This window comes from Balearica regulorum, chromosome 1 (genome assembly GCF_011004875.1).
Source record: "Balearica regulorum gibbericeps isolate bBalReg1 chromosome 1, bBalReg1.pri, whole genome shotgun sequence".
NCBI lineage: Eukaryota > Metazoa > Chordata > Aves > Gruiformes > Gruidae > Balearica > Balearica regulorum.
This window is the reverse complement of record NC_046184.1, coordinates 187,425,521-187,569,699: the sequence shown is the minus strand read 5'-3', so window position 1 is coordinate 187,569,699 and position 144,179 is coordinate 187,425,521. Positions and strand designations below refer to the sequence as shown.

The following is a 144,179-nucleotide window of genomic DNA, read 5'->3' as shown; positions in this document are numbered from 1 at the left end:
TCAAGATAAGTTATAACACGGCTGTGGACTGATTACACACAGGTCCTCCTCTAGTATAATTTCTGATTTTTCCATACAGCAGATAAATCAAATGTTTTTGAATGCTTAAAGACATCTTATTTTAAGTGAAGAATCTTCGGATTAAAAAATCAAATTGAGGAGAATAACAAAAATTGTGCCCTTGGAACACTTATATCATGGTATGTCCCTTAACTACCTGCCTGGGACCTGCCTGGAGAGTACCCCAGCTTCCCTCCAACCTGAATGCCTCATTTTTTCCTCAGAGAAATCAGTACATGCAGCAGGATCCAGTGTGTGTCCCTTATTTAGATCAATATGAAGGCAGAATGTTAAGAGAAAAACCAAGGACAGCATAGGATGCTGGGTGAAACAAACTGACCTGGGAGGCTTCCCCCAACTATCTGCTTCCCAGCCCAACTCACGTAACCTTGCATTTACCAGAAGTTGACAAGAGTTTCCAAGGACAAGCATCAGCATCCCTTGGCTGGAGGGCAGCAGCCCAGAGAACTTGCACTCTTTGTGCTCCCCGTTTCTGGTTTTGGGGGTAAAATGCAAATGAATGGCCGAGAGAAAAAAGCAGTTTCCTAAATTGTTTCTCAGCAGTGATCCTGTCTCATTTGAACTAGAGGAGAACCTGGGGAGGTTGTGGCATTGAGTTTTGAGCTTAGGACATCCAGGACGTACACTGCAGAATTGGGAGTGTGTGTCAAGAGTTTTACAGTTTGGAAAAGAAAGAAGTCCAGGGCTTATCCCCGCTTTGATATGCAAAGGATGTCTTGGTGAGTGTACCGGATCAGATTATCTCACCACATGTGCTTCTGAGAGTTTTGCAAATGAAGTTGTGGTGTTGTGTTGACATGAGATGCTACCCACATATTGATAAGCCCCTTGTGAAAAATAATAAGTTTCCAGTGTCGATGCCCCAAAATTTGTTTGACACTATCCAAGAGATCTGGATGGCTTGTGCTGATGCAACAAGGTGTCTTTGGCACTGCTGTCTGCTTGGGAAAGCAGTGTACAGTGGTGCCTTTCTGATTGTAGCAGCAAATATCCTTTACTCACAGTAGGTGTTGCCTCTGTGGACCACATAGTAGGCAGTGGTGGTTTGCAGCTGGTGAATCAAAGCCTTTGGCTGCTACGCATGGAAAACAATTGCTCTATGCCTGTTTGTCCAGTGTTACCCCATTTTCCATGTTTCTCTTGTCAAATTACCTCATAGACCTGTTCTTTATGTAGTCTGCTCACTTTGTCCTTATCAGCTTGGCATCTGTCTCCTCTCGTGCTTCCCTTGGGGTCGCAGCTTCTGGCAGCACTCCTGTTTCGCTTGCAGTGTTCCTAAGTCCCGACTTCTTTCAGAGCTGCCTTTTAGCCAGAATGGTAGGTGGCAATTCGCAAATCTATCACCTTTTAAGTCTTTGCTGCCCATACCCAAATTTTGCACTTCTGCACAACCATCAAAATCAGCAGATCTAAGTCAGCCAGCTTGAAAATCATAGGCAAATTGACATAGCTAATCAGCGATTTCTGTCTCACCCAAAGATAGCTGTGATGATGTGTGTGCTTGAAATGTGCAAATATTGTTTACTGATAAGTTGATATCGATGTACCTGCAAGAGCTTTTCTTACACTATACAGATTTATCATCTTGGAAATATCATCCTCCATGTTTCTATTCTTAAGGTGAACAGGTGAACTTTTTTTTCTTTTTTGGCAGAACCTAAAATAGCTTCTCCATTAAAAAAAAAGTAAAGCATTATCTATCTATCTATCTATCTATCTATCTATCTATCTATCTATCTATCTATCTCACACTATATATATATTTAGAAGAAAAGCTTGTGTCACTCTTTTCCCATTTCCTGTGGTGTGGTCTATGTTTAATGACTGGTTTGATGGTACAAGAACAACTATCAGTGTATCTATCTACCCTGAGGGAAAACTGAAGGAGCCTGCACAGACCTTTGTTGCCCTTTGCAAGGCAGATGACATTTTGAGTTCTCCCTGGCCACATATATGAAGCTGTAAAAGCTTTTTCTTTATTTTTAAGTGCTCTTTGAGCATAAATGATTTCCCTAGAGAAACTGTGAAGGGGAGTGTGAAGGTGTCTGACTATCCCACATGGTCACAGACTGGGGTGCAGCTCCCTCCTGGCTGTCTCTGGGAAGTGATGCTGTGCTCCCTTTTGCCCAAGGCCTGTGAAGAGCTGCGACATCTCACTGGAATGAGGGGCTGCGTCTGTTCCTTGTGTCCTCTCTGCTTAGGGATTCTGCCTTTCCTAAAGGCAGCATCCTTTGCATGTCATTGCACCCATGCTCGCTTCTACTCTGGCTGCAGAGGTAATCAGCCACCCCAGGGGACTACCAAGAAAGCAGGGAGCGAGCCCAAAGCAAAGTGCTGTACAGCCCCTCTTGCTGGAAACCAGGCACACAAGCAGTCCTTGAGTTTGAGGAGATGCTAAATACTCATCCTTCTTCTCCTATGGGACAGTACGGTCTGCAGTTTTTCCTGCGCCAGCGAAACTTTGCGATAACCATGCTTGGTCTGCTGTTGAAGCTGTCACACCCAAACCCATCACTATCACTACAGCCTGGAAAGACGGGTAGGCCTAATGGCCCTATTTCACCTGTGTGTGAATATTGAAGTTAAAAGATTTGCTCCAAGCCCATAGAAGGAACCAGAGCAGGAAAACAGCTGTACCATATATATGGCATAACCCAAGAAAGTTTTGAATGCACATGTACGGCTACAGTGCAGCATGGTGTTTCTCCTGTCCTAAAAAGCAGATAGCCATTTTACCTCAGTGCTGCTCTATTAATCTAATCCCTGACCCACAGCAGAGCTAACCAGCTTGGATTTGGTGCCTCACACTGTCCCAAAGCCAGTTCTAGCTAAGGGACGTCTCTCCTGCCGTGCCCTGTGTGGTGCAGGCGTGCTCCAGCAGCACTTCCCGCTAGCAGCCTCCTCTGCACCCGAAGTGACAGTCCAACCTCACCATCCTCTGCGTTCCTGCTAAGCAAGCTCGTACCACTTTGCACTCACAGCTTGAAAGAGTGCGTTTATGAGAACAACTGACTTCCCAGAGTTAATGGGTCAGTGAATGTCCTCATTTATGCACTTGCAACCTATCCATTACATTTCTTATTAGAGTCTCTCTGCTGAGACAACCAAAGAAATATGAAGCCCCCTGAAACCTCTTTAATCAAGTTTTGGTGCAGTATCAGTAAAGTCCAGCAGAACCCTATGAAGCTTTTCATTTTCATTGCTCTTTTCATCTGCTTTCTGGGTAAGGGCTTGACAGAAGGATTTCTCATCTCTCCACAGAGGTAGGCTGGAATTAGACTGTCAATGGCAGGCTTGCGTGTGCTCTGGCAATGTAATTTAGCAGGTCATCAGTCTATAACGAAGGCTTAGGTCCCTTCTGGCATTTTCATTCATTTGAGATGGCTGAGTGCTTTGCCTCCTTTCTTTATTGCGTGATTTTCATATAATTGTTCCAACTTGCACATAATTACATTAGATCTGCTATTTAAATGCCATATAGTGCTCTTCTTTATTCAAAAGCCTGCTGCTGTTATCAAAGTTAAAAGAACATGGAAACACTTTCACAGCAATAGTAGACTTCCAGTCTAAGTTACCCTTTTATACTTTACTCACTCCATAACCCGAAGCACCAAGTGCACAATCATGTACCGCTCACAGCTCTGAAATCCTGATGCAGTGAGGCAAACCTTAGCAAGGGAGAGTAAAGCAGGAGAGTAAACACTTGACCTCTCTTTTCTTAGCTCTTATTATTTATATTCAGGTAACCACTAGCTGTAAGCTGAAGATATGAGTGTCAGCGTAGTAACTTTTCTCAAAGTAACCACTTTCAGGCTTGAAGGATGTTGCCTTCTCTTTTGAAAGCCCTTCATCTCACAAATGGTTTTGGAATGTACTCTGCTTATGGACCTTTATGGCACAAAGATGATGCCTGTAAGCCACTGGAATAATGCTTATCTTCTCTTGAACTTGCAGGCACTCCCAATTCTTCTATTGCTCCAGTCTTATTTCAAGCATCACACTATTAATTTGCAGAAATAGTTTTTACCCTGAGCTGAGGTTATTGCTTGATTTCTGTTAATCATTTATTATTCTATCTCCTATTTTTTTAAAAAGATATTATGAATTATGTGTCTCTGACTATATACAATTTCTTTAAACAGATAATTTCTCCCAAGTACAGTTTCACTCTTTAGATTTCCTTGTCTGCTGCTGGGCACCAAAGCAAGCCAGGAAGCTAACAAGCCAACCAGGGTCCTGGTGAGAATATATTAAGTTTTAACATTCAGCACTCTGCAAATTGCTTATTAAGGACTGTGGTCCCATCCAATGTGGAATTAGTTAAAATGTTATTAAAAAACATTCAGAATGAACTATGGATGAAACACATAATAATGTGCCTTTATAATTTGCCTGTTGGAGGGAGAAGGATTAGAAGTGATGATTCTTCTGTATGTTCTGAATGGTCAAACTTGGCATGCACCAAATGTATAATTTTAGACAGGGCTGACTGCTGTGCAGGTTAATAAAAGTGTCTGATGTGTCTCATGCTTAGACCCCATTTTCAGTTGTTTCTCATGTTGTCAGCAATTAGCCATCTGAAGTGAAGCTTTGCCTGTCACGTCTATTCAGGTGGAATTACAAATAAGTTTTGTTTCTCCTTTTGATTGGCTTACAATTTGTGTTGAGAATATGCCATTTACTTTTCTGGTGAAATTCTGTTCAAGCCTTGCCACTTACAGCATGTTGAAAAACAAGCTTGTATGTGTTCAAGAGACACTTGCTACAGTTTGATTTTCCCTGTCTTGCTGTTTCCAAGAGTAGACACTTAGAGTCTCTGAGGTAGACTTTGTGCCATCAGTGCTTTTAAATGGACTTAAATGTGTAAAGTGATCAAGCACCTCTAACACAGTGTAGATGGGACCAGAGCTTTTGCTTTGACTGCTCCTTCTGAACCACTGAAGCAATCTTAGCCAAATCTGCTGATCTCCCCATCCTATGCTTCATGCAAGACTAAAGGATGGGGGAGCAATGTAGTCTCACTTCCAAGGCTTCAATGAGTCAAGTTCCTATTGCAAATCTATGGGCTAGTACGTTCCTTTACAATCTCTTTGGTGTCTTTCTGGTGGCCAGAGTAGCTGGGTGGAGGAAGCTCTTAGGCACTTGCCCAATTTCTTTTTTTTTTTCCCTAAGAAAAAGGTGGGGAAAGTCCACCTGTAGGAGGAGCTCTACTGCCAAAATTCTTTAGAAGTCCATGCAAGAGGCTTTAGGCGCTCTGACACTACATCAGCATTAAACTATCTGAATAGCACTGGGATCTATCCTCACAGAATAAAGAGAAAAAACTCCACCATATCTATTAATTTTCCTTCAAATATTACAATACTTTATCTGAAATCCTCCACTTCCACAAAATGAACAAAATTATAAACCCTCATTTTCCTCCCCTCTCCCTCTGACATTCACGTTTTGTGTATCTCTAACCGAAGTTCACACTGTGACCACTGCTACATTTTCCTCCTTAGCATTAATGAGATTTTATACATCTGCATTTGCAGTCAGATGACTCTCCCTGATACAAGGGAGTAGTTTGTTTCAAAATCTCTTAAGAAGCATGTTACAGAAGCTGTGCATGAGATGCAAAGAGAACTTTGAGTGAGATAAAGAAGGAAGATCTCAGGGTTCAAGTGCTTGGAGGATAATGCAGTCTCTCAAAATTAGACTCTTTGTTTGATATTGAAATAGCTTTCATGTGTGACAGGAGAGAATTAGTCATCTTCTTTTAAAATGAATTGATCGCTGGCCACCTGCTGTTCTAGCTGTCACGAACTGTCCTCTATTTCGGGTTTTAAAAAACAAAACAAAATAAATCTGGTTTTAGACTGTTGGAGTTTAAAAAATAATAATAAAAATAAATAACCTCTTGGCTTTCCACTGCCATAGAAGTGACATCAGTCACTCACTGATTCCAGATGTTATTGCTAGCCACATGTTTTTGGCAAGCTAGTCATTGCAGAGGGCTTCATGGCTCCTCTGGGGAATATGGGGTCTGTAGTACACAGTGCAGATTTGTCAATTTTCTGCCATACTTAGGCTCATTTTTAAGTAAAGTCTTGAGCTCAGGGAAGTGTGAAGCAGGTAGAAGTTTGAGTGCCAGAATCCCAGGTTTGCCAATGCACGAGATATGGACTCCCCTCTCTTTGTATACCTGGTCTTGCTGTGACCAACCCAAGACGTCCTCCTTACAGGTGCTGCTGATATTTTCCATTGTCTAGGTTTGTCTGCTGAGTCTTTAAATAGTAAGAATGGCAACATAATGCTTGAATGTTAAATAGTGCTGTGTTAGACAGACAAAACTAGTTATCTTCTATGGTGCTGCCAGAGAGAAGCAAAAAACCACTGCTATATATAAAGCATGTGAAAATCAGAGGGACTTACTAGAGGGCATGTAAGGATCAACTGCTAGCCCATGAAGCACACAGTAAGTATGCTTTGTCCCCCTTCCCTACAAATCACCCTGATACTCTAGTATTAAGAAAAATGAGTTAATCTGATAACTATAGAAGATTTAAATAATTAATGTAGTTTGAAAGTGGTAAAAAATAACAGTTCTGCTGTGTTCCAGAGTTGGGGCTGTGCATGCTACAACTTACAGGGAAGGGTAAGAAGTGAAAGTACTCCTTATTTGCAGTTGATCAGGCACAGCAAATGATCTTTCAACCACTGCAAGAGCTGGCAAGCTCCTCCAAGCATCGGCTGTTTATCGCATTGGTGTGAGTTGCTTCTTTGGTCAGAGGCTCAGAGCACATGCTGACACTCTCCTGGTTCTCTAATGCAGATCCTTCTTAGACAGACAGCAAAGCAAAACCACAGACCAACAGGATGCAGAAAGAAAATCACCTGTGATGGAAATAAGAAATAAAGTCTTGTATACAGGTGCTCTTCAGTATGTAGGTGAAGTTGATGGCTGTGGCTATATAGTGGGTTTCCTCTCTGTGCTATAGGTGGGAAATATCCAAGAAGAAGGGTCCCAGGAGACTGTGGGCTAGCAGCCATGAGGATAATATAAATTGTTGCTTCAGTGCTTTGTCTTGATGTTCTCTCATCCAAGACATTTTTAAGGCCCCCAAAAGAGGACAGGGATGACATTAAACTGTTCCCTCATTGTTTTGCTCACTATCTAGGCCTAGTTTTTGCCACAGCTGTTTTGGTTTATTATTTTTCAGTTTACTGCTCCTCTTGTTTATCAGACATGATTTCTGTATGTTTCCTTGTGCGGTGTTTGAGCCAATTTGTCTTCAACCTGAACTTCCCTCAGAACAGCAGGAGTAGCTGCAGCGGAGCTCAGCAGCATTCAGCTGCTCGAATATTATTGCATCTTCCCAGCAAGATTTTGAAGCTGTTGCTGAGTTCTCAGCTGCGGCAGAGGTGTTGTTATCAGTATCCCACCTAGCAAACAGAAGGCCAGTCGGGCTACATCTGCAGGGTGGTCGTTGGAGGGTGACTGCAGGGTAAATGCCTCAAGCAATGGCGGTCCTTGCAGCCAAATTCTTTGGTGCTAGTGGCAGTCACTGGCACTGTGGGCAGTAACACAGGATGCCTTCTGCAGGGCTGAACCCTTATTTCGTCATCATTGAAGATACTGCTAGCAATGAGGGGGATATTTTATCGAGTCCAAGCTCTTCCCCTTCAGCCCACACACGTTGGCAAGCTCTGTGCATCAGCAAAGAGGGAAATCGACTCTGGTACTATGAAAGACAGAAAAAAAAAAAAAAAAAAATCAATGCCATGTAATTATCAGCAGTTCCAGCCCAATAGCCAACATCCTGCACTGCATCAAAAGCAAAATCATGGAGTCCAATATTGGAACATTAGTGCCAGCTGAATATTGCACCTTTGAACTTATGTTGTCTTCAGTTTTCTGTGTTATTATTTTCTGTATCGTTTGTTTTAGCAAGGAGACAGCAAGGAAGATGTCCAGTTTGCCCTACTTTTCAGCAGTTTTTAATAAGCAACACTGCATGTTTGACAGTAGCATTGCAATAGCTGGAGCAGACAATAGGCAGGAAGGGCCCTCCTGAGCCTCAGAGCCACTCACCCTTGCTGCAGCCATAACATATCAACTGGTCTAGCTCTGTCTTAGCTCTCGTTAGGTTTTGTGCCCCTGCTTTGACATTGTTCTATAACCTTCCTCCTCTAAAGACCTTCCCATTTCCATACTACATATGTGCACAGTCAGTCATTTTAATGTATTAACCCACTTGCTCTTAAACCAATGCCTTTTATATATAAAAATATGTAAATATATATATAAAAAAATAAATACAGATCTTTTCTCCACTGTGCCTGGGTTTAGCCTACTTCTCGTTCTTCTCTCTGAAAGGATACACAAATCAAGTTGTTTTCATTTTTTCCCCCAAGATAAACTACCTAGTGCTTTGGCCATCTGAAGAGTGCTGCTCAGCATCTGTTTAAATCCCAACTCAAATTCTTGAATATTGATGACCAGAATTTTACCCAGTTCTCCAGTCTTTTGTACAATATTCCTAGCATCTTTTTATGTCCTTCTACATTAAGAAGTAGTTAACTCCAAGTGAACAGCAGAAATATTTGCAATTAGTCACTATACAGATCTTTTCAGCATCAGGTATTTTAATTAATTTCCTTAATTTCTAATAATGCTCTGTCTTCAGTGAAGAACTTGCAGACTTACTTTCACATGCTTTTCCATTTAATATAAATTCAGCTTCTTAGACTTTGGGATTTTATTTTTAATGATCAAATCTTCTAAAATGGTTTCAGAAATTACAGGACCAATAAAAATAGCACACAGTCTGTTGGGTTTTTTTGGCTATTTGGTGGAGAAATCTGCCACCCATCCCATCTAAAAGTAACTTACCGTGCTATTATTACTCATCACACTTATTGAACATTCTTTATCTAGGACATTGAAGTGTCCCTTAACAATGTGATTATTAGTAAAGTTCTCTTTCTAATATCATTACCTAAATATCTATAACAGCCAGACTTCTTTGTGAAATTATATCGTGGTTTCTCAGCCCAGTAAAACCTCTTTTTTCATTTTTTTTCCCAGTGAGATTGAGACAGATACTGTTTTTCCCATGCCATTGTTTCTACCTTCACACTTTTACACTCAGTTCCTTTGTCGATGCACCCCACTGCCTTTATCTTCATCTCTGTCTTTCTGCAGACTGCTTTTTCTCGATACATCTGCTCTAAATGTGGCTGCTATTTTACCACATGCTGTTATCCCTTATAGTGTCTGATTTCACATCCTGTTCCAATAGTTTGACCTTGCCTGGTACGTTTGCCAGGCCTCCTGAATTAGTGTGTGATGGGGATGCAGTTTCTTATCAGGCACACTCAGTAACCCAGCTGGGAGAGAAACAGTCCCTTAGAAGCTCTATCAGCTACTTGACTTTGGTTCCTATCAGTATGAGCTTCCTTCCTCATGCTCCATCAGCTGTCGCCATAGTTTTGTTTACCTCATTTGTTATTCCTGAGAACTAAAACCGTGCCCAGCTTTCCCTTTCATTTTTTCTAGTCTAAAGTCCTTTTTTATGAGCCATGCCAACCCTGTTTTGTAGGAATTCAGTATTTCATTCAGCAAGCTGCATCCTCTTTCTATGACTGCCTCCCTGCAGCTAGTTTCTCCCAAATGTTCTCAGATCTGCTTTTCTCAGTCTTGCCTTTGTAACAAAAGCGTGAAACCTGGTAGACTGAACCTGATTGTGTCCCACTTTGCAGGTAATGCGGTAACAGTTCGGAATTCAGTATGGGAGTGTTAACAAAAAATTGTATGATTTTCTTAAACACCACGTGATCAACTATAATAAAGTCCCATTTGTGCAAGAGCCACGTCAGTGGAAGTTAATTTTTCCAGAAATATCTTTTATCCAGATTATTTATTTTAGCCCCCAACCTACCAACACTCAACCAAATTTAGCTTCTCTCTGTATTTTTGAAAATTGTTGCTTATAAAATGACAGTCATTCATATTAAGGACATGTCTTCACTGAAGACTGAGCACACATGGAATTCTAGTTGTGCAGCTTTGTTCACTTCAGTGCTGCATAAACCTGTGCCTTAGGTTGAACTCATGGCTCTGCTCACAAACTGTGCCAATCCAAGGTTATACTGATATTGTGGGAAAACCTGTTTGGAAGTGCCATTACTCTTCCAGTTTAGTAAACTATGACAGCAACAGAAGGGATATGCTGTTGTGGCAGTGAATGAAAGTCATATTCCAGGAAAAAAAGGATGCTGATGGCATTTTGCATTGATGCAGAAGCATGCCGTGTTGTGGAAATGCAGGGAGTGAAGACAATCAACAAAATCCCCCTGAGCTGGTCAGCTGTTATTTTGCAAGGCCGCCTTGAGCCCCGACTGGCAGTACCACACAGTAAATGGAGAATCATCATCAGTAATTCAGCAGAAGCAGTATCAAACACACACTACTGATCTAGCAAGTGCTGAGCTGCTTTATTTGGTCATCCTGAACACAGTCTTCAGTATTTTATTTATTTCCCATGCTGAGGCTTCTCTTTTGGGGGTCCTTTTGTTGTTGTCTGCTTAGAAATGTCAGAGTTTCTGATTTCTGGGGTCTTCCCAAACTGAGTCTTACTGAACTCCTACGAAAAGCCCAGTGCAGGCAAAGTCAGGTCCAGAACAATTCCTGTTCAAATGCAGCACTAGGATGGCAAAACCACAACACAGCAATGGGAATGAATTGGTCTTTAAATGCTACAATGATCTAGGCAACTTCCAGTGCCGAAAGGAGGAGTTAAGGGGGCAAGAAAACAAGGCCCTTCTATGAATCTGCAGGACAGGGTGGCAGAAGTAACAGCTTTTGAGTTCATTTGCAAGGTAGACAGCTTCCAGTTCAGGCCAAATCCAAAGAAAATCTTGAATCCTCAGCTGTTTTTGCTGCAGCCACCCGATACAGGATTTCTCTCCTGTGTGCATGGCAGAGGAAATCAGTCTTTGAGCAGGAGCCCAGACTAATCTGGCAGCAAAGACCCACCCTAAAGCAACAGTTACCAGAGAGCGGATGGGGAGAGGTCATGAGCAGAAGGCATGAAAGTGAGTTTGCAGAGCTGGAGCTGGAAACTGAAATAACTCCCTTAAGATATCACTCCTGTAGAATATTAAAGGGATGTATTGATGTTTTGTTCCCCATTTTCGGCATTATTACCCACTTTAGCTGGGTGAGAGGTGTTATTTAGGTGCACCAGTAACATTGTGTGTTTGGGGAGCCAGTGGAGGTGCACACTGATGCCAGAGCAGGAGAGGGCTATGTGAGTTGTTTGCACTTCTCTCACTTGCTCAGCTCACCAAACATGGCTGAACTTCAAGGAGCAGCAGAAGTGATGAAACACAGTCCATGTAGACTCTTAAAGCTGGGTCCATGTAGAGTCTTAAAGATATTTTGTCCTACAAGTCCTCTGCAAAAGAATAGAAGTCAACCAGCCTTGAGATTCAGGCCAATGTCCCTGTGGAGAACTTGCACTCAACTTTATTTTTGAACGAGTAAGTGCCTTAAATGCTGCTCAGGGTACAGTGAACAAATCATCAAAATTGCTGATATTGATGCAAGGCAGTATTGCAGCTCATTGGAAACTAAAAAGCTTCAGACAAGCTACTTCTGTTTCCAGTGGACTGTACTGAGCCAGGAGGATGCAGTAGGGCCATCTTGAACCATTTATGTCAGGTGTGGGAAGAGCAATGGATTATACTCTGCTGGTGATAAACTCAGAGTACCGTGGTGCTACTTTGTTCCCCATACTTACTGGATTGCACTACATTTTTCTGCCATCACAAAGGTCTGTCTTTCTCTAGCTGAGTGGGAAAAAAGTAAGTTTATGCTTGATATAAAAATATATATTTTTCACGTCTTTCTTCATGAGTGGAAATACTTTTAGTGTCATTCATCTACACTGACTTCAGATGTCTAAAGCTTAGATACAGGGTTTGAACTAGTCCCATAGACATCCTTTATCTGATGCAGAGAAGGGGCACAGCTGGATGTGATTTGTCTTACTGCTGGAGATGCTGATTTTCTGATGAGACTGAGACAGACAGCTCTTTTCTAGGGAATGGTGGGATCCATACCCACTAGAAAATTATTAACCTCCCTAAAATCTTTGTCATTCTTTCTTAATAACTGCATTTAATGGTGGCATAATGCAAGGGGAGTAACTACCAACCTTGCACAAGCTTGCTACAACACATACAAACCTGTTACAGCAACATGTAACAATAGGTAACAAGTATCCATATTTTTTTAAATTATTTTTTATCTATAAGTATATATACTAATTTTTAAATCTGTTACAGAGTACTTGTGAATTTGTACCACTTTAGGGTAGTCTTTGGTGGGGATTTCACTTCTTACTCTCCAAGTTTGCAGAGACGGGCATGTGGCAACTTAGGCCAAACATGAAAATGGGAGTTTAGAACATTACGAGGTGAAGGTGATTTTTTTGTGTCCCAGTGTATAACAACTAACTGTTCTTATTTTCTTAATTGCCTTGATAATTAATAAAGCATGCTATTTTTGTTTTGTACAAAATTATTCTCTTAAAACTCCATGTGCTCTGTGTGTGGGGGGGTGTGTGTGTACACACACGCATACAAAAAGCTATTAAAAAAAATTTCTGTAGAGATAGCCACCAGCTAAAAGGCATTAGAGCCACCAGCATGGTGATTCTTCACCAGCTGTGAGGGGAGCCAAAGGTAATCAGCTCATAATTAAATACAACTTTTAAGTGAGCAAGACACAGCAAAAGAATTACACCCTAAATTTTCCTGATTTACAAGCAAGCAGTTTAACTTTATTGATTTTTAATTAGTGCAGTACCTTTTCTATATTGATTCCTATATTGGAGTGCGTGGCGGTGGTGGTGTCTTTTATTCCTCTACCTCTACTTCGATGTCTCCTTGATCATGAGAGTTTCTGCAGTTAACCTTCATGCATGTCTGTATAAGATGGCTATCCTTTCCTTGCCATGTGAGGAGTGCACTGAATTCCTTCTTCAGTTTGTCAGTTCAACCTTTTGGCCATTTATGGTTAAATCCTGATTCCCTTTACTTACATCAACCTGTCATTAAGTTGTTCTTTCAACTGGTTTAAGGAGTGCAGAAAGCTTTATTTACAGCTCTTGTTTCACTGTTAAGTGGAGAGATTTCCAAGCATCTTAGAGTCTATATTTCAACAATATAGACTCTATATTTCAACAATAACAGTATGTTGGATGGTAACAGGGTGTTATTTGGAGCTGTTAAGGGGAAAATCCTAACATAGATACATGACTAAACTATGTGACAGTACATAAGCATCCTAAACTCATTATTATGTGCACCTCTAAAACGTTATGATACATATAGGTATCTTAAGTTTTCCCAAGCATTGAGACTTGAATCTCAGTTCATAGCAGCTATTTGTTGATGGGACTCAATCTTTTCCCAGCAGGCCAGGAGCAGCCTGGTGCCCTGCTGAAAAGCAGTCCCATGGGTCTCTTCCTCAGTCTTTGCACTGGAGCAAATTTCATTATTTTATGCTCTTTCAGTGACTTGGATACACTCATTGGGTTTGACAATCTCTACAGAGATTTCCTGTTGGCACCATGGTCCCTGCAGAAAGGCAGCAGGTAACAGATTTCAGTGTAGCAAGCCCTGGTTTCAGAGCAAGGAACTCCTAATTACTGCCACGGATATATCCTGTAGCTCATGTGTTGGATTATTTTCATGGACCTGGTTCTCAGAAATGCAACAGAACAAATACATGCATAATTAGTGCATGTAATTACCTGGAATTCATTCACAGTTACTTGTGAGTACTAATACCTAATCAGACATTTTTCGGGGGACATGGGTGCACTAGTACTTCCAATTAGGAAGCCATCATGAAACATGAATGCACATTTCTGAAAAACTCAGTTCTGTAGTAAGTGGAGTTGGCATTGCTTGCTGGCATTGCACACAAAACTGTTCTGAGAAAAACCTAATTGCATTGTGCTTTGAATATGTGGACTGATGAGGTTCATTAATGAAAGTGCCTAAGCTTATCATTTTACTAATATTAGTATTTTCTATTAATGACAATGTTTACAGCTGTTTGTGCAATATAGCTCTGTTTTTCACAATATATACTTAACTGCAATTTGGTTTCAGTGAGACTTAAGCAGATACTTAGACGTAAACTATAAAAATGTGGGGCCTCGCTGTGAACGAAATTAATATTAAAGGACATTTCAGGGCATTCAAACCATCCTGAAGCAAAACACTGGGAAGGTGACTCTCTGCTGGAGCAATGCAAGACTTTTTTGTAAGGAAAGTTTTTAATTACAATCCCACGCTTGGTGTTTTGAGAGGTTGCAGACACCAGTTTTGTCTGTGTTTATTTTCTGTGGAGTTCAGTGGCTCTTCTCTGCATTCACAGCCCCGGAAACCACAAGGACCCTGATTTCTTCAGGCTGGGCCAGGCAGGCAGACCTCAAAATGAGGAAAGCAGAACCCTTATGAGTCAAAGCTTTCTGGGAAGAATATGTTTTTGACAATTTTTGCCTTGACAAAAGGAGTTAGCATGACTAACCAAGAAACCAGTCCAGAGAGCTGAGGGATTCATGTTAGACTCCCTTGATGTTTACAGAATAAATTGATGAGTAGGCAGATGAGGAAGATGAACTGCAGTGTTCAGGCCTACTCTGTGAAAGCACTGGGTAGTTTCCAATACAGTTTTCAAACCATCCAAGATAAAGAGACAACTAATGCTATCATTTTGTCCTCATAGCTTCAGCCTGAAGTTCAGGCATCTATGTGATACTGTCTTTGTCTTTTTTCGAACTCTTACTGAAAGTTCTCTATTTGGGATTGATTTCTACTAGCATTTGCCTTCCTGAATATTTGACTATGATACTAGATTAGATTAAAAAAAAATCCTAATTGATGCTTGCCTGTACCTGGAATGCTGTTAGCACAGTGCAGTGTGCAGGGGTTCATGTGCCAGTAGAGTTGATATATAAGAAGCATTTCTTCATTTAGCTTTCTGCATTTCAAAAGGCTGTGGATTTCTTTGTTACACGTAGGAGCTGTCACACTGGATCAGATCTGTGGTGATTCATTGGCTTAATGCTACCGGAACCTGAAGCAACATTTACACGCGAATTTCAATTAAAAATCAGAAGAGATGTAAGATATACACTTTTAATGGGGAGGGTGATTCATCATTGGGAAAGAACTAGCCTAGCAAATTAGCACTGAAGGTCTTTCTGGAAGATATGTCATAGCCAAAAGCAAGTTACTGGGTTCAGTACAAGGATAACTGAGTGAAATTAGATGACATATGATAGAAGAATGGCCTACATGAAGAAACAATCTTTTCAGTTCATTTGTCCTGCATGCAGAAGTCCCTAAGAACAGAAAAGACTGGTGTTCTCAGGAGGACAAAGGCTACCTCTGACTTCTCCTCCTCCCCCAGTCACCTGAAGCTGAGAAGGTTTCATGCTGCTGGCTTGGTGTCTGCCTTTGACAGAGACCATTGGCACAGCTCTGGTTCAGCGCTGAAGCTGTGTGTTTTCACTGCAGAGCTGGCTTTAGAAAATATGAGGCCTTCTGCAAAATCAGCGTATGTTTTGCATAGGAGAAAATGATGTGGCAGAGCATGTGTGGGGGGAGGAAGGCAGTTAGGAAGATTGAATTCATCATCTTCTGATCCTAGCAACTGGGAAATGTATTAACCTGGGTTTTTTTTGTGGCTTTGAAATGTTCAGTAAATTTGAAATAAGTTGTGTCGTACCTTGGATATGCCTTAGTACACAGTTCTGTGTAGGGGCTACAAGTAGCACATGTTTGGTTTCACTGGCCTGGTTTATGTCTCTGAATTTGTTATTCATGCAGCCAGATCCCAGTAGATGTTTTTGTTTACAAGTCTTTTTTTTTTTTTTTTTCAGGACCATTGTGATCTCCTGTTGTTTTCTACCCTGGAAAGGATCATATTTCATCTGTGGCTGTAAAATAAATTCATATGTTAATCAGTGCCTGGATCAGGCCTCATTGAACTGCAGAGGGACAACATCTACAAGGTGATGCTCCTTCATGTCCTTATTTTCTTTTTTTTTGCTGGGATGGTATAGACACTTTCATTTTGGGAGCTTTTTTCTTTCACATTTTCCAGTCTTGCCTCTAATTTATCCTTCAAGATTTACACTCCTGGACAGCCACCAATAGATATCAAACTGAAAAGAGGAATCCCACAGTCCTGTCTGTGCTCTAGAGTTCATAACTCTTTCAATTAGCAGATTTATGGGAACTGAAGAAAAGATCAGGTGTTTGCAGCAGCTTGAAGCGCATACAGCTGCAAAAGTAATAGCTTTTGTCTCAATCATTTACAGGTTTTGGCCAAAGTGGTAAAAAATAGCTGCCAAAACTTCAGTTGCAAAATCAGCTATAAAAGCACACTACCAAAAGTGTCATGATTCTCAAAGTTAGTGAGTATTCTCCACTAGGATTTAGAGTGGCTGTAGGACTGCAAAGGATGTGAAAGATCGCTTTGGCTGAAAGTTGGGCATTGCGTTGTCTAACGTCATCATGCCAGATCCTAGCAGTGAAATCCAGCAATGTGTGTTCACTGTTTTCATGCTGTATATGAAGAGGCTGAGGACACATCTGCATTATATTACTCCATGGCTCTGTTTTGGACAATGCCAGTAAGTCCTCTTCAAGACAATGGTGGGACATTGCTGCTGGGGATGATTCGCTCCAAGCATCTCTTTCCGTATTCAGCAGGTATGAGATATAGCCCTTCCAAGTATCTCCAACAGCTTTACCCCTCCCAGCACCCACAGCTACCTTTGTGTCACACTCTATAACCTGCTACACACACTTTTAGCTTCACGTTATAACAACACCACTCAGCTGGGCTGCATTTTCAACATTTCAGACACTTTGCACTGCCAAAACACACAAAAAGAAGAATAATTTTGTCTGAGTGTCACTGAGGTGAGACATGAAGACCAGTTGAGTGCTGCATTGGGTGGTTGTGGTCATTCTGCTCTACAGAGGGCTACATGGAGCAAGGATCCTTCTCTGGTCCTTTTTAATGAGTTTTATAGGCATAGACTAAGATGCATCAGGAGAAGAGCCAAAATAGCAGAAGCCCCCTCATTGCAGAATGCTTGGGATGGAGTTAGAGGACATCTCAGGAAATGCTCAGGCAGGAGCTGGCCTGAAAAGTTACACCTGTCTGGAGTTTGGACATCTGACCTCAAGCTTCAATGAAGCACTTCTGCTGTACTGGTGGCCACAGGCCTGATAGGCGACAATATCCTTCTTTATAAGATGATGTAATGCTCATGCTCCTCCCTCAAGATGATGAGATGAGCTGGTGTTGCTGCTTTTGACTACATGGTGAGATATCAAGCTATAGGCTACAGCTGAAGTCCCAGGTTCAGTTCCACCGTGGCCTTGCAGGGTTCAAAGAGAACCCTGGGAAGGAAGGAAGTTTGCTCTACATCTCCTCATGAAGATATGCCACAGTGCAGCTAAGACTTGAGGAATTACTGGCCTGGTGTCACTCTCTGACTTGAAGCTTAGAGCTTTTCCTTAGACTAATCCTAAGCTGAGGCGGTCACTAACAGGAAGGGGAGAGTCCTGTGCTGCATGTCAAATGAAGTCTGAAAATTAATTGGAAAGCTGGGACCATGAACGTCAATCTGCAGCTGAGCCATCCTGGCTTGGGGTAGCCTGGACTGCACAGGCATGGGTCTCATGGAGGGAGGATATGAGAGTGCACACTGTCCTTACACCGTTAGCCTATGGTCTTATATTCAAGCAATACCCTTCTACAAGATATGGCTTCAAACCTCTTTAGAGTTTCAAGGCCGGCCCAGCACTCTAATGCTAAATGATGGTACAACGGGTGAAAATTGCCCAAACCACTCACACTACCCTCTGGCTTTTGACAGAGGTAGAGCAGCAGCTAATTTATTTCATAAGAAATCTGATGCTGGCTGTCCAGCAGGTTTTGAGAGTTGTGGCCTTGTGGGACACATGCTTGGGCTCACTCTAAATGTGAATTAAAGCTGTAGGTGCTGACCTTTATTAAAAATAAGATGCAATTGGAAGTTAGGTGGCAGACAATATTTGGTCTGGCAGTGGGATACTCCATCTCAATGTAAGTACTTCAAGAGCAGAAGTCCTCTCTTGGGTCCTGGCCCTAAGTAGCCACTTGTCTGTGAGAGAAAAGTGTTTGGCCTATGGGCTTACCTTTCATTGGGTTGTTGTGCTGAGCACGTCTCAGACTACTTGCCTGCACTACAAAATTGGTGCTTAATAACTGATCATTTTGAGTGAGGAACAAGTCTGTTCAGCACTAAAGGGTGTTCAAACATAAGAAATCAGACCAAAATCTAACTAGTGTGAAAGAATGACACTTTCAATGTGAAATCTGAATATTAAATGTGGTCATTAAAAGGAAGACTACATCAAAAAAACCTTGCTGCTAATCCCTCTGTGTCACTATTTTCCAGGAGGACTGAACAGGAGCATGCAGCAGTTTGCTGCGTTTCCTTCACACCAGCTTTGGTCTATGTATGTATGATTTTTGAAGACAGTAGCTCTTATTGAATTACCAAGCTCATCTATCAGACAATATCCTGACTTATTGGAATTCCACATCCTGAATTTGATGGCTATGTTATCTCCTGCCTAATATTTTTCAGAAGGCTGTCATGGCAACAAAGGGACAGCGAAATTTTCTTTCAAGTCCTGCCCATTTGTTATCCAGATGAAGTGATGGTGTGCCTCTGGTTATTAAATGTAACTGCCCTTATTAAACAGCTTCCAAATGTGCATGTGTAACCAGGTATTTTCTCAGCTTCACCATCTCCTTCTTCCCCTTCCGTGGAAAAGTCTGAAAAGGGAGTTTGTTTTAAATAATCACAACTCTGTAATAATAGCTAACCCCACCACCTGTTTTGTCACAGGGTACTTCCGCTCTCTCAGTGGAGGTTCCTGCTGCCACATTGTCCTTCTTCCATCTCATCTTGGGCAAGGTCAGCCAGGGGCTCCAGCATCCCTAGGATGGTGAAACCCCAAGACGGCAGCCCTTCCTCCATGTGCTCTGCAGCATGGATGTTGACACCTCACCTCCTGCGTGAAACTTGTCTTTGTCCCACTTGCTGCCATTGCTGTCCTGAGCTATAGGAACTGCAAGCAGTAAATGAAACATGGTTTGGGTATGAATGGATAAATTGCTGCAGACTCGGGTCTGGAATATGCCAAATTAAAAAAGAGAGATAAACCACCCCTGCTGCCAAGCAGTGCAGTATAGGTGCCTGTGAGATTTTGTCTTTGCTCATATTTTGTTTGTGGCAATTTTGGCAGCTTATTTTTAGAGACTTCACAGTCAGCTGCTTTTTAATTTCTTCTCCTAACTTCTAACTTTTATCTTCTGTGTGTCTGAAGTAATGCCTTTCCCTCTTTGATAGTTAAACCAAGGTATTTGGGTTGACGTTAGCTACACAAATCACCAAGCTTCAAAAGTTGTTCATTGTACTAGGAGAGTCGATCAGAAGTTTCCATGTGAGTTATTTAAAACTGATCACAACTTTCATTTCCTCTCCCAGATAGCCTTTTCTAGAATATGAACTTTAAATCCTAGTTCTTAATGATTTGCTATAACCATGAGACAAGGATCTGGCTATTGTGGCATTCAATTTATTTTAAGATTTCATATTACTAGTCAGGAAACATAGGTGCAGATTATGAACTAGAAATTTCATCTTGCATGCTGATGCTCCCAAGAGATTGCTTTTCTTTGTTGTATGCTTTGTTGTATTTGAAAGGCATTTTGAAAATTCATGCATTGAAAAATTTTCCATTATCCTGGGGTAATTCGGATCCAGCAGAGGATGTAAAATATGTCGATAACACATGAAAATTGCACAGAATTAATTAATGCTAAAGCTAACTGTAATTCCCAAAGTATTGCTAGACAAACATCATTACAGTAATGTGAACTGAATTTATTAAGAATGTCATCACCATGGATTTCTCTGTTAAGAAAGGATGCACTTGCAAAGACTGTTTCTTGTTGTTACTTTTGCACATGCAAAAGCAAATATGCAACACTTGAAAAGTCACATTGCCCTTTTAAATAAACTTCAGAAGTTTGTCTGTAAGTAGTAATTTTTTATTTTGTGATAAATTGGTAATGTCCTAGGGTCCTTCCAGAATATTTATGCAAAACAGATAATCAGCCAAACAGGAATTTAGTTCTCTTTAACAATTACTTGCAGTCATTTCAAGAACAAATCTACATCCTACAGATGCAGTTTTGGAATAACTTTGATTTTCCTTTATTTTCTTGAGGTTCTGGTATTCTGGACTAAAACTTGCTTCATATTTTGAATTCTCTTTTACCTTAATTCCATTAAACAAATACTCAGCAGTGATGCTTACTCAATGATTTGGATTTCCTTTCACTAGTCATTTAATTTATATCAGCTCTTCAACAATTGACAGCTGCTTTCCGTGAAATTATCTTGGAATAACATCTAGTATCAGCTCGATCTAATATCAGGTTATAATATTTCTGTTACTGCCTTCCTCTGCCTCTGTCTTGCAGAGTTTCTGCACCGCCTCTGTCTCAGAGCCATGACTTGTCTCTCGCTCCGTGTCCCTAAGTACCAAATGTACCAGGTGTTACTCAGAGCTGGGAATATGAATGCTGTATGGAATGATGGCTTAAATATGTTTCAGCCTGCCTCCTACTCTCCTCATGTCTTAGGGCCACAGAGGAACTCAATCTGCTCCTCTCGTTTACATCACGGCATCCACTCATGCATGTGTGTGTTGGGGTGAAATTCAGAAATCCATGTCCCGTGGAGCAGGGGAACAAGAATAGCAGTCCCACTTGCACCACTTAAACTTGAGGGTTCTGGTGCTCTGGACCATGAATTGATACCATAAATTGATGCCAATTTGTCCACAAATCCCAAATTAAATGAAAGTCACCCAGCCACCTTGGATTGTGCAAATTACAAGTGTGTTCACACCAACACCAGTCCAGAATGCAACTTCACTCTGCAGTTGCTATGATCTAAAGAATAATCAAGGCTTTAAAACAATAGTAGGGAGTTTGTGCTGTTGGCCCACGATCAGCTCAGGCTGGGCACTCCAGAGTGGAAATGCTGAAAGTCCTTGAGCACTTCTGAATCTTTTGTCCCACGTGACTCTGTGCTTATGCTCTGCCTTCCCCGCTTCCACCATAATCTAATATGTAGCCAATGGTGCTCAGTGCTTCACGTGCCCTGCTTGACAGAATCATGTCCAAGTGGAGCAGGGAGAGATGGAAATGAGATAAAGCTAAAAGGGAAAGGAAGGGTAAATTATGGCACAGTCAGGAAAGTCAAGGCGCAATACTGATTAAAGGCATGGGACTTACGTAATGATAAAGAAAAAAACAAGGGAATGAAACATCTACCTCTGAAAACAACAGAGAGAAAATAATCCCATGGGATTTTGTCTTTCCAGACAAGAAGGTCTGTGGAGAAGGCATGTCGGCAGAGGGAAAGCATGACAAGTGCGTTGTCATAATCCTGAGAAAAGTCACAAATGTGCTTCTGAAATCTTACGATGCAAAGCAGTGTAAGAGTATGAAAAGGAGGGAGAGTGGCATTCCCGGTCTCCTGACAATATGTGCTGTGAAGGAGCAACAGATGGAGCCTCCAGCATCACCAGCCTTTTCAGGCAGGCTTGCTCACATTGCAGGCTTGTTAGGTATTTGAATCTGTGGGAAAGGCTCTGATGATGAGGTTCTTAGCACCCATATGTAGCCTAAATCCTCTGAAATTGAGAGTGATGCTTAAGCACCACTAAAAATTTCCCCAGAGCATTGAATGTTTGGCCTTTTGTGGCCTCTCCTAACACTGCATACATCCCTCATCTTGCTACATACAAAAGATTTTTGGGGGGAAGGATAGATGTAATGCATGAATACATGGTGCTACTCCCTAAGTTTTGATACGCCACGTACATGAGGTTTCAACCGGAGTAGCGTGTCTGACGGTAACTGGAATCTGCGCCCTGGTGCCAAATGCGAGCTGTGAGTTGATTGTTCGGCTAATGTTTAAAATCCAGCAGCTAGTACCCATCATCCTTGCTGCAATTGTTTCTGTAGTGCAACAGATAGTAATCAGGCCAGAGTATGGAAGCTGAATCTGTCCAGAAAATTCCACATGCTCCCAAATTACAGAGGACAGGTAGGTGGAAGGCACAGACACTAAGCTCCCCCAGACTCTCTGGCAGAACTGTTTCTCTTGCAGGTGATGATTTGTCGCCTTTCCCAATAAAAATGAGTGGTAGGGCCCATGGCTTGTACTGCCTTATTTTGAGCCTGAGGAAGGGATAATTTTGGCTGATGTGTCGCTTGTATTTTTTTTTCTTTCTCATTTGTTTTATGGGTTTAAAGGTTTAGAACTTTTCTTGATTTATTGGCTGGCTTAAAATTTATGCTTCTATTCCCCAGATGGAATGTCATGGCTGATGGCTAGGACGCTATTTTAATGAGCTATCAGTTCTGAAATACCCCAAATATACACCATAATTAAAAATAAAAACATGATGCAGGGTGGGGAAATTATTCTGTGAAGGACGAGGACTGCCTCTGATGCAATTATCTTTTCCACCAGTACAGTAGAGCAGAAAGCTGTTCAACAGGAATATTAAGGAGACAGCTACTGCCCACAAGACATCTGCTGAAGTCAAAAGTAATAATAAAAATCAAGCACATTTGTGCTTTTACAGTTTAAATGAATTGTGAGACAAATAACCAGAACACCCTCTGACTTGTGGTGCACTACTCAGTGGCTGCTGAATGGGGCTGGCAGGACTTGGCCATGATGCTGCCAGCAGGACCTGCTCACCCAAATGCTCGGGGACTCACAGTCAGCGTATTGCTGTGCCGTGGCTGTCACTGGGCCGTGTGTTTCTACAGCTATTCTCTTGCCTTTTTCCTCTGAACATGAGCGCTGCTGTGCCAAACAAAACAGAAGGAACAATGACTTTGAAGTGTTTGCTGAAACCCAAATATTCTTGCGGGGAGCGAAGTGGCAGGAATGGGACAGGCAGCAGCAGGTTGTCATTCAGAGCAGTGATTTTCATCATGTACTTGTGATTGCCCTGGAGACTTGTGCTAGCCTGTAGGAATTCACAGTCTTCAAAAACATTATGTAGAGCAGCTCTGGTTCAGAGCCATTCTTCACATGCTGTGTTTGTCTTTACACAGCATGGAAATTTTTTGAGAAGCACCCAGAGTCCTTCTTAGGGAGTGGAAAAGGGGGTTGTCTCAGGAGAGGAAGAAGCAGGCTATAAGGACCAGAGGCTTCACCTCCCTGCACTGAAATCATATAGCGATAGGAAGGGAGGGGAGTTGTGCATGGGGTGCAGCTGCCTTCTCCACTCTGGAAGCCCATCCTGTCCCTGGGGAAACTCTCCCCCATATCAGCTGTGCTATTCTCCAGGAGACCAGATCACAGGGAATGGAAGGGTGAGAGTGTGAAGGTAGCAGCATGAAGGCAACATCCCTTGAAGACTCTTTTTGGTCAATATGAAAAAAAAAAAAAAGAATCTTTCTTTGATCAGCAAATTCCTGTTCCCTTGCACCATCCTGTATGTGTAGACACTGTGTGTGTATCAGCTCTTGCCGTCATACACCTATATCTGAACCTGTCACCATGGCATTACCCTATTGTCAGTAGAAAAGAGAAGGTACCTCCAGAGGAATATTCTTCTTGTCCAAGGACAGATGCTGAAGACACATCACAGGAGCAGCATTCACTGAAAGTTAAACTAGAAGAATTGCATTCTTCATTCCTCAGTGACACAAAATGAGGGAACTTTTATTCCTCCTTTCTACACCACGTAGTCAAAGAGCTGAGAGGTTCCTCATCAAATACCCTACATGTTTGGAACATGCCTTTAAGTTCAGCCAATAGACATTATTTTGAGGCTGTTTTTCAAGTTCCCAGACTGTGTCTCCCCGGGCCATTTGGAATGACAGTGTGCCAGGGGAGCAGCTCACCCTTGTCAGACTTGCAGCCTTTCCAGGTGAGGTCCCGTGGGGACTGTAGTTATTGCAGTAGCTCTATTTCAGCTTGTTTAACCTGTAGACTCATTGCTTCTGGCAGTTCTGGGCTTGAACGGATAGGAAAAGAAGTGATGTTTTCAGATGAATTTAATTTAAGTAAGAAAAAAAGCGAGGAAAATTCATTTTGTCATTGTCTGTATAGTTCTGTACTGGCAAAACTAAATTCTGGAATGGGGACAGTGTCAAGAAAGAAAGAAAGAAAGGTAGATGATTCCTCATACTTTCACAGAGGATTTGTATTTTAATCATTTCTCTGCAACAAAGGCAGTGTGAATATCTGTGCAAAACTGAAGAATCAATGCAAAAAAAAAAAAAGAAAAAAAAAAAAGGCACAGCCTCTCCCATTTCTGAACGTGCTGCTGTCTCTATCATAGTGGGGCGTGCTGGGCACTGCAGCGGCAGGACTCTGGCTCCCATGGGGTTTTGCTTTGCAGCACTGGAGCAATTTGAACATCCCCATGTTGGATGGTCTAGGCTCTCTGATCCTAGTTTATAAGCCCACATGCAAAGTGGTTCAGCTTGTAGTAATCAGGAGAAAAAGCTGGCAGCCCAGAGGCTTGCCCAGGCCATCTTTCTGATATTCTGCATTTAATAATGTCATTCTTCAAATGGCACCTTGACTATGTGACCTGTGGCTCTGAGTCCAATAAGATAGCAGATGTGTTTAGGTGTGCTTCCCCAGTCTAAAGACAGTGTCCTTCCATAGACTAAAGGTGACATGTAAACTACCATATAATGTTCATATTAATATCCAGGGCCTCTCTATTACATAGGCTTTTTTTTCCTGAGGGTCCTCAGCAGTGAGCGGTGCTGGGCACCTCACTCCCTTTGCTCTCTGTTCTGATTATGGGGATGCCATGGTGGAGTCACCTGGGCAAAAGGCACAAAGGGAGACACATCTTCATCTTCTGGTTAACATTGCCTGCTACGATGTGTCCCACTTGCATACCACTTCAATGCAGCCCCATCCAACCATGTGTGACACCAGTTTCTACACCGTTATGCCAGAACTGCCTCACTTATTTCCTGGTCTCACATAAAAGAAAAACAGGGTCCTTATGGCTAGATCCTGCCTTTTGCAGGCAGAGGCATGAAAACGAAGGGAGGAGGAAGCGTTCTCTGCAGCCCGCCAGCTGCCTCTTGTGCAATATCTCTTTACTGAATAGGAATAAATAGAACAGGGCCCAGATGGGCTACTTATGATTGACAGGTGTCAGGATGTGCATGCAGCTTTGTCAGTTAAGTTGCTCCGTGTCAACTGAACAACTAAATGGTTCGGGGTTCCACTTGTTTTCCCAATCTGAAATGCTTACTAAAATCAAGCTAGAAAATATAAATTTCAGTATTTAGCATTTTTAACCAGAGCTATTCTCTGTGTTGTAGAAATTCAGCCAGATTCTCAGTAAATGCTCTGGTGTACTGTTTGGGTTCATCTGTGTGAACAAGGATATCAGTGTGAAGTGTATTCACTAACTGCATGGGTATAATTCAGCATTTTTATAGCTTCTGCAGGTGATTCAGGAAAAAGAAAAACATTTTCCGATTGCACGTCTTTCCAAACTGTGCATAAACAAATATACCAATACAGCTCCGAACTGCAGATTTGTTATGATTGCCACTTTGAGAGTAACAACCATCATAACATTTCACTTCTTAGACAAAGATGTGATTTTTGTAAGTAAGTGCTACTCAATCCTTATTTGAAACTCTGTTTATCTCTAGCTGTACCAACAAACATGTTTTGCTAGCTATATTGTTTTTCTGGATTTTTTTTTAAAATTATCATTCATTATTCCTCTCTTTTAGAAAATGAAGCTTTCCAAGTAGGTAACAGAAATGTTGTTATATGTACGTGATATATCACATTAGAGGGATCAGTGAATTGACATAAATATTTGTAAAGTCTACACAGATGTTATCTAACTTTGATAAACTCACGAGGACATACTCACAAGTAATGGCCCACAAATAGCCAATGGCTGTCCCTGCGTACCACATTCACAAGGACCAGGTTTTTTTCCACCCTAGATGTCATAATTTTGCAGATTGCTTTTTTGTTTATTCTTTCCATGAAGTGAACAAAACACTGTAGTTGCAAACTTGAGTGAAAGCTGTTTTCTAGAAAGGAAGCATAGGGACTATCTCTATAGTCCTGGTAGGTTTCTTGCTGTCCATATTCTCTGGTTTTGTGAGGCTATATATGTTTTTGGTAGATTTTGCTTGTGCTCAGCAAGGTAAATAAAATGCTGGCAAAACATCACATCTGTTGTATTAAGAACTTGTTTTTTTATTCAAGTCTCAGGGCAAAAAACCAAGCAAACATTATTTTTCTTGTATGCAGCCAGTTCACAGGAACTCCCCTGTGAAAACACGAGCGCATACTTAAAGCTAGAGGATAAATGTTCTGACTCAGAGTCCTGAGAAATAAGTGGTGGTTGTTCCCACAGCAGGCAGCTGCTGCCTTACAGCTGAGACAGGCTCTGTTGCCTCCATCAGTTCCCTGCCAGACACATGTATAAACCATCTTCTGTCTCATGTCCCAGGTTTTGTTTTTCTCTAACAATTTGTTTTCGCTAGTTATGTGTTTACGACTAGGAGAAAGTGATGGTTCCTTCACCAGGGGTGACACAGCTTGCACAATTACCGGCATATCTCATTTTACCCTCAGTCTCCTCTCCTTTCAATTCCATGAAGAAAGGTAAGAACTTAATACACATTAAGTGTACACTAGTTTCTTTTTTTTTTTTTTCTTCTTCAAAGAGAGAGAAGGATTCAGTGAACATGGGTGTGACCGAATTCTTTCACTTGATAGTACAAATCAGGCTTTCTGCTCTCTTCAGCTAAATTTGAGTGACATTTTCCTCTGGTATTTCTTGGTAATTTTCTTCTGGCTCCAGTGTTTCCCCAAAGCATTTTAGTTTTACATTGATGATCACTCATTCATTCCAGGAACAGACACAAGAACAATAACCATAGATCTCATACACTAAACTGAGTCAGTTATTGAAAAGACACGTATAAGGCTTAAAAGCTGTTCCTAACTGCAGTGCAGTTCAAGAAAAGCATCACCCAAAAGCCTTCCTACTCAGACCCCCCCCCCCAACGTGAAGTAACATGCAGCAGAGAGTTCTTTGTTCCTCCTAACTACCACCATTCTGAGTTCCAAGTTTACAGGGTCTAATAATAAAGACAGGTTAGTATCACCTTGCATCTGGGAAGCACTTTTGCTATAATAAAAGAGTAGTTAGGTCAGCTCATCCTCAATATTAAATTTCAGTAACTCTTACAAGTTTTCAGAAAGATTGGGTAAGGAGCATGCTAGATCTGTTTGAACTATAAGAAAAATAATTTTAAAGCAAGGTGTACCTCTCTTTCAGTGAGAGAAGTGGTACGCTTCCAAAAACTCCCTTGTCTATGCAGTGTTTCCCTGCGGCTGTTCTTCTTACAGTTATTTCCATGAGCATGTACAATTTCACCTTTTTTCCTACATAGTGATTTTCAGAGGTTTTCCAACTATTTTATTTCATAGAAAGTGATTTTTTTCAACATGGACATTTTTTTATCAAAATTTACCTGGTGTTGATTAGGTTTACATTTTATATAGGAATTAAAAAAAACCAAACAAACCTACAGATTTTTTTTTTTTTTTTTTTTTTGAAAGACCAACCCAAATCCACACGTTTCAGCTTTCTGAATTTCTGAATTGATCAGTTCATTCCATTTTGGTCAATAGGTGTTTATGTGTATTTGCATGAGATCCTGCAGTGTCTTGCAAAACTAATAAACCAGACACTTCCATGTTCTCCAAGTCCCATCATGATTTTTCTTCTTGGCTGGGCTATTCCTCCAGAACAAAGCATTTTGTACATATTATTTGACCATCCATAGTACAACCTCATTGGTGATCTAGTTTAAAGATGACTTGAAACCTTTAGGAAGAATAGGAGACGAAGATGTCTGAATTACAGTCTGCATGGAGTTTGCTATAGCTTAAACTGGACATGTAGCTGATAATGACTTGAAACAAACTGTTGAAACAGTGTTTTCACATGGAAAACTATCTGGAAATAGTGCGCTCTGAGAAAAATAAATGCTGTAGAGTTCAGTGTAATGCTTCAATATTAAAAGCAACTGCCTAAATATCTGAATTTCCCACGGGATGAATATTTTGATGTTTCTATTGACCCTACAAAAATACATGAGTTTGAAGCTCACTTGGGAGAAAAAATTCGAGGCAAAGTATATTAAAAATACAAGCTATCTTTTCTGAAACTGTGTATCTTCATCAGCTCCATGGACTTTTACGTACATTTGAAAGTGAAACCACTTTTATAGGCACCTAATCTATGCTCAGAGGCCGAGAAGGAAATATCCAGGTTGGAAAGTCTTGCTTATTACACTTTGTAATGTTCCAATCTCATGCAAAGCCATGAAGCCTTCTGTAATAATGAGCCACTTTTTGTTACTCTGAAGATGGTGATGTTTGTTTCTGAGTTACGCAGTAGATGGAACTGCTCAAAGCTACGATAGATCAGCCAGCTGGGATAATTTGGCTGTGTGAGTCCTGCCCTAGGACATCCCAATAATCTTCAGCTCCATCCTTATTCCTAAATGCATTCTAGGATGGGCTGAATATCGCATATCTGGAATGAGGATGGCAGCAACACAGCTGTGTGTCCAATAGTATCACACAAGACTCGTCAATAAATGCTGTATGGTGCTAAGTTTTGATTTTGCTCTAGTTCAGCGAAGTATAGGGAAAATGTAGAGATCGAAGAGCATGCTGAAGATTAGGCAGGTATTTGAAAAGTTTTGCTGCAACGGGGGTTGCAGTGATGTCTCTGGTCACAGACATGTTTAACAGTGAGAAGAGCTTTGCAGTAAGTAAGTGAATGTAGTTGTCATAGTGTATTTGAAAGGTAAGCTTTCCCATTAAGCTGGCAGTGATGATTAACAAACTAAAATATTTTATGGCTCTTTAATTGCGTGTAGAAAAGTTCCTTGTACAAATAACAGCCCTTTAATCCTTTGCCCAAAACAAACCTCCTCTGAGATGATAAAATACTTTAAATAACTGAGCTGTTACTTTTCATCTCTGTGTGCTAGTGGGGGTCTAGAGCAAACTTAGTAAGTGTACTGTGTTTTCCAAAAGACCAACATTCAATGTCATGTGCAAGTTCACTTTCCTGAGGTTTCCAACCAGTTTTGCAGGTCTGGGTTGTGGGTACATGCTGCAGAAATTCTGGCTATGCAGCTCCATGAAAGCTGAATGCCACAGCTTTGCAATATCTGTAATACTGATGGTACTTGGGAAAACATAGTCCAGGCAGGTGAATCATAAATTTCCAAAGTGAGCTATAACACAGTAGAAATTATTAAAAAATAATTAGGTTTAATTTTCCAATATTTTATTCACAAATTTTTAACATTTATTTGGTACTAGCATGTCACTAATTATATGTTTATCCAAGTCAGACACTTTCCACAGGCAGTTTGATGCAGTTTTTGGAAAGGCATGCAAAATCTGTTTGCTTGCCAGAACACCCACAAAAAGGCTCACCTTCTGCTAAGATGGAGGTTTCTTTTCCTCTCTTATAAGACAAGGTAACTGCAAATATTTTCTGTACCTTATTTAAGAAGTCTTTTTGGACAATACACTTGAATTGTTCTTTATGAGCCTGCTCTTTATGAGCAGGGATATGAGCCTGCCTAGCAGGTAGCATGGCAGGCAATGATTCCTTCCATGTCAGCCACAGGAACAAAGTCCTGAAGGGAAAACGAGACCTGGCCAAACTTTGTAACTTAACATTGACCTTTGAAACAGACCTTTCTTCTACTTCTGATGGAAGGCAAGAAGAGTGGGATATCTATCAGTCAAACTTGTTTTGTCCCTGGTTAGCTTCAATTTAACCAGCACATTAAAATACAGTATGCTCCCAGCCTTGTCCCATTCATAGATGCAAAGGAAATCAGTATCTTGTGTCTTCTGCAACTGGGAGCCTCTTTGCCCACCTTTGAAGTTATTTTGTGTCATACTAGAAGTCCGAATGTAGTGTTATGAGCTGGAAACATGTAGCATTGTAACTGTGATTCACCCCACACTGGCCGCAAACTTCCATACAGCATAGCAAAAAAAAGAAAAAAAAAAAAAAAAAGAAGAAAAAAGACTTTCACTGAACAGAAGAGTAAACATTCATTAGACTTGAACTAGAAACCTATTTAAAGAAAATGTATCATTAGTAGACAATGGTAATACATCAGGTAAATCATTCCAAACCAGGAGCAGATATGAAGACTGCACTGGATACTGCTAAGCAGTTTCTTTCTTCAAGCAGCCCTTGCTCAGCACTAGCTTGAACCAGAAGCACAGGACTGCAGCAGGATGAGCATCAGGACTGCAGATGTTGCTCTGACTCTTGTCTCCCAGACCACTCATGGCAGGGTGTGAGAAAAAGAGGCAGTTGAGGTATGTTAGACCAGTACGAGGTGTAGCACAGAAACAAGCCCCTTGCTACATGTTAAAGGCACATATGTACCAGCTGAAGTTTAGGATTTCTGTCTTTGCAGCAAAAGCCATCAACCAGAAATCAGAAACCAAAGGTACACAAGGGAGCTCAATACCTCAGACTCATTGAGATTTGAGTTTGGACTACATTGAAAATCCAGAGTCGTTACTGTCCAGAACTCCAAATGCCTCATTGGGAGCCTACAAATACAGCCAAGGATAAAAGACAGCTGAACACCCAACATGCAGAGGAATCAAGGGTTGACCTTCATTTGTTTGCAGCTGAGTGCTTTTGCAGAGGCAACGCAAGGGACGTGCAGGAGCACTGCCGGTCCAGTGTGACGTGAAGTTGAGCAAACGTGCAGCTGGCAGACGTTGACGTGTCTCCAAGGCCGGCGCTGAGCTGATGCCTTGAGCCGTACGGGGGCAGCACAGCCGTACAGTCACGAAGCAGCTCATGCTTCTTGTGTACCCTCACAGCAAACCAGCACTCTGGAAGCGGGAGAAGATGCCTTATCACTACATGATCCATGGCAGGTGTGTTTCAGCCCATGTGGAGACAAAAATGTTGTTTGAGAAGAAAGCTACATCTTCCAACACAGCAGGAGATGAAATAAGATGTTAACAGGCTCCTTACCTCAGCTACCCAGCAACTATAAAAGATCAGATATTTTCTGAAAGTCTTCCTGATAACAGCACCTGCTGAGATTTGGAAGTTCCTGGGTTTTAGCTCATTCAAATGCAGACACAGCCTGTTTCTGCGTTCTGATTTGCAGTTGCAATACAAAGGGGCCAATCTCACAGTCTTTAATCACGCATGTAATCCTTTTGCTGCAACTGAGTTTGAATAACAACTTCATAACCAGTCCACAGGGGCTAAAATTTAACCTGAAATGATTGCTCATGATACACAGCCCTTGAAACTCCTTTGCCTGCTAGACAGAAATGAAGGAGTGTCCACAAATGAGAAGATTGTGCAAGTGGAACATAGTTGCAGGATTTCAGCTAAAACTGTTCTTTGTGGCTGACAGTATAAAGCTTGCTTCCACAAGTGATTTCAGAGTCTCACAACAGTGAGCTGCTACATATATGGGTGCCTGAACACTGCTTTCCAGCCTGTCTGAAGACAACTTTCCAGCTTATGTTACTCAGGAATTTGGATTACATGATCGCAGTTGTCCTGTTCCAGTCTAGGAAAACTGCTCTGACTAGAAAGTTAATGCTCTTCTGTTTCTTTGGTTGTAAATGTGACTGTATAGTTGTATCACATGAAGTGAGAACTGTTTGTACTGTGAGCCTTACTTTGTATTAACAATCTGTTACAGGAGCCACATGAATGGTATTGTGGCATCTCCATCCACAGGGATTGTGAAAAATTGACAGGAGAATGTCTTGAGCAACGTAATGTAACTTCAGAGTTGATCTTCGTTTGAACAACTACCTCCTGAGTTCCCTCCCAATCTAAGTCATTTTTGGATTTTACGATTTTCTGGTCTAGACTATTAGGATTTTTAGTCTTGGATTATTTTGGAGGATATATACTCTATTAAAAACGAAAATAATTATTCCTTGGGAACCATGTTGTGTAGTGTATGCCTCATGTATCTACACCCACTGGATGTGCCTCACATTCTGGAAAGGGAGCACATCTGAAATAACAGCTGAACCATTGCAGAAAGAGGAAGGAAAAACTGAAATTCAGTTCCAAGAAAAGACTGAAGTGTCTAATACTGCTAAGCAAACAAAATAACCACAGCATTCAAGAATTTGCCTAGTAATTCTTCTGTACACAGAAAAGCTAGACTTTCTACTCATTATTCTGATACAAGGGGTTTCAGTTTTGTTTGTATAAACTTCTGTGCCTGAATTAAGCTATTTTTATTATGCAGGGTGAACACTCTCCCTCACTCTTTCCCCCAAAGGAAATGAGCCCAAAGTGCCTGAGCTTAATTTTGTGGATTGAAAAAAATAAAATCTTAATTCCTAGAATCTCCAGTCCTCTCTCATGCAGTCAGGACTCACTGCCATGAGTAGCCCTGTTGAACCAGGAGAACTGTCAGTGCTTGCTCTCTGCTGTATATGAATTTCATCTCTATCCAGGGGATCAGCACAAATTCCATGTATTCCAAGTGACTACCTGTGCTCCCAATATTAATACTGTGAAGAAATACTAAAACAAACCTGCAAATATCTAAGACAGACATTCTTACAGGGATGCTGAGTCAGAGCTGAAAGATCTGGTTAGGGGAGGCAGATGTGTGTAGTAAAGCTGATATAGACATCCAAGAATCACTATAAAGTACTCCTATTAATGAACTTTATCTTACTATTCAGGGAAAGTAAGATTTTTCTGGACAGGAATTTTGGTAGTGATCCTGCTAAAGTCAATTAAGCCTATGTCCATTTTTTAAAAATTATATTTACCAGTTACCAAAATGTGCTCTAAAGCTAGAATTGCTAATCATTTCAACAATTGCTTCGTAATTTAAATGTCAATCCAAAACAAATCACTGTCACATTTTACTGCCTACATGCACTGATTTAGGCTGGATGCATTCCAGAGCCCAAACACATACTCTGAATGTAATTAATCCGCTTTCTATTTTCACCTGATATTTTACCGGTCATGGAAAGCTTCTGGCAAATTATGAGTCAGCATTCTCCTTCTGTATTATACTGCAAAAAATTTAACTCAAGTCAGATACAAACGCTCGCGCTTTAGGATCTGCATTGCTACAGGCCATAGATCACTTGCACACAAAATGAGCAGCCTGGTGGCTGAAGCAGCAGTGTGCTCCAGCAAACACATTAGAAACAAATTTTCTTCCGGAGATTTTGAGGGGGTTTTAGCACACTCAAGTTGCTGCCTCTCTGTAAGGGAGGATGTGATCCCTCTACAAACAGTTCCTCCCAGTTGTTTTAGGCACTGCAGGGGACAGAATGAAAATCTTACCCAGCCTTTCCCAACTTCTTGGTGCTAGAGAAAGAAAATGCTGTTTGGGGCAAGTTTGTAGACAGTGTGGCTCAAATTCGCAAGGATTTTCATGCCCAGTCTCCCATATTTTGGTGTGCTTGATTTCCCTGTGAATCCTCTCTCTGTGCACCTGCAAAAGTGACCAAATTCTAGCAGCGAATGGGCCAGGGATATTATTGCTTTGGTTTTTGCTTAGATTCTGATAGCAGCACCTGATGCCAGATCATGGACAATCCTCATCACGTCTCTGAGCTGCTTCCGTACATTACCCTCCCAGGGAAGATGCCACCTTCCTGTTTGAGCAACCCAAAACTGCACTCATCCATACACCCAGCTGTGATTGTTTAATGTTATTTCTTACTGTTGGGAAAATGTAAGGTGAACTTTGAGAACAGCCTATGAATTTCAGCTCAATCCCTGTTTTGAAAGGAATCCAGAATTGCAGGGGAAAATCACAGTCTGATCCTATACCCACGAATTGCTCTCAATGCTTTGTGAATGTGTTGTGGACTTGTTTGGACTGTGAGGCCTGCCAGCTTTCAAGCACGGTCTGAAAGATTCATGGTAAGAAATGAGCATTATTGCTCCTCACTAAGCTGTGCAGTGTTGTGTATTGCACTCCAGTTTCCAGACTCACATTTTCCTGGGACATAATCAATAAATCCTGATCTCCCTCCTTTGCCACAGATCTTCGGTCTGGTGGGTTGGAAAAGCTGAGCCTAGAGGGCCAGAAGGTTCTCTTTTTCTATAGAAATTTCAGACAGGGTTTGGGCAGGAACTGAGTGTGTATGGGATGGGAAGGACACAAAACTAACATAGTTTTTTCAATGAGAAATAAAGGGAAAATTCATAAAGGCAGAAGAAACAACCTATGAAAGTCTAGTGTTGGTTTAGAAGGGTCTAGCATTTTCTTTTTCTTTCTGTAGATATTTCTTAGGGGAAACTAAGTTTTTTATCTACTTTACTACAGTTACTGAACAACAGTCCTGGACAGTTTAACTACTTTAAGTAGGCTGTTTCAGGGGAAACAGTGTAGGCGTGAGGAGCTGTCAACCCAGGGATATGTGACTACACCCATGCATGCATACTCATATGCATTCATATATAGTGTGGTTGCAATAACCTCCCTCATGAGGTTATCACACTTTTTCTTTCACTGTGTTGTAATTAACTTTTTGTTCTGGTCTTTATCCATTGTGTCCATACCTAGAATTGAATGAATAGTAGTACACTGAAGGAGTGTTAAAGAACTTATACCTCACACCAGGCAGGACTGGCTGAACTCAAAAAATCTTGTGAGTGGCAAGGATTTTACCATTATCACTTTGCATTTCTTCATCAAAACATGTGCCAGATGTTTGGGGTTGTTTTCATTTTCTTTTTCCAGGAGGAGTCATTAAAATTGCTTAATAAAGGGTTAAAAAGAAACTGAGGCCACTCAAAGAGCACAGCTAAAAAACTCCACCATAATCATTCCCTAGAGGGGAAGGATGGGCGAAACATGCTTTGGGGAAAGCAACTCATACAGCAGGGAAGATAATTCATTCCAGGTTCATCCAGGCATACCACAGAAATATTTCTGTTGGTGATTGCTTTGCATAGATGCCATTCTTGATTTGTGAATACCCAGCACCAGGGACTGGGAAAGTGTCTCATATTGACTCATGCATTCCTTCATGGGTTATTCATAGATAAGTGGTGATATCTAATTCTGGCTAACAAAAATGCCTTATGTAAAATTAATAGAAGCAAAACCCAGAAGGATCTTTCTGCATTAAGAGCCTGTACCTCAAAAGCAGTCGTCTGATAAAGCTTAAAAAGATATGTTCCTGACTACGCAGGGTGCCTGCTAAGGGAAGGTGCTGGGCACCCACAAGTATGAACTACTAGCCTTTCATTCTTTGTTACTGAGGATGGAAGAAACAATACTCCAAGCAGTGAGATTCAGAACTTTTTTTCCTACTGTCTGTATGCAATATATCAGCTACTGAGACATTACAACATTTGCTTCTTTTTACTTTTATGTGATTTGCAAGAAACATTAAAGCACCCAGAATCCCAATGAGCTTTATCTTATATTAATAATACAGATATTCAGTGTGCCTCTAAGCAAAGCTGAGGGAAAGCAGACAGGGTGAATCAGACTTTGTGTAATACTAAAACTGGCATATTTCTAGGTCAAAGGGGATGGATTTCAAAAGTACAGACCTCATGTGGCGATCATCTTGACAGCACCTGTCACTTTTGAAAATGAACTCAAATCAAAACAAGTTATTTGCTCCAGATGCAGGTATTCCACTGATTATAAAGGAACCCTAATGAGAGCAACCTCTGTGACTGGTCGTAGCCTTCAAGACTAATTCTGTGACTGGTTAAGACTTGTTGACAAAGAAAAGAGCCCTGAAACTAGACAGAGGAAAAGGCACCTTAGAGGATGCTGAGGGCAGGGATCAGACATGTCTCTGAGGTGCGGGAGCCCTTGGTTGCTGTCAAAGTGTGTGCCAAAGAAAAGGACACAAACTTAGGTCCTTCACACCCTGAAGAGGTGCCTTTAGTACTAGATGAGGGGGACATCCTCTCTTCTGTAGGTTTGTAAACTGAACTCATGTCCCATCCCTAGCCTTGTACACTGCTTTTACTAAAATGCTCAGGAAGATGAATACAACACACAACTTGCAACTCTTTCTCTTCAGTTTCACTTAAAACTCCAGGAAGGTTTGGTTGTGAGCTAACATGCGCATGCACACACACACATACAGATTTCTTTTCATTCTACAGTTGGGATGGAAAACAAATGATTAAGACAGCTGTTGTACAGATCATCTCCATAGCTGGTAAAGCTGTGCTTTCTGCAAAGCATGTGGACTAATTGCAAATGAGGCAACTAAAGGCACTGAATGAAGACACTCCAGGTACCGCTGTCATGAATTCTTTACCAGGCTGAACATGAGTGAAGTTCATAACCTGAAGGGGTTCCTCCTGGTCTCCATGGCATTATGTTACCAATAAACTGGGTGAACTATAGGAACAGGAACGGTATTCATAGATGAGTTAATCCACTGATGGACAAATGCAGAGGGAGAGCCTTACCAGGGTATCTCTCTGAAGGTCCCATCTTGCCTTCACTGAGACCTCACAGTGACGAGCACAAATTCCCTTGTGATCGCTACCACCTGGATAAAACAGTCAGCCTTCCCTGCCCAACTCCTGACCCAGCACCGGATGAACCAGGGGCAGTAGCCCACTGGAGTGCCTGCAATCTCTGATGGGCAGCCATAAATTCTTGATCTGTCTCATAAAACCCCACCAACAATGCTGCTCCACTGAGTGATTGCTGAAGTCAGTCAGTGCCATCAGCATTAGTGTCTGCAGCAGCACATTTTTGGGGAACTGCTGCAGTTTCTAGTGCAGCTGAGTGATGTGTGCTAACACTGGCTCTCTCCTGAACTCCAGATAAGCACTTGCAGATAAAACCCCATTCAGTGCCAGGGTGCTGAGCATCCCTGCTCCTGCAGATTTGCCTACTGGTGCTCATGGCCAGCCCAAAACCAGCAAAGAGCAGGGCTCTCCACTTCTCACTGGTGGCTGTGGGTAAGCTGAGCTTCTCCCATTTGGTTCCTGTCTGGTCCTGCCATGTCAGGCTGTGGAGCACTTTGTGTGCTCCCAGTTGATATGGGGAGCAGAGAGACCAGTAAGCACCCAGCCCGCAGTACTGCCTGACACTATGCCACACAGCCCACCCGTGCTGTTGTGTGGCTTTCCTGCCCCAGTTCTGGCAGCCATGATATTTGGATCATCTTCTGCAACTTGTGTTTCCTCAGTGATGACTCCAAGCCCAGTGAAGTTCCCACTGACTGGAAAAGAGGAAACATAACCCTCATTTCTAAAAAGAGAAAAAAGGATGACCCGGAGGACAACAGGCCCGTCAGTCTCACCTCTGTGCCTGGCAAGATCATGGAGCAGATCCTCCTGGAAACTGTGCTCAGGCACATGGAAAATAAGGAGGTGATTGGTGACAGCCAACACGGCTTCACTAAAGGCAAATCATGCCTGACAAATTTGGTGGCCTTCTACGACAAGGTTACAGCATTGGTGGATAAGGGAAGTGCAACTGACGTCATCTACCTGGACTTGTGCAAGGCACTTGATTCTGCCCCGCACGACTTCTCCCTCTCTAAATTGGAGACACATGGATTTGAGACCTCATCTTACTGAATAGTGCAGTGGCTCATACCCATCAGTGAAAAAACAGTATTCTCAGTTACTAAAAGGAAACACTTGTGTTTCAAAGAAAAAAAAAAAAAAAAGGACTTCCTAATATCCATACTTCTATTTTGGTTTAGCACAAGCCTTTCAGAAAGGACTGCACAAAAGAGCTGTAGAAACGGGGGCTTATTTTTCAGGAAGGTGGTGGAAGTCAAGGGGAAAATTGCATAATGCCATACATTTGAATAAAAGCATAATATTTACAGAGAATAGAATTTAAAATAGTGCTGCATTAGCAGCAATGACAGAACACACCAACCACTCCTCCTGATGAATTACTTGTATCCATTTTTTCAGTGTAAATATATGTATCCATGGACCATACCCTGTGTGATAAAAAAGAATTCTAAACCAAATAGTTTCTTAATTAATTCCATTCACTAATGATATATTACTGGAAAAAATTTAGACTCATCAACCTTCTCACTCTTCACTTGAATAATCTCTCCTTATTAGGCAAAGTTTGAAGAGAACAACAACCCATTTGCTGAGACCGGATGGACAAACTCAGAACTGCTGTGACTCTGAAGAAGAGTGAATTCCCTATGAAAGGTCTAATTACACCCTGGTGTCCATGCATGCAAATGAGGTGAATGAAGGTAAAAGCACCTCATCTTTCCCAGCAGCACAGTTGTACAACAATACATCTTAGAAATCTCATCTACCACAAGAAAACTACCTATCATTTGATGTTGTCATCATGAAGAGCACTAGAGGTAACTATACTTAACGGTGCCAGGTGAAAAGGCATAGGGAAGGCCAAGCCACATAATTACTGCTTCAGAAACTGCTTTTAGGCCCGTTTCCAAAACAAGGTCTGATGGCATCTTCCAAAATGATCTAAACCTCAGTCTGTTCTGATTTAAACTTCCGTGATGGTGTTCTGCACCATAGCTCACATAATTGCTGTCTCTAGAGGGTAATTTTCCAACGCTCCCGGACAGGAGCTGGGCAAAAAATTGATTTTTTTCAGCTCTTCAGCTAACCTGAAAAATTGAGATTGAAATGAGTTTCAGTCTCTGTCAAATGGCAACTTTTTCTTTTTTTTTTTTTTTTTTTTTCTCATTTAAACAATAGACAAAATAATTGCAGAGTAAATCCATTTCAGGATTCACATCTTTCTCCAATCCAAAATGCAATGGTTTCCTTTGGTTTGGGGATTTTAATTTGTTGAAAAAGCTTTAAGATTAAATTTTTAATGTTTTAATCTCTTTCTTTCCCCCTAGGAACGAAACTACTTGGTGAATTTTACTCCTATGCACAAGCAGCTATGCCAGCCCTTATCCCTTTGCCCTAATTGCATTTTCAGGGTAAAGAAATACTTCTCTCCCCGCACCAAGCTGCCTGTCCTCTTCAGGATGGCCAGAAGCCCATCACACAAGGCTGTTGTTCTCAGCAGTATGAATCTAATCTAGATCTCCTTGTTTTGTACTCTAAACATGTCTCTCCTAACCCTTGTTTGAGAGAGGGAGGATGCTTTCCAGCCATAGCTGCTGAGTGCGTGTGGCTTACGCAGTTAGCAACATGACGTCTTCATAGCAGGCTTCATCTAAGGAAAGGACAGTCTTGGGTATAGCTAGCTGAGGAAGATATTTTCTGGTGAGCCAGGTCTGATGGACCTTATGTCTGGGTGACATTAGCAATCAGGCTGAAGCAGTGCCTGAATGAGTCCATTATCAGCAACAGCTCCTGGACAGTGAGGGACCAGAAGACTGGACAAGGGCATATGTAGGGCCTATCTCAAAGAAGGGCAAAGGAACTGAGGAATTAAAAGAACCCCATGACTAGCTTAATTCAATAAATGGAAAAACTCTGGAACAAAACAAGCAAAACCAAAGCTCTCTCTAAGCCTCTGAGGAGAGACTGAGTAATTGTGAATGTAGACTAATCAGGAACAAACTATTTGAAACCAGTGTATTTAATGAATTAAGGAAACACTGGCATAACACTTTCTAAAAAAATGAAATGATGGTTCATTGTGAAAAAGGAGGAGGTTTCTTGAAGACTTTCATGAAATCTGAGACAAACCTCATTGTTCTGCTGCATGCTTTTGCCTGTTACTTGGATGGTAGAGGAGAGAATACAGATATTAAGCTGGCTATAAAACAAGTTGTGAGAGACTGTGAGCCAGGCTCAGACTCCAAAATAAATGTGACAAATTGGAAAAGTGATGTGTAAGGGGAAAAAAAAAAGAAAAAGATACCATCTAGGCAGAAATGCCAAAGTAAATACAGAATGGGGGACAACTGGGTGGGTCAATGGAGTTATGGTGTTTTACATCATCTCAGGATGTGACCTTTTAAAGACCTGAACTGATGGAAAAATCACATACACAGATGTGACTATGCAAGGGGTGAGCAGGAGGAGTTGATATTAGTCATGTTTCTGTTGGATTCAAAGCCTATAATTCCAACAACACTAAGATGCTGACACTTCAGCTGGATTTCAGAGACCCACTTTCAGCAGTGATACCACAACGTAGTAGGAAATACTGCAACTGTTGGACTGACAGAGGTAGTGGTTATTTTGATGCCTGCAGATTTCCACCAGGAATGAAATGCCACCACATTAATTTTGTGGATTTTTGCCTTCCACCCTATTCAAGCCAAGTGAAAAGGAAGCTTCCCCGCTGCCAGCATGCAGGGGAACTTGTAGCCTGGACTGCTGCAAAGTTTATTCCCCTGCGTCATGATTGTGAAAGAGATCAGCCTGTGCAGCAGTGACTCCATCCTCACTGTCGGCTGCGGGAGCGTGGAGGATCAGACGTGCACTTCTACCTCTGCCCCTGCAGCTGGCAGGAAATGCCTGTCAGTGGAGGAGCAGAGTGGGCAACAGTATTTGTAATATCTTGAACCAGATGCGTTTAAGTACAGCTGTCATAATATATTATTACACAGCCTCCATGAGAGGGAGACCCCTTCACTGTGGCAGTAGACGGCAGTATGCCTTCCAAAATATAAGTCCATATACTGTCTTTTCTCCCCACTTCACTCAGCAGTAACCTTCACCTTGCAAAGCCAAACGGCCTATTTTGTGGCTGCAGTGGCAGGATGGTTGCCACCCTTTGTCCCCTGAACAACTGACTACGCTGCCTAGACACGAAGCCAGATCACTTGGCTACTCTGAGTTACTCTCTGAATTTCTTGGTGTCCAGTGCTAGCATTGCTTGTGCCTATGCGGAAATGCTGCCTGAATACCTTACTGAGAGATATATACCCAACACGGGTAACACTGCAATCAAAACTGATAACATGAAATGAGTAGAAACTCCTGAAAGTAATGGACTTCATTCACTGACAATAGACTAGATGATAAAATACAGCAGCAGTAATGAGCAGTGAGGAATGCAAAGAAGGAGATAATAGCTAGTTAAAGGTACTGGCAAGAAAATGGCAAAAGGGGTTGTGCTGCATAGTATCTGTGGTAAGAGACTCCAGCGGTATCTAAGGCTTTTAGGAAAAGGTGACACATGTTAAATAATGTGCAATAGGTTGATGAAATGGACAAATCCCATAGCATTTAGATGTCTACCAGACTTGCCCAAGTCTTTTGAAGAATTTCTCAGTATCTTTCTCCTTACTCTGATCTGTTACTGTTTGTTGATGCTCTCCACTACAAGAACATATGTGGGAAGCCTTGGGGTGCACACTGGATAATTTCCAGAGGAAGAATTTGCTCATCTTTTCTCACCTTTGCTGAAATGGTCAGGAAAAATGACCTTGTGGTAAGACTGATGACACAGTAAAGTTTCCTGATCTTGTAGAAAAACCTAGAGTATATCTTAAGACTGAAAGCTGCTGGATCAATGCAGTCCTAGGTGAAAGGGCAGCTAGAATTGTAGGCTGTTGTGTCTGGGACTTCTCTTTGCCAGGCCGCACTGGGATAGAGAGAAGGTTTCCTTCTGCTGCCTCAGCAGAAATGACTCTCAATTCAGGGACTCTACATACTTCGTTAAGTGACCACAGCAGGTCTGGAAATAAAACTTAGTTAAATAACAAAGAACGTTTGCACGTGGTAGCAAGTAATGTTTGGAGAGGAACAGGTGTGTAGAAACAAATTTTTTGGACTAATACCTTCCAGATGCTGCAGCTCTTGCATTTCTGTCACATGAGAGAGCACCGATCTATGCTAGCAATGGGTCTCATCCAGAAAAGACTGGGTGCTGTGCTGCCTAAAGCTGGGTGAAGCGGAAGGAGCCATTGCTAGAAGTGTCTTCAGCTGTTGCATTCAGAGTCTTGATAAAATCAGTGCAAACCAGGAGCCTTGCAGAGGCTGTCAGGTGTGAGCCTGGTAGTGCTCCCACTAATTTAAGCAGTCAGTCATTTTCAGCAGAACTTGCTGCCATTAATGGTTTGCATGCAACCTTCCTCTTCCCCTTGCTGCAGTACAGCACGGATACACAGCCTGCCTTCGCTGAGGTAGTGCTCTTCCTCTTTGCCTTCATTTTCCTTGGGAGAACTGTTTGTAGAAGGTGAGGACTTTTTCAACCTGCTGCTTCTATCTACATTTTCAGAGGAAGGAGGAAGCTGTTTGGAGGTGATGTCTGACAGCTGCTTCCCCTGCAGGGAAGGCACCCAGAGCACCCCTCAGAAAGGCACGTCCCACTGGAGGTAGCATTTTAGTGCCAATGTGAAGTGTTAAACTCATGTTGTTGCTCCTGTGGACCTGAAACTTGAGTGTTTGGGGGACTGATGGCATCCACGCACTGAAAGAGGCAAATTATTTTGCAACTCAGACCCATGCCATTCTTGGCTGACAAGTGATTTTGGAACATCACTTGCAGCAACGAAAATCAGACTGAAGTTCAGGCTTTAGCCCACAGCAAGGCTCTCACTTCATCAGAAACAGGCTTATGTTCTCAGTGGAACATGATAAAGGGAATAAACAGACATGTAAGTTGATGCATGCTCTTATTTGTAAGGCAATTTTTCTACATTTTTTAAGTGGATATTTAAAAGAAATTGGCAATTATCCAGCATCACAGTAAATGAGGTTGCATGCCCACTGACTGCAGAAATATGTTACTAGCCCAGTGACAAAAAGCAGCCAAGCCATGAAATAATGGAGCACACAATGAGCTAAGTGAAAGGGGCAGGACGGTAGTTGCAGAGATTTTAGCTGCATGATGACAGGGTGAGGTATGTGAACTGGAGGAAATAGAGCTGGAGGATGTTTGTGGGGCTATTATTTTTAATGCAATGCAGAATATCCAATGACAAGGAAGGAAGTTACACTTCAATGCAATAGAAGATGATTTAGACAGTAACAAAGGTCAGATGAGGAGAATCCGGGAAAAGCTAGTAAGACAGATGCCTATGTGATGTCTTTCATCAAGTTCTTAGTTGGCTCTGAACAAAAAAATGAAGAAAAAGGAGCACCTCCTTTTGGAGTATGTGGTTTGAAAGGTTACTTAGATTAGTCTAAATCTGGAGCTGTTAGAAGGAAAAAAGATACTTGCTGTGACATTTAAGCTTTTAATGAGTATAGGGTAAGTTCAGCTTAATGACTATATCTAATCAAGGTAGTAAATCTATATCTAGAGTTCATCCCAGTCAACTAAGGAGTCTAAACCGCAATTTGTCCAGATGACATTAGGATTTTAAGATTGATTAATAGCAGTCAGACTTGAATGAGTGTCCACAGGCAATGATGGATTAGACCTCCAAAAACAAGAGACTCTAGCACACCCCAGAGTTCTCCTTTGTGGGGAAGTCAGAAATAGTGTCCCAAAATGAGCATGTGGAGCTTTAACAAGTGCTTTCTTGTCAGCATTGAGAGTGATGTTCCTGCATCTGTCACGTAAGAATAAGAAAGATAGTCCATAGAAGCATGAGGTATGAAGATAAAATGAAGGAAATGCAGTGTACATTTAGAGTCTATTGTAACTCTGCTCCAAGGCTTGATGTCAGTTAATTTCATACAAATCTTTCCCCCAATAGTACCATCAAATTATATGGGTCAAAATACATGTTACTTCTAAAATATTTTGTTGCTGGCTTCCTTATCTTTTCAAGCCTGAGATTTTGTATTTTATGTAGTGAGTGATTTAGGAGTCAGGACCAAGAACAAGATTTCTTTGTCCTTCTCCTTCATTTTTTTGTATATAATAGGAAATTTGGTTCCTTTGTCAAACTATGTCTACTTTATCTTATTCCAGCCATCAGGTGAAGGTTGTCCAGCTCCACCAGACCTGTTGCAGAAAATGGACAGCTCTGGCTCCTGGAATGCATGAGGAGCAGCTACAACATTAGAATTTGTGCTTGAATGACAATGCCAGCATTTGATGTTCATGTATTGCATGGACATGCCTATAGGAAAACCAAGTATGTTTTTTTCTCTAGAGAGGGAAATTGGAGACATAGGAATTGTCAAGGAGTAAATGTTTTAGAGGGCCCAAGATCCTAGGGCCCACTTTTTGCAATAGTAAATTATATCCACAGTTTACCATCTACAGATGGAAATATTAGTTGTAAATCCAAGTCTTGTTTTCTCTTATCGCATGAATCACACTGTAATGATGTTACCAGCCATACAAATCCCCCAAAAGTCTCTGTAGTTGGGGTTTATGGGCAAATTTGGGGTGCAAAGGAAAAGAAAATGGGGTTGCTCTCTTTGTGATCTCTCTGTGGGTACTGCTGTTTAAAGGAATAGGTAAGAGATGCCAGGTCAGGATGCTTTGGTTCTGGCTCTCTCAATCTGAATATCAGTGACTACCACTACAGTAATTCAGTGCTGAATAAAGGCTGCTTGGCAAATTGCAGGAAGTCACTCCACGTTTCTGAGCTCCAGCTTTGCCATCTCTGAAGGAATCATGTTTTTACAGAATGGTTTTACATGTTGTAAATTAGGCAGGGGATGGAAAAATCCACATTAGAATAGATGATATCTTTGATGTGATGACTTGCTGGTACTATACTGAACTTGCCCAAAATTTCTGTTTCTCAGGGTAGGATCCACACAGAGTAGCCACTCTAAAGTTCCATTGTATTTAGTGGGAAAGAAGTAGATTAATTTAAGCTGCCAATGACATCATCCTATGAAAGACATCTACAATGCATCAGAGAAATCCCACCTTTAAAATGCTGATGATGGCTATGAAGGGAATTTACAGTGACAAGTTTAGACACAGACATCACAGGTTGAGAGAGGAGAGTTACCCTCAAACAGACACTCACAGGAAAAGATTCAACAACTTTGTGGACTTCACATCAAAGAATCCCTCCAGTTTTTCCCAGCATTCAAGACAAGAGGTATCTGACAAGCTGGAAATTAACCATAAAAAATAAAATAAAGTTTAGACTCGGGATCAGAACAGTGTATAGATTTGGTACCAGAGAATAAAAGAAACACCTGGAGAGAGACATCTTTTGAGCCATAGATGGAGTGAGGACAAAATGGTGGATGAGTATGGCAATGAGAGAAATGGTTTGAATGAAGAAGTTAAATGTGGTCTTGAGCACCTCCTTACTGTGGAAGCCAGCAGTGGGACTTCAAATTTAGAAAACAAGCAACCTCGAGAGACTGTTGAGATGGGACCCAGTGAAATACCAAGGAACAGAATCACAGGTTGAAATACGTGAAAATACATGGTGTTTAGTTTACAAAAAGGGGCCCCAGTTTGAAAGGGGACTTACGCCCTGTTGGAGGTTGTGGAGCCTCAGCACTGGAGCAAGCTGGGGGCAGGAAGGATGGAGCAGAAGGAAAGTTCAGCAAACTCAGTGAACAGGCAAACTACAAATGTTTGGCAGTAAGGACAGACTTGATGAGGATCAAAAGAGGGTCTATATTTTGGACTTTGCAAAGTCAGCTGCATGGCTCAGTGAGTTCAATAGGCAAGAGGAACAGGATTATTCCCAGATCTGAAGTTATACCTCCAAACTGTCTTTAAAACTCATGACATAAACCTACACTTTTTCAAACTTCAGGGAGATCACCCGGAATGAAGACTGAATTAACATGATAAAGGACTCTCAGCTCCTCTGGCAGCACCCAATCTCCTGACCCAGGGCTAAACAGAATAAATAAGCCTTTGCAATAGCCACATCACGTACAGTTTGAATTGTCATCCTTCAGTCCCTTTGCTACTCCAGCAAATTAAAAGTCTCACAGTTTCTCCAGAAAGATTGCATTCCCATTCAGCATGCTTGTCACAGAGGCAGGAAGGCAGTCCTGCACGCCAAGGAGCAATCTAGTTCTATTAAATAAATGCATTTATAATTTTGTATTATCCTGGCTGTGCCAAGTGCCCCTATTCATGACTTCATACAATGTTCTGAGTCTCTCATCTCAGTATCTCTTGTTTATCAATTTTATTTTTCACATCCTACGCAGCATTATACATATAATCTCACTACTGGTTTTGGAAGTTACAGACACTTTTGTTTTAAAAGCCTTCAATGCACCCTTGACCAGTAGAAATTAGAACAACAATACAGTTGTGTTCAGGGAGGCATTTTCTTGTTCTGAGTTTCAGGCTTTGCTTGCATAACGTTGCTTTCTTGATTTGTTCCCCTCATCTGTATGGATGGTTTCATTCATCTTGTTCTGTAAGACGTAAGATGTGTGATGTGTGTCCCTGCTGAACTGGCTCCCCTTTCTCTAACCAGTCACATCACTCTTGTTTACTGTCACTGCACTAGCAAATGAGATCTCCCAGTGATCTCGGAAATTTTTCTTCAGTGCTTTGCAGGCATGAAGAGACAGTGGGAATAGCAGAGACATTAATGTTATGGCCAAAGGACTGCTCTCTACCTTTCTGAGTTTTTGCTCCCAGCAATGACCCACCAAGAATACCCATGCCTGTTTCTGTTCCACACAAATGGGTCACAAAGTCAACAACAGGCAGCATAATATTCTGGTTTATATAGGCTAAGAAGGATATAGAATATGGACAATGAAATTTAGGACAGACAAACAAGAAACAGATTAATAAAAACAAACAAACAATCAAAAACCAGCCAAAGAACTGAAAGAACAGACAAAATTTGCCCAATGAAAAATAAAACTACAGTTATTCAGTCAGAAAAGAAATGTTGGTAGAAAAGCAAGCTTATCCCCCATCAGGGTCCTGAACAAGCTCAAAGTTTTTTCTTTCTTAAGACCTGTGAATACTGCCTGGGGGCAAAGAGAGGTGCTAAGCTATGAGTCAGGCAGGATCAGAAGGGTGTGACAGACCCTTTTTATGGCTTTCAACAAGTCTCTCATCACCTCTGTGAACAGTACCAATAATAAAAAGTGGGCCCGCCATGAGCAGCGAGCATGGTGGCACAGCTCAGGCTTCTATGTTCAAACCCCACAAAGGGAATCTGAAGATTTTAAAGCTTTTTTTTTTTTTGGGGGGGGTGGGGGGATATGTTACTTCAGTTCCAGTGCACTCTTCATTTTCTCTAGCATGTTTGCACTCTGTCAAGACCCATGCCTTAGACAGCCTTTAACTCCATTCTTGGGTCCCACTGGCTTACCAGAGGGTCAAAGCACAACACACTAAAAGGTTTCCTACTCCATCATTCTGTATTTTAGGTGGTAAAAGATATCTGTAGATGGGGATTTGGGGTTTGTTTGGCTGCTAGGCTGTTTGCTGAGAGGACTCTGCAAGTTGGTTCTCTGAAAGTGAATTGATTGGAAGGATACAAACTACTACCGTGCTTTGAAATCAAAGCCGTCAGATCCTGTTGTGGCTTACTGATAAAAGATAGCTGAAGAAGGACGGGGAAAAGGTCAAGACAGAGAAAAGGGCAATGATTATTTAGGCATCAAGAAAGTGTGTGGGAGCAGCATTTGGGTTACTGTGGCTTAGAGAAACTGAAGCAGCAAGGGGGCTAATCAGCCAAGCTCATTAATGGAGGAAAACAGAGGGACAGCAAGTGTGCCTGCTGCTAGGAAAGACTTCAGAGAGAAGAATCTAGAGAGCCTGGAAAATGTCATGGTGCTACTGCTATCATTAGCTCCCTCCCTGCCTGTCTGCAGCTGTGGGGAACCCATCTAGAGCATCCCTAGGTTATCTATCTTCTAAAGCCCTGGTCCTGGTTTACTGAGACCATGAGCAGTGCAGTCTCATTGGAGGAAGATGTGCAGGGTGTGCGTGGTGCAAAAGGCCAGGGTACTTCTCTGTGCATCAGCAAGGGAAGTTGGTTCAGGTTCAGATCAACCAAGAACACTGGGACTGAATGCAGAAGGAGCTCACTGAGTTGTGTCATGGTGAATCAGAGGTGAAAGGGCTGCCAGCAATGCTGGGTGGTGATGTCCCCTATCTGGTTAGGGCAAGAGCAGCCATGGAAGTATAACCATATGACCTGAAGACTGAAAAAGAAGAGGCAAAGATTATTCTGCAAAGGTTTCCTTCTGACCTGTGATCACTCTTGTAGGTAGTAAGAGGACTACCAAAGCTCCATGTGGGGTGCTGCTCCATAAATAATGTTTCATCAGGGTACAGCTGACGTGAATGACAAAACTGACAAAAGAGCAGAAGATGGCCACAAAAAAAGACTTCAGATTAGATCTGGACCTGGGTAGAAACACAAGCAAGGCCAGAGCCTTAAAAAAAATAGGAGTCCACTGCTATGGTTAAATCTAAAATTGGTGAAGTACTAAGCATTAGGTGTATTTGGCTAATATCATGAAGAATGAACAGGATCAATGTATGTTTTAGTACACAGTAATGCACTTGACTGGTGGATAGGACCGTGGATGTGCCAGGAGGGCTGTCTGTGGCCAGCCATAAACACTAGCTGGAATAAATCCTAAGCCTGGAGCACTGGTGTGGAAACGTACTGCTTCTTCAGGAAGGACTTGCAGGGGAAATGGAGGGAGAAATTGTTGCATTGAACATCATGAGTGAAACCTGAGGGAATAAAGCAGACTTGCTGAAGAGTTCAGAACAACAGGAGAGGGAAAGTACCAGTTGCAGTGGGGTGCAATGTGCGTTGCAGCTTGGCAGAATGATTTCCCTCTTCTCTCCCTGTCTTCTGAGCCCCTCAACATCCACCTCCGCCAACACAACATCTCTTAGTCATTCTCCTTGCTCTCTGCCTGTGCTAGGGAGTGCAGTACCAAGGGTATGAAAGAACATAGGGCTGGGGCAAAAAGTGGTGACATGTCAATGTGTGCAAATCAGTATGGGTTGAGAGGAATAGAAAGTCATGGGAAAAGAAAAGAAACCCCAATTTTGAAGGGATGAGCACGAGAGAAAACAGCACACAGAAGAGTGTGAGGAGTGAAGGATAATGAGAGAGCCCGGTGAAGGGGAAATAGCTTGGAGGGAGTTGAGTGGAAATGGGAAAGTACAGAAGGTGGGAAGCCAAGAAGGGAGTCAACAGAGAGAAAGAGCAATACCGCTGTCTGGAAAACAGTTTGAGAGAAACAAGGAGCAGGAGGAACATGAAACCCAGATATAAAAGCAATTAAATAGTGTGAAAGCTGAGGAATGAAATGAACACAGGCAGTTTTTCAGGTATTTGTTAGCTTCTGTTAAATACTCTGAAGTCCCCCAGTAGAAACTATATAAAACTCAGTGCACACTCTAAACATGTGTGAGTAGGGTGGTGTTACCCTACTTTTACTTCTCATTTCCAGTTTTACCATCTGGGGTATCATACTCCTTATGTCATGCTCGTATGGTAACAGGTAACAAAATTATATATCTAGTTAGAAGACTTTGTATTTCGTATTTTGCTAACATAACTTTCTCCTTATAAGTGCTTGTTTCATTTGGTAAAAGAAGTCTGGATGACTAATGCTGTAGAAGTGAATGATGAGGTGAGGCACAATGAATCCCATCCACCTTAGAAGGTTCAAGAAAAGAAACCTTATGGTGTAGGAAATCAAGAAAGCAATAGACTGGCATGGCAGAGCAGAGGAGCCTTTCTTTTTGCCCTGCACACAAGCGCAGAGAAGGCACTGTCAGTATCATGATATGTGGAGTCTGAGAGAGTATGTATCCATGGAAATTGCATGAGCTCACTTCAGAGTTGGTGTCACAAGGGCCAAAGCATTTTCTAGCAAGCAGAGAAAATCTCTGTGGCATATACAAGGGTAGTGAGCAGAACATGTGGATTCCAAAAGCTCTGAAGGAGTTTGCAAAAGTTAAATTTCAACAATCCAAGAAAAATAATGGAATAACAAAACAAAAAAAAAAAAAAAAAAAAGAGAGAGAGACATGGAAGGAAGGCATATTTTCCAGTTGACAGCTCTGTAGAAAGGGCTTGATGAACAAGTCTGCTAAGACTTGGTGAAGGGCTTCAGTTACCAGTTCAGGAGTGGATTTTCAGCTGGTAGGCATCACAGGCATTTATATTGGTGGAGGACTTAAGCCCCTACTTCTCTCAAGATCACAACGGATGAATGCTACTCCTTTTTCATTGAGCTTTTGCTTTCATTTCATATCTTTTATAAATGTCTCATCAAGTACCTTATCCTCATATGGCACAAGTGACACTTTCTGAGGTGTTTGGCAGTGTCTGCTTGATTAGAAAACATGTCATCATTTGAAGTAGGATAAGAAGTGACATGAAAATAGGCAAGATTTCACTTACATTGTTTTTAAAGACTTGAAACACTTTTTATTAAAGTGGAGAGAAAAACAACGGAAGAGGATGATCAGCCTGACTTGAAGTTCTGTGCAATATTTTATAAATCAAAACACACTATTAATTCATGTTATAAACTACAGAAACTGATGACAAGCCTTATGAGGGAATCAATACAGATAGTGTTTTTAATAAGGTCTTGGGAATAAAATAATGATTCTTCAGTGAAAAAGAAGGTGTATGGGGCGTAGAAGAATGTGTCATGAAGAACAATAGAAAAGCAAAAGTAGAAGACATTGTACTGGACTCAGAGAGTGAATAGCCCTAAGCATATTCCTTAATTTACATTACTGGGTAATAGATGGTTGGGTCAAAAATATCTTTCCTATTTCTTTATCTCCTTTCAGGCCCCTCCCCTGAGCTGAATGAATCAGAATATTGGTAGGTATGCTACAAGGCCATTTGTTCCCTTATAGGTGTGTGCAGAAAAGCAGAGGGTCTCACTGAGTAGGGTCTTCCCTGCAGGAACTCCTCTGGTGGATATCCTTGCCCTGTGGAGTCCCATGGCACATGGCAGTCAGCCAAAGGATGAAGATTAAAAAATGGGTTACTCTTATTCCTGTTACAGCCACTATTGACAGACTACAGAAGTTCTTATCAAGACTGTAACTGACCATCTGGTGAGAGCTATCTGTATTAGGACTCAGGACAGCCATTTCTATTTTTCTTCATTATGTCCTGAGAAGATAACCATAGCTGGAACCATGTGGGGAGAGGGACTGTTTCTCCAGTCTTCTTTCTCCTATGCACCTCAAAAGAACGTGAGAATGGGAAACATGAGTAATGATGGATGTGTTGTGTGGTTGTGACTTACTGTGACTGCTGACACTGGCCACATATTTCTTTTCTCTGTGGCCCCTGCAGTAACATCTGCTTTAGAGGTTAAACCCTGCTGAAGTCCGATCAAAGTTTATTATGACCCTTACAAGATCTGCTTTAAGATTTTTGTGAGATTTTTGATGACCATGTAGGTCTTCAACTCAAAGTATAACTTACTCCATCACCCCCTGAAGCTACAGACCACATACATTTCTTCTGTTCCCAATGTACTGTTGGACATCACTCTTCTCCAGCACTGGCTCCAAGTGGCAGTCCTTTGAGCCCAAATCTGACTTGGTTTCTAATAAAATCTGGAACAATGTTTCAGCTGCAGAAGACAGAAAAGATGTTGTAGTCCAGCTGATTAGCTTTATCTACAAAAAAATAGTGCTAACACTTTAATTAAAGATTTAATTAAAAATCCTAGACATTCAGAAGCTCTTAGTGTACTTGGAATTCTGGATCTTTAAGAATTTATCATACATTAAGGGAACTTTCTAGGTTTAAATATGTGGGAAAATATTACAGTTTTAGTATGTGCCAAATGCCAATATTCCCTTGGATTCTTTAGTCATGAGAAACAGACACAACTATTTTAGGTCAGTGCTTTGTCTGATCTTATTCAACATATTCATCAATGAGCTGCACGAGGGGACAGAGTGTACCCTCAGCAAATTTGCTGATAATACTAAGCTGGGAGGAGTGGCCGACACACCAGAAGGCTGTGCTGCCTTTCAGCGAGACCTGGACAGACCAGAGAACTGAACAAAGAGGAGCCATATGAAATTCAGTAAGGGCAAATGTAGGGTCCTGCACCTAGGGAAGCACAACCGTATGCACCAGTACAGGTTAGGGATCGACTTGCTGGGAAGCAGCACTGCGGAGAAGGACCTGGGAGTCCTGGTGGACAACAAGCTCTCCATGAGCCAGCAGTGTGTCCTTGTGGCCAAGAAGGCCAATGGTATCCTGGGGTGCATTAAGAAGAACGTGGCCAACAGGTCAAGGGAGGTTATCCTCCTCCTCTACTCTGCCCCGGTGAGACCACGTCTGGAATATTGTGTCCAGTTCTGGGCTCCCCAGTTCAAGAAAGACAAAGAACTACTGGAGAGAGTCCAGCAGAGGGCTACAAAGATGATGAGGGGACTGGAGCATCTCTTGTATGAGGAAAGGCTGAGGGAGCTGGGTCTGTTTAGCCTGGAGAAGACTGAGAAGGGATCTCATCAACACTTATAAATGTCTAAAGGGCGGGTATCTAGAGGAAGGGGCCAGACTCTTCCCAGTGACAGCACAAGGGGCAATGGACACAAACTGGAATACAGGAAGTTTCATCTCAATATGAAAAAACTTCTTCACTCTGAGGGTGACCAAGCCCTGGCACAGGCTGCCCAAAGAGGTTGTGGAGTCTCCTTCTCTGGAGATATTCAAAACCCGCCTGGACGCCATCCCGTGCAACCTGCTGTAGGTGATCCTGCTTTAGCAAGGGGGTTGGACTAGATGATCTTCAGAGATCCCTTCCAACCCCTACTAATCTGTGAATCTGTGAGATCCTGTGAAAATGAATAAAATATTAACCAGGCTTGGAAATGTAAATGATCACTTGCACTTTCTATGAAATTTATTTGTTTGCTTATTCGCTTTAATATTTTAGCTACTGCATGATGGAACGTTAATGTTTATGCTTGTGTGGAAAATACAAATAAAAACATAAAGGAAAATCAATAGATTTTAATATATAGGGTAGGAGAAGCTGAGCAGAAGTGTGGCATCGGGAAAGAGAATAAGACAAATTCAGACCTTTTGCTGTATATTAGCCAGACACAAAAAGGACCCAATGTTTATTGAAGATATTGATTTCAGTAGATATTGGTTCAGGCCTAGAAACTCTTGGTTTGATACTAAAGGAATTTTGCACAAAAGCTCACCAGAAGTCTTTGGCTTTTTCAAGAGCAGCCAAACACCTGAAAGGTGATTTTGGGGTTGGTTGACAATATAATATGTCATATTTTTTAAAGACCTGTCTTTGGGCTCAACAAAGATACTGCTCTTCTTCTCTTTGGTTAATAAATGTGTACAGCTGTCCTGAGCACAGCTGGATTTCCCATTCCACATGCGTATTCAAGATGTTAAAGATGGTCCCTTTCTGCCATAGGAGAAAATAAGCATTTTTGACAAGGTCTTCTGAAAAGGCAGAGAGAGACAGAGAAAACATGTCATGCTAAACAGATAACAGCCTAGTGGTTATGGCGTCTCCAGGATTGTAGATAAAAGTAGTTGAAGTTTGCTGTGCTTGCCTAAGTAGCAAATGAAGCTGCACTCAACTTTTCAACTGAGTGCCAACCCACTGGTTTATTGGTTCTTCTCAGGAGGAAGCAAATTTGTCCATTCTGCCCATCTTATTAGCTGTTCTGCTCTGCACAAAAAATAATTTAAAAAAGGCTAACAATACTCCCCCTTTCTTATATTGCTAAGAGAGAAGGATTGCTTCTACAGGAAGCTATCTACAGGATAGCTCTGTAATCCAGCAGGCAGGGGATTTATCCAGCCTGCAAGAAATACAGTTTCATTTTTCTCTCTCATCTGCTACTGAATTGGTTATACAACCTGTTAAAGACATTCCACCTGGGACAGCAGTGAGTTTTTCTTCTCAGAAAGAATGGAATGAAACAGAGTTAAGATTTTGGTGAAATGACATTTCTGAATCCTTATGCCCTTCAGCTCCCTTTTTCCCATGCAGTTCCTTTTCTTCTTCACCAGATCTAACCAAATAATCAATATTTTGTCAGAATAACTCGAGGCTAAGACATAGACCAAACTCAGCAAAACCACGGCACAGTAAAACTGAAATACTTTATCTCTTTGTATGTGTCTTCCTGCTGTTTGCTTGCTTTTAGGTTAGTACCATAAATGTGTACAGTTTCAGGGCAAAAAAAGGTTTTAGTGGAAAGGATAGGTCTTACACCATTGTCCAAATTCAAAGATACAGTTAAAAATCTTGTTTGTTTTCTTCAGAAACATAAATGTCTCAAAAAAAATCAGAATTTAAAATAATGTGAAGGGTTCAAATACTGTAATTTGTAAAAAAACTTGTAAAATGGGCTTGTTCTGAGTTTTTCACCATCCCTTTATTCTTCATACCTGACTCACAGGGACCTTATTGCTGTCTTGAGAGGAACATCTTGAATTTCGGGAGTTGAAATATCCATGCCTTAAAAATAGCATGGAGCATTTTTTCCTCCAGACTCCCCAGAATTCGTACTAGACAGCTATTTTTATGCCACCCGATTTGCCAGCTCATTCTCCACTTTGTCAGTCAGTTTGTTGGTATTCTCAGAAACCCCTGACACCAACTGAATCATTATAGGGAGGTCTGAATTACCCAAACCCTCCAATGTCCTTTTGGTAGACCATCACCTCCGTAGCAGGAGTGTCTAGGGTTTTTGTGCCACAGGAGCAGGGACCTTCCTGCTGTTTCTGCCAAGCAGTGGAGATCTCTGACCATCCCCCCTCTGCAGAACTTCGTGCTTTATTTAGAAGATGGTATTTTAACCATTACGTTTGTTCGAGAACTCAGTTTGATGAGCTTGAGCCAGCCAGTCTGAAACACTAACTATGCAGAACTAATGAATTCATGGGACGTCACCATACAACACATAGATAATTTTTATCCAGCAAAAAGTTCCTTATTTTTGGCATGGTCACTGTTGCAAAAATGATTGCTCTGGGCAGTGGGACACTGACCAGCCCTGACTGAGGAAAGACAGTCTGGCCTCTAATAGCTGGGCTTCACTAGATAAAAATACAATGGTGCCAAGCTCAGCAGTAAAAATTGGTCCCCCAACCCCACCAGCTGGCTGAGTGTCCTCAGGTGCCTGCGAGCCCTGTTCTCCAGAGTTGGGTGCACCCTCAGCCACGTGCCAAGCACCATCAGCCTCTTCATACACCATTTCCAGATTTCTTAGTTCTCTGAGGCTGGTAATGCCTCCACTTACTGTGGTGGTTGCATTTCCTTCCCAAACTGTTTCATTCCTGTCATTATCCTTCCAAACACACCTTCCTCAGCTGCTTATATCTTCTGCTACTTTGCCCAGAGAATCTAAACTCATGTGGTGACAGCGACTTTTCTTGTTATTTTGGGAGATCACTCATAGGTTACCAGCATTTGCCAGCTACTTGGCAAGTATGGGCTGTTTGTTCTAACACACAGACTGGATTGCCGTTGGAAATGGGATGAACCATATAAAGACTCAGAGCAATCATCTATCAGTGTGTCACTTGAGAGATTCAGAGTGAGACTTCCCTGTGAAGAATGACCAAGTATGTGAAAAGCAGATGGAAAAGCTCATTATTCTTCAAGAGGATGGGATCCCACACAGTTTATGCTGTGCAAGGTTGGGGAGCTTGATGGAGCAGCCAGCTGTGAATATGGAGCTGGAATATGTCATTCAGAAAAGTAAGGACTGGATCCAATTAAGAGAGCTGATAAAGGCATCATCCTTCTCATTTCCTTCTAGCTTCCAGAACCTCTTACAGGGAAGATGGCTCACAATCTCCATTTTCAAGAAAACCCAAGGGGGAATTATCTTGCTCAGCCTGCACTGGAAGACAGAGCTTTTGGACAATCTGCATGTGCAGAAGAGTATTTTCATGTAACTACCTCTTCTGCTTCCAGTTGTGCAAAAAATATGCAGTGCAAATCCATATTGTGTGGCCTTCAGTGAGCAGCACACATGAAAAATGAATGATTATACACTTAAAGGTGTATAATCTATGAGTATGCTTCTGCCAATAAGTTGTCCTCCCTGCAATATCAACAGTAGCTGAAGTTTCTCAGAGTTCATAAAGGTCAGCAGGCACTTGGCAGAAAGTGGTCCAGACACTAATTTGGAAAGGACCTGTCTCCAGACTTGGCCCTTTGTGTATTTTTGTAACGATACTTGATATTCTTCCACTGATTCAAGGTCTAGGATGATAATTCTCCAAGGTGAAGTGTTCTCTGCTCTTTTAAGCTACCTGTCCCATGTTACCCCTATTCCTAGACACGCTGTGTAGCACATCCTGAAGGGATGCGCAACATGTGAAGCTCTTTGTTTATTTGGTGTGAAGTTTCCTAGGCTGAAGTCTTTTATTTGAATAACAATACTTTTCCCTCCCTTCCTAATGCAAAAGTAACATATTTCTGCTTTATGTTCTCTTTTCTTGTGCCTGTAATTTTACTTTAACTGGAGGAAATTTCTGTACACTACTTGGCTCTGTGAAAGCAGTTGATGTACCAACATATACCATATTAAGTATTGTCAACTGGGAGGCAAGAAAGTTCAAGGAACCAGTCCCTCAAACATCCCAAATACTCAAAACCCCCTAAATTTAAAAGAACTTTGCTGAACACTTTAGTTGTTAAAAACAGTGGGCAAATAAAAAAAAACAACCCACAAAATCCAAAATGAATCCCAAACAAATATTGCATCAAAGAATGCATGCACAGTGTAATTTAACAGAAAGAAAACAATCTTAGTAGTAAAATTAATATACATTTTAAGTTCTTAAAACGCAGGTCAGTATATAAGGGATAAATCTTGCCCAAGCATAAGATTTTAAACACAAAGCAGCAAGGTTTTGTTTTACCTGCAAGTAAGAACTTCAGCCTGAGCTTGAGTGCAAGGACAAAAGAGCACTGCTGATGGGCAAAGACCTTCTTTTATCTAATCACTGATGTAACTGTGGTAGTATACTAAATGCTCTAGAAAAGTATCTTGCAAACATAGAAACTAGAAATGCTTAACCTTGTTTCCAGACAGACTAGATCTAACTTTTAACCTCTGTTTTGTACCCAGTGGTGATGATATTCTGTAGCGAGTCCTTGCTGAGAAGGTGAAAAGCTCTTCTCCACAGTCCATTGTCTGTGGCCTATGCCTTATCTTATAAAACCGTGACTTACACATTCTCTGAGCCACTTAGAGTCTGCAAGAGTTTACTAGTGCTAGCATGTCACCTCTTTAAAATGGCCTTCTTTAAACACATTTGTTACTTGATATTTAGGTCAGGAGCTGTCATCCCTTGTGTGTGTGTACAGCCCCCAATGCCACAGGGCTCCTGGGTAGCACTGATGATTTACAATTGCTAACACAGCTAAAAATAACCTGATCAGGGTGGGACTCTGCTTCTTTGCACCCACCTGCATGCAGCTCAGCTGGGACCACAGGCTTACTCAGGTTGCCTCATAGTCAAAGGAAAGAGAGAGAGGTATCACCAGAGAGGAGCCCCAATCACCATGCAGAGGAGATGTTCTCACTCTTACAACACTGTAGGACTGAGAACACCTGGCTTCCTGGCTTAGGCACCTCACTTAGCTGCTTAGCAATAAGGAATGGGCCTGATCCTACACCTCCCACGGAGTAACCCTACATGTCAGGACTTCTGCTGTACTGGGAATTTTTTCCCTGCAAGCTGGTGGTTCGTTCCAGGAAGTCAGAAGGAAATTCAGTGATGGATTGGATCATATTTCAAAGTATTTTAACACAATGTTCACTATTTATACAGGCTTTTTATGTGAATACTGACTGCATGAAGCATTTATCATACCAGCTAAGGAACTATCCTAAGAATGACTGCGGGGTGAGTCCAAAAGCAGAGGCGGGTTGAGCAATATCTATTTGTCATGTCTGTGAACGGGCAACTAATACAGCACACTTTGCTAAGCTGCAGTAATAAGTTTGCATGACTGAGAATGAGTTTAAGATTGCTGTGAAAACTAACAAGCAATTTGTGATGGTAATCCAAATGCAGCATTGCATGCCGCTAAACCAAAAGCAACGTCCTAAGTTAGTGTGAGGACAGGGCAAATGTAAGGAGTATGAGTTATTTCCCAGGCACAGCAGTACAATGATCCTCTTTACCTGTGTTTAGGTTAAAATTAGTATTGTTAAGACTCTTTCAGCCCAGGAAGAAACTCAATACACATCACTGAACTTGTGGGCTCCAGGCATGCTGGTGTACCAGCACCTGTGATCTCTGTATGCCCTGTGGTTATAAGGGCCTTGTAGCATTATACTTCTTCGGAGGAGAACATTCACCATTATAGACAGTCACTTATAATTAAACTCTGTAGACCAAAAGTTTAAACAATAAAGAGAACAAATGGTCCACCCAAATGCAACTTTTTTTTTTTTTTGAATGGCTGTTACCCTCACAAAAGCACTTAGCCATAATGGGAAAATTATCTTGCTAAGATTACATGTATTTAAATTTCTTCTGTATTTAATTTAGTTCTGCTTGGAGCTATTGTTGTGAGCCATTGAAAAGGTACTTATACATGGGAAATATTTTGTATAATTAAAAGAGCCAACAATGCAAAACCCTTGCAGCTTAAAGCCAAGTCCATGTCTTGTGGTGAATATTTCCATGCTAGTAAACCATGACATCACTCTCAGAGAGTGCAAATTAGCAAATTTCTCCGAAATGGTTCCTCCGTAGAAACTTGAACAGTGAGCCAATCAGTTATACTGCAGCTGGCATCATTAGCACTAGCTAATGCCGTTACCAGTGGGTACAGTTTTACACCAAACTTTCCATTTTGATCCTGAAGGGTACTAGCTTAATTTGCAATGATACGTATTTCCCAGCCACAATCAATTGCTAATTAGACAGCAGCATCACTGATAAAGAGTTTAAAGGAGCTGGTCTTGCTCTGCTGGTCCATTGACCCACCCTTGTAGCCTGAAAGGTATTCTTGTTACAGACAAGGGAATTCTTGTGCAGTGCAGAATGCTGACTCCAAGGCAACAGCACAGATTTGTTTCAGCATTTGCTATTAAAAAGTGCTATTTATGTTCTACTTCTATCATTTTCCAAGAAAATTCACCAGGTAGATTTCTTTTCATGTTAGGCACAATTCTCCCTCCAGACTTTCATTTTACAGTCCTACACACCCTTCTGTGTAGTTAGAAAATGGGGTTTGATACCTAAACTGAAACCAAAGATCTGACTGGTTCTGGTAAGGACTTTTACAGGATCCAGTACCAGATGCTTCGGAAGAACAGAAAAAAAATGCTGAATAATACAGTCATGAGAAAACGGTCCTCTTCAAGTCTGTGTATGTCATTGACAGTCATACATATGCACAATGTATATAAATAGATCAGTGTTATTCTGTCCCTTAAATAGTGGTTATACATAAAACCTCATCTATATATTTGCAGTCATTGTTACCTCATAAACTGATAATTCTGTTTTAAACTTCATGCAAGTCTTGGCCTTCAGAATAATTTGTGGGAAACTGTTGCCCTTTTGAATTATGCTTCGTATTTGAAAATATTTAATCCAGATGATTTAAAAATATGTCACCCTTTAGTTCCAAAACACAGTGACACAGAGATGGGGATTTAAATGTTTGCAGGCTTTGAACTTGGACTTTTGTCTTGCTGGTGAGCACTTTTACCATGAGGATGCTATGTAGAAGTATGTAAACCACCAAATAGCACCATCTCTTTGACCCATCATAGTTTGCTGAAAAGGCTGCTCCTGTTGGAGCGTGTGAAACAGGCTGAAAGGGTCACCATGCCTCTGGGTTACGAGAAGAAAGGTTGGGGGGCCCAGCGTACTTTTCCTCTGTCATTAAATTGCGTTTGCACCCACGGTGCTCAGGTTGTGGCTTCCCCATGGGAAGGGAGCTGGGTGAAATGTGCTGAGATCTGGCCTTTGCACAGATGGTGATGCCTGAGCTCTCCTGAATTTGCAGCTGACTGGAGAGAGGAGTTAGCCAATGCCTCCTGATCGCCCAGAGCTCATGTCTGACGAGGAAATACTCACAGATGAATTCATGCTCCTCTTGCAGCTGGAGCTGGCTCTCTATAGAGGCACTCATGGTGTCGTGCAAGACAGCCAAGAGCAAACCCAGAGTAAGCCCTTGCTCAATTCTAGGCTATTAGACCTTTCTCTTTGTCAATAAAAAAAATTAAAACAAGATAATGAAAGGCACTTGGGAACAACTGTGGCTCCTATGATTCACAAAGTGTGTGCTAATTAGTGCCATCTTATTGGTGAGGCGACATGTGCCACTTCAGACAAGAGTTATGATGTCTCTGAGGTACAAACCAACAGGTGCTGCACTCCAGGCTGCATATTCAATGGCAGATTAAAAGGTACCTCTTCAGAGCAAAATATGTGTACATCTTAAAACAGTTATGAACCCTACTTACTATGTTTTACATAGGAAAAAAATGGGGAAAGATAGACTTTATCAGAATAAATTGCACTAGTTCATATATTTGTAGAGATATGTTTCTCTTTGCAGGTGAATCAGCTTTAGAGAAGGAAGTTTCCTTCTGGTCAATTATCTATCTGCCAAAATCCAGTGAGCTGTATTTTCTCTGGGTGTGTTATTAAATGATTTGGGTGTACACAGAGAAGATTCTCTGAAGTGCTGCAGAAGCTTTGAAAGATAGAGCTGCTGGAAATTCCACCTGTACTGAATGTAAAACTTCATTGACAATGAAAAAGCTTCCAGAAAACCCACACACCAATTTCAGCTACATCTGTGCTACCCTAATGATTGCTACTCTCCTTTATTTTAAAAGGTTTTAAAGATATCTTCCAACCATTTGTTCTCAGAGAGAAAAATATATTGTGATGCTGTGACCTAATTTTCTGAAAATTCTTTTCCACTTTTCTTCCAAGCTCTCCCTATCTGCAGAGGTGCCCCAAATCTAAATGTTTGTGTCCAGAGCACTGAAAAATGTAATGAGGATTAAACTGTTATTTGGTTTTTTGTACTACTGATAGCCTTTTAGGAAACCAGAGAGATGTCACACAGTATTTTTTAACCTCTTTCTTCAGAAATGCAAGCAGAGTCATAATCCTTAAATTTTGTTAAGCACAATCAGTCCTTTGAGCCTATAAAAAATAAGTGCTCTTCATGCTCTACACTATATTTTAAGAGATCTATTCTCATTTTCTGCCTCTGCTCCTGTTACCCCTTAATTTCTTCTGATACTTACATAAAAGAAAGCACAGTCCTTCATTACCCACCCCTACATAGAGTCTGAAATTCCCTTAGTTAAAAAAAAAACAAACCCAACCAAATTATTATTAATTCTGTAATAGAAATAAAACAAGGCTGAGTGATAATCTGCCAACTGTGTTAGCTTTTGCTTTTTCTCTGTGTGCTTTTTCTACTGTAAGATCTTTGAAAGCAGAACAATGTCTTCCAGTGTGTTCGTTCAGCACGCAATACAATGAGATATCGATTGTCAAGAGTAATTCTGGACACCAACATAACATCAGGCAGCAGCTAATGAAGATGTTTCCTGAGCGTCATTGTCTATAGTGGTTCTAGGCTCTGATTGGGATTTTTTAATCTTCCAGTGCCCTCACACAGTTCATGACTTGCACTACAAGTCCTTATGTTGGGGTAATTCAGCCTGTTTCTTCTTCATACTTTTTTACCCTCATTCATGGTTTAAAAACTTTTAATAAACTGATTTTGACCTGATGACCCAGTTATCTATCAATAACTTAATAATCCCAAGTGGTACAACTGTCCTAGAATAATCAAATCACATGGTGTAGAGCTTCACACTCCATGAATATTTCAAGATATTGGACAAGAGCTAGGTCATTGAACACAGACTTTTATTTTTCATTCAGTGTCTCTTCCATAATTACAGGAACTTTGTCTTTTAGAAATTTTACCTACTGCAACCAAATCATCAAGCAACAATAATAAAGAACAGGATTTTTTCATATTATAGTTGGATATATGCAGTTGCAGAAATGCCCCACTTCAGGTTCAGTAAATCAATGAAACCTAATGCTAAAGCAATGAAGTTAAAAGAAAAATTCATCACTTTAAATAGGTTTGTCATTTGATGTTGTATGGGGACAGATGACACTGACTACTATGGCACCCTGAAAACATTTGCCAGTTAACATTACTGCAGTAATGATGGGTGATGGATTAAATTCTCTGCAATTAAGACTCAGTGTACCTTCAACTCTTGTGCAGTAAAGTGAGAAAAGTTTGTGTGAAGTTTAGCTCTGAATGCCAGTGGAACGCACTTACCAACCTCTAACGGTGTCTTTGTCATGAGATGCTGTGGTAACCAAATGCAGTTTGTGAGTGAGACTTGTCCGCAGCTCTGGCTTCCCAGATTATCTGATGTTAATACAAGCTTTCACAAGGACAGGCAGGCAGAAGTGGAATTAAAGCTTTGAAGAAGTTTAAAGAAGCTAGCCTTCGCCATCCTTCTGCCATGATTTAGCAGAAGGAAGAAAGCTACCAGAGTTCCCACGACAGGCAAATGTGTGAAGGGATATGTCACAGCTGTAACTCAGCCCCAGTTCTACACTCCACTGTGCCACAGACTCCAGAGGGATGTGCCTTGACACGTCCATTTCTGAGGAATATGGACTGAATGACAGCCAATATCTCAAATTTGAAAGACCTCTTCTAAAGACAAGGTCTTTAGAGAATGTGTACAAGGGTAAAAAACAATAAAGATTGTTGACTAAAGATCTGGAAAAGAGTGGATGACGGGCACCAGACTTTAAAGGATCTGAGCAAGAGAACATGCTTGAATTCCTTACAAAGGCAATGACAGATGGGGTGGTTAAAGAGAGGGGTAGGTTCTTCTGGAAAGGCAAAATTATGAAGTATTTTTAAAAAAAAGTGAGGAAATTGTTTCCAAAGTCTAGATGGGCCAGATAACCTTGGGCTGCGAGACAGATCTTTCAAAGCTCAGTTTTCTCTTCAGTTTCTCTAGGTTTTCAAAGTGGTGACACGGCAAAATGGTGACCTGGGGGCGCTGCACAGATCTTGTCTTTCTCCTACCTTATGTGAGACATTCCCAGCCTGCATTTAGATACAATGTGTTGGCTCAGACCCTCTTTCATGCACCCCTGAAAATAGAGAGCAAGATCAGCATCTGTTCCTACACTCATTATCTGCCTAGGTGAGACTAATTCACCCTGACTAGCATTTATTTGCCTTCGTAGCCTTGAAGGCCTCAAAGCTAACCCATGACTGAACAAGGCTCACACTGCAGAATTAGACTCTCACCCTATTTTTGTTTAGAACATCAGGGAAACAGTCATCTCTTCCTTTCCTAAGGATTTGAGAACTTCCAATCTGTTTTTCTAGCAACACACGTATGAAACAGCTCCTCCAGCTATGCAGACATGTCATTCTGCTGCTGTCAAACTGTGTATCTGAAATTTAACTAGACAGAGTGATGTGATTGTGGTCCTGCTGACTTGTGTAATTCTATCATGAGCTTCCATGATATTTGATGTTTTTATTAGAACTCCAAACTATTTTTAGAGATATTTTTTCTTAATTCTAGTCCTGCAGTTTATGCCTTTCAAATAACCAATATCATGATCATCACGATGATGAGAAAGCTTCGAGAAGGCATAAATTAGAAGCAAAGTAGGATTTTAATGATGACGCAGAGGTTGTGTTAGTCCTTGTGAGGCAGTTAATGCCCTATTGACTTGTACAGATCAAAAAGCCCAAGGTAAATGCCATGTTATCTAGACTGAACTGTGGGTAGAGTGTGATGTGAAATCATTACAAACCCACGCACTTCAGCTGGTGCAGGTGAGCATGTGGGTTCACTTCTTCAGACATGATCTTTCCTTAACACAAAAAGCCAAGAAAACTTATAAGCAGATTTCTCTCCTTCAGTACAGTCTGAAATTATTGCAGGAAGAAAAAGAGTATGAGGCTTGAATAGGAATTGAGTTCTCAAATGCTATAGCTGGAACACTGAAAAAGTTGCCTGATGAAAAGAGGTCCTGAAAAGCAGAGGTGACAGAGGCCCTGATTGTCTATTAAATGCATACTATACCAGCTGCGGGAAAAAAAATAAATAAAGATGAATTCCAACAGAAGTTCTTTGTCTTGCATCCTATTCATTGGCTGGTTCCAATAAACCAGAATTGCCACCTTTGATCTTTTGGCTGGAATTTTGCAAGATCTCATCTTGACTTTGTAGGTATGTTTTGACAAGTAGCCGTAGGATTTTGTTGGATAAAAATTGCAGTGGTGGCCACTAAAAATGCCTGCCATTTAGCAGGTCAATATCCCATGAAATTGGTGATGTAACTGCAATAGTGTGGGCAAATGCTGATGTTGTAGTATGGGACACTGCCTCCTATTCTCAAATACCAGAACAGAAAGAATTCATCTTCTAGAATTCACAAGGAAATCAGAGGGTATTTGGCTCCTCAGCAAAGCAGAGTTGTTTGCTATAAAATGCATATGTGTTAGAATTTCCAGGACAACAAAACAAAAAAATGAGGAATGCTTGTAGTGTGATTGACAGAAAGCACTTGAGCAAAACATCTTCTGAACCCAGTTGCACTGATGATCACCGCATTTCTGTGGCAAAGGGAAAGGTAAATGCATATACAGAGCAGAATAGGTGGGTGAAAGCTACGGGACTTTGCTTTTCCCTTGTTGTTGCAAATCCCTCTGTACCTTCCCTAGCACAGAGAAATTAAAATAGTTCTGAAAAGGTGATTAGAGGAAAGGAGTTAAAAGCAGCCATTCTCTGCAATATATTGTTTGTTCACAGTCACTCACAGATGAACCGACAACTTCACGTTATTTTCATGCTGCTCTTTGCAATATGAAGTTCCACTCTGGCTTCTTTCTTCTTTGGTGATGTAGCAAATGTCTAACCTTAGGATGGTTGTTAGTCAAATCACTGGCCTTCAGAATTGAGGGAGAAGATGCTGCTGAAGTCTTCACCTGTCACACAGATGTCCTGAGATCTGGGCCAGGATTCCCAGTATATTCTCAGGCTCTGCTGAACTGTAGAAACCAGCCCCATATTTTTTTCTCTGCTGCTATTTGATACTCCTTCCAACCTGGAACAGAAACCGCAGCTTGAGTCACTAGAGCTGTCCATTGTCTACCTGTCCCAGCTGAAATAGCAAACAAATAAGGTGAGAGTTTACAGCTGTGAGGAAACGTAGAAGACAATGCTGAGAAGTTTTCACTTATAAGACATGAAATCCAACAGTTTGGATTCTGAGTTAAAATCTGAATATAGACGAGGATACTCTTTGAAGCAAATCAGTAGATTTCTGAGTCAGTGTGATGGGTTGATCCTGACTGGAGGCCAGGTGCCCCCCAAAGCTGCTCTGTCACTGCCCTCCTCAGCGGGGCAGGGGAGAGAAAATAGAACAAAAGGCTCGTGGGTCGAAATAAGGACAGGGAGAGATCACTCACCAGTTACTGTCATGGGCAAAACAGACTCACTTGGGGAAATCAGTTTAATTTATTACTAATCAAATCAGAGTAGGGTAATGAAAAAGAAACCCCAAATCTTAAAACACTTCCGCTCCACCCCCGCTTCTTCCCAGGCTCAACTTCACTCCCAATTTCTCTACCTCCTCCCCTCAGCAGCACAGGGGGAAGGGGAATGGGGGGTTGTGGTCAGTTCATCACGCGTTGTCTCTGCCGCTCCTTGCTTCTTAGGGAGAGGACTCCTCACACTCTTCCCCTGCTCCAGCATGGGGTCTGTCCCACGGGAGACAGTCCTCCACCAACTTCTCCAACGTGAGTCCTTCCCACAGGCTGCAGTTCTTCACCAACTGCTCCAGCGTGGGTCCCTTCCATGGGGTGCAGACCTTCAGGACCAGACTGCTCCAGCGTGGGTCCCCCATGGGGTCACAAGTCCTGCCAGCAAACCTGCTCCATCGTGGGCTCCTCTCTCCACAGGGCCACAGGTCCTGCCAGGAGCCTGCTCCAGTGCGGGCTTCCCATGGGGTCACAGCCTCCTTCGGGCATCCACCTGCTCTGGTGTGGGGTCCTCCAGGGGCTGCAGGTGGATATCTGCTCCACCATCAACCTCCATGGGCTGCAGGGGGACAGCCTGCCTCACCATGGTCTTCTGCACAGGCTGCAGGGGAATATCTGCTCTGGTGCCTGGAGCACCTCCTGCCCCTCCTTCTTCACTGACCTGGGTGTCTGCAGGGTTGTTCCTCTCACATACTCTCATTCCTCTCTCTGGCTGCAAAAACTGCAGCTCCTTTTTTTTTTTTTTTTTTTTTTTTTTTCCCCTTCTTAACTCTGTTATCCCAGAGGTGCTACCACAATTGCTGATGCTGATGCTGATTGCCTTGGCCAGTGGCAGGTTTGTCCTGGAGCCTGGCATTGGCTCTATTGGACATAGGGGAAGCTGCCCCTGTAGCCCCCTCCGCTACCAAAACCTTGCCATAGAAACCCAATACAGTCAGCAAAGATGAGGAAGATCCCTGCACTTAAGGAGACTGATGAAAACCGCCTCAGCTGATAAGGGGGAACCCTTTCATATCAGGGCCTCAAAGTAGAATTATGGTCGCTGGCTACTGCCAGTGCTGTACCTTTGGTGACAAGCAGGAATGCACTTTCCCAGTGGTGCTGTTGCAGGAACTGGCTGGGGTCCCTCTTCCAGATCCTCTTCCAGCCTCCAAAGGAGAGTGCTTTCAAATGCCTATGGTGCCTGTCGTGTCTGGAGTGGGGCTCTGCAATCCTCCCTTTTTGACAAGATATCAGCTTGCAACCATGTTGCATACCAGGCTGAAGAAGCTGGGAGCCTGTCTGCACTGAGTTTTCCCCCAGGGCTCTGTGAGCATAAATGGCATTGGGCTTACTCAAAACCAAGCACAGTTTATTTGTCAAGGAGAACATGGAGACATGAACCTGTAATAGGAAATCAGTGCAAGTTCTGTCTAATGTCACATTTTGACTTTCTGCAAGCTTCCTGATGAATGTGTGCTGAGTCTGGGTGTTCTCTCACCCTCTGAGGGGTCAATTTGTGTCTTCTGTACCTACAAACCTTGATACTGTCAGCCTTGAGCTGCTGTCAGCTTCCAGCTTCTTTCCTGCAAGGAGTACTGTAGCTGAACAGTTTCTTTGATCCCTATAGTCTCTCTTCAAGAATGGTTTCATAACTATCATCCTATCTATCATAGTTCTGCCCTGTAGATTGTCTTTGATATAACTCCATTGCACTTAGAGGAATGCTGTGGGCATGGAACCACATTACAACATCATTCTTCGTCTGGTAGAAAATGTTAGAAAATGACATTAAAACAATACCAAGCCACTGCGAAGACTGCAGAGGCAGTGTCTGATCCACACCAATGTTAAGCTGAACAAGGACCACATTGGTTATAAGGCTGTGACTTGTTCAGCAGAAAGCTAAACTAAAATATGACTGCCCTGGAAGGGACAGAACCATGATGCCTTGAAAGCTGGCAGGTCTCAGATAAAGCAAATCTGAAAAACTCTGTGTGGTCTAGTCTTATGAAAATGATGTTGTGCCTATGTCTGATGACAAATTAGGGTTGCAAATAGCATGGCACAAGAGGTCTACCTGGGGTCACAAGACAAATTCCAGGGACACACACATTACAGAACAGGTAGATGGCTCCCATCATCAACCTTTGAAGGGAATGGAGATAAGAATCAACAATGTATTGGTTTGTTTGAGAGTCTCAGACAAACACTATGCACAGAAGGGCTGAGGCAACTGAGCCCTAGTACATGGCACACCCAAGGACATTTACAGTGCTGCCTTTAACAGTGGTAGTGTTATCCCCAGAGGGAATGTGCTGCTTTACCCAATGGTGAAGGAAGGCTTACAGAGTAATTAACCATTGCTTTCTTTAGTATGGCATGTTTAACCTCTCTATTATTATTATTATTCAAACATGAGGCTTGGGAAAGCAAATGTGGGGAAGTGCTCTTGGAAAAGCTCATGCACTGTGCCCTCAGCGCTGACTGTTTTATTCTGCAAATGGTCTTTGTCAGAAGCTCATGTGGATCTACAGAATACATGCGTGGTCCCCACCCTCATACTGCATGCCAGACAGGTCTCCTGGCTATTTTCCTTGACTGTTTCATCAGTTCAGCTAGCTTTTTCTTTCAGACTATGCTGGATGCCACATAATGGTGTGACTAATTGAAGTAGGTTTTTTTCCTCCTCCTCCTCCAGATCTCTTGATTAATATTTTGTTGTATACCTTAATTAGCACATTTCTGGCTTCTGGCTGCTTGTGTCTCAGAGCTTTCTGAAGAGACACTAGTAAAACTTTACACATTGTATTACTTCACACAAATATTGCAGACACAAACTCCTTACTAGATTTGTAATTATATCATGCCCACAGAATTCTATTAAAAACCCAGCATGACACCACAGATGGTGAAATGGGGAATGGGCTCCTTCCTGTATGCATAGATTTAATTCTGGCAAATCCCATCATAATCATGTTACAATGTTAGCCCATTAAAAGGAAAATAGCAATTGTTAGCCTTTCTAATACAGTTTTATTTTCCAGGGGTTTTATTTTAGCAGCTCAGTTTCCTGCCTACTGAATCATGCTCTCAAATGGGGTTTATATACAAAGACACAGAGGAAACCAGCTCTACCATTAATTTTTCGATGAAAAACATTTGTATTAGCTGTAAGAAATAGCCTTTACAATTTCTCTTAAAGAAGTTTAAGATGTCTTCAACTTCTGCTTTTGACCCTACATGCATGTAAATTTATCCTCACTGAGACCCAGGACATCTTGGGATGGGAAAGTTGCAAGTTTTACACAGTTTTAAAGAGGGTTAGGAGGAAAATGGGTCCCAAACTTGGTGACCTATAGTCTTCTCTTTAGAAGCAATGAAGACTGCTGCAATTTTGTACCTATTGATGTGAATCAGAAGAAAAGAGACTCCTTCAAGACTCTGTGAACATGGCTACATAAATGAGTGCCTAATTTAAACTCTTGGCATACAGTTTGCTTTCTGTTGGGGGAGGATGGAACACCACCGCTACATATTTATTTAATATAACCACTTTTCTTGACTTAAAACTATTGCTTTCACCCTTTAGCTTGCTAGGAAAAATTCACATTTTATGGGAAAGGGTAAATTGCCTGTGTTTTCCTGTGGGGATCTGGCTATATAACTTCTATTAATATTGGGATGAACCCATGTAGCTAAATACTTGTGAGCAAATATGCCTCTTTCATATGCCAAGACTTGGCAAATCAATTTCATTTCCACAAAATGGAGAAGGCAAATGACACAGAAAGACAACAAGCTAAGTCCACTGCTCTGGGCATGTTATCCTTGAATGAATACTTATTTATTTTATTTATTTATATTTAATAGAGTTTAAGGCTTCAACTATTGCATCACTTGCTTGGAACAGGGATTATGGGAACTGAGATTTTACTGACATCAACCACAGTAATATAAAACATCCACATTTATAAAAGAAGGAAGATATCAGTAAGTGAAACAAGTGTGCATGCGCTCTTCCTGCTGGATAAAGCCTGGTTTTGAGAAAAGATGCTTGGATAGTGCACAATAATCATCTGTCTTTCTATAAAGACTGTCACTCTGTGTCTTATAAAAATTAAATAAAGCAGGCGTGTAGAGCCAGATGGTTATTTCCTGTTATTAAAGCTTTAAGGGACAAATTAATCTCTGTTGTAACTCCATTGACTTCAACAGGGTCTCTATTTACTTGAGTGAAATTGCATTGCAGATGATTTGGATGTGGGTTCTGGAGGATGGGGACCATTTAGGGAGTCATCTGTGTAAAAATTCTGCATTACACTTAACTGTCATGAGTTGTCTGTATATTTGGATATGACTTCATCATGTAGTTCCTTGTACTACTAATTCAGCAGATTTGCACTATACCATGGAGCACAGTGCTTGGGTTTTGGAAATAGCATAGCAGACATAACTGGAATAAACAGCTTCGGTGTTGAACCAGCATTGACGTGCTGCTGGGATTGGAGCAAGTTCAAATATCTTTATGGAATTGTGTAGTGCAGATGTACTCCAAGTCTCATAGATGTCTTTTACTCTATTCTTTCCTCCCTTTTTCACTTGTGCACCCATTTAATAAAAAGTCTTTGGTTAAGTGCTATAAACAACTCAGTCAATCCTGCAACAGCAGACCAAAGGAGGAAGCAGCTTTACCTTACCACCGAAGCAGGTCGCTGTGCTGCTACATCCTAGCCCCACTCACCTGCACTGTCACGTGGACTGAGAAGACTGGAAGGACTGGAAGGAAGAACAGATAGAGGTTTTGGAGGAAGCAGGTACTCTCTGACTTGTTAACAGGTATTGAAGGACAAAAGTGGTGAAACACTGGAACAGGTTGCCCAGAGAGCTGGTAGGTGACCCATCCATGGAAACATTCAAGGTCAGGTGGGACGGAGCTCTGAGCAACCTGATCTAGTTGAAGATGTCCCTGCTTATTGTAGGGAGGTTGGACTAGACGGTCCCTTCCAACCCAAACCCTTCTATGATTCTATGGTTCTATGATTCTATGGTTCTATGATTCTGTGATTCTATGGTTCTATGATTCTATGAAAAGTACTTCCTTTTTGGGGAAGAAGAATGTGTCTTGCTATCAACACTAAGGGTGGGTTTATGTTAAATTCAAGTGTCTAAAAATTGCACATCTAGTCGAAGACAATCTAACCTCTTCAAACAATGGAGGCAGGCACCTCCCGTGCCTAATATATGCCATCCTAAAGCTTGTGTCTGAGGAAAATGTGATGAGTATCTCTCTGGAGACAGCTCTTTATCTCCATGGACTGTAGAGGGAACTTGCCTTTCCAGGTTTACTTGGCTGTAAAGCAAGTGAGATGAATCCAGGTCGATCTGGGCAAGATCATTCCAGGCAGAATGTTATGACCTAGTGCAAGCCTCTTCAACAACCTCTTGAAATGATACCACTTGTTCAAAAACAGTGAGAAAATGGATCCAGACGTTTTCTGTAGTTCATGCATCTTTATGTCTACTCTACTGGCTATATTTTAATGAGATTTAAAAGTGTAGTGATAGTACAAAAGGTAATGGCTTTAAAGTAAAAGAAGGTCGATTTAGATTAGATGTCAGAAAGAAATTCTTTACTGTTAGAGAGGTAAGGCACTGGAACAGGTTGCCCAGTGAGGTCGTGGATGTCCCCTCCCTGGAAGTGTTCAAGGCCAGGTTGGATAGGGCTTTGGGCAAGCTGGTCTGGTGGAGGGTGTCCCTGCCCATGGCAGGGGGGTTAGAACTAGATGGGCTTTGAGGTCCCTTCCAACCCAACCCATTCTGTGATTCTATGATTCTATGATTCTACAATTCTATGATTCTATGATTCTATGATTTCAGAGTGTTCTTAAGTGTTCTGGTTTTAAATCAATCTCATTGTGCTATTTATTAAACATTTTTGGATATTAGGGTGATTTATTTGGGAACATCAGATGCCAACCAATTTCTTCTGAACGAGACAGTGAGGAGATTAAGGATAAAGAGACAATGCCTTTTACGCCTATGCAAAGAATTGGACACCCTTGCCTAGGACTCCTAAAATCAGCACAGAACCTTTGAGGTAACCTGGGAAATGTTCCACCTACGAGGACCCTGCCTCATCCCCAGATCTCACAGTCAGCTGGTCATTTGTGTCTGTTGTAGAGACAGGAGCTTGTCACCTTTTGGGCTTCTCAACTGTGAACTACCTCTTTGAGTCTGTAGGTAAATGTACTCAACTTTGTCTTGCAGAAACCATATGCAAGTGCATTATAGCTGGCAATCTGGTGGCAACAGCACTCCCAGGGCATGTTCAGAAATTCCACTATGGGTGGTAGTTTAAAGAAAGGTCCCAAATCTAGCTGACATCCCATTACAGGATAGTAATCACAAAGGTCTAGGGGTCTTGCAGGCTTAGCCTGTCTCAAGTTCTGAAGCTGTGCCATCTTTTGTCTAATCATTAAATATTAAGAGAATAAAGGGCATGAAGTTTATTTTCCTGTGAGCTGGGGAACTGATGTAAAGATTTTGCTGGTTTTACATATGCCAACCAAACAGAATTTAAACTACTTTAGCACTGGTAGCTGCTGAATGGGTGTTTTGAAGAATCACAGGGTTTGAAGAGATAACATGCACCCAGTGCAGCCTTATGTTCTACTAATCCCACTCTGTCGATGTTACAAGAAATGCTAATGAAGGATGAGCTGTACAGCTTTGACCAGCAGGCAACAAGCAAATCCCAGCACTGCAGCCTAAGGAGTTAGATTTAGTTGTCAAACTCTGGGGCTTTTTCCTCATGAAATTAAAATATCAGGGATGTTACAATAAATCAGATGGGGAAAGGATTCTAGAAAATAGGATCCCAGGGCAAGAAATTGTTCTCAGTATTTCAGAGTGTTCTTAAGTGTTTTGGGTTTAAATCAACTTGTGCTATTTATTAAACATTTTAGGTTATTAGGGTCATTTATTTGGAAATATCAGATGCCAGCTGATTACTTCTGAATGAGACAATGAGGAGATTAAGGATAAAAAGATAACGCTTTTACCTCAGGGCTTTGAAGGGTCATCTGCCATCAGAGGTGAGATATGCACTTCAGGGAAGAGGTGGGACTTTGCAAAGTAAACTCCAGGAGAAGGCTTTGCCCTGCCCCTAGCACTGCACTGGGGTGCTCTGGGCATGGTCCATGCTGTATACCAGGGTACAGCCAGTGGGACTGGAAAGGGTCTAACCAGTCTGCACATCTGCCTCTCAGCACAGGCAACCAAGCCATGATCCACCTGGGATGCCTCTAACTGCTATGGTCTCTAATGCTGTAGCCCAATGGAGGGAATAAATCTCAATGTAATGTGGGTATAAACCTACATTAGTTGAAGATCTGTCCAGACAGGTGACCAAAAAATCTCACTACTATTTTTTTGTACAACACAGTGCTGCCTTCCATCAATAATAAAGGCCATCCCATATTATCCAAGAATGCCAACGTCAGAGCATGTGTGACAATTTGAAAGGTAGTTGCTAATAGAAGAGCATGTTTTTATCCTATTTGCCCTTCTCTATAACCAGAGGGTGTTTCTCTGTTTATAATGAAGATGAACAACTTCATGTCTGTGGTTTGGTCTACTCTGGAGATACTGAGAAGCGGGGAACATTATGATTCCTCTTTCGTTACAAAAATTGCTTGCAATATGCTTAATTAGTCCTGGTAGAAACAAAAGTGACAGGAACATAAACCACAGAAGCAGTTCAATCCATCTTGAATTTGCTTGGCTTGGAAATAGTGCAAATTGTGGCCAAACATAGTCTTATGCAAGCAAAAATATCCGTCCCTTCCTTAGTTTGCCTTAGCAACTTATTTGAGTGGAGGAAGAAAAGTAAGAAACTTCCTTTCCCTTTGCCACTTGTAAACAACACTGGGAATTGGAATAGATTTTGCTTATCCACTTACTTACAGCAACCTAGTGCTTTGCTGAAGCCCTTATTACTGTTGAACAGAAATGTTGGAGGCGAAAGCATTAGCCATTGCCTGAATGTGCTGTACGTAATGCACACTGGTTACAAATAGCTTGAGGAAAATTGAGAATTCATTAACTATTTGGTATTTAAAAAAATGCAAAAAACCCAAACCCACAAAAAAGTCTTTATTGAGCTTGGACAGCTACAGTTATGTATGTTTTTCCAGGATCAGTAAGATAATGAATTTTGTTATTGTTTTTGTCTGGATGTTTTTTATTTCATTCTAAGATATGACCTGAATTTAATGCACTTTGCCAATGTGATCAGACTGCCAACAGTGAAAGTGAACAATAGAAATAAAAGATGCAGGAATCTGACACTTACTTGGACCAAGATTTTCACCTCAAGAGTTCACCATTTGGAATAAAAAAAAGGTCTTGAGCCAAATTTCAGATTTGTAGGTGTACCACTTGTTAAAATATAAAGTTGCAAAACTGAGGAATTGACATTATGGTGGCCATTTAACTCAGCAAGGGATTCAGTGTGTTTGAGTGTGGCACAAGGAGGCCATTGTAATGTAGGTATTTGCCATTCAGAGATGTATGGGGAAGAACATAATAGGTAGGTAATATTAGAAAACAAGTTGTTCTTGGCTTGCTCAGCCATTAACGTGACCAATGCCATGGAGTGACTAACCTCAGGCCCCTTAAGAGATGCTTGTTTTCAAAAGTGTTGTAGTGTGCAGATGTTGAAACTCAAGCCATTAGAGGTATATTTCCTTTACTGCTGAAGCACAAACAAAAACTTAACTACAAATTCTCAGAATCATACCTAAAAGTCACCTGAATGTTGTGTGAGGAGTCAGAGCCCAGGCCAAAGCATGTGGCTAAGCATAAGGTAATTGTCCAGGGCTTTGTTACATGGGGGAAATGGATCAGGAGGATTGCCATGGTGAAGAAGTCTTTTGCCTGTGCTGTCTCTTGCAGTGGAAGCTTTCCTGCCAGCCCTCATGAAGTCACCACAAAATGCAGAAACTGAAAATCACTGGCCATTTTGGGACACCTTGACTTCCTTCACATCTCCCAAAGAAAACATGAGTTGGAGAGCTGCAGACTACTGAGGGGAAGAAATTCATGTTGTTGTTCTGTTGTTAGGTAGTGTGTGATTTCTACTCTCTTCCTTAGGACAGTTTTGCTACTGCAAACGATGGGATATGACAAATAGACTGAACTACGTTGTTTGCTTTTCTGAGATATAAGGATTAACATAAATCATGATGGCTTCTCTATGGTCCTGCAAAGTCAAGCCTTGGCATCACGATCATGGGATAAACAGCAACTTCCACTGCAAAGATTTTCCCTGAGTACCTCTACAATGTACCAACATAGCACTACAATAGAGGAAATACAGATCGGTTGCAGAGCTGTTTTCTAATGACTCTCACATGTATAGTTCATTGAAAAATTGCACTAATAATTCCATATGAATGCATCCTTTCCAAGAACTACTCAGGAACCAAGAAATGGGAGCTAACACTACTCTTGTTTAAAATATCAATTCTTGCATTTGGCCTATTTTGATTATGTGATCTGACAGATAAAAATATCTTTTGAAAAAAGTTATCTGAAAGCTATTTCCAGAAAGATACATGACAATCTTTAACCACCTCTTTTCTATCACCTCATTATCGTTTGCAAAGCATTTTCCATTCAGATCTACATAATGATTGTTAAAATTGCCCAGAAAATCTTTCTTCTCTGAGATGTTTTAATCTAATTTTAGTTTTTCTTAGAACATGCCTTGAAACAATGCCTGATGCTATGCAACATGCATTTTCCCGTCAAATCAACATTGCCTTACTTAGGTGCAGCTCAGAGACTGAATTAGTAATCTGCGGGTGATTTAACAGCTCCCTGGTAAAGCCTACACTGTTTTCCTTACTGTGAAATGTTTATTTCAGCTGGGCACAGGGACAAAATCCCTCACAGTGAGAATGATGAAGCACTGGAAGAGGGACCCAAGAAGGCTGTGCAAATCTGCATCCTTGGTAGTTTTCAAAACTTTACCGGACAAAGTCCTGAGCAGCCTGATTTAACTTTGCAGTTTGCCCTGCTTTCAGCCTCAGAGCAGACTAGATGACTTTAGAGGCTCTTCCAAGCTACCTTATTCTGTGGGTCTGTATTACGTACACAAAGTTTTCTGTGACCTCTCTCTGACTTCTCTGGACAGAAAAAAGGAAAATACATTATGCAGAAACATCAGGCATTATACCAAAGTTAATATATATATTTGCAGTACGATCATTGCCAGAGTGTACAGATTCCTGGAGGGCATTATGAAAAGTTGTTTAAAATTCAGCTTGGGCATCCAACCCCAACACATGAACCTTCTACGTGCACTCTACTGGTTGGACAAATGGAGTAGCTGCTTTTGCAATGTGGCCTCTCATAACAAATTTCTTTGAGGGTCTATAATATGATCTTTGGGTAAAACCCACCTTTAACTCTATTCTGTAATGAGTTTTTCAGGTATTCACAAAGTAAGAACTTCTGACTTAAAAGTCAACTGATATACTTAAACATCTTCTTAGAGTTGCATCACCACTGATGGCATACCATTTTAGATTTTTTTCCAGAATATCTTAAAAACTTAATACCCTCTGCAGATATCTTTGAACTGGTCTCTGCATATGTCATGACAGGTCTGTTGCACAGTAACTGAGTCCCATTTTTCCCATAACAAGACCAAGTCCTGTAAAAGCCTGAGCAAGATATCCCTTTTGCCACTGATGCAACTTTATACAGAGCCCAGACTTCACCTGAAAAGGAAGTGCGCTTCACTTTGATTCTGCTTTCCCTGTTCCACCATGCAGGCTCTCTGGGAAGGGTTGGGTAGGAGCTGGGGTTGGAGATGAGGCTCTGTCCTTGGCCCTGATGGGTTAGCAGCTTCTGAGGTAGGCATCTGAACTATCTTCAGATCTCCGGCACCCTTCCAAGGTGCTTATGCAGGGACCCCCGTTGGGCAGCCCAAGTTAGAGGGATTTAATCTCTCTTCTAATTTCCTGGGCTGAAGGTCAAGCAGAGAAAGTTTCTTTGCTTTCTGTCTATGCCAACTAACTTTATTTGCTGGTAGAAAAGAGCTACCAATTTCAGGGGCTCATTTGTAGTCATTACACTACAAATCTGCCCTTAGGTAACCACTTACAATGAACTCCCATCAGACTAGAGTATATCTACATTTAGATAATGACCCAAAATTACTTTCATGAGCAGTCACACCCCAGAGCCTTTCTTTAGCTGGCTGCCCCCAGCACCAGTTATCAGCCTGTGCTGGGCACTGGTCAGCATTACATAGGAGCATCCTGGACTTACTGATGGATTTTACTTTCCTTGTCTGTTTTATAGGATACTAAGCCAAAATCTTTCAAAAAGAAAGTGCCCAGTGGTGCTGGGGATGAATGAGCAGTTTCCCAGGATGTCAGGGCCCTGTGGCATAGATACATTCCTCTGATGGCTGAAGTGTTACTGCAGATAACAGTCATGTTGGCTTGTGCTGTGTGTCAGGCAGCGTTTTTCAGCTGGGAGTAGGACAACACTCAGAGTAAAATTGAAAACGATCTTAACTGGACAGATGTTAGCTTGGTTGCCAGGCTTAGGAGTGGGATTTCCAGGCTGCCAGGTCACAAGAACAGACATTTTCAAGGGATCCCATGCCAGAACTCTAAATATTGGCGCATCAGGTTGCCAATATTCAGGACATCCCTTGTGTGTGTGCAAATATCAAGAAAAACATCCCATATGCCAATGGGATGAGCACTTAACAAAAGTTAGAAGTCACTAGGATGTCAAACAGTACCCACTCTCTTGCTTTCAATGGCCTGTAACTGATGGCTAAGCAGGGTGCTGTCGCCAGGAAACCTCACACTTTGGGAGATAAAATGATGGTTTTTTGCTCTCAGCAAAGCCTCAGATTGCTTATCCTTCAAGTCTTTCATGAGGACACAGAGCAATGTTTGAAAACATAAATTCTTTTTGAGTTGGAGAACAGCTCCTCTGCAGTGTAGGAAAATGTGCGCATTGGCTAAAGTAGCATCATATTGTTCACCTGAGACCCTCCAGTGCCAAGAGAGTAGGAAAGAGGCAGCACCAGCCAAACCATAATTCTCTCCCTACTCAATGTTTTGAGCCCAAACTGAACTCTCTCCTGTAAATGTAACAATTACCATATAAAATGGTCCATGATATCCAATTCCACATTTGTTCACTACAGCAAATAAAATGTGCACAAATGTTTTGTTCTTTGTTTTTTACTTTTTTTTTAATACTAAATTTCACCATGGATGTGCCCTAAAAACCCATTGATTACTCACTGAGAGACTTCATCCAGAAAGACTTTGAGCTCTTGAGTGGCATAACAAGAGGAATTGTGGTTACTTCAGTCTTCCTAGTTTCACACTCTGGACATGTTCATTATTGTTGGCTTTTTTTTTTTTTTTTTTTTTTTTTTTTTTAAGAAAGAGTAATAGGACCTTGAATGACAAAAGGCAGTTTGGTCCCGTTTCCACAAGGTTCTTAGTTATATCCAAGACTGTAGGCCTGCTGACTGTGATGGGATCCATCAGAGTCCTCAACTGAATTTAAGTCTGTGCTTTGGAGCAAGGCTCATGAGAGCTTCTCCTGCGTGTCCCGTGTATTCAAAGCCTTAAGATTTAAACACATGGCTTTATGAAATATCTGGATCATAATTTTCCAAGGTCAGTATTAAGTTGAATTAGTTGGCACTATGCCAAATTAATTTACAAGACAAACATAAACACTAGCCTAGAGGTAGATGTAGAAATTCTTTCTCCTTTTACACATATACATCTTGTGTTCTCTGTATGAACTTTTTTTCCTCCTACTCAATCCTTATTATGAAAACCATATTTGAAATAACATTAAGGCTTGCATTTCTAATACTCCTCTTCACAGTCCAGTGATAATGAAGAGAAAGTTTTGTTCTGGGCTCTTTCTCAGCTTCTAGAGCACCCACTTAACAGACACATGTGAAAATTACTCAAAAAGTGATGGAAAATCTCATTACATCTGCATCTTGCTCCTAATCTCACAGTTTTATTCATTGTTCAAGTTGCAGTAACCATCTCGTCCCAAGATCGTTACAGCCCTTTAAATATCCTAAACAAGTTATTTTGCAATATTCATGTTGTTCATTCAACCACAAGCCATTTTAAAATGGCTTTAACTTATGATGAGATGCTGGCAGAAGAAAAACTATCAAATTAGTATGTTTTAAGAAAAAAAAAAATTAGCAAGCATCAACCACAGGCCAAATTATCAAGACAAGGGAAACAGCCCAGTTTTCCCAGTATAATGAACAAGTGCTAACGGTTTTGGAGGCTGAACTGTACATTCATCTGAGGTGTGTGCACCTGTGCAGGGTTGGTATAGGGCAGCCCACTACTAACCCCCAGGCTTCATTGCAAAGCTTGTGTAAGAACTGAGTTTAGCATCTGTTGTAAATCTCTCTTGGTTTGGGCATGTTTAAGTGACCTAGCATGCAAAATTTTCTGTTTTGATGATCAGCTGCTCAGCTTGATGCAAAGACAGGAACAATGATTATTGTCCTCTGACTGTAGTTCTTCTGTTTTCTCAGCCCAAAATCATGGATTTTGCCCAGGTTCTGCCCTTGCAGGAGCTACTTAAATGTCCATCTAGGCACAGTCCCCATGTTCTCCCATTCTTCTAGCCTCTTCCTTTGTTCTTTTACCATTTCTCTGCCTCTTACTTTTTTTTCAACTCAGTTTTATGAAATGTCTTACTGCTTCCCCCATATCTCATTCCTCCATTTACTTTGCCTCTGCATGTCCTTCTTCTTTTCCTCTGCATGCTGTCCTTTTGCCCTCTGCCTCTCAAATACTCATCTGCCACAGCACTTGTCACAGAATCATAGAATCACAGGATCATTTTGGTTGGAAAAGACCTTTAAGATCATCGAGTCTCACCATTAACCTGGCACTGCCAAGTCCACCACTAAACCATGTCCATAAGCACCACATCTACACATCTTTTAAATACCTTCAGGGATGGTGACTCAACCACTTCACTGAGCAACCCATTCCAATGATTGACAACCAGTCTGAGTTTCAGATTTGTTGAGTTGTAAGTGTGCTGTGCTTTCTAGATGAAGATTCTCGACGCCCATTAGAAAATGACAACTTGATTATTAAGTTAGATTATTGAATTCAAATTGTACATACAAAAGAAGATCCTTGCTAAGAACTAGCTCGCTTTCTAAAATTGTTTGGACCAACAGGTCCCAATGGCTTGGCTAAACAAGCAAGGTAGAATTTTTCCCATGTTTTCCCAGTGTCAATAGACTAGGAAGTAAAAGTTCTTTCTTTATTTAGTATTGATACACTGCTGCCGAGTGCTGAACCAGATCTGATATTGTCCAATACACCTCTTCTGTGATGCATTCCACCCAGAACTGATTGAAGATTGAGTTCTTCCTTCCTTCCTTCCTTGATCTGAATAATACTAAGACCTTTTAAATTTTTGTTTTGCAACCTGGAAATTCAGATAAAACACCAACTCCTATGGGTTTCTAAGGGAAAAATTCCTTCCTGAACATGTGACTGCTGAGAATTCTTGATAAAAAGCAACTTCATAGCGAACACCCTGAAGCTATGAGGTTGGTGTTGGTTGAGGTGCTGGAGAGGAGAGATTGGGTGGGTTTCTCTCTTCACAATCTTTAAAGCTTTAAAGCTCCAGGATGCTTGGGTGGTGCAGAATCAAAGATGCTGAAATTTTGTGTCTCTCTTCCAAAGTCCATCTAACCTGACATGTTTTGAATAAGTTTTAGGTTCTACCAAATGATGTTTTTCTGATGGAAATCTTGGAAGGTATTGACAGAATCTAATCAAAACCCGTAAGTTAGGTAATTTAGGAGGTTTCAATAAACTCCTTGAAAAAGTAATGCAAAGTGCCTGGCACATCTAGAGAGTGCTTCAGAGCAGAACTGTAACATACAGACTCTGTGTTGTCCTCCTCAGATTTCTACATCTCTCTAAAGACCCCACAGGGAAACCAGGGATGCTGCATTCCTAAGTCAAGTGCCTGAACTTGGTGCTCCACTGACAGGGAAAACTTCTCCTTCATTTTCTGTGTGAAGTCAACAGCTTGGGAGCAGTGCACAAGGAAGCAAACTGTTTCAAGAGCAAGAGGGCAGAATATCACTGTGTTTAAATAGTGTAGAGAAAAAACAGGGATGCTTTCTGTAGCTTAAAAGTTGGAAAAATCTCAGATGTTGTGAAGGGATGAAGCTAGATGAGGCATTTTCAGCTTTTTAGTAGTCTCAGAGTAAGATGTTGCATTGCTAATATCTAGGTCCATTAATGGGATTAACTTGGATACTGAGTGTGAACATAACCTAAGGGTGACGTTGAGAGCATGCAAATAGCTGCTGGCTCCCTACAAAGCATTAGATTTAGGATGTGGAGAAATCTGAACTTCCAATAAAAGGCTCAGATTAAAGGTCTGAGCCTATGTGTGACCACTGCTAGATAGAGAGACTAGATCTGGCTGGCCTGGAAACATGCATAATATTATAGTCGGATGTATCCGCAAAACCCTGGGTAGCATTAGCATAGACTTACCCAAGAGAACACAGTGTAGGGAGCACTTTATACCCACAAAGTTATCAGCTAATAAATATTAGGCAGTCTGAAATAATACAGTGATACAGAACTCCTGAGAGCTGACCAACCTTTGGCTTGTCATGAAGGATAACTCTTCTTTCTTTAGTTGTTTCTTCTTAGACTATCCTACTATCCTACCTTTAAAACCCACTGCTTTTTCAGTTCTGTCATCCCTGTGCAAAAATACCAGTGATTATTGATTTGCAGCAAGGTTTTTTTGCTGTTTTTTTCTTTTTGGTTGGGGATTTTTTTGGTGTGGATTTTTATTTGTTTGGGGTTTTTTTGGCTTTCATAATACTTTATATGAAGAGGTTTATGTTCCAAAATTAGGAGTGGTACAAGGGAGGGGAAATTTCACCTGGACACCAACATCAGAAAAGAACATTACAAAAAATACTGGGAATAAAAGGTTGTTCAGACAACTGGAAGAAGTCTGAACTGAATTTGTAGCTAAGATAGATGAGTCTGAGGTTGCTGAAATTTTCACTAGAGAAGGATCTATTACTTTTAGTAAACAACTTTGGATAGACAGCTATTTAATTTTGTTAACTAGATACCAGTGATTGTGTAACCTCTAGGGCTGCACATCTAGAACTTCTTGCCAGAAGTCTTTTGACAACTTGCCAAAAATGAGATATTCCCTAAATAAATTAAGAATTTTTCCTTGCTTTTGGAAGCAAGTCTATATTAAATGGTAGGCACTGCCAACAGTTCAGTGTTTGGTTCCCACAATAAAAGATATCAGAAGCAGAGCAGAATGAGGAGTGGATCCATGGAGGCCATCCTTTCCAGAAAGAGAGGTAGATGTACAGCATGGATTCTGCCAAAACCGGAGCAAATACTGCATGCAGCTTTCTGCTGGATTCTTCTAAATGAGATTGAAAGCAGCAAAATGTTTGACATAATCTCAGAGGAAATGTACCAGAACTGGAATATATGATATTTGGATATTTCTTCCAGAGCTACAAATTCCAAGTTAATTTCTTACAGAATTCATTCAAAATGCAGGACAGAAAACCAACTTTCATTACACAAAGTTGAACCTGAAACTCTAAGAAACCCTTCAAACATAGAGATATAGAAGATGTTTTAATCCTTCAATAACAGACAAGAAATGCATGACTACCAATCTAAAATAGAGCATGGAAACAAAACTGGGGATCTTTTTGCTTTGAAAAACTTTAAAACAAACTTCAATTTTAATGTGTATCTTAATGTGTCACATATCTGCAAAAGCAAGACCAAAATTCTTCTTAAAAAAAGATGTTAAAATCAACAATATTCTAAGGGGTCCAAGTGGATCTCGAGTGTTTATAATATCCCTGAAAAATGGTACAGATAAACATGATGCAAAAAGTAAAATGGAGAGGATTTAAAAAAAAAAAAAGGTTTGATCAAGTGAAAGATTTTTGAGCTACTTCTGAAGTATTCTGCTGTTCTTTATACTATCCTCTATCATTTTCAGCAGGGGAGGCATCTCAAAGGAATTGGGTTAATAACAGTAATTATACAGAACATTGGAAATAGCAGAGTAGAGAATGCTCATCTTGTTATTTGCAACATGTGCTGTATGTTTCTTACTTGTGGTAGTGCTCAGATCCCTATGAAATAGGCAGGAGGTGAGGCAAAAAGCTTTGTGAGAAGTCAGCCAGAGTGTGTGAAGGAAGTAGCACTCAGCTACAACTTTCTTCAAAACAGTTGAATTCCAATCAGTCTTTTTTGTTTGCTTACACAGGAAGGATGCTGTGAAGCCAGGACTCATATTCAGCCAGGTCCTGGGAAACGGAGCAGTGGGAAGCATTACTCTATGCTGTTCTTAGAAGTGTTGCTGAAGTCAGTGAGTACAGTCTGATTCAGAGTTGATGTTTCATGTTATTTGTTAACTGAACAAACTGCCTTCACTAAATTACAAGCTCTTTTCATTAAGATGTCTCTTTCCTGTCATACAGACAAGAGCTGTTTCCTATTTCTTAATCTTTTCTTTTTCCTTCTGATTTTTCTTTTTTAATTCATTGTCTAACACAGTCACATTAAATCTACTGGGGCCAAAATGAACTTTGATCTGACATGTGTAGAGCAGCAAAAAAATATTTCCCGGTGGGACGGTTTTCTGCTGGAATTTCCCCGGTATTTCTGCTGAGCAGCAGGGAGGCCAGCAGGCTGCCCTCCCATCTGCCTCCTACCTGCTGTCCTTCCTCCTGGTCCCAGACCATACTGGTGTGGGAGCTGCCAGGGCATGGGAGCAGCCAGATCATCTGCAAGCAGCCTCCTCGTTCTCCTCTTGATCTCCCCATTTGGCAATGTGGGCTCCCAGGGTTCCCTAGATGATAGGAGGTCTCCATATTCTAAGTCCTCTGTGCTATAATGGGGCCAGATCCCTGTTGTGGGGTCCCCATCAACCCAATGGAAGTCTGGGTTCAGAATGAAGAAAACTTGTTTTTCTGGAAATTTTCTGTAGCTTATCAGGCCAAAACGCCTCATAATGCAGGTATTAGGGGCTGCTTTTACTTTCCAGTTCACCACATGTTGGCTGCTGGTTAAAACCCCACAGCTGCATACAAGAGGTCTCAAACTTTTAAACTGTGAAAAGGACCAGATCAACAATCTACTGTTCAGTTGCCCTAACGATAAAAAAATACATTAAAAAATGAAAAAAGAAAAAAAAAAAATTGCTGCTGTCTTCCAAACTTCAGAATATGTAGAAATGACAGACTCTTGTCTGGAAGTAAAGATCTCTGTAGGTGAGTGGATCTACTAGAGGATTTTGATAGTTGCACTAATCTAGAGAGTTTGATCAATTTTGGGCTGTAGATCTTTCATTAACGATACACTCATATTTATACTTGTGCAAATCATCTCCTACATAAGCCCCAAGTTTACAAAAAGTAGCAGAACCTGGAGAAAGCAAATTGTAGTCACGAATACGTGGGATCATTGTATTCAGTGCCCTATACATTCAGTTGCCTTTATGGATCTGTTGTGTCCGAATACAGTAATGCGTTTCCTCAGTATTCAAGCTATATTCTAATTGGGCTGGCAAACTGTGCATGCAAAATCATATAGGCACATAAATGACTAATTACAGTTAATATTACTGTGCTGTGGATCTAATTATTGACTGTTGTAGATCAGTAAAGCTCTAGTGATGGCAAATCAGGGGAATTATGCTGATTTATTCCTAAAGCATCAGACTGTATTTAAAATGATGACAAACTCTGCACACATTAGCCATTTCCCTGTGGTATATACCTCAAAGTGCTATCCTCTTGATGCAAAAATTATTTCTGAGCAATATCATTGCTCATCCTTCAGTAGATTTTATCCACAACTGTGTACTACAACATAAGAGAAGGAATTTTATTTAGAATCTTCTCTACGTTAGCTATTCTACTGTGTTCATCATGAAATATTGCCTACGTAGGAACTTTACAGGAAAATAGTAGTCATCATTGATACATTTACAAAGCCTACAACAAATTTTATTTGTGAGACTGACACAGGCTAAAGGAATGTATTTGGCCAAAACCCCAGAAACCACTTCAAATCTGTCACTAAAGAATTAAATTGAGAACACATTAAGGATTAGTTTGTCTCCATAATTTGAAATGACCATGCTCCAATAGCTTTTCCAATGCAGTTTGGATCTTGGGATGATTTTATTGTACGAATAATATTGGCCAAAACTTCAGCATTAACCCTTTCTCACCTACACTGCCTTGGAGTTGAGCAGCAGTGTACAGGGATATATTTATTGAAGGCAGTAGGCCAATTTCAACCAGAAAATAAGGGTCTGCATGTGAGCAGAGGGAAAAGAGATCTTTAGATTCTCATCTGCAGAATGGACTGAAGATACATGACAAAACTAGTTGAGACTGTGTGCCTCAACCTCTGGCTATACAAGAGAGTGCAAATTTAGATGAAGAGACACTTCAGATTTCCAAAGAAATTAAGCTTTTGCAACTAATTGAATTAGTTGCATAACCATGACTTACACAGGAACAGTAGAGCTCTCATCTCGGATCAGCTTTGGATGCATCCTGGAAAAGTCTGTCATATCATTTTCCCTCCTTGGGAAAAGTGTTTTGTGACAGGACCTAAACCCAAGGAAGTCAATCAACAACGAGGTGCTTACAGCAAAAAAATAATTACTGTAATCAGATATCCAATATGTTAAATTTTCAAGGAAAGAAAGATAAAGAAAGGTGTGCAGAGATAATGCTGCTGATGAAATTACATTATTTCAGTGTGTTGCAAGAATCCCCAGTCTGCCTAAGTACAGTACTACTATCTAAATTTCATTGAAGGAATCTTTCTCAGTTTAGGAATTTCACTTCACTGGTACAGGATCTCCCTCTGGATATTTCCAAAGTACCTCCCTCTCTGCATTGCCTGCATATATAATACAGTCACATTTTTTTTTGGCAGATTGATTGATTAACCACCTGACACATGCAAGTTAGAGGCATTGGAACCCATCATCTGTCCTTTTTGGTAGAGGCGCAAATATTTCTTATATTAGACCTGATTAAACTTCCCCACTGAAATAGGGACACAAAAGAAGAGCTGGATCATCTCAAGCTGCATGAGTGTCTCTTGTCCCAGTTCCTGCAGTACCATTCACCAACATGCATTGCCTGTAGATGCTTCCTTCCCAGTGCCTGAGGAAAATTAGGTTTTTAGGAATGGGTTTCCCATCAGCTAGCATGCAGACCAAGAAATGCCATAGAAGATGGTGGATTCGGGAGTCATCCAGTCATCTAGAGATGGGACCTGTAGGAATGCAGGGACAGTTGCACCACGCTGCAACTTCTGACTGTGATGTGTACCCAAGTTCCCTTTCCAGGGAAATCAAGGCACAGGAAGGTAGGGCTGGTTGTCATCCAGATCTCACTCTGCTGTACAGCTGGGTCATGACTGATATCTGCACTGAGATGGGATTGCAAAAGGGCTCTCAGTGTCAAGAATACAGACTAATGGCAGCACAGTCCTGCACTGGTAACAGAGACTGGAGGGACTAGCTTCAGGGGGTTTATTTGCAGACAGACACATGAAGTCACCATAGGCTGCCTTTACGCTCACTGGAAGCATAGACATCTCCCAAGAGTGAGTCATCTGACCTATTTCTCATGCACCCTCCTGGCACCCAGTTATATGATAGCTCTGTCAGTCAGTGACCAAAAAGTTTTCAACCTTGAGACACATGATGATTTGTCAGGGGACTTGGCTTATTGGGAAGCTGACAAAGAGATCTTTGTCCGACGCATGTGCTGTGGCTTCAACCCAAGGCTGTTGCAGAGGTTTACTGGATGCTGCGGGTGATCAGATCCTTCTGGGTGTAAGCAACAATATGGAGCCCTTGGTTCTCTGTTGCTGAGAACAAGCTTCTCCTCTTTCTTCTCAGCCTGCATCCTCCAAACCGAGATCAATCTATGAAAGGGGAAATTGGGACACAGTGACATCTCCAACACCAATCGCCTTGAGTTTTAAAGAACTCCGGTGATAACTGTGCAAGATAATTAAACAACAGTAACAGTAATGACACTGTCATTTTGAGTAGTTAACAGGTAGTAGAAAGGATGGCAGTAAAAAATAAATGTCGAATGCATACTCATCTGTACAGATTTTTAATGAAAAGCAGTGCTGTGGTAGAGTATGAAATGACTTTGCTATTTTCCTAACTCTCCAGTAAAGCATGGGATGAAATCCTCCTGGACCTAAGTGAGGTTCCTCTGCCTTATTTTAGTATTCTTGTCCTGTACAGAGAAGTACTGTGTAAAAAAAAAAAAAAAAAAAAAAAAAAAAAAAATTATAATATCCTATGGTCCTATGGTCTTCCCCTGATGTCTCCAAAACTCACTGTGCTTGTCTATGCTATTTCCATTATCAAATATCTGATAGTGATAGGTAAACATAAGTCTATTCCTTATAATAAAAAGGAAAGTAAAAGTTTGTTACTAGTAAAAGCTATGTCTTTAAAAGACATTCAGCATTATAACTCTGAGATTTCCCTTGGTGACTGTTAAAGAAGTGGGCTGCCTAATGGCATCCACACTCCTGAGTTAGGGGTGTTGGCTGCCTGTACAGTGCACAGGAGCCGTGCAGAGAGGACATCCAAGCTGGCAAGAAATGCTATGTTAGGAATGTCACTATTAACTCTCAGGATCAGAGGCACTAATGTTCTGCTGGAAAGAGACGCTTGTTTCTTTTGGGGTCTTTTTAACATTGAATTCATAGCTTGACAAAGCACAAGACTGAGTTTCTAAATACCATTATTTAATAGAATACAACAACAGTTTGCATTTTTCCATTTTAAAGTTTGTTTTAAATACATGTATATTTATAACAGGCAAAACACACACACACACATACTTCTTGGCATGCTGAAAGTTTCGTCCTCCATTTCAAATCCTTCCTCAAGTCTCCCTGCTTCTGGGTACCACAAATCTAGTAACTGTGACCCTTTCTCTGCATCTTTGGTTGTTGTGCTTAAGATCTGTACATGCAGAAGATGCAAAGACAGCTGTTCTTTTATTCCCAAAGCATTGGTGACTGTTGTGGAGAGATATTGCACAGATTTCTTTTGTTGCTACGTTCATGCTGTTCTTTCTGCTTGATTTTTTCTTGCCTTAATCTTCCCTCTACAACAGCTTAAAATTAGAAATACTGTTTTTTCTCCTTATATATAGGAAATATTATAAATTCCACTACTACATGATGGATCCTTCTTTATAAACAACATATATTTTTAGCACAGTGTAAAATGTAAAATAATGATACCACAAGTTATTTAGTTAAAGAGAATGTAGGTAAAACAGTGTAAGCTCAGTTCTATTGCATCAAACTCTAGGATCTCCCTATCTGAAGCATATTTCTCCTTAACATGGTAGGTACCTTCCCAGAGTGATTGATCTCCTCCTAAAATCTGCATTACTCTTAAAGATGCCTACAATTCATCATGGCAGCAACAAAGTCTTGGATATAGTACCCTCAGCTAGGTGTCTTACATTAGAGGAGAGAGTTTAGATTTTAGGTGCCCATGCTGCTAGCTGCTCCAAACAGCATCCTATGTCAGTGTGGTGTTCACTGAAACAGATAACGGGCGGCTTGCCTGTAAACCTAGAGTCTCTGCACATTTTGCTGGTAAAGTTATGCTACTGTAGACATAACAATAAATGAGAATAAATTAGAATAAACAAAGAACTGCAGAAACACTGTACATTTTCTCCCTGTTGGACAGCTAGCCAAATTTTCTTTTCACTGCTGTTAATACCAATAATTTATTTCTATCCACAGGAATTACTCTTGATTCAGCTTGATATAATTATAAAAGAATCTGTCCTGTTCTCCAGGGTCTCTTCAGATTCAGAGTTTTCAAAGAAATCAGGAGTTGCCATTACAATTTTCATACAATTTTCAACATGATGTGCTATGTTTAATCTGATGAAACAGTGCATCATTACAGTAGCAGGGAACAACATGACAAAATTATTTCTTACACAGCTGTGCAAATGACTGATTACTCTTACTATTGGGATTTGAAATAATAAAAAAGTATCCAAAATTTTGCAAGTAAATCAAATAGAATCTGACAGGTATAATTATTTTATATACTTGAAAGGAATTAAAAATCTCCAAAGTGAAGAATTCTATAAACAGAACAGATGTTTTAAAAAGAAAAAAATGAAGAAATCTGCTTCTTAACATAGTAGCAGCTGGTGTCCTGCAATTACCCTCTACACATTGTATTCTGTGAATGTTACAGCCTGCTTACAGATAGCTTTATCATCGTGCAATTTGAATTTAATATTCTAGCATATTTTTATTTTTATATAGCAAAAGGTAGGTATGAGCTGAAACTCCAAAGCTGAGTTTTTTGCTGGTGTGTGCAGGCATCAGAAAAAAGCATTCCTGGTCCATCTAAAAAATATTGAGACTATTTGAAGACTAAGGGCTAAGATCCAGAAAAGCTGGATGCAATTCTTTTGGACTCCTGCATACTGTTAGGACACTTTGCCCAAAACAGAGATAGATTCTGAGGGTGGTTTGACGTACCTCTGCTTTTGGTTAAAGCTAGTTTGCCAATTTCTGTTTTGACAAATGAGAATCAACTTGCCTTGACTAAGCTACTGACAACTCAAATGTGTGTTTCAACCCAGGGTCCTTATTTCCTCCTTAAAACCAGAACATTACCTCTTTAATGAAATGTGTATAGCAACTTGTTAGGTTCCAGTGTTACTGAGGACTGTTTGCAGGCTCTCCTGGTTTTGGCTGGGATAAAGTTAATTTTCTTTCTAGTAGCTTGTATAATGCTGTGTTTGGGGTTTAGGATGAGAATAATGTTGATGACACACTGATTTTAGTTGTTGCTAGGTAGTTGTGTCTACACTAAGTCAAGGACTTTCCAGCTTCCCAGAAGAGCAGAGCGGACTTGAGGAATATTTCTTCTTGGATGAGGAAGGGAAGAGGTAGCAATACTGCTGCCTTCTGCTTAGTCATTTCAACACAAAAGAAGCACTGAGGTTCCCTAAACCCAGAGGAGCTGTCGTTTGAGGTACCCCATGATATGCAAGACATAAAGATGGGTCTGGCACATACGAAAAATGCTATTGGAGACTCGTGTCATTCTGCAGTAGCAGCTGGAGCCGATATTAAAGAGCATGCCTAAAGGCACCAGAAAGGTACCCTGTCCTTTCCTGGTCACCATCATCCAGCAATTTCTTCCCACCCATGAAAATCAAACCCAGAATGCCCTGCCTGGGCTCTACGAACGGCAGAGAGCCCTCAGAGAAAAGGATCCAAAATGTGGCAGTGCTGGGGGCCAGTGGTGAGCCAGGAGCTGGGGAACCACAGCCATTCAAGGGCATACTTAGGAAGATTTCATGTAATTTCTCAAAAGGAGGAATTTTACTTTTCAGAAATAGTATAAACACTATGTTGGTGATGCTTATGTGTTATTTAGACCTTTCCATGTCTTGCTCATTACTTTGCAGAGCTGGAGGATGCTTTGATTATATAGTGCTATGTCAGATGCTTGCTCGAATAGTAATATTGAAATCATATTGATCTCCTGAAGTCTTTGCATTTCCCACTGCTTTGATGTACCCACCCATCAAAAGTACTAATTAGAGGAAAAATATAGCTCACACCAGTAATTTATTTTTATATAGGACAAGCTTCCTAATGTCCTTTTCTCTCATTAAAATCCAATCAACTAAAAGTATTCTTTATTAAGTGGCCCATGAAATAACTTTTTAATTTTAGAACAAAAAGATATGAGGGCTGTAGCCTGTTTGAAATACTTTGTAACAATTTACTCTGGAGAAAGAAGAGATATGTGTATCTTCCACTCACTGGGGAGATCTTGAGAAAACAGCTCTCCAAAAGGACGCCTGGTGTTTCATCGCCTCAGTACCTGCTGCTCCTTTCCCACTGTGCCTTCTCTGCATTTATGACTGCAGCTTTGGAAGAAGAAAGTGAAAATAAAAGACCAAATCACTGACAAGAAGGAGAAGTATATTAAAAAAAACCCACAAAAAAACCCCAAAACCAAAAAAACCCCAAACCCACACAGAAATAAGTGAAAATAAATGAGTTCTGCTGATACCAGGTGCAGTGACAAAGTAATTGTTTCAGAGAATGCTCCTGTCAGAAAATCTCTTTGCTACAAAGGAGAGTGGGAAGGCAACCACAGTACCAGCTGGAATATTTGCAATCTTATTTGTCAAATAGTCTTATTTATTTTCCCCTACCTATGTAATGCATTCATTTAAACCTAAACCCCATTGTGGAAATGTGCAACACATCAACAGCTGGAAGCACTGGTAGGACTTGGCTTGCCAACGCTGACACATCATGCCAGCACTTCAAAGAGGTGCATTGTCACTGGTGTGGTCACACAGTGAATAGGACAGCGACACAGAGGCATGTTTCCTCTGCCTCCCCACAAACCAATCCCTGTAAATACCAGTCTGTTTCCTTAAATCCCCTTCGAAACACTGATAGCAGTCTGAAGAGGGGTCCTGTCCTCTGAAAATGAGGATTTTCATGTGTGTGCTTCTGGGATCAAAGCCACCCTTGTTCTGGACTAGGAGAATACACCTTGCTTTTCCTTCGTGTACATTCCTCTTCGGAGCATTAAAGGCTTCTCCCTGGTCTGGCAATCACCTGGTGGTGTTGATGGGGAGGAGATGTCACCTGGATTTCCAGTTTTTCAGCTGTGTTTCAATAAATGGCACATAAGCCTGGTGCTGACTCAGTTGCACAAAGGAGAATAGCTGGACTGAAATACCTGTTTGTGCAGCAGCCTGACAAACAAGGTCAGTTATGAAAACCAGAAAAGTCCATGTATACAAGGGCTGCTGTCACAAGGTGCAACAATGGTGTCATAGCAGTAGTGCTGATTTCTGCCCTGTTTAAGAAGTGTGAGGTGGATTAAGGAGATGAATATTCTGGGAGACATTTCTTGTTGGGATCTCTGACAATAGGATCCATACAGCTGTTACTACTACAATAGTCCTGCATCTTTCTTATTTACCAAAGCAGCATCCTGGGCTAAACTATTATCTGGGAGAGGAAGGAGGAGTTCAGTTGTCACCATGCTTACAGACTATTACATTTTATAGAAGGAAGCTCTACGGGACAATATTCTTGTTGCTGCAAGGAGCATGTTGAGATATGGGCCTCCTGGGATCCTCCCTGCTTAGATATTTTATTATTTTACTATCTTTTATCCTTTATATCAGATAAATATATATTTTTCATTGTTTAACTAGCTTCTTTTAACCCAGTCTCGTGTGACTTTCAGCTACTTCAGGAAAATCTCAAATAGCAGAAAAGATAGAAAAATAATAATAATTAGAAGGTGACCAACTGAGACTCCAAAACAGCGAGGTGAAATATTGCTTTTATTTACACACATTATGTCACAAAGATTAATGGTGCTGCATGAGGCGAAGTGAGGGCGGAGTTTTACCCTGGACTTGATTCTAAGCTGAGAACATGGTTTCTGATGCTCTTGTCTTAGACTGGTGAAAGAACATTCACACAGGGGAATGAAAGCTATTTGTAGTAGGGATACAGGATTTCAACAAATATTCTACTTTATCTGCACGTTCTACATCAGACTAGATGAAAATTTTTGTCCTAGTGGAACAAATACCATGTGAGGGCTACCAGTTAGCTATCACCTTGGGCAACGAGGGAATCTAAGGGGAAACCGAGTGAAAAAAAAGCTACTAATGGCATTACAGCTGACAGTGGTTATAACCCAAGCTGTATGCCGGTATTTGAACTGACATACAGTTTGGATGCTGAGTGGTATCAAATATACAAGGGTCTGCTGTGGCTGCTGCAAACAGGCCTTGAGAGAAGGGACTGCCTTTTGTCAACTCAGGCTTTTTTGATTTTATGACATGGATGAAGTGAAACTATCCAAACTATTTTTTCCTGTCAAATATTTCACATGTTTTGGAGCCTTTAGTCCCAGTTTAGAAGCTAGGCAGCTTCAGATTTCCTTACCAGTTCAGTTCATACCCTCTCAGTAGACAAATCTTCACCAATTCAAACCATCAATTAAACACATCCATCCCTACCGAGAGCCACTCACCCCAACTGGCATCAGCAGCTGCTTCTGCTGGAAGAATAAAAGGTTTTTGACACATGAAATGAAGGAAAGCTCCAGCTCTGTCATATCTTGTTTCTGGATGAGGAAGGGTAGAGGTGTCTTAGAGGAGAAGCCAGGGCATTGCCAGCTACACACAGGAGTACAACTGGAAGTGCAAGTGAAGGTCTTGCCAGCCTCAAGCTTTCTTTGATTCTGTGAAATATAGAGCACACTGAATATGCTCAATTAATCCTACAGGTGGATTTGCTTGTTCTAGAATACAAATATTTCTCCCTTATCTATATGGATCTAAATGAGACAGCCTAGAGTTGCTCCCTCTTCCAAATGAGTCTTATATCTGAGACATCTGAGCCCCCAGAGCTGATCTGCTCTGAGTTCTGCTCGGTGGCAACAGCACAAGAACAGTTAGATTTTCCTCTGCAAAAATTTCAAAGGGGCCAGTGGGCTAGAATACAAAGGACGAATATCATGGCCATGACCCTGGTGCCGGCATCTGCACACACCACTCAGCTGCTCTCCATCCTCTGGAAGGCTGCAGGCTGCCTGCGGTCTGACATCCTGAGGTGGGTAATGGGCTCCTTCACCGTGCCGTAGGTGTGGGCTAGTCACCCCTGCCAGGGAAAGGGGAGAGCAAAGCATGGCTCCTCGGCTCTCCCACACCATTCCTACTCATAGGGCACTTGTGTTTAACTGACCATCCTCCCAGAGAAATCCTCATAAAGATGAACAATTTCCCAGAGATACCTGGGCACTTCCCTCCCAGGAATGTCACTGGGCATCAGGCACTTCAATAGGAGAGGAGGGTTAAATGACTCTAAGAACCTGCTCTCATTGCATGATTACAAGCATGGAGAAAAAGAAAGGAGTGACACAGTTCAATTTTGCTTTTATTAGATCCTCACCTTTTTTTTTTTTTCTCTCCAGGTTTTTAAAGGCAAAAGCCTTAGAGCGAAAGAGGGAATGAGTCACTGCAATAGCTTCTCATTAAACTAATGACAAGAGATATAAACAAAGGGAACTCACTTGGCTAATGTTCCTACCATCCGTAACGCTAAGCCATAGGAAATTAAATCAAAAAAAAGTCATGTAGTGTGCCTTGGACTGGGTGTTCAATTAACCTTAAATTGGAAATGTTAACATTTGATTTGAAAACAACAGTTAGGCATTTACACCAGGTGCCCTGTAGCTGGATAGGGTAAAAAAGAAGTAAAATCAAATACCAGGCTCTGTTGTTTGCACTTTTGAGTGAATATGCACTGGGTAGTAGCACCTCTGTTGAGCCACATTTCCAAAGGTGGTGAGTTCCTTGCTGTTCTCATTGCTCTCTTTTTAATATCAAGTCAATTACCCAGACACCTCCTTGGGTTATAGTAGGTGCTGAACACTTCTGAAAAATACCCGCTCAGTAAAAGCCATTATTTGCCAGTCTGACTCCATAAAAATCAATCTGCTAGAAAAAAATAAATTCTGAAGGACTCCACGCTAAAACCTCTCTTCAGAGAATACTCCATTTTCAGTAGAGAAGTAGATATGAATGATCCTCATACAATTCAAAGAGATTAAAAAGGCAATAAGATGTTAATCTGCAGAAAACTTCTTATAGCAAAACTGTTCCAGGTCTACAGCATCACCCACAGATTGCAGGAAGAAAAAGATCTTTTGGTACTGAGAAAATAATACTGAAATTTTTTTTAAAATTGCAAACACTCGGCAGTGTTCAAAACAGATCCATTTTTAGCAGTGTTTCCCAACTAATATTTACTAATTTTTTAAATTGAAATTTTTAATTGAAATGAATGAAAATTGCAATGATTATTTTGAAACATTTTAATAACATTTTATTTAAAGTGGGGATTGGCAGTTCCTGATATCCCTGACAAAAGTGTGGATATAGCAGTATTAATGCCAACTAGTTTTTAAGCAAAAAATTGAAGATAAGTTTTTCTAGCAACAACTCTATGTAACTGTGTAAGATCTGAGTCCTCTCTGCCTGATAATTTTAAATGTTGGAGCAATTCATGTTGAAGCATCTGTTAGAGCTTTGGCAAAAAAACACCACATACGCTTTTGTCTCATAAATACCTTAAAAATAGCTGAAGGTTCTTCAGCTCTGTGGCTAATGTAAAGGAAATGAGGAAATACGTCCCTTTCATTTCCTCTCCTTTGTGCAAAGGCCAAGGTTTAACAGAGAAAGAATAATAATTTAGAATTTTAATTATGTTTGTAACAGGGAATCAGGAGAACTGCTCTATACAAAGATCCTTAACAATAAAACCAAAAAAGAACAGAATGTTAAAAACACTAAAAACTGTATAGAAATGGAAGGCCAACACAAAAACAGCCCAACAAATTAAATTACACAAATATTGTATGTGATCAGTCCATTAAATTTATCCATTACAAACTGCAGAACATTTCTATATGATAAAACACAAGAGCTGAGCAATCATTTATTTCTGGCATTGCTCAGCATGCAGTAGTAGTACAAGCAGAAGAATGACTTTTACACTGAATAACCTTCAATAATAAACAAGGCCATTATCCTGGCAATGCAAAAAATCATTACAAATAGTTGAATTTGGGTGGGTGGCTGGGTGGGGAGTTGACGATAGACTGTAATGGAGATTTTTTTGAGCCTGGAGGTACAAATAATTTTCTCTACTGGTTTCTAGAGAGAGCTGTTTCAAAAGTGGTAGCTAAAAATAAAAGGACAACATTATTATTAAACACCATCAAGCTGACAGCCACTTGTTTATTAAGATGCAAATAAACTCTTCATGTTACAGATGATGATCCGTGCTATTTTCAGTTCTTTGCCAAACTTGAATGTTTTGGACAAACAGTTTTCACAAGAAGCAAGTGCCTTAGTTTGAACACATTTGTTTAAGCACTGTCTAATGCTGTTAAGCCTTTTCTGAGAGATGGACTAAGGAAAAATATATTTTCTTTTGCTCATCACAAATCTTACAGTGCTTTTTAATTGAGAAGTTCTTGCACCTCCACTTGACACAGCCAAGATGACATTCACCTATGTAGACTTGGTGTTCTTTTTGCAATCCCTGTGCGACTTTATTGCCATCTCAGCTTCAGTTTCAGCTAAGGCTGATGTGTTCAATGCATTCTTTGCCAGAGTCTTCACTATCTAGATCTCCCAGACGTCTGTGCTTAGTGAAGGAGTTCAAGGAGGAGAAGAAGGAACAGCAGTGCAGATGAGTCAGTGACTACTTGAGAGAACATAAGCAATATAAGTCCTTGTGGCTGATGAGCAGCATCCAAACATGACGAGAGAACTGTCAGATGTGCTCACAGGGCATTTCTCTACCATATTTGAAAGATTATGCCCACTGAGGGAGGTCTCCAACACCTGAAGAAAGGCACCCATCTCCAAAAAAGGTCAAAAGGAATTACAGGCTGATCAACCTCACTGCAGTCCTCGGGAAAATCACAGAGCAGATCGTCTTGGAGTACATTTCTGGTCACATGAGTGAGAAAAATGTGATGGGAAATATAATCAGCATGGCTTTAACATGCATAGATCATGCATAATCACTCCTGACCCAGCTGATATCTTTCTGTGATAAAATGACTGGATGTGTGGGTTAGAGGAGAAGAATGGAAATAATTTACCTTGATTTTAGCATGTTTTTGACACTCACACAATATTTTTGTATCCAAGTTGAGACATAAATTTTGGATGAGTGGGCAGTTAGATGAGTATAAAAATGGTTTGATGATCAAGATCAGAGGGCCACAGTTAATGTGTTGTACTCCACCTGGATGCCTGTGACAAGTGAGATACTGCAGGGGTTATCTTCTCTTGGGATCTGCCCTATCTAACATCTTTATCAGAGACCTTGGAGGATACAACTGAGTGCACTCTCATCAGGTTTGCAGCAACATGACAGCAGGCTGGGGAGACCAAGTGATATGCTCAAAAGCAAGGCTGCCATCCAGAGGAATGGGTCAACAAGAAGCTTGTGAAATGCAATGAAGTCAAATGCAAAGTTCTGCACCTGGGAAGGAAGAAGCCCCATCAGTAATGCAGGCGGGGGCTGTCTGGGGACCAGACCTGAAGGGACCTGGTGGCCAAGCTGGGCAGTGAGTTTCACAGGAGCCCTGGTCTGTATTAACAGGAGCAGAGCTGACAGCTTGAGGGAATGGATCATCCCCGCTTTAATCAGCACCTGTGTACTGGGTTTGCATGGCAAGGTTTTGGTAATGGGGGGGCTACAGGGGTGGCTTCTGTGAGAAGCTGCTAGAAGCTTCCCCTAGGTCCAACAGAGCCAATGCCAGCTGGCTCCAAGACAAACCTGCTGCTGGCCAAGGCCGAGCCCATCAACCATGGTGGTAGTGCCTCTGGGAGAACACAGTTAAGAATGGGGGGACAAAAACTGCACGACACCAAGAGCAATTGCAGCCGGAGAGAGGAATGAGAGTATGTGAGAGGAACAACTCTGCAGACACCCAGGTCAGTGAAGAAGGAGGGGCAGGAGGTGCTCCAGGCACCGGAGTAGATATTCCCCTGCAGCCTGTGGAGAAGATCATGGTGAGGCAGGCTGTCCCCTGCAGCCCATGGAGGTTAACAGTGGAGCAGATATCCACCTGCAGCCTGTGGAAGACCCCACGCCAGAGCAGGTGGATTGCACCCTGACGGACTGCACCCATGGAAGGGACCCACGCTGGAGCAGTTGGTGAAGAACTGCAGCCTGTGGGAAGGACTCACATTGAAGGAGTTGATGGAGGACTGTCTCCAATCTCTGACAATGACCTTAACTACAGGCTTTAACTTTTGGTCAGCCCTGAAATGGTCAGGCAGTTGGACTAGATGATCATTGTAGGTCCCTTCCAACTGGAATAGTTCTCTTCTCTTCTCTTCTCTTCTCTTCTCTTCTCTTCTCTTCTCTTCTCTTCTCTTCTCTTCTCTTCTCTCTTACTGGTACTGCTGTAGGTCAGCTAGAGGAGCAAGGTCATCAGCTTTGGCTTTTTTTGAACCTGGCAGACAAAGGTGAAGATGATTTACAGAAGGATAAGAAAAGCAGGGTGGCAAGATGCAGGGAAAAAGGAAACAAAGCAAGGGGCTGGACTGAATATGGAGGGTAAGGCAGGGAGAAAGGAAGGAGATAGCAGAAGCAAAGACACTATTTGGGCATGTATGGTTGTGGTCGGAGTCAGGAGAGGTTGAATGAGATCTGTAACTACCAGATAACCCTAAAATAGACAATGCTGTCTTTAATTTCTGGCACTGTTGTACTGTCATACAGTAACCATGGAGTGCAAAAATTACCTCAATTCAACATTTTGTGTGTTTGCATTACATAGTACAGTACAGTAGGGGAGTAGTCACCATAAAGTTAAAGTCTGCATCACAATACATGCAAGGTTGCATAGATAGTCAGAAGTCCGGTATTTTCTAAGAAGTGCAGTGTGCTTGCCATTACACTCTTCATCATTTAAAAGTAATGAAGTTCAAAGATTGGTATTAAGAAGATAAAATCCCTTCTAAAGGAATTTTAGTTCCACCTGGTTTAATACGAAAGAAATTATGCTGCTATTGCTAAAACCCCACAACTTTGCTCTCTCTAATACTTGGGGGAAAAATAACGTTTACCTCCTCTCGCCAGGCTCAGACACTCCACAGCAGTACAGACCCTCTTCTCCAAAGCGAAAGGAGATTGACTGGTCTCATTCCAAAGGACACAAGACAGGCTAATGCTGAAGATAACGCACTCCTCAAAAAACGCCACACTCCATTATGTAGTGGGGAAGAACAGAAAGATGGAGTTGGAGAAAATAAATATGGAAAATTGACTTGAAGGCCCAAATGTAATAAATCCCAAATCCACAGTCTTCTGAATTCTGAGTTCAAGCACATATTTGCACACTTCCTAAATCCAGACTTTGTCAATCAAAAGCTCTGATCTAAGTAAGTAGTTTATTAACAAGAAGCAAAAAGAACTGATGCCATTCACTGAGTAATGCAGCTGCTCAATTACCATTCTTATTATCCAGTACCTCAAGCAGGAGAAAGTGTGAAATTGATAAAAATCAAACTCCCTTGTATGCAAATATCAAGGTAATTGTTGAACAAGAAATTTACGATCAATAACCTCAAATACAGCAGGTAGCTCAAGAAGAATCACTTCTTACAACTCTGAATGCAGTAACAATGAAAATGTCAAAAAGGCTGAGAAAAGCTTTCTTCTACCAGAAAACTGACTTAAAAATAAATGACTGACAGAGGTTGAATTGAATAATAATTGCAGTTAAGTAGTCTAGTATGACTAAAGACAATATGTTCTTCAACTTTAGAATTACCTACTTATGCACTATTGTGAAAAGACAAATTGGATCCAAAAGCTGTTTTTCAACATTGGTAGTATTTATCTATAAAAAAAAAATTCCCTAAGGTCAAAGTGGCATGAATAGTTATATATTCCCCTATTCTGTAGAGGAATTCCACAGAGGGTTAACATTTAATGTACACGAACCTTTTAAATTCTGGATGTGCTATTTAAGGTGAATTGGTAGATAAACTGAAAAAAACCCACATATTAAACACATTCTTGATTATTCATTAAATTATCTTAGTGCACTTTATAAACATGATCACCCGGTTTGAGACAATTTGTTCATGCACCTTACACCTAATCTCCTGTTATTTATGAACAATATACCCCCTGAAGTTTTTCAGGAACTGAAATGCTGGGATTGGAAATCTCCAGAAGTGGATTGACAAAAAGTAATAATCTGAGCTACAAAACATACCAGTTTTGGTGTGTCTATGCTGAGTCCTTACATTGACTCTTCAGTCAAAATATATCTAGTGGACTTGCAGGCCTGAGATGGTTCTTGGTTGAAATTTAATACCATTTCACAGATGGATTTTAAGTAGAAAAAGTACAATCAAGTTGATTAATCAATCATTTGTGGTGTAGTGGGTAAGAAAAAAAGGCCAGTAATGTAACTGGATTTCACATGAAGTTGTCCAGATGTAAATCCCAACGGTATAATTACAGAGAGGCCAGGAGATCACCAAGTGAGGCAGCTCATCACACAACAGTCACTTGTCACCGTATTTGAATGCAGATGTGGACTTCAGAAGAAGGGCAATGAGCTACTTTCTCATTTTCTCGGTTTTAGAATATTATAAATTCCTTTACCAAACTGGGACAAACCCCAAGAATCTCAGAGAGACCAAAATTAAACAAACAACCAATCCCCCCTTCCCAAAAAGTATAGCTTTAGAGCAGTGGAAATGCTTACTTTTAGATGTTGATCTTTTCATTAAAAATCTTACCTTTCACTGTAGTTACATTTCAAAAGGAAACTATTTCTGAAATGAAAAAAGGAGTCTGTTTCATTTTGAAGGTACTGGAACAAGATATTAAACAAATGTCAAATTTTTTTTACTTGGAGAAAAATACTGAAAGAAATCCTTTTCCATAAAAAGTCTAGTTTTGACAAATTGCCATTTTCAAACTAAAAAAAAATTTTTTTTTTCTTGTAAATCACATTCAGCTCCACACATCTCCAGGATGCATTGCAATGAACTGCTTCTTGTGTGATTATATATGTGCATTAGAAAAGAAACCGGCCACGGGCTGACAGCCAGATGTCCTCCCATGATCTTTGGAATTCTAAATGTGAAAAATAAACAAAATGAAGACCAGCAAAAGGAGGTCTCACATTGTAATATCCCTTTCAGGGAGTTTTGAAAATGTTTTTCTTTTTGAATCTGGCTGAAATACAACAAAGATGGCTACCAGAAAATATTCCCTGTTAAATAAATCAATTGTCTGAGTTATCCCCATTACTTTTTCAATATATCATATTCAATTACAGATCTATTAGTAGGTGTATTTCATTTGTGGAAGATGATACCACAACTTGAAGAATTATGAACTGAGAGCTTAATCAGCCATCTAAGTACTTGTGAATATAATTTGTAAGTATAATGAGTTAATTTTTTCTCCTTACTTACACCTTTATGCCCCCAATAATTGCAGTGCTCAAGTGGAAATGGGAGCCGCATGTGGCCCTGTATCCCAACAGCAGTCAGCAAGTCACATCAGATTGCACAAGTGCCTGGGTTAGCTATCTCAGGGCGAGCTGGCCTCCACCTCGTGCTGTTCCGTGAAACATCGAACATCTTAGTGAAATAGCGGCTGGACTGTTCTGGAAACCTGGGGCCAAAAACTCTGTTACTTTTCTTCCCTCCTGACGTTGGATCTCCAAGAAAGAGGTCGAAATACCGCCAACACAAATCTATAGAGCAACCTAAATATAATGTTGATGAGGTGGTTTCACAATAATTTCTTTTCAGTTCTTCTTCCTGAACTCTGGTGCATCCCAAGGTAGACCCTCTTCCTCAGCAGGGATGGGAAGGGGCCGGTGCAAGGCAAGCCATGCCCGGGGCACCCTGTCCTTCCCTGAGCCACAGAATAGTTGGTTCATTTTCTTTCAATACATGCAGTTTAAAAAATTCAACCACCCAGGAAAATTGGATGTCAGTAGCTATTGAACTGCATGTTTTCCTTTTTCTGCAGATAGAAATATCTTATCAGTCCAACACACAAAATGGCAGGCAGGGGGGCGTGCTATCAGAGCTGGCAGGCTGAAGAAGCTGAGGACATCTCGTCATATGCCATTTCGGGCAAGAGAGAAATGGCACACAATGGAGCAGTTAAAAGGTAATTTTCACATAAAGAACTGGGGAAAGGAAATCTGGCTGACAACAAATGGATTGGAGGCAGGAGGGAACACCAGTCAGTCACCACAGACACGTATTATCTTCCAGGAAAATACAGCCAAAGAGGAGGAGGGGACAGAGGGCCAGAGCTTGCTGAGAGCAGAGCAGATGGCCCAGGCAGTGCAAGGGCAATGCCATCCAGTCACCACGCGTGTCACAGGAGAAGAATTTACAAGATATTTTTAAAGTATGCCTTCACATTTATTTGTCCCAGATATGTGATAAAATAAGAATAAACCTTCTTTACTAGTGATGCTTTGTTCTCATTTATTTATGTGCTTATACAGCACAGCTGACGCAGCTCCATAAACAATGTTCTGTGGCCAAGTACGGCAGTGATGAAGCTGTAAAATGTGTGCCCAAGCAACAGGTGAGTAATGTTTTTTAAATCACTAAATCTTCTCTGTGGGTTTTGAATTCAAAATAGATTTCTTCTCATTATCATTGTTATTATAGCCATTATCTTTATGACTGTGACATAGAGAGGTTGTCACAGAATAAAAGATGTCTCTTGCCCCACAGAAGGTCACAATTTAAATTTAAGACAAGAGACTATTAATAACACCAGAGACGTGAAGAGGGATCTTCAAGGAAACAAGTGCTAACTGGCAAGATGGGAGGGGCCATCAGGTTACCAAAAAGGACAAGGTTTTTCAATTATTTTTTTTTAATATATTATGTAAAAGAAATTTAGAAAGAGTATTCTGAATGACAGGAAGATAGAGTGGAAGATGTTTATGGCATTATCTCCCCAGCATGGGTGAAAATGGAAGAGAATAATCACAAATGTATTTGGAATTTAGTAAGCAGGAGACTGGAAACGGTAGAGCAATCAAAAATAGCAGTGGTCTTTGAAGAACTGAATGACAGGTGACAGGCAGAGTAGGGATTTTCCATGAAAGGCTTTGAAAATAGAGATGTCACTTAAATTTACTGAGATAGACAAGCAGGATGCAAAGACATGGAAAATAATAGGTAAGTGGTAGCACTCTGAACAGATAAGGGGGGAAATGTGTTTGTCAAAGCCAGAGGAAAATATGTTGCAACAACTAAGACTCGCTGATGACAAGAGCTGTAAAAGAGACTTAGCTGTGTGGATGGACTGCAAGCATGCCATTTACACAATGCTGTTCAGGGTGAACTTCAGGATGCCAGGTTACACAGAGAAACTACAGATGAAGTTGATGATCAGGGTAAGGACCCAGGAATGGGTACTACCCGAAGGGACTGATACCAAAAGGTGATGTTGATAAAGCACTCTGGTAAGTATAGGTGATAGATGGATATCCATGAGGAGGTGTCAGAGAAACAGGCTGAGATCTTGGTGTGTATCAATAGAAGAAGGCTGGTTTGAGACATGGGCTGTCTTGCTGGGGACCGGAAGAACATCCAAGGGAAGACAGTTACTGTGACCAGAGGAAGGTTTTCCAAAGAATAACACATCCATGATGTCAAAGCAGACATCAGGTCAGTAAGGATAGTCTTGTAGCACAGATGCTGAGCTTCTCTGTGAGGAGTCACCAAAGGATTAGATGTGAGTGAAGGGGGCCTACAGGAAAGATGGTGAGGGACTGTTTATCAGGGAGTGTAGTGACAGGACAAGGGGTAATGGGTTTAAGCTGAAGGAAGGTCAATTTAGATTAGATGTTAGAAAGAAATTCTTTACTGTGAGGCTGGTGAGGCACTGGAACAGGTTGCCCAGAGAGGTTGTGCATGCCCCATCCCTGGAAGCATGTAAGACCAGGTTGGATGAGGCTTTGGGCAACGTGGTCTAGTGGAGGGTGTCCCTGGCCATGGCAGGGGGGTTGGAACTAGATGATCTTTGAGGTCCCTTCCAACCCAAACCATTCTATGATTCTATGATTAAGTGAACAGTGTAAAAGATGGAAACCACCTTTACAAGATGCAATCAAAATGGAGGATTGAAGTTCTTGCCAAGGGATAGGGCAAGGGGCAATAAGAAGTCAGAAGAGGCAAGAGGAGGTGAAAGGAATGTTTTAAGATGGACAAGGTGGAAAATTTTCTCCATAGGGATGAAACAGGTGCAGGGAAGAGTGAGAAGACCAGAGGAAGTGTAAATGAAAGCATAAGAAGTGTTCTGGGAAGACCAGCAAGGCCTTGCCAGGAGAAGTGAATGTTAGCATTGTCTTAGGTACACTACCCTGTCTCCATAACTTATTACTCATGAGTTTGTGAGCTGATTAACTTCACTGTTATCCAGTTTCCACCCTGCAGAGCAGAAAGGTCATAAAAGTTTAAAAGCAAAGTGAATGGAGAGTTTTGATAACTCTTCATTCTGATTCAAAGATAAGGAACAGTGATGGAAGAAGATTCTAGAGAATAGTAGAATCAGTAGATTTGCTCACTTCTCACAATTTAAAGGTCATCGATGATGCTGGATTGCCAGAAGATTAGATCCTATACTGAAGGAATTGAAGTGTTAAAGTGACTCTTTTAACAGCACATGATGAATATGACAATGTCTTCTGTGAGATGCAATGCCATGTACCATCACTCTGCTGTTGGCTTTATAAAAATAAAATATTTGGAGAAAGAAATTACGAGGAAAGAAATTGGATCAATGACTGTGGTTACCAAATTATATAAAGGCATAGCTCTCTTGCTCTTGAACATCCAGTAGTGCTATTATAAAATGAGTGGGTGATTTATCAATGACTTCCAAACAAATTTCTCCCCCACAGTCTAAGGTAACGTCTGTGTTTTATCAGATGGCTGCCAGAGAGATAGATCTAAACAAGAATGCTGATCAACCTCTTTCAAGCTGGGGTGAACTTCCACTCCATGATGACCTTTCTATCACCAGCCCTGGGTCCTTAACTAAACAGGAAGCCTTCAAAGTAGTCCCTCATATCCTTTAATTTCAAAAACATTCTGGAGGTGTTTGCTTGCATTACTGTTATTGATTGTAAAGCAGTGTCCATAGACTCAGCTCTGGGAAAGACACACAGTAAGTCACAGAATCATAGGATCATGGCATAATTAAGTTTTGAAGGGACCTCTGGAGGTCTTCTAATCAGCATCTAGAATAAGTCAGGGTGCTGAAACCAACATGATTTCTCCAATTAAAGTCGACAAGAATAGGACTAATGGCATGTTCTCTGAATTGCTATAATCTACCATGGTTTTTTGACCTCTGATAACTTCCAAATTTTTAAAAAGTAAGGTTTTTGAAAGTTGCCTTAGGAAGTAACATGCTTCCTCAGATAACCCACAGAGCATCAGAGGTAGAAGCAAAGGCGATTAGAGACAGGAGACAACCGTGTCTGTAGAGGGGCATGGAGAGCAGGCCATGAATGAGTAGCTGTAAAGAAACAGTTCAGGAAGAGAAGTCCAGGAATAAATTTCCCTTTGTGTTATCCACCTACTTATGTTTAATTTTCATTGCTATTGAACCACATTTTTTTGCAGACAATATATACTGCATCCATATGATATGTGTGATATGTATGACAACTCTGCCTCCTCTTGAGAGACTGAGATTAAAGAGCTGGAGATCGCAAATGATCTGGGATCCCAGAGGAAAGTTCTTCACTATGGCAGTGAAATTTTTCCGTTTAGCTTTCTCTGATTATTCCTTCATGGGAAAGAAATTACAGTGTCTAATGTTTATAAGAAATTGTAGGGGACTAGGAAAAGGTGGTTTCTTGGCTGAATTGGAGGAAAAGGATTCCAAGCACAGAAGGAGGGATGAGTAGAATAATGAAATAAACACAAATTGGAGGTATATTTTGTTTGCTAAGTTGTAAGTAAAGAAAGCAGATACATATATATGAAGATTCATTGGAGCTGCTCTAAACACAACTGCGAGGACTTTGAGAGAGAAGCAACTAGTGTCTGAAAGAAAGTGAGAGTATGGGAATGGGGTGGGTGCAGTCAAATTGCAAGATGCAAGAGTGAAGCCAGTCAAGGCAGGACATATGGGGAGCTGGAACCAGGCAGATAACAGAACACACTAGTTTTTGGGGGTGGAATGTCTCTTGCCAAGCTCTAGAGCATCTAAAATACACATCCATATCCAAACCTAAACCTGCCAGTCTGACTCTTCATTTATAGTCAACGGAGAGAAAAAGGCACTTCCAAAGGGGAGTTGCAAGAGAAAATACTAGACAAAATCAAACTTACAGATGTCTGAATTAAAGCAAACATATATTGTGAGATTAAATCACTTACCTAAACATGAATATGTGTTGCCATTTGAGATGCCCTAAAATATTTCTCTGGCACATAGCTATTGCTATTGAGGGCATGATCCCACACCTGCCAGCCCTGATGGAGATCTCTCATACTCTGTGATGCCTCAGATGTCTTCAGGGTTCTATTTGTGGGCAACTGAGCAGAGACTCTTCTGTCTGCAAAAGGAGGGGAATCTAGGCCTTTCATTTTGGAAAAATATCCACATTTATGAAATTATCATTTTTTTTCTGTATCCATTGTCTCTGTCCTTTGCTGAAAGAAATTGGAGATTTCTACTTTCACAGACTGTGCTGGTTTACCCTGAAATAAAACGCTCATCAGGCTACAGAGCTAAGGGTCAAACCAGAATATGATGCTTGTCATTTCAGCACAGGATTCTTCTTCCCTAAGTTTAGACACCTAATTGGCCTTTCTGGAGTGTGAGTTACTTCATCCTCAGACAGGCCCATTCACGGGGTAGCTTTCTGGTAGTGCCTATTCCTGTCACTTGGTCATAAGAAGAGCATAGATAGGCATCCATCTTGTAGATGCTTATATTGGAGCAGGAGAATTAAACCCATGGGTGGGATTCTTTTTTTCTTTGTTCTTTCTTTTTTTTTCTATCCATAGATATCTATGTCAGAGATCTTTATTTCTGAGTTAATTATATTAGACTCCCTTTGTGCTCACAGGGGAGAAATAAGGACACAATTTATTTGACCTATTTTGGCCTAATCCAATTTGAATAAGATAAATTGTGTCCTAGAGGTGCCTATTAAGGGAGCTTATGGTGACAAGCTCAGATGTAAACGCTCCTATTCTGGATGTCTTAAAGTGCCACCCTTTAAATGTGTAAATAAATCTACCCTGTAGTCAGATTTCAGAGATTCATTAGGTCATTGGCAAGATCTCTTTTACTCCCACAGCCCGGGTGGTCTATAGGGCACAGTGATCACATCTACGTCCTTCACCGTGGGCTGGTGTTGGGTGTAGCTAACTTCTCAGGCATCCCTCCATGCCTCCCAATGGCGTGTCTGGCTCAGAAGAGGGGAGATGCCTGGGCAGAGGGCACGGTGTCCTGAGGGCACAGGACAGCTGCTGCAGGAAGGTATATAGGGACCACGTCCCTGATCACAAAGGGTTTGATTAGCATTTGCAGGATGTTTACCGCTCACTGCCACAGCCCTGCCAGTAGTTCTTACTAGACGAATAGGAAGTGCTGTCCCCCCACAGGTGGGATTTAGTGTGCCTGGGACAGTCAAGTAATGGAAAGTCTCCTTCAGGGGAGAGAGGAGGAAGGAAACAGGTGTTTCCTAATGCAGATCTGACAGCTGCGGCAGACCCGCTCCAGGAGACTCTTGGTCTGCCCCCAGTTCCTTCCCCTCCCACTGGTTGTGCTGGAGATGCCACCTTTTCAGCCGCCCTGGCTCTGTTGTTTGTTTAGCTGCCGAGGGGCAGAAACCTCCAGCATGGCAGCAGCAGTGATCATCCTTTGCTGCTTTTTCTTAACTCAATTACCATTTGTGCCTACAAGGCAAAATTAACAACTCCAGCTGCCAGTGGATGCAAGCTGGAGAAAGTGATGAACACATTAAACTTTTAAGGCCTAAGCCTGAAACAGAGAATTGAAGTCAGACTTAGGAGATCTCTGCCTCACAGGGGACACGGGTTTTGATTTGGGTCTTCTTTCCGTGTCTTTGCTCCTTGTTTAATTGTAGGCTTTCTCACAGTAAGAAAACAAGAGTGGTCTTGTATGAAAGGACTTGTCTGGAGCATAGAGAAGCACTTTGGGAAAGGCAGAGGTTTTAGAGACCTGAACAGTATCATTTGTCATGGAACTGTCCAGGGAACAGCTCATTAATTGACATAAATTGAAGTAAAGTCTATGCTCTTATTGGTGTATGTGTATAGTCAAATTATAGTGACTCCTACTTAATTACTTTATAATTTTTGCTGCTGGATTTAGTTGAAATGTGTTTAAAAGGGAGTAGTTAGCTATGAGAGAAAAGGCATGAAAAAACCTCCACCATCGAGCTCTTTCCACTTTGAGATAAGGCAAGCCAACAGGGAAAACTTTTTGGTGCTTCTTACAATTTCTACATAATATTTTTACACACTATTACCTATATCTAGCAATCAGAGACTTCAGATTAATTTCCTCAAATTCACACTTAGCAGAAAGCCTGCTTTTTTTCCCAGCTGGATCAGTCCCCTGCACCGAGTCACTGCCCATGCTGTGGAGAAGGGCAAAGAACAAGTGCTAGGTTACAGCTAGGAATGGGAGCTGGCCTTATTTTTCCACTGTTAATTGACATTGTTAATTAGACTACACCCTCATGGGGTTATGTCATGGCAGATTAGGCCAACTTAAATGTAGGCTACCCTCCACAGCCCCTGCCACCCTTCTATAAGCATATGTCCCCAAAACTGCTCACTACACCATAAACTGCAGGAGCAGCAGTCCTGGTGTGTGGGAGGTGATGGGGATTGGGAGCAAAGGGAGAGGCTGGCAAATCGGTGGACAGTAGCCCAGAGTCATAGAATCATTTAGGTTGGAAAAATATCCTGAAGATCATCGACTCCAACCCTTAAATATGGTGTTTCCGCCCGGTTTCGAACCAGGGACCTTTCGCGTGTTAGGCGAATGTGATAACCACTACACTACGGAAACTCCAGCCAAAGGGGTTAAATTGCAGTGGATGTGTGCATCTGGGTAATCTGAGCGTTGTGTTCTGATTTGGAGACATGCATGATGGGAAATTATTAGCAAGATGTGGAAGAGCTTTATTCTGAGATTTTTGCTTTATTTTGTATTGTCTCCAGCTCTGAGGTTTTGGTGGGAAGCTTTCTCTCTGAGGACATTACTGTGTGGAAAACGGTAAAAACGACCAAGTTTGCTTTCATCATAATTAGAAATATTACACAAAATCACAGAATGGTAGGAGTAGGAAGGAACCTCTGGAGATCATCTAGTCCAACCCCCCTGCTAAAGCAGGATCACCTACAGCAGGTTGCACAGGATGGCATCCAGGCGGGTTTTGAATATCTCCAGAGAAGGAGACTCCACAACCTCTCTGGGCAGCCTGTGCCTGGGCTCGGTCACCCTCAGAGTGAAGAAGTTTTTTCATATTGAGATGAAACTTCCTGTATTCCAGTTTGTGTCCATTGTCCCTTGTGCTGTCACTGGGAAGAGTCTGGCCCCTTCCTCTAGATATCCGCCCTTTAGACATTTATAAGTGTTGATGAGATCCCTTCTCAGTCTTCTCCAGGCTAAACAGACCCAGCTCCCTCAGCCTTTCCTCATACAAGAGATGTTCAAGTCCCCTCATCGTCTTTGTAGCCCTCCACTGGACTCTCTCCAGTAGTTCCCTGTCTTTCTTGAACTGGGGAGCCCAATATTATTTTATTATCCTTATTAAATATTAATTATATTATTATTATTAAATATTATCAGAGCTTAATCAAAATCTGAAATTCCAAATGCAGTTAGTGTTGCTATTCCCATTTTTCATTTTCCTTTCTTCTCATTATTTAAAAAATAATCATCTAAGTGTTAACAAAGTAAACTGCAGTTTGCTTAGCTTCCTCTTCCCAAACTTGTCATTGATGGCTCGCCCTATTCCCCTAACCTTCTTTGTTTGTCTCCTAAATCTCTTAAAGTCTAAGCAGCAAAATATGTAGACGTCACTGTGAATCCTCCACAGGCCACCCTGGGGGTTGATGCTCACAGGGGGTTTATGTGCACTGCAGGCTGTCGTGCAGAATCAGGGTACCCCCGCTGACCTGGATTAGCTAGCTCAGATACCAGACATAGTGTGACTGCACTGCAGAGGACAAACTGTTCTCACTGATCACATAATATCCGCACTCATCTGCTATTAATATTTGTGATTAATGACACTAAATTTTATTTATGCTTCAAAGAGTTTTGAGAGTGAGGGAGAGGAAGGTTGCAGGAAGGGTCGGGAGGCATGGCTAGGAAAACATTTAGGAACTGCCTGAGAGGAGAGGCTCAGTGGATTTTGCGGCTGGCTTCCCTCAGCCCTTGGTTTCATTACATTAAAAGGAAATTCAGAGAGAAAGGGGCTTTTCCAGTTCAATGGTTGCTTTGGAGAAGATAAATATGACTTTTGGCTTTCATTTTCATTCCCAAAGAGCATAGAAGAGAGAAAGAAGAGCCTAAGAGTTACCACGGGAAAAGAAAAGAGGACAGATGATAACTCCCTTTTCACCAGGGCAAGTGTGAGACTGAAAGAAACAACCTCAAAACCTCCCACGTAAGTTATACCTATACACTTGTCCTGCAGCAACATAATTCCATTTTAGCAGATTTATTTTTTTTTTAGCTTTCAATATCCATGAAATTAAATATCCAAGCAGACCTTTTTAAAATAATCCCATTTGGCTATTGGTGCACAAGTAGTTGGTGAGGCTTCTGGGGACATGTAAGTGACCTAACAGGAAAAGCTCTGAGCTAGAAAAATGAATGGCACAATGAACAGGATTAAGAGTACTGCCTAGGCAGGTATACATAAGCTTTCCTGCTCTCCTTTATTGACAAGGAGCATCTCCACTTTTCCTGGTGGAAGAATATTTGCAGACATTTCCCTAAAATGTTATTGTAGGCTGCTTTCATTAGTAAAGTTGTAAGTAAACGAGGCAGTGGGTGCCTTTAGCACAATGGTGGTACATTCCCCAGGAGGACAGAATGCTTGGCTAAAGCTACAGTGTAGACCAAGATCTTTCATCATGCGCCTTTCTGTTTAATGTCTATATCCTAACGTGCATTCACTGCAAATCTAACCTCTCTTTCCTACTTTGATATTGAATCACTGGACTACATAAGCCAAAAAGCTCCTGAGTTTGTATACTTGAAGTAAAGAAAGGGTTTAATTAGTTAGCTTACCTCTGCTATCTCTGATCCTGAAGGAAAACTGCCAGCTAAACAACTATCAGTCACAGTTTTTTAAGGGTATATAATATCTGCTTTACTTAAATATTCATGATTTAGTAAAGCAAAGTCAGCTGAAGAAGAGAGGCTCCGCTTTCTAGCACTGCACCAGATGCTATATAAGGTATAGATAAGTGACACCATAACAATAAGGTAATTGCCCATTTATTAAACTCTACCCATATTTTGGGAGGTCTTCAAGAAAGGCCGAACCTAATTCATTCAAATTACCAGTGTTTGCCAGTGATTTAGGTTATTTATATGCATTTACATTTAAAAATTAGAGCGATTGCAACACTGTAGTCATCACGTTTTCCAAATACAAAAGTAAAAAAATTTAAGGAGAGGTAATACCTTATATTACATCAGCTAAGCAGGTTGGAAAGCACAGTCTCTCAGGTGTACAAGCTTTTATTCAAGCAAGCTGTGCAAAACTCATATGCCCAAAAGCCTTTCTGTTTTTTGCAGCAGGTATAGATCAGTCTAAGATATTACCAGACCTTATCAACCAAGAAATAAAATAAGAACCAGCAGCATTTCTGGAAGACGTGCCTGCACACAAGTACTTTGGGTCATTTCCTTCAGGAACAAAGCAGATACCTTGGCCAAGGAACTGGTAAAACATAAACTTTAAATAGTTCCATTTAAAAATGCTGTGACCAAACTTCCTTATCAAGGTGGGAATGTTAATATGAGAATGAGGGAGAGGTCTTGAGAGTACCAGAAATAGTCTTGAGGAGGTAGAGCTCCTCGTGGCCTCCACCATGCCCTTGCAACTTTTCAGGTTTGATGGACAACCAACATCCCACAAAAGCCAAAGACACACGGTGCCTTGCAGCATCTACAGGACAAGCCAAGTTCGTTTTTTCTCATCCAAGCTGGAAGAGCAGGAGTTCCTCCTGTGAGAACAAGAAGCCCACAGAGAGGATGGCAGCAAAAGTTAATGGGAAATGGGAAAGTTCAGGAAAGGCTGAAGTTCGGGAGAGCCACAGGAGATTCACAGCAATTCTAAAGAAAAGATGAGTACAAATAACTGGATGCTTGGAAAGCGACAGACAAAAACAAGCTGTAAGACTTACTTTTTTTTAAGCTCAATCATTTTTGTGAGCTGGTAGTCGAGGGTGCTCAAAGCAATAAGGGCCTGTGGCCAGGTGTTATCTGACTTTGAAACTCAGCAGCTAAAATTCTGGTACAACAAATTTGGTACAACTGTGTTTTCTGTGACTGATGAACATGTAAATAAAACAATTATAAGGCCATAAAAATAATGAAGTACAAACTTTGAAATTGTTCCTTCATACTTTTCTAACCTCTGGAGAAAGCAGCAACTTTTAAAGAATATTAAAAGAAAAAGACCTTGTAAATGAACTCCTACAGTATGTTAATCTCTCCTGACTCTCCAGCAGGTACAGCAATTTAAATACAGGTCTAGTCATTGTGATCACCAAAACTGTGGGTGGGAAAAGCGACTGCTATGTACTGATAGAAATGTTGTTCTTATCCTTGCAGTTACGGCTCCATTAGGTTTATTCAACATGTAAGTTATTGCACATTGGTCTTTTGCAATGGTGATGTTTACTCAAAGCTGTATGAGTACTGCTGCAGCTGCATTCCTAAATGCTCACCTCTGCAATCTGGGCTCACACATGCCCTGCTGCTTTGTGTTAATACCATGGAAGTTCCATTTGCTTCATGCCACACCTGGATCCCTTTGCTACCTCCGGATTGTCTCTAGGTACCTGTTCATGGTCCAGCCATGGTACATCAATACCACCTGCCTTTAATCCCTGCTGCTGCCCACCCATGTCCCAAGATAGCCACATGCCATCTCCCTGTGGTATGCCACTATGAACTTCACAAACTCAAAGCTCTCTAGCAACTGCTGACACTTTCCTTTCCCTCATTGCTGGCACTGTCACTGCCTTGCCCCAGGGCATTCCTATTCGCATGTCAAATTTCCGACTTGGAGCCTGAGTAAAATAAAGAGCAGGCCCCAACTCCCTTGCAGAGGAAGGGCAGATAGGTAAAGAAAGGAAGAAGCTGAGGGAAGTGAGATAAGGTTTGCACAACTAGAGCAAAACACGCAGTCCTGTGAGCAGCAGAACAAATTAAAACTGAGCTTATTGAGGATTTACATTTTGAGGAAAGTATTCCTGTGTGGATGCTCTGGTTTCTAATCAGACCTGAACTCACCCAGCAGTTCTTCTCTTTCTAAAGTCCTTAAAAGCACCCCTTTACTTAGTTGCCTATTTTCATGAGATATGGGGAAATTTAATATCCTTAGGAACTCTGCTCCTCTTTCCCATGTGGCTGAAATTAGCCAATTCCTTCAAAACATTTTACCCAGGAAAAGGCAGACATATGTTGTGAACGCTACTATGTATGCCATGCTTTCCAAAGAAATTGGGCTAAAAATAAATTGCTCTTTGCTGTGTTTGGATATTTTCCTGTCGGAAATCTGCCCTGTGATGTTTCAAAGTTCTCCTCTTGCCCAAAGACCAGAGCATGCAAAGGGGTGTGAAAGTTTTTCAAAAGCTCAGTACAACAGCTTTGAGAGTGTGTGTGTGTGTCCCACAAGAGGCAGTGCTCATGGCGGGGGGCTACACCACCTCTCTAAATCCCTTATCTGCCTCACAGATCTGTGCCACTGCTCACACCTACTCTCTTTGTATTGCCTGTGGAGAACACACTCTTGCTCTTATCCTACACAGCAAGTGTGAAACCTGAACACTGATCTTCCCCACACTTGATATGCAGTCAGTATGACTCATCTGGTCTTTACAGTGCCCTGCATGCTTTTACACTTCCATGTAAGATGCTAAAATATTACTGGGGTATTTTGGATAAATTCTTTCTTCTAAGAACTGACTGAGAATTTATTCCAAGAATAAAGACTTCCAAGAGTTTGTTTCCAGAATAAACTTCTAAATCATATCCAGTAACAAGAAACTAACTCCTCCCCTTAGAAACCATCGTTACTACATGGGGCAGAGAACACCAGTTAGAGACTCATGTCCACCCTAAAGCGCTGTCTGGGTTTAAACAACAGTATTTTGGTTCCTATACTCTAAGAAGTTGCATCTTTTGGGACCTCTCCTCTGTCTTTGAACACCCAAATAGGAGTTTCCACACAAGTTCAATGAATGTTTGGAGTAAAGTTTAAACCTGTTTTATTATGTTTCAGTAGGGATGCCATTCCCTACTAGTAATGCAGTTCATACTGTGTGCGCAGTAGTATGCATAATCTAGACTATGATCTTGCTGATATATATTAGGCCAACATGTGGCAAGAAGAGTTGGTGAGACATGGTGAACATGACTCAATGAGTGGTAATTAGTCCAGTGGGAAATACAATCTCAGAAAGTTACTGGCAAGAGACAAATTTAATGGGGGAGGGAGAATATGTGGGCAGTGAGTGGGAGCGGGAAGGGAGTGAGAAAGATCTTTGAGCATGTTTCCTTTCATTCTTCATCTGGGAAATACCCCATTTCCACATCCAATCTGCATTTTCCAGGAATACATAAACTGTGTTTGATAGCAACAAGTACAGAGTAATTGTGGTTTTGTTTCAGCATGTCAATAATAAGCATTTCTAAACATTTCACTGTACAAAGCTGGCATTGTATAAAATGATTACTAACATCAGTCAAGCACATTTACATTCATTCTCACGTCATAGAAAATCAGAGTGGATGCGTCTGCAATGCAGGCAACTGCTGTGGAGCGTGGAGGTACTTGAGCTCAAGTCACACGATCCAGTTCAGGTAGCAGTCCAGCACCACTGCAGAGAGCTCAGTGCAAACAAGAAGTCATTAATAACCCAGCTTTCCTCTCTGAAGTGTGAATTAAGTTCAAAGCAGTGGAAGCAAGACCCAGGTAGTACTATAAATCCACCGTGGTCTGTCTACAGGGCATTGCAGCATAATCAGTATGGGTTCTTGGCAGATATAAACCATAGGGCTTGAAATATTGGCCAACCAACCTGAGCTGGAAAGCACTAGACTCACAGGCTAAATGCAGTGGAATTTTTGGGTTGACTGTACCTTGTTTAACTTAACAATGTTAACAGTGCAGTGTTTAGGCTCAGCCAATCATTTGTAGCATGATTCATTTGTCTACATATAGACATAAAAACTATGTTAGACACCCTAAGGTATCCTGCCTGACCTCCCACAGCCAACTCTAGGAAGTGTGGATCAGTTGTAGCATCAGACCCTCCAGCCCTGTGCAGATACAGTGCATCCCATCCCTTCAGTCCCTCCAGTCAATGAAGACAGAAAGACATCTCCGATGTGGGAGTAATCCCTTGGTGGAACAGGTGTCTGAGGCATGAGTCAAATGTAGGAACACAGACATCCAGTGCTACTTGGGATGTCCCAGAGTAACCCTACATCCTCACAGGTCTGGTAGATATGACACAAGACCTGTATCCTACTGGAGCAACTGGATACTCAGAGGTACCCTAGGAAATCTCAAGTTGCACCAGACCCCTGTGTCTAAAGAACTGAGTTGTGCCCAGAGAGGAATGGGATGAGTTGCTGCCAGCAGGTACCTATTGTCTCCGGCTGGAGAGGGAGACTAAATGACTGGTTTAGATGGGTTTTGGATGTCTGAAGTTGGGTGAGATGAATGCATATGGTAATGCAGAGTTCGAGGGCAGTAGTGTGAATGCCAGAAACTGCACATAGCATGTGTGCAAGCATGGCAAGCCACATCCTCAGCTCCACAACTGCCTTTAGCCTTCGAATTCCTTCATCTAGCACAAACTACTGGTCAAAGAAGTTAACTCATCATCCCATGAATTAAATATAAGGGACGACGCTCTTGCCTTCAGTTGCACAAGCAGACATGGACACAACGCACAAAAACCAAAGTGTAAAGAAAGGGGGAATTGGGTTGGAAAAGATCAAGTCATTTCACTAATGAGGCCATTCCTCCATTAATTACATTAAGTGTTCTGAGGATTCAGTTGTAAGGATCAGAATCAGAGGTGAGGGACTATGTGTGACAGAGACGCTGAGAGCAAGTCAGTAAAATTACATTTCAACTCATTTGGGCTCTGAAGCCCTTTCTTTCCCCATCAAAGCATGGCATAAGCCAACCTATGGGGGACAACTTCACACCCACATAGGAGATAGTAATGAGTTGTATAGTTCCTCTGCTACAATTCTCAGGAGTGTATGCACTATAATTATTAATTTTTTGTAATCATTCTATTTGTATTGCTGCCATACCCCTGAACTAAGCAAAAGCAGCCCTGCTGGTCTCCATTTGGAAGGGAGCCACTGATAGACATCTGATCCAGAAAAAACACTGTCTCTAATCCAGTAACTGAACCGATGTCCTAATGTGACACAGTTCAGTCAAAACTCCTCTCTGTGGTACTATGGACCATCTTTGGGAATTTGCTGTCTTTAACATGCCCCTACGTGCCAGTTTACTTAATGTCTACAATATGGTCCTTCCTCTTGAAATGAGGGCATTAGTGCAGACCTGAGTGGTGAGATCCCAGCTTTGTATCACACAAAACTGCTTGTTTGTTGCTTTGACCATGCATTTTGGAGAGATTTGAGGGTGAGGACCAGTATCTGGCCTGATGGAAGAAAATGCTAGCAACTCAGATTTCCCACGTCATCAGCAGAGTCAAAATGAGTAAAGGAAATAAAGGAGAGGGAAGGAAGCTTGGCAAAAACAAAATGCGTGTTTCCCTCCGAATCTGGATTGGACTGGTTTATACGCTGGACATCAGACAAACACTGGGTGCTAAAGGTAGATTTGTTCAAGTGAAGCAGGAAGCTCCCATCCTGAGTGTTTGGTGTCACCTTCACTCCTTGGAGGCTCTCTGTCAAAGTCAACTCCAGTGCTCTAGGTAAATTTTCATCACAGCAATGACACTCTGCCCAGTGTCAAGTCATTCTGCAATTTCAAGTAGATGTAGTAATTGCATTCATTCCGAGCCTAAGTAGCTTTTTTGTGTTTCAGTGTGCCACTCATCACTTTAGCACTCCTCATTCAGAAATAGGGATGAGACTCCTGCATCTGTCTCTACATGCCTGCAGCACATCAAGGCTCCTTGGGATAAAGATCCTGCTGAAAGCCACTATGTTTTCATTATTTCATTATATATTGATCATGCCTAGTTATCCACAGTGCTCTGATGTATGTCATGAGGCTGTGTGGTATGTTCCTGTGATGGTACCTGTCAGAAACATCCAGTTCACAGCTGTCATATCATATATGCCATCTGCTCAGAGAGCTGGGCATTGAGCTGTACAAGAACAAAGAAAAGGACAAGAAAAAGTCAGCAAGGTCTAGGGGAGACTGAGCTTGAAAAAATTTTCCCTCCTATGCATAGTATGATACAGAAATACAAAAAATCATTTTACTCTGTGTGCCAAAACTGGAGTCATTGTTTCATGCCTTAAAGTATTTCATGCATGCCTGTATCCATCTCTCTTCCTGAAGCATCCAGAAGTTTACTGTGAGCAATTTGTTTACTCTTCCTATTTGTTTACCTTTTCTAAGCAGATGCAATCAAAGGACTACTGCAATTTGCCCTTTAGTACTAGGACTAAAGCAAAGATAACAAAAAATCATCTCAGCTACCTGCAGTTGCTGGTTGAAAACGAGTAAATTCTTGAAAGAGTTAACCATAAAATGCAGATTTCTTATAGCTTTGGTTACAAAATGGCCCTTGGGAGGGCCTCAGCAGGTGTCAGGCGTATACAGACATGACAGGGCACAACATCCAGGCCACTTTCCATGACAGCCTACAACAGCAGACTGCATTAGCAGCAGCAGCAAGGCAGCACTGATGCAGGACAGGATCCATACAAAGTATTGCATGTTGCTTGTCCAGAGTGCTTCTGACTCCTTGTATGAGCTTGAGTAGAGGGAACATGAGGAGGTTTTTGCATGAATATGAGCTTGGGTTTTTTTTGAGGAAACAGGATTGGGTTGGAAACCTTTTCTCCCTTCTGTCAGAAATCGACATCAGAAAATAAGTCAAAATAAAGAAGAAAAGCCTTGACAAAAATTTGAGAATTCATGACATGAATTTTCAGATAAATTTGACTTTGTAATTATTACTTATATAATTATTGCAATTAGCTGAACTTCTTACAAAAATAAATCTTCTGGATTTTTTTTTCTTTTATGTCAGAAATATCTGACATTGGAACTATGTAAAATCTTCTTTCAAAGGGGAAATTAATAAATATTGACCTTCTTTCCTGAATAATGTTGCTTTTGCCAAATCAGAATTTTCTGACAAAATTGGTCATTGAAATTTTTTCCAACTAGACTTTCAAGGAACTTTTAAGGGAATAGCAACTCTATACAGAAAAGATGCCTCCAGTTTAACTGAATCAGTCCAACATCTGTCACTGAAAACTGTCAAAATGTAGTTTACCTTAGGGGGAAAGTGTCCAGATGCAGAGATACATTTGACTGTATAATGACATCTGTTATGCAAACCCATATTACAAACTTAGATCTGTATCTGTTAATGGGTAAGACAAAAATTAAGCTGAACTAAATGATAAGGAACAATTTAAGATTACAGACTTAATTAAATGGAACATAATGGGTTTTCCTCCTGAACAGTTGATTAAAAGCTGGGATCTGATCAGAACAAAAAAACCCCAAACACATCAACATACAAGGTTTAGAGGAAATATTAGGTGAATCAAGAAATGGGCATTACTGGCAAGGTGGATCAGTATGGATGCACCCTGATAGATCTCAATGGTGCTATGATATTTGCCTAAAGCTTTGCTGTGGACTAGGTCATACAAATGGAGGACGTAAGTTCTACATGAAAATTTTGCTAGAGTCTGAGATAAATAGCTAGATTTTTATCACTATAAGTCTAAAATTACAGCAATGAAATTCTACTGCCAGATCAACCCATGGAAAAAGGCAAAGACTAAAGCTGGGAAGATCCATATAGAAAATGCATGCTTGAGATGATAGAAGATAACTAGGCTTATTTATATGGTGTCGTGGTTTAACCCCACCAGCTTGCTCACCCATCATCCCCCCAAGGGGATGGGAAGGAGAATGAAAAAAATATGTGGGTTGAGATAAAGACAATTTAATAGGATAACAAAAGAAGAGGAGAAGACGAAGAATAGTAATAACAACAACAATAATAATAATACAAGTGATGTACAAATGCAATTGATCAGTACATGCAGAAGGAAGCAAAAAACAATTCCATGCCCAGTCTGTTTCCAAGCAGCGATTATGCCTCCTGGATAGCTTACCCAGTTATATATGGAACATGGCATTATATGAACCAGCTACTAGAAAGAAAATTATCTCTATCTCAGCTGAAACCAGGACATATGGCTTACTTACCCTTTTCTTTAATAGTGAGAAAGATGAGAGGAGAATTAATATTCAAAAAGAAAAATTCCAACACATAAAGACAAAAAAACTATCTAAGTTCAGTGTGCTGAAACTTCTGGAGCAGGTTAATCTTCAGCCAGGAAGTACTAGCATGTGAAATCACAAGTCCTGCAGCAAAGCTTTTCTAAATGAACCTATTCATCTGTGACTAGTGCATTAACATTTGAATTTAGCAAACACAGCACTTGTATTTATAAAAGAGAAAAATGACCCATGTAGTTACAGAACTATTATCCTGGTTTCCAGTGTATGCAGGGTGTCGGAACAAATTTCAAAAGAAAGACTACCTAACAAAATGGAGATAAGCAAAATTGGGATACAATACAACCTGAATTTACAGCAATAGATTTTGACAGATAAACTTGGTATCTTTCTGTGATATATTTGTCTATGTTAAGATGAAAGAATGTGATAAGCATAACCCACCTGACCTTCTGCTAAGCCTCACATACAATCCAAGGACAAATTATCAATGCTTAAGGCAAAGAGAAGGGGGATTATTACTATTAGTTTTAGGAAGAGATCTAGCTCCAGGGTAGCTAACAACAGCTAACACTGAAGGAAGACGAAGCCAGCAAAAGGCAGGTCCTAAGTGGAATATGTCCAGGATCCACCATTATGCCAGTTGTTCGCAATACCTGGGAACAAAAATAACAAATAAAAATAGTTAATGACACAAATTTGGGAGACAATGTTAATAGAGAGGAAGGTTAAAATATCATATAGGAGGAAGCTGGTAATCTTGAGCAACGAAGCAATAAAAATCAGATTAAATTTAACAGCCTGAAGTGCCAGGTCAGACACATAGAGACTAATAAAAAGATTTGCTGTAAGCTGGGGGCTGAACTGTGATAATGCGAGGAGAGGAGAAAGCCCAGACTGGAAATAATCATTCACAGTATGGCCATGAGTCATCAACATGATTCAGCCACACAAAGGTTGATGTAATTGTAGGATGTATCAGGAATGATATTTCCAGTAGACAGAGACAGATGAGAACGGTAAATCAAAGAGGATTATACCTGAAGTATGACACAAACCCAGCCACTTATACTCTATATAGTCACTCACTATAAATATCGATGGAATATGAGGATTGAAATAGAAAGACCTTGTTGGTCAAAGAAGAAAGAGGTAAAAAGGGTACATGGAAATTTAGGCTGGAGATGAGCAAGGTTCAAAGATGGTAAGATGCTGAAGCAAAAGATCTGTCTGTTGCCCTGGGCAAAAAAGTCTCTAAGGCACTCCTTGCAAGGGAAACTCATAGGGGCAGAGTACCAGGTAACACAGGCACAGGCAATGCAACCCCTTCATGAAGAAGCATGATGTGCATGCCCAGGGGATCTTGTAATGTGGCTTCTTGGGGTAGCAGGAGATCTCAAGGACCTTTCAGTCTCTTCTAGTAAATTATCGGTCTTTACTCAGCTGAATCCGCAGGTATCTGTAAAGAAATGTCACCAGAGTAAGATTTGCAGGGTTTTGTTTAAAGGTGGATAGGATATGGAATTTGAAGCTCTAATTCTCATCTCAGATACTCTTCTGTGAACTTCCTTAGGGAGGGAACATTAACCATTCATTCAGTCTTTTTATCTCCACTATAAGTAAGTGAGGAAAGCAGGAATCATAGGTCAAATTGGCTTTGTCATATATGAGGGAGTTTTGAAGTTTTCAGTTCTTACTCTAAGAAAGCCAGGTATCTCCCTTCTTGCTTATGTTTTGAGAGGAGGAGGAGGTGTCAGGAAGGAAATGGGATATAGCACATAGGGCTCAAAAGAGGCCAACAGACCCTCCTTCTTTCACCATGCAGAGTGGCTGATGGGTGGGAAGAACCATGAAGCCGTATATCCCAGTCAGAGATGGAGATGCGGTGAGACCTGCACGCAGGGTAGCACAGTGTCTGGCTGGCAGCAGTGGCCCTGCACGCTCAGCAGTCCCCTGCCCGTGTGAAACATGTACAGCGTTGCAGTGCACACCAGGCAAGGAATAAACGCTTCTCTTATATGACCTAGTTCAACCTAAACAAATGTTCTTCCATCAGCCAGAGACAGGGACAAACTGGGTTTTGGAGTTATCAGAGCAGCTTTTCCTTGCTCGAGGAAGATTTGTGCTCCCAAACTTTTTCCACAGGTGCCATACCCCTCCTCCTAGCTTCTCAGCAGAAAGTTTGACACAAAGTTGCCATCAAATTGCCAATAATTAATTTTATGTTGTGTTTCCTGGACTCATTTTTACTAATTTTCCTATTGCTAGGAGTACATTTTGAGGCTCATGAGTGACAATTCTTGTCACAAGGAGCAGATCTCTGATTAATTCTTTCTGCTCTAGATTAATTTGTGTGACAATCATTTGTGACAAAGATTAATCTTTCAAACAATTGCTGTGACAATCCTCTCCACAGAGACAAGCCATCACACTTCTGCTGCTTTACTCTGACCTTGTTTTTTTGACTTTGGAGAAGTTATTGTTTCCTTAAGACTTATTTTACCCATCTATGAAATCTATATAAGCCATCTGCACGGAGTATTTACTACACATCTCAGGACATGGGAACTTAATAAACTGTGAAACAATCAAAGGGGAAAAGGTGATTGGAAAACAATCTGGGATCTTCAATAAAAAAAGATAATAGCCATAACTTCACAAATATTACAGTGAAGAGTCAACAAAAACATTTTAAAAGAAGCATGTATTTTTGTGGAAGTATTTTGTTTGTTTTCTTCTAAGAACTAAGGGTATTTTCATAAGCAATTTCACAATTTTTGATGAAATCAATATCCAAAATTTCATAAAAAGACTTAGTGAAGTGATCAAAGCTGTATCTAGCAAGCAAACAATACCAATAACACTGAACAAAGTTAATCTGCTTTTTTTGGCAGGACTGCAATGCTGACAGTGCAAACAGTATTTTGCAAAAATGTTAAGCTTAAAAATATTTCCTTTTTATTGAAAATTTTGGCAACCTCTCATGACCATGGGTCCACATCGTGGTTTTTGCAGCACTCAGAATTTCTTCTCTGCATGAAAAATTCATAATGTAGACAGGGTTATTCTTAGAAAGACACAGATTGAATGTGAGCGGCATGGTGGTGAAGGCAACATTTTCTGTTAACAGACTCCTGCTCTCTCCCTTATTTTTCATATTTGAATAAAAATATACTGTGCAGCTACCGTTCCTGTTGACACCTTTGGTGTCTACGGGGGTACCCAACTGCCTACAACAGGTGCTGGCTCTTCAATACACTACACAGCACAGCAAAGTGGATAGGATTCTTCTTTGAAAATGATGTCTACAGCGTTAAGGACTCTCCACTGAGGGCTCCCACTTGCCAGCAAGGGGCACCCCGTAGCTTGCAAGTTTGGACCTAAAATGATTTTCTACAGCTGAGTTTCCAAACTATTTTCTCTTTTATTAAAGGCAGATTTCATCAGACTGCAGGGTACAGGCAGCAAGACAGAAGCTCAGATTAAAAATAAATTGAGAAGAACCTGAAGGAATATAGGTGCCCAAAGCCAAGAACGTGATCTTTGCATTTTCCCTTGAAAAGTCGTGCCTAGGGTGGGGGCTTGCGGGGGCCTGGCCTTCAGGAGGCCCCCACTGGTGGTGAGCACCCTGAGGGTGCAAGGCTTGGCCATGGTGGTTTGGGGGAAGAAGCTGAGCAGGAAGGAGCGTGCTGCCTCCCGCTCCCAAGCAAGAACCTCACGGTCAGGGCTGCCTTTAACCCTGGGGGGGACCCAGGTCCAGCCCTCCTGCATGACACACCAACCAGGCAGGGCTGCCGACACCTCCACTGCAGACCCTGCTGCTGGAAGGTTTGGGCTGCTCCGCTTGTAGGTGGCTGCAGGTCCAGTCCCAAGGAGCTCAGCTCTCCCAGCCCTGGGTAGGGAGCGGAGGGTCCTAAATCAAATCAGCAGCCATCCCACTGGCAGAGGCACATGAATGCAGATATAGCACATGTCTCTGTGAACCCAGATCTCAGCAACTTCACCTTTCATGGAGATGAGAGTCTTCTCTGGGTTCCTGGAGTTACGGGTTAGTGCTCCTTGCCTACAGGCACTTGTTAGCACTGCGTTCCTGCAGTTTTTTACTGGTGTAAGGCTATTACTTCCCTGTAGTACAGTGTCATAAAGCTGGACAGGTACAGCAGTGGATCACACTCTGAATAGCTACAAAATACACTGGCAGTTTTGTGTTAGTTGTTTGTGCAGCCTCCTCCTGAGTTACATATGCTCATGCAGCTAATGGGACTGTGAAGAAGTCAGAAAATCATGCCTGATTACAAACCATGCAAATGGTATAATAATAAAAGAAAATCATGTGATTTGTATGATAGAGCTCACACACACACACACACACACACAAAACGTTTTCAATAAACTATGATCAGAGGGAAGCAATTTCTGTATTTGGGCTGAAAGTTAATGAGCCTGATGCAAAGTGTGAGCAAAGAAACATGGTAGGAAATTAAAATCTTTCAAGAATCATTAAGTGTAGACATCTGGGTTTTCTAAAATTCATTTACACTAAAACCTATTTTCCAATGTAAAGATTTGGCAAATTTAGCTGCAAATTCAGGCAGTAAAACATTCAATGCTGCCGATGTAACAAAGGCACTCAAAATGAAAACTTTTCCTATGAAATGTTGTTTTAATCTATTTCAGTTTAAAAAGGACAAGCAATACATGTCATGCATCTGGACTTCTGCAAAACGTTGGATACAGTAGTTAAGCTACAGGTTGCAGATTAATGCATGAATTGACAGGAAAAAGCTACATGGGACATGGTGAGAGGGATATTGCAAGAGGAAATTTTGGCTGGATGGAGTTACCGATGGAGGTTCCCAAGGAGCACTCAAGAAATAACAGAGTGATCAGAGCGAGGTGCCCAGCCCCAGGGTGACTCTCAGGCCATTTGTGAGGCAGCCATTGAAAGACAACTTCAAAGCTAAGCTGGATTCAAGTGAGATGTCTCCAGAAAAGGATAGAGAAGTATCCCTTCCACAGTTTTAGGCAACAGTGACACCCCTCTTGAATCTTGTACATAATCAGAACATCCATGCTTGAGACAGGAAAAGCAGAGCAGATGCTGAAAATTGTCCGCTTACAGACTTTACAGGAGAAGCGACAGACTGGGACAATTCTCAAGGTTCTTTACAATTAAAGTATCTTTATCACCACAGCCGTGCAAATGCAGGATTTTTACAAGCTACACTTCATGTAGGATGTGTGCTGGACTTTGGTCCCACCATACTCCTTAACACAGACCTCAGCATGTCCTAACCTGCCGAAGAGACTGGTCAGTCACATCATGGCTGACATGAGGTACTTAAGTCGATGGGCTCCTTCCCAGAAGGTGGTGATCTTGTTTGGCACAAGGTTTCATTTGAAGCTGAGCTACATGCATCCTACATTGTCACAGTGAGTGTGCAAAACTTAGAGCAAGGAACACACCTTGTATTAGCTGTACTTAAAGCAGTGTTTCTAAGCCTGGAAAAGTCTGGCATGCTTAGTTTGACAAAACAGAGGTTATTTTCCTTTATAAAGGAGAATACTGAAATGTAAAGACAGAGCTGGGATTGGCCAGACCTTTTAGCCTCCCAATAAATCTTAAGAGGATCTTCAGTGACCAGAAAGGAGAAATTTGACTTAACTGTCATCTAGAAAATGGTCAGAGCAAAAGTCATGCCTTTGTCATGCCATGCAGTCCTTCTAACAGCCTGTCTGCTTTCACTCTGCAGCTGTTAAAATGTCCTTGTGTAGTTGTTACCGATTGTACAGAGAAATAATTCCGGTCCTGTTAAAGTCCCTCGACACTAGACTATGATTTAAAAAATCAATTACACCAAGGAAAAGGCTGTGGCTGTCCTAAAAAATGTCAGCCAGGCAGAATTTGCACAGCCCCGGTTTCCCGTGCTCTCGCCCAGTGGCTGGGTGTGCAGTTTCCTAGGCTGCTCTTTGATTCTTTCCCATTCTGAGGATTTTCAAAAATATATGCCAAATTCAGAAGGGATATGATACTTGCTACCTTTTCATCAAAGTCTATGAGAAGAAGGCAGGATCACTGCTTATTAGGCCTGCTAATATCCCTGTGAAGAAGGTCCACTGTGGGAGACCATACCTCCAAAAGGTTTGTAATTTGCCATGTGACAAATGCAGCTCCATCGTGGCAGTACTTATGACAGCTTTAAGGTCACCCTTGAGCCAGTGTCTAACCATTTGGTCTCCAAAGCAGTTCAGTTGTGCTTGATTCCTGCCTGCAGTGTTTGGACCTTATCTGTGCCTGGTAGACCATGGGCAGCAAATCCACCATGCCCCAAATTAGCTTTTCCAGGCCCTCTGACCTCTCCTTTCCTTTCTCTAGCACCCCTAAATAAAGACAAACCCAAGGGAAAAGAGAAGCAAGGCACAGAGTGCTGTGCAGGATGGCTCTGCTTCAAAAAGCAACCAGGGAAAGTGGGGTAGTTCTCAGTGTTCTTCAAAGACCCCATGGTTCCTCCTCAGGCTCCTCTTTCCTATCTCCTCCATTGCCCACACTGATTCTCTGAGGGCCTGGGTGCTCTAAATCAAACCAAGGAAATGTTCTCACAAATAAAAAGAAAATAAAAAGATTAAAAAAGAAGAAGTTTTTGGGTTTGTTTTTGTGGTTTTTTTTCCTTTTGGTTGCTATTTCAGCCTGAGCTCATTTTGCTGATCCGGTTTACAGTACAGCCCTCATACAATACTGCTGTGAAGGGGTTGGGGTCAGACCTACACCAAATAAATTTGCCAGTAGGCAAATATCCATATAACTGTATCTTGAAGTTATCTAAGCAATTAACATAATTAAGATAAATTCAGACCAGTAGTTCCCTACCTGCAAAGAGCTTAACTTCTTTCTTTTTTCCCTTTCTAATCCTAAGAAAGGACATACTCTGCAGAAAAGCTTGTGTATTTTTTCCCAATTATACTGGGTAGTCTAATAAAAGATTCTCCTGCTCAGTAGAAAAGTGACAGAATTGCAAAAACATCCCAGGAAGCCCAATATTTAGAAAATCTTTAAGCTTGTTTTAGACCTTTGTACTCATATTACTCTATGGGATTTGTAAGAAATTACAGTAACAGAACTCTGCAAGAGGTCTTATGGAAATAAAAGCAATTTTGCAATACAAAAAACCTCTAAGCAAGTCACTTTTACCCACTCCTTCTCAGTCTCTCATAGGTTTCACTCACGTACTTTCCTCTGATCCATATACTCACAAGTACCAAGTGACAGGTGCCCAAGCAGTCTTGGACCACTTATATGCGACGCGGTGGACAAAGGACATCAGCTGCTGAGGCCTTGCCATCTATCTTGGGTTTTGGACTTGCCTTTTGTACCTGTTAGGAGTGGATGCTGTTTTGGATCATTTGCCTTGTGATTTTGACTCACCCCTTGTAACTGTCAGGCAAAATTCCTAAATTTCACAACTTTTATTTTCCTTGCCTGATAAGCTCTAGTCCTGTTCTTCATCCACTTGACAACTTTAACTTTAGCTCAGTTTGTTCCTCCTTTTCATTAGAATGAAATCACAGATACCAAGCTCTGTGGTGATTAACACGTGCCTCTCCTTTTAACCTTTGTTCTGCTGCTTTCTCTGGTGCTTTTGCACACACATTTCCATTCTTACTCCATTCATACCAATCTTTATATTTCTATTACAAATTTCTGCAGCACTAGTGGGGTCTCTCCTAACTTGGGACATTAGAATGGACAAATCATTACAGTCCCCCCAGGAATACCAAATTCATGTGGTGAGAACAGGTCAGAAAGCCACTGCTTTTATTTTTTGTTCAAGAATTATAAAAATATTGAACATGAGCAAAATACAAAGAAGAATCCCATGCCTTTGATCTCACATAACACATTATTTTATTTCAATGTGGGTACAGCTATTCAGATAATTTGCCCTTGGTTAACATTGCAAGTGCTATTGTTGTCACTTGTAAATGCACCCATACCTTCTGCATGGGATCTTCCAGGTCAGCCGCATCGCAGCCCTGCTCAGCTCCAGTGGAGGAAGATCACTGCTGATGCACTTCTGCACTCAGTGGTTCAACCCTCTTCTGCATGACGTGCAAGCAGGAGTCTCAAACAGCTTTTCTTAATCTCCAACGAAAATGCTTTTCCTAAGAGCAGGCTCATCAGCAAACAACAAAATATCATTGACAAAATGATTATAGCGGGATGACAGGATGGATCTCCATAGTAACAAGTAAGTGGGGCTAATGCCACCCCTTGCGTCATCACAGGCAGCCACCCAAAGTTTCTTTTAGTTTCTCAGAGAAGAATGTACACAGGACCTCAGTTGCTGCTCGACCCTGGGAGGTGGACAGCCAGCAAATACCTCTCATTGCCTGCCTGGAATGGGTAGTCAGATATTATCACAGCTATGAGCAGCACCTGATGTTCCTTAAAATTGTTTTAAAGGAAGCAGCAGGACATAATCGTTCCCCCCAAGAGCCCTCTTCTATTCATCCTCAATAGAGCAAGCAGAGCCAGATCCCCTGCAAAGTGCACTTTGTATTTGCATTCAGTTAATTTTAAATAATTCTGTGTTTCATTTTGGAAGTGAAACATATTGAGTGGTGAGGAGGTGGCCAGGGAGCTTTTCCTGTCTTCCTAACCACGTATTTTATTACCATCAACATTTTGACAATTGCAGATATACTAGGCTTCAGCAGCATTGAATACTACTAACTATTTACTAATTCCTTGAAATTTGTGCAACATGAACAGGATAAAGTTTCAGTCCTTAGTTTAGCTGAGGTTAGAATTTTGCTCTTTTGGTGCTTTTTAAATGTGTTCATCTCCATGTAAGGCCTTCAGCTAGTATAAACCAGATTATCTTTAATGATTTCAGTGCATCTGTGCCATTTTCCCCCCTCAGTACCTCGTCCTACTGTCTGTCTTGTTAGCTTTCTCTCAAGGATCCTTGTGAAATGGAGGAAAAGAAAATGTTTTTTGCAATTCCCATAACAAAGAAATACATGCATGCATTTGGGAGGAAACATATCCCTAGCATGCAAAATTCTCCACTGAACAGCACAACCAACCTCCAAGTGGATATTCTGATCTTAACACATACAATTTCCATAAATGTCACTGCTAGGTGCCTGACTCATCCCTCAGGCACAAAGCAGCCCTTCCAAAGTAAAGCCAGAATGACACTGAAAACCAGCACAATTTTTCTACTAAGTACCTTTCTTTGTGCTTTTCTGTCGTTATACATGAAATAAAGTTGCTGCCTTGAGACTTGATTCTCCATCAACTTGGTAGATACCTGCTGGGGCTAATTCATGCAAACTCATGGCATTATATATCTTGAAAGGAGGGTATGCACAGGTCTCCTTATGCCCATGGCTTTAATGGAGAATGTGTGATGTAAAATGATTAACAGTAGTCTGTGAGCTCTTAATATAACTCATATCCACAGTTTATGGTTTCTCCCCTGCAATACATTACTTCCTCCATTTCCATGCAGTTTTTCAGGCAGAGAAGCCATGTGAGGAAGTAACTGACTTTCCTTTCAACATGAACTTTGCACTAGTAAAAGCGAGTCTGCTGCTCTGCATTTGCCGAAGTGTTTTCTGATACACAGCAGATAGCCATAAAAAATAACAGAATAGATCTGAATTATAAAAGTTACAAGCGACCACACATAGCCACTGAACTCAGTGATCATATTCCTTATAAATATCTGATATTCCTAATCTGTATTTAAAACAACGATGTTCTAAAGACCAAGAAGACAGTAAACAAATATAGATATTTTTTGATGTGGTGTTTCTACATTAATAACAGTCAGATTTATTTTGTAGGCAGTGATTTTCACCTTAATCATTGTCTGATTTATTTAATGGCCATTTTGCGAGTGTCAATTTTGTGACTGGTATTAGAACACTGCTTCTGGAAGTTAGACTACCTGATATCCACTCCTTCACACTACTGTGGGCACATCTGGTCATTTTCATGAGGAAAGCAATGCTCTTGTAAAAGAGATTGACTCTATTACATCTCTTTTACCTCAGTTTCCTGATGATAAAAGTGTACATGCTTAACTTGTTTCTCTGCTTCTATTTCTGCCAACATACACTTAGTGAACCCACTGGCCAATTTCTACCTAATTTGACAGCAAGATTGACATGTCAAAGCTATACAGTTTTTGAGACCTTAATGGACATTGGTGGCTGGATAAGAGACTATGACCATTTAGTAATGTCTGCTTTCAGGGTACCAGATAAAGAATTCACATGTGACCACTTCTGCCTGGAGCCAACCAACCCACCACATGGTACCTCCAGTACCATCACGGCAGGTGTTGACTCCTTATTCACCTCTACAGAAATCCAGGAACAGGTAAAATTGAAGAGGTGTACAGGGCAAATGAATTGGGAACTGGAAGAAATAGAGGCGGGTTTAGGAGTGCTGAAGCATAGAGAGAAAGAAAAAATGGAAAGGAGATGAAAGTGCAGTAAGAAGGGTGAGAATATGGAAATATTGTAGGGGCTGGCTGGAAGTTGGAAAGATGAGAACAACAAGACCTGTTGTGCTGGGTCTGATAAAGGATTTGGGGGAGACTGAGGTTATTGGTCGGCAAGGGCACTTATAAAATGAAGCTGGAAGCCTTATTACAGCCTTATTCATGCTGCTAATCTGATTCTTCCCTCAAATTTGCCTTCCCGGGAGGCAAAGTTTGAGGATGTGTGGAACAGAAATCTTCCTTTCTCAAAGAACTACTCTCCCTGAAGCATTGTCTTTCCTTTTTAAAGCTGTGATTGAACCGCTATGGATGTCTAGTATACTCAGGTTAGCTCCCATGGCTGGTCTAAGAAAGCTGACTTTTTCACATAATTTTGGTATTGTAGTGCATCATTGGATTATGTGGTTGCCAGTCAATAAAGCAGTAATTTATCATCTGTTATTATCAACACATATCAATATACCAAGAAGCAAGAGTGGAAATATTTTCAAGAGAAAGGAGAGAGCATATTGTGAAAGTATAATGCAAAATTACAGCCAGGATAATCCTTGCTTGTGAGATTCTCAAAGGAACCTCTCTGCATAAAACTAGCAATTTATGCAAGCATGAAGTGTTCTCAGCGTAACACATCAGAAGCTTTTTAGGTATTCCGTGCCATTTTAAAAAGCAGGTGCATGTCAGATTTTTTAGATACTATTGACTTAGGAAATAAAAAACATCCCAGAAAAGATTCTGAACCAGAAAGTCTCAGAGATTATTAGAAAGAATTAGTAGAAATAGACAGTGTCTGGAAGATAATGAGTAAAACACGATGAGAAAACATAGAATAGAGAAATAATAATTTAGACTAACTATAATCTGTCACACCAATTGTTAGATGTCTATACTACCCTTTTAGTAATATGATCACTATTCCTGGATAAGTTTGTTTCTCCCAGACAAACTATTTACATGGATCCACATAAATCTGTCATCTAATTATAAGTTTAGTTTCTACAAGATCTCATATTTGGGAATCTGTTCATTGGTAGTAGTGGGAACAAAAATACAGCTTATAGAAACATACTAAAAGAGGAGTAAAGGACAGGCACAAAAAGTGATTCCTTGCCACAGTGGTATAAAAAGTGGACTAGCTGTACCTGCTAGCAGGCAATAACCTAGAGCTGGCATCTCATAGCTAGACCTTTAAATTATTCTCATCCAAAGTTGTTTCAAATAAATAAAATTTGAAGGAAATACTCTCACAAGAAATACACATTTTACTTCTCAGGGGTCTCTGCAGGATGTTTATTTGCCAGTGCCCTTATGGAGTTTTCAGGCAAGGCTGGAATGACCCCAGCTCATTCCCTTCAGCATGGGAAAAAGTTGCTCCAGAGCTGCCTTCTCCCCCAACTCTGTCCCTCTGACTCTGAAAGAAGGATTAGGCTCTCCATGATCTTACCCCAACTTCCTTATCAGGTTGAGAAAACAGAGAGGGCTCTCAGCCCTACACTGCTGCACTTGGAACCAGACTAAACAAAACCACACTTTTGGATTTTGTCCAGGCTTCAGATGTTTTATGTGTGCTTCTCCACTCTCCCAGGGTCTGCCTTTGCCATTCCACAGAGCTCTGCCTATCTCGGAGCCCTGGGATGAGGTCTCATCTGATCTTAGGGGGCCTGTGAGCCTGACATAAGCTAAAATTTTAGTCTGGTGTACCTCACTGAGATTGCTAACTCTTGCTTCTGCGGGAGCAGTGGTGTTCATTTTCTACCTTTTTGTTAAAGCTATTGTCTTTATTCTCAATTAAAAAGAGAAAAGCTGGATACACCATTTGGTACTGAAACAGAGAAGAGGAAAAAAATGTTAATTGAAGATAGCTCTTGAGCACTGTGTAAATCCTATTTTGCATGTTAAAGTGGGACTTTGGTGGAATAAAAGCTTTGTGTGGCTCCTTAGCACCAGGGAAGTTCACACAGAGTGATCCACTTCTCTGTCATCTGCATACACAGCTCAAAGTGTCTTGGGAGTGTGTCGTGGTTTAACCTGACAGGCAGCTAAAACAACCACACAGACATTCGCTCCCCCCTCCCCCCAGGGATGGGGGAGAGAATCAAAAAAGAGAAAAGGTAAAACTCATGGGTTGAGATAAAGACAGTTTAATAGGACAGAAAAGGAAGTTTGTGCCTGTTGCCCCTTGTCCTGTCACTGGGCACCACTGAAAAGAGTCCGGCCCCATCTTCTTGACACCTGCCCTTTAGATATTTATAAGTGTTGATGAGATCCCCTCTCAGTCTTCTCTTCTCCAGGCTAAACAGACCCAGCTCCCTCAGCCTTTCCTCATACAAGAGATGCTCCAGTCCCCTCATCATCTTTGTAGCCCTCCGCTGGACTCTCTCCAGTAGTTCCCTGTCTTTCTTGAACTGGGGAGCCCAGAACTGGACACAGTGCTCCAGATGTGGCCTCACCAGGGCAGAGTAGAGGGGGAGGATAACCTCCCTTGACCTGCTGACCACAGTCTTCTTAATGCACCCGAGGATACCATTGGCCTTCTTGGCCACGAGGGCACACTCCTGGGTGGTTGAAGACCCCCATGAGAACCAGGGCCTGAGATCATGAGGCTCATTGACTTCCTCATCCTGATCAGGTGGTCTGTAGTAAACACCCACAACAGTGTCACCCATATTAGCCTGCCCCTTCATTCTTACCCATAAACTCTCAACTTGTTTTTCATCCACTCCTAGGCAGAGCTCGATACATTTCAGTTGCTCTTTCACATAAAGAGCAACTCCACCACCTCACCTTGCTGGCTTGTCTTTCCTAAAAAAGTATGTAGCCATCCATGACAGCACTCCAGTCATGCAAGCTATCCCACCATGTCTCTGTAATTGCAATGAGATCATGGCCCAAAATAATAATAATAACAACAACAACAACATCATCAACAACAACAATAATAATAATAATAGAATATACAAAACAAGTGATGCACAACACAATTGCTCACCACCCAAAGCCAATGCTCAGCTAGTTCCTGAGCCATGCTGCCTCCCGGCCAACCCCCCAGTTATATACTGAGCATGACGTCATATGGTATGGAATATTGCTTTGGTCGGTTTGGGTCAGCTGTCCTGGCTGTGTCCCCTCCCAGCTTCTTGGGCCCCCTACCTTCTCGTTGGCAGGGCAGTGTGAGAAGCTGAAAAGTCCTTGACTGCTTGGCAACAACTAAAACATCAGTGTGTTATCAACATTATTCTCATCCTAAATCCAAACCACAGCACTATACCAGCTGTTAGGAAGAAAATTAACTCTATCCTGGACAAAACTAGGACAAAGTGGCCAGAAACATCCTCTGGATGGAAGGAAAAATATTAGTTGCATGGCATTAGGAAAATAATCTCTCCATCTGTACAGTCTCTATTTTGAATGTAAGTCAAAATGACCAGCACTGTGCCAAAGCTGGAACAGAAAGTTAAAACTGTCAGATGCTGCTGGATCTTATTCCCTTCCAGAGTTTGCACAGGTGGAAACTTGGCCTCAGCTCTGTTCAGCTTGAGGTTTGTGGACTGCTGAGCTTCCTTGCCCACTTCTCTTTTCTCAGTCTCGTCTGACTTATTTTTACTCTATCAAGAAAAAGCTTTCCTTGTTACACCAGGGATATTCTGAGTAACAATCTCCAAATATTCACATTATATATGTCCTGCAGTAAGTGCATAGGAAGTTGTGCTTCAACCCTTTTGTGGCATGTAATATTAAGCCTGCATTTTTTAAGAGTTTCTATAGGCAGGTTTCACCTCTTCACTTCTTCCTGATTTACCTCTGAGCATGATCCACAAAGGCTCAGAAACAGCTGAGCCACTTGGCCTCAGTATTTACTATTTATCATGGGACCCCTTAGAGCATGCACAGAGAGGATTTATCACCAATCTACCTTTCAAGTTTTTCAGTGCTCTGAAAATCAAACATTTTTGAGGCTTGGTTTCCTCACTTAGACAGGAGAAAAAAATCTGGATGTTCTTCTAAATCAGAATTCACATTCAATGTGACAAATACATTTTGTGCTGGCATTATGCCATTTTAACAGGTGGGATGCAAGTACTTCGCTGCTCAGGCAGACCACTGTGAAAAGGCTGATTCCCAGCCAGGGACACAGGAAAGCTGGTCTTAAAGGCTGCGTGCCTATACTTAGTGATGAATAGGAAATGAGAGTCTCTAATAATCCATCTCTGATTTGGGTTACTTTTCATATTTCTAGTCACCTCAGGCATGTTTGAAGACCGTTCATTACAATGAAATGTCCCACTTACATTGACCTGCATTACTTTGCAATAAAATTACAGCAGTTAACAGCAACTTGTTAGCAAGTCTTCTCAGCCCACATGAATTTCTGCAAGCTGGCCAACTGGTCTGCAGGTCATGGCAGTCTGTGACACAGATCGTAAAAGAACAGCAATGGGAACTGGGCAGATATTGAATATTAAAGAAGTTTGTGGAGCACTAGGGGAATTTTGCTTCTCAGTCAAGGGGGGGAAAAGTTTATAAAGCTCTTGTTTCTATGTAGGCTGGCTCCAGTATTCAGTATTGAAATGAGTTAGAGACCACCAGCAAATGCATCATGTGAGTAAATGAAATAAGGCTTCCTCCTGGCCCCATCTCCTGCCCAAAGACACACTTGGAAAAAGTGAGCTACAGAACTGCTGGAAGAAAAGAAAGGGACACGGTATCTCTAACATGAAAGTCTTTCAAGTTAGTAAACACTCTTTGTTAGGATAAAACTGTGAGCCCTGTGTTATTTTTCTCCTGAAGATACATGAGGAGAGCTTTCATATATAATAAATATGAGTCTTTTTACTAAAATATATTGTAAGTATTAAATATATTTGCAGAGTAAAAGAAATAATAGCAACCCACCAATATACATCATCTATCACTCTTAATTGCTCACGTATCTGAAATTCTTGCTTTTACTTCTCCTGCCTTTGCTGCTAACATGTCTTTCTGGGTGAGCATTATTTCAAGTGGCATGGAATTACTATAATTCTAAAAATAATTTATTATCTTCCAGGAGCAAAGGTCATTTTCATTTTGAACAAATAAATGTCAAATAGTGGATGATATACAGGATAATAATGCATGGGCAGTCAGCCAGAGGAGATAGCTGTAATTAAATTCAAGTTCAGGATGACACAGAGAGCCAAGAGACAAAAATCTGAATGTTTTAAGGCAAGTTATCAGAGTCCATTTTACTGCAGGATGTGCTGTTATCTGATCCCCTAATCCTGTCTGTGCCCTGAACTGAGCTCATAAACCACAGAAAACCTACAGGAAGAGGGGTCCTATAGAAGTCTTTTTTTATCTGAGAGCCCAGGAAACCAACAGGCTAGCTTTGTGTAAGGCACATGCTGGTGCTCGTGATTCATGCTCAATGGAGCTGCAACAGTTTCCGCCTGCAGAGAAGCTGCTCAGGGTCTGTGGAAGTAAATGCAATAGGGAGAGATGTATGAAATGCTCAAGAGGACAAAAGCTCTTCACAGGACAAAACTTGCTGGGTACTGTAGGACATGTAGGCGGCTGTTTGTCTCTTCTGTTTTGTTCAGGTTTTAATTTGCAATTACTTTGCATGAGACTCATTTCATGACTAAGACATCCAACTGTCATTTTGATAGGTAGATATCCAAGAGCCAGTGGACAGCAAGGCTTCCATACAGTTGGCCTACTTTGACTGAGACAAATCATTCTCTTGAATTCATTGACTATGGGCTCAATTCACCAGCCTAAACCTAGGCATTTTCAGTGCCACTTGGGATGCCCTCAGGTATCTGAGATACCTAGTTTGACCTGCCTCCCTGTGGCAAATATAGCAGAGGACCTTCAGATGACCCACAACCTTTAAAACAGGCAGCTGGAGGCCGGGCAGCATACCCTAGAGCATGTCAAAGCACTGCAGACTCCTGGGTTTTAGGCAACTGAATTGTTACCTAGATGTCCCTTGAAAGCATATGTCTAATGGGATCATAAACACCTAGCTCACAGAGTTACAGAATCACGGCGCTGCTGAGGCTGGCAGGCACCTCTGAAGATCATACAGTCCAACCCCCTGCTCAGAGCAGGGTCAGCTATGGCAGGTTGCTCAGGGCTGTTGACAGTCAGACTCTGAGTATCTCCAAAGATGAAGACAGGACAACCTCTCTGGGCAACCTGTGCTAGTGTTCAGCCACTCTCTGTTTGGGCAACTGCACACCACCTCCGTTCAGTATCACCAGCAGAGCCAAGGGAGCGATCCAGCTCACACAGCAGGAGATCCCTCCTGGAGGCACTGTTTTCCTAACAGAGGGATCTGGTCCCCTTCAAAATCTCCTTGTGTGTCCTGCTGGACATCCATCTCCCAGTTCCAAAGGTCTCTTGTAGGTCCCATGTGATATCTGTCAGCCCCGTGGGAATACCTCAGATATCTGAAGTATCCCTAGGACATCTCAAACGGTTGTGGATATCTCAGCTGTCTGAGATAACACTCAAGTGCCTAAATTTAAACAGCGTTATTGCACTCACATCTTCACAGGCTGTAAGCAAGGGAGCTTAGGCACAGAGCTGGCCACACACGTAGGCACCTCCATGTTGGTGTAATTCTCAGACTCTGTGCCTGCCACTGCACCTGGGAGCGCAGGTACCATTGCACTGTTCTGTGCAGGCATATTCTGGGAGTTCAATTCCAATTTACTATTACAAAGCACAACTAAAGTTGGGAAATAAACTCTCAATATCCAGGCCATAAAAAGCATTTAACAAAGAGTTATTTTTCTGTGATGTACTGTTCACTTTTTCCCCTACTTTTTGCTCAAGCATCTAATATTTGTCAGTGCCACAGACAGTATCCTCAGTGAGACAGTTGATTTGCCTAATTCAAAATGGCAAATGTTATGCTGTATAGCCCTATTACTACAGCTGTAATAGATGTCTACATCCTATTATTAGAGCTGCAAAGGGTCATGAACTGGAAAATGCAGGTTCAGATACTGCTTGCTCAGGCATTTGGAGGCTTTTGGAGCAGGGAGAAAATGAGCATTTTTTTACTGTATTACCTTACTATACAGAGAAAGGCTGTTTGTGAGGCTCATGTGTGCATCCAAGATTTCTTGCCATTTAAGGATGCTCTGGTCTAGGTTTTGATTCACGCCCATTCATAGCCACAACTTGAGTAACAGCTGTCAACCAATTAATTTCAATGAGTAATTCACAGAAAGGAAACAAACAAAAAATAAATATCTGTACTCATGCTATAACAGGAGATAATTCTTTAGGCACACAAGAATCTTTTCAGTAAATTTGACATGACAAACTCCCATATTGAGGAGGAAAATAAAGAATTCTCAGCTTAAGTGAAGCAAAAAATAACTTTCCGAGAACTCAATAAAACCAGATTTTTTTCTTTTATTAGAACTCTGCGTATTGTATGATTAAAGTATTCCCAGGACAACAGAACTCTGCATGTGAATAAGAAGACAACTGCAAATTGCAAAGCAGATGTTCTACTGACCTCCTCCCACTGGAATCTGCTAGCTGAACTGGTTGGATTATTCTCTCTTTCACCCATCAATATATCAGCATGTCAACTAGACAGCAATGGAGGAAACTTTTAACTAAGTGGGCAGAAATGTAATTACACAATTCCCAAAGGTGTTGCTAACAACTGGTAGTTAAAATGGAACCACAGGCACTGCAGCTTAATATTTATTAATTTTTGTATGGTGTTCATTATTACTATGTTGGCATTCAGCACTTGGTACTATGAAACTAGAAAAAAAAGAATTTGGGACGAGTCAGGAAATAATGTTTTAATTGTGAATTTCATTAGGCTGAGGAATAATGTCCTAGAGAAAGAAGTGTAAGTTTTATTGTTTAGCAATATAGAAATTGCCTCGACAGAACATCAGAAAAATATAGACAATAACTATGAGTTCCTTACCCTTTTCCAAAAGAAAAGGGAACTGTGTGAACGTGACAATCTAGTAAATCCTTTTAATCCCTAAATCCTATGATACTCTTGTCCAGTAAAATACTTGTAAATTAAGCAGATGGCTAAAAGTTGTGTTGGATATGTGCCTATCTGATTCCACAAATATTCAATACTGAACACAAGAAAATACCACAATCTATCCTGCTTCTGTCCACTATTACTAGATAACCCTTGCAATACTGTAAGTATAGGAGTTTTTTACTACTTTGAGATTTATGTTAATTTGTGCTACAGATTGATTCAGACCATATTAGCAAGGAATCTTTTAAATGTGCCCCGAGGTAAGTCATCTTCTTTTGTGTTGTATGTTAGTCATAAAGATCCAAAGGTGTTAAATAATTGCTATGAAACGGAGCCACAAACCCACCATATTAAGATGCAGTGTTGCATAAGAAAGAGATTTTGTAATCTGAAGCAACACTGGTAAGGGCTTCTAATCATGAAGGCAGTCCTGAGGATGTATCACCTTGCATATAAGCAATCCTAAGAGGGTATATTTAACAGATACCATATTTGCATACTTGCCAGCTCTTGCCCTTTCACTTTGCGCATTGAGCTTTAGCTGATTTGGCACATCTGCTTTCCTCTTGCTGTAGGCATTTTATCCAACAAGGTGTCAAAGCTTGTGTTGCTGTGAGGAAGACTCTGTGGGAATATTTTTGAGGTACCAAGACTTAATAAAACGTTTTTGAGAGTAACATCTGTGAGATGTTAATTTAGGAAGTTTTTATTCTGAATAAAGAGATTACAAATTGCCCCAGGAAAAGAAAACAGTTTGCTGTTTTGGTGATACACATTTCAGACTGAGATTACATGTTGGAGGGGTATCACACAGCCATATTGATGAGGATTTTCTTTCTTGGAGGGAGGATATCTTTATTTGTTTCAAGAAGATAAACTATGCCTATGATTCATCTGTGCTTCCTCTCCTGCCCAAGGAATTCAGGCACCCCATTAAGTGGAGAGGAAGGACTCTCATGCTGAGCATTTCAGGGCTATGAAAGTTTACTCTAAAAGTTGCTTTCTTGTCAACCTTTTATCTTCTTCAACACTTACAGGGTACAGAAATAGCCCAAGACAGCACAAGCAACGGATTTTATAAGCCTGGTGTTGCTTAACTGCACGGAAGACATCACATTATGCAAATATTCCCTTTCATTTGGTTGAACTATGTACAGAGAAAAGTACAGTGAATGTTGGTAAAAATGTCAGAACCTGACCTAGAATTAATTCCTCTATTATTGGTCATGAGATAATATAAAGAGTTCTGGAATTCTCTTGCAATGAAGTGCTAGAAAACTGTCACAACACGATTAACATGTTCATTTTATTAATGCCAATTTTTCAAATCTACATGTTTATGTTCCTTACTTTGGGCTTGCAAAACCTGTGTCCTGGGGTATAGGAAAATAAACAGGTTGTTAATGAACAGGCAATAAACCCTCCTTGCTGGGTGAAGAGTGCCTTCCTGTACATCCCTGAGCTGCAGCAGCTCTCAGACAGCCTTCCTCTCCCCTTTTGTACTGAGTTCAGCATTTAACCAGTAACCTGCTACAGGCCCTTCTGTGGCGTGACTGTCGTACTGGTGAGCACTGAAAAGTGGGCAGACCTCTCTCATGTCCTGTCTACTTGATCTCCTCTTTCACCAGGAGGAATGCCTGGGTGAATTGTTCCTCCATCTTTTCTTCTGCAGCACCTCTCTGCTGTTTTTTTTCAGGGGTGTGTGTTAACCCCGGATATCTGCTGACTAGAATGAACCTCGCCATGGTTTCTAGAGGAAATCATAGAAAAATGAAGAGTAGGTTTGGACTCAGTACTGGAAGATGTACTTCTGAGTTTTACAGTGATCAGAGTTGGAAGAGACCATTTAATCATCTACAGTGATCTGTTTCCTGAGCCAGTATCTTTAACACCGTTAGCTCCACGCTAAGCCGGATCACTTGGGTCTGATTAAACATACCCTTTAAGAAGGGCATCTATCCTTGACTGCAAAAAATGAGGTGACAGATAATTTATCAGCTCCTTTATACTCAGTGGCTAATCAGCCTCCCTGTTAGAAGTTTGTGTCTAATTTCTCATTTGAATTTGGCTTCACTTCCAGCCACTAGTTCTTGATGTGCCTTTCTCTGCTAGATTAAAGAGCCATTCAGTAACTGGTATTTACTCCCCATGAAGGTTCTTACACACTATAATCAAGCTGTCTTTTGATCTGTTTGATAAGATAAACAGATTGAGCTCTCACTGTTGTCGCTTTTTTTTTTTTTCCCTTCCAGCCATCAAAATATATCTGTGGCTTATTTCTATATCCTCTGTAGTATTTCAACATCCCTTTTAAAATGTTGACATCAGGACTGTATACATTATTCCACATCAGTCCCAATAATGTCACACAGAAAGAAAAGTCAATTTCCTCCTCCTACTCACTATTCTGTTGTTTATACTGACAAGAATTGAATTAGCACTTTTTGCCTGTGTATCATACAGGAGCTCATGCTCATTTTCCCTTAGAAGCCAATGCTATTTTCAGGCAGTGCTTTCCAAGGTACAGAACTCCTTTCTGTAAGAACGGTCTGCGCTGCTTGCTTTTAAATGGATAATTTGGTTTGGCTAGGTTTTTTTACCATACCATTAGGTGAACCTCTTTCTGGTTTTGGCAGACCGTATTTATTCTGTTATTCTTGACCATATTTAGTATTACATCAGTAGGGATTTTGTATGAGCTTCCTAAGCAGGTGGGGCTGTTAAACATCATGAAATTTCTCACCAAATTCTCACTCTGTAGAGGTCTGACTAATACCACATTGTTGCAATTACCATTGCCAACAGAACTTGTAATCTCATTTATAAAAAGAGAAATCAGGGTTGTCTGATAACAGCTAGATCCTTAACACATGTTGAGGGTCATTAATTACATTCCTGTATCTTAATTCGGTATGTAGACATTCCTAGGTCAGCTGATCTGTTACTTTGCCTGCAGCAGATGTACTTAAATGGCCGTACAACTTCCAGGTCAGCCCACTGCACTTTTGAATATTGGCACAGAAGAAGCACTTTCAGGATCTTGCACGTTTCAACTGACATTGCAAGCTTTATTGGGAAATTACACTGCTGACGAACATGAAATACAGTTACCATCTCTTGATTGCAAGTAGTGCAGGACTGACAGTTATAGAAATATTTGTCATTTATCATCCAGTAAATAAGGCAATGTGACATACTTCAGCAACATACTTCATAATTTGAAGTCCTCATTCTGTTCCTTCTGAACAGAGTCTGTAAAATTTTTGTAGCACCTTTACATTATCAGCACCACTATTAAATTCCCATCTAGTATGTAATCTATACCAGCGCCAGGGCTTCTTCTGTTCCAAAAATTTTAGTTCTTTGATACTGTCTTTAACTCAGACAGCTACAGATTTTCTCCAACACCTACTGCTTTCTACTGGTTGCCTATTCTTGCCACATATTGCATATTTTATCAGTGGCACACATGAAAGCAAATTTCAGGAGCCCATAGAACCTCATGATTGAACCTGTTCTTTCAACAAGGTAATGAATGATTGCACATCAGCTTTGAATGCATACTAAAGTTATCAGACAAGCGCTAGAGTGTGCTACCTGTGTATGTTTTGTGCAAGGAACCACAGCAAATGCTTTGAATTTAATTTAGTTTACCACCTTATGACAGAGAGTTTAGCTAACCTGCAACACATTGCCACACAGAATTTTTAGCTTACTCATTACACCATAATAATTTGATCGAGGGCCTGAACTGAACTCACAGGTAGGGTGGGATTCAGTTGACAAGCATGATACTCCAATGCATGCACCCACACAGAAGTGCCTGAAGGTGAGCGAGGCATCAAAGCTCCCAGCACCATGGGGGCTGCCCATGCGTTAACATCCAGTGCCATTTCACATGCTGTAGCTGAGACATCTCCACAGACATGGCACAGGACCTTAGGGAGACTCAGCCCTCCCACACCAGCAACCAGAGGCTGACAGTTCAGCCATCCCAAAAGGCACCAGGTGCCTCTGTTCAGGTAAACGCATGTGGTCCACCTCTGTTTAGTACTGCCACCAGAGATGAGGACAAGACCCAGCTCACAAGGCCGGACATCTCTCCTGGATGGACTCGGGTGTCTCAACAGGGGTGTCCAGTGACATTTGAAATGCTCTTGTGTGTCCTGCCCGGTATCCATCTACCAGTCCCAAAGGTCTCCCATAGGTCCTGTGTGATATCTGCCAGCCCCATTTTGGATACCTTTGGCATCTCAAATGTCAGTAGTTCAGGCAATTGAATCCCCCCAGGTAGCTGGTCAGAGGAATCACTCTCTAGACTTCACCAGCTGTAAAGCTTTTCACTGACTATAACAGGAGCTCAGACAACCGACTTATGTGTAGACATCTGAATGAAGGTGTTTTGGACATCAACAGCTAAATTAAGGTGTCTTAATTTTGAACTGAATCCCATCCTTCTGGTTCCTTCACGACGGCCTGGAACTGAGTCTTTTTATTTTCTTATCTTTATTTTGGAATCTTGTCTTCTCATACTGAATTAATTGCCAAGATGGGCTAGCCCTCTGAGGCAGAAGTGATGCTTTTTAACTGTGTAGGCAGGATTTAGAAACTTTGGTTGTCAGATCTCTGCAGTCCCTTGAAACTCTTCCATCTCACAGTGATGGTATGTTTTTTGCTTTCACTAAAAATTCCCATTCCCAATATGCTTTGAAGCATTTTAGCTACTTATTTTTACCCCAAAGATTAAAGCAGTGTTAATTTTACCCTTCTCCAGCTCTACTCAGTCATGCAGTAGCACTTAAGAGATTGAGGCAAAAAGTCCCGTGACTTTAAAAATTCAGTTCCATCTTTGTACCATGGCAGCAGATGTAGCTCAAAAAAGACAACTCTCATTAAAAGAGAAGTTTGGTCTTCAGTCCATAAGGCCACTGATTCAATGAAGCTTTCTCCAACACAGTCTTTGACAATTCTTCAATTGTCAAACCATAAGCTTCAAATTATCTCCTATAACAAGATAATGGACTAGAGGAGGGTTAAATCTAAGTCCATTTGATCTTCTTGATGCTGAAAATATCTTTTTCAGTTTCTTATACCAGGCATCATTCTCATGTGTGATGGTCTACTAATAACCCATTAGACGGTGTACTTTCATTCTTTTTCTCTTGCTATCCTCCTTTTTGTGTGCTGTTTGTTCCTATTAGCAAAGCAAGAACAAAGAATTGTGCTTTGCACTTGAAATAGAGTGAGGTGTCCTGTGCAGTTGCTTTTATTTCCTGCAGACTTTGATCTCCGTGCCTTGAGACTCCCTTACCCAATTCTTTACAAGTTATATCTTCTGTATGACAGAATATCTTGGTCTAGACACCTCCACTGAGCCATGAGAGTGGAGATACCAATCACATAGTATCTGTTTTGGAGCATTTTGTGTTTGGATCTCCCCCAGCTCAGGGAACTGAGCTCCTGGAAGGTCAGAATGTGAGACTTTGAATATAGTGGGACCCTCTGACGGGAATGTGATAGCCCATGTTGTGGGCAAGATGTGTTTTAGCATTTAGTATAATTGTTGCTATTGAGGGCTGAAGGTTTCGTGATCAACCAAAATATGCTGCTATGCTGGGATCACGTGTAATACAGCAGTGTATAAAAGGCAGGCTGTCACCACTCAGATGAAATGTGGAACCTGTTATCTTACTGCATTTTCATAAAACAAGGTGTGACACTAACTTTTCACTTACAGGCAGATTGCTTAGTCCTTTATATTGAATTTGTCATGTGCACATGAAAGAAATTTCAGCATAAGCCCCTGTGACTGCAAGGTAACACGAGTTTCTAGTTCTTTCTCCCAAACTCTGCACCTCTGGAAAATATGCTTTGGCAATATAGCTCCTATTTTGGTCTTGAACAAAAAATGAAGCTACTGGAATTATCTAACTCTGCATCCCTCAGAATCAATAGGACTAGTGATTGGCAGAGTTTAGTCTATAATTTTGTGTTCAGATTTCAGTTGTGAAGCTCTGAAATGATATTTTAATTCCATGCGAGATCCATTGAGTACTTCTGCAAGTAAACCACGGTACTGCTATATATTACTCTGCAACAAAGTGCTCTTCTCTATGATGTATTACTCTAGAGAAGAAGTCCATATAATATATAAAAGGGACAATAATTATGTCTCATTGATTTACAAGTATAACACTTCACCTACATCTGTACTCCAGACAGGAGAAATGTGTGAAAAAGAAAAAGCCCAGTATGATCAATTCTAATGTGCAGAAGATAGAGCTCTCTAGTGATGCACTGAATATATGAAATAAAAGCTGGTAAATCTCTGCAGAGGACTATTTCTAGTAAACCTCACTAACCCTAATATATATTCAGAAGGTTGGTCTTCTGGAATCCCATGGAGAAGTAAC

General features: G+C 41.2%; 2 long non-coding RNA genes and 1 other non-coding gene across 3 annotated transcripts; all 3 read right to left on the bottom strand.

The window, feature by feature from the left end:
• Positions 1-29,639: 29,639 nt before the first annotated feature.
• Positions 29,640-86,763, bottom strand: LOC142599888 (uncharacterized). The gene is made up of 3 exons (XR_012833314.1): positions 86,406-86,763; positions 85,319-85,420; positions 29,640-31,226 (listed from the first exon to the last, which is right to left on the bottom strand). It is a non-coding gene; the product is annotated as an uncharacterized LOC142599888 (long non-coding RNA).
• Positions 86,764-86,911: 148 nt separating this feature from the next.
• On the bottom strand, positions 86,912-126,635 carry LOC142599887 (uncharacterized). The gene is made up of 4 exons (XR_012833313.1): positions 126,490-126,635; positions 100,247-100,282; positions 90,678-90,784; positions 86,912-87,094 (listed from the first exon to the last, which is right to left on the bottom strand). It is a non-coding gene; the product is annotated as an uncharacterized LOC142599887 (long non-coding RNA).
• On the bottom strand, positions 108,491-108,563 carry TRNAV-AAC (transfer RNA valine (anticodon AAC)). Its single transcript has one exon. It is a non-coding gene; the product is annotated as a tRNA-Val (tRNA).
• Positions 126,636-144,179: the final 17,544 nt, after the last annotated feature.